Source organism: Melospiza georgiana, chromosome 1, assembly GCF_028018845.1.
Source record: "Melospiza georgiana isolate bMelGeo1 chromosome 1, bMelGeo1.pri, whole genome shotgun sequence".
Lineage (NCBI taxonomy): Eukaryota > Metazoa > Chordata > Aves > Passeriformes > Passerellidae > Melospiza > Melospiza georgiana.
Genome location: NC_080430.1, coordinates 36958182 through 37102360, shown reverse-complemented (window position 1 = coordinate 37102360; position 144179 = coordinate 36958182). Strand labels below are relative to the sequence as shown.

General features: G+C 39.4%; 1 protein-coding gene across 5 annotated transcripts; it reads left to right on the top strand.

The window, feature by feature from the left end:
• Positions 1–42976: 42976 nt before the first annotated feature.
• SATB1 (SATB homeobox 1) lies at positions 42977–135189 on the top strand. 5 transcript variants are annotated; one of them, XM_058030815.1, is made up of 12 exons: positions 42977–43480; positions 65068–65303; positions 69081–69257; positions 70054–70180; positions 70908–71031; positions 88792–88903; positions 91222–91676; positions 100085–100297; positions 108550–108705; positions 130191–130394; positions 130887–130982; positions 133472–135189. In XM_058030815.1, the coding sequence occupies exons 2-12, from the start codon at positions 65093–65095 to the stop codon at positions 133952–133954; spliced, it is 2358 nt and encodes a 785-aa protein (XP_057886798.1). In that variant the 5' UTR covers positions 42977–43480; positions 65068–65092; the 3' UTR covers positions 133955–135189. The 5 variants fall into 5 exon arrangements, with proteins under 5 accessions (XP_057886798.1, XP_057886832.1, XP_057886807.1 ...); XM_058030824.1 differs by lacking the exon at positions 42977–43480 and adding an exon at positions 62118–62206; XM_058030829.1 differs by lacking the exon at positions 42977–43480 and adding an exon at positions 62352–62368.
• Positions 135190–144179: the final 8990 nt, after the last annotated feature.

Genomic DNA, 144179 nt, shown 5'->3' with positions numbered 1-144179 from the left:
GGGAGCTTTTAAGTCTCAGACACATACACAAAATGCCTCTCTCATTGCATCTCCTCCCTCTATATGTTGCTGGAGTCATGACAAGAACTGCCAGGCTTCGTTGCAGTGTTCCTACAGTTTCCCAGGAAAAATAAAGGAACAGGAAAGGATTATTTGACAAATCCACATAAGAACCACTGTATTGGTTATGTTTGGCAAGGGTTTGGCAGCAGGACAGTTGTAGGGGTGACCTCTGTGAGAAAAGGCTGGGGCCTGCCCCATGCTGGACACAGCTCCAGTGAGCTCAGCAGCAGAACAAACCACAGACACAGCTGAGCCCATCAGGGAATTTGGGCTGTCTCTGAAAACATATTTAGGAATGGGCAGAAAACATTGGACAGCCAGAGGAGGAGGAGGAGGGGGGAAAAAAGAGTGAGAAACAATAGAGGAAACACTGTATCAGAGGTGGAGGTTCCTCAGCAACCTGAAGAGAGGACCATTCAAGAGAGGTTAGATATTCTTGCAGGAACAGCAACCCAGGAAGAGTCCACACTGGAGCAGGTTTCTTCCTGAAGGATTGCAGCCCATGGAGAGGACTCTGGAGCAGGGTAAAAGTGCCAGGAGGAAGGAGCAGAAGAGAGAACTGTTATGTATTAACTGTTACCTGCATTCTCCATCCTCCCCACAATGCTCAGTGGGGCAGTGACAGGAGTCAGGACTAAAGGGAGAAGTTAAGACTGAGAATGGTGGAAGAAAAGGAGTTGTTTTAGTATTTGTGTTCTTGTTTCCCCCTACCCAAATCTATTTGAACTGGCAATAAATTAAATTAATTTTACAAAGTTAAGCCTTTTTTGCTAATGACAGTAATTGACAATTGATCTTCCTGTCCTTACCTCAACCCACAAGCTTTCTCATTCTGGTTTTTTGCTTATTTTCTCCCCCTGTCTAGCTGAGGAGGTGAAGTACAGTTGGCTGGGCATTTGGCTGCTAGCCAGGATTAACCCATCACACCATTTTTAAGTTCTGGATTGATTTTTTTCAGACACTATGATGTATAGGTGGCTTTGTGGTGCAGCGTGTGTCTGGTTTTTGGCTAATTTGAAAAAGAATGATCCTAAGCATCTGTGCCTTACTTGTAAGATCAGTATGGACATCTGAAGACAAAAAAAGAAGCTTCTGTTTTAGTCTAGACTGCAGAGCAATGAACTTCCTAATGCTATCTTGATCTAGAGTTGATCAGTAGAGTCAAGTTACTTGGTGTGGGAAATTGTGGGAGGGTCATAATAAACAGAGATGTTCACAAAAAAAGGCTGACTGAGTCCTAAAGAATACTCAAAAGTGTAGAATCAATCAAGTAAGGAAAGAGCAGTAGGTATTTCTCTATTTTGAATGACTCTGTATTTTGACTTGTATGTTTAATCTGTTATGAGTCCTTTGAAAACATGTACCTGGCAGCTTAAAATCCTGGAAAATAAGCACTAATATTGGCTGTAGGACCCTAGATATAAGTGACAGAAAACCAGACTTTTTTCCAGGAATGAAGTTAAATCAAAGATTCAGTAACTAAAGTTTTCTGGTTGTTGATGCTACCTTTCACAGGAAAATCAGAAAAAGTGAAAAACAGTGGGCAAATAGAAATTTTTTCAACAACATTTTAAACTCCATGAAATATTTACCTAAATCTGAAGTGGACTTTTCATTTTGATTTTATTTGCTTTTTAGAAACACATTTCAATGAAACTTGAACATGTATATTATATTCAAATCAGAAAAAGATACCATTTATTTTAAAGTATTGCAATGAAAAAACAAAATATGCCTTCCAATTTATTTTAAGGAGTTCAAGTGAAGTTAATTTTTGGTAGGTTGGTTGGTTTGGACAAGTAATTTGATAAAATGAAATCAAATTCTTAGACTTGTTTGATACTGCTGAACCTGCCTTTTTAATGCATATGAACAATACGTATACTGTGTGAGATGAAAAGTATTGACAAACTTTACCTGGAGCCAGACACAGTCCACCTGGAGAGTTGAAGCTCTGGAGCTGCCACAAAGGAGAAATCTGGGCCAGGTTGACAGATGGATCAGTGCTTCCTATTGATCCTAGTTAAGTTGCTTAGGTTTTTGTATACCAGACAAAGTTATAAAACATATAATAAAACCAACCAAACAAAAGGCATATTCCCTTAGATGTCCTTTTATTTAGGTAAAACTTCTTTAATAAGTAAAACAAGACTATACCTTACTCCCTCAGAAAGTGAATTTAAAATTTCATTAATATTTCACTTCCTTTAAGCTTTGTGAGCAAAGCAAGAAGTCTGGTCAAAAGAAGCAGACAGCACACAATATCAAAGTGATGACTCCAAATCTGGATTCCCTAAGTATAAGTCAATATTAAAGAGTAATGATATTGTCACCAAAACCATCTTCCCCTCTTATTGCTAGAGATGACAAACCTCTCACATTCAACCATTTAATGACAGGACCCTACTCAGAAGCATATGCTTAGCTGCAAGAAAAGGGAACATCTTGTAAAGTCTAGGAAAATCTCTCATTCTGAGAGCTGACCATGTCTCAATACCTCACTTTGGGCTCCTAGCAAATTCCTGTCCTTTATTTCTTTAATAAGTATCATGTTCGTGTTTAGACTGACCCAACAGTTGGTCTACAGGAGGTACCCAACTCTGATTCGTCAGCCTGACTTTTCCACAGAGAGAATGGGAATATTTTTGGAGGTAGAAAGGCATGGCTGACTCAGACCATCAGGTGACTGCATTATTGCAAGGAAATTGGGGTGAACGAGAGGGAAGGAAGGAAGGATACTCACCCCAGCCCATACACAACCCCTACAGCCTGGAGAGAGGGAGGATGTTGGGCAGCAACACCTCTAACAGCTCAGAGTCAGAATGGGTGGAAGGAGGTGGCAGAGGTGGAGCTGCTTCCAAGTTTCGGCAAAGGAGAAAGGGAGAGTGACCTCACCCCAGCCTGCTTTATGTGGGACAAGACAGAAAGGAAGATGGCAAAGAAGAAACCAGGCCATCTGCTTACCCAGCACACAGAAATCTGGCAGAAATACTAACTTTCAAGGTGGGAATCCTGAGGTGGGATGCTGCTGCAGAAGCTGACAAAGCTGAACCAAGACAGGAACTTGCTGAACCAAGACAGGAGCTCCTTTGGGCCTACTTCTCGTCTTAGCCCCTGTGGTGTGAGATTTGCTTGCACTGACTGTAGTCAGTGCTGAACTTCACACCTCATCTATGCTTGTGGTAACCATGACTTCATTAAGCCAAACTACTTCTGAAATTTTTCTGCCTTTTCTTACCCGAATACAGGCTTCATTTTCTGAAAGGCCAGTATATTTTTGCTTTGTGATTTTGCTGGTGAAACTTCTTCTTTGTGACAAAGGATGATGTAGCCAAACTCGATAAGGTCATTTTCCTTACTTTCATGCACTTTTCCTGTAGAAAGTGGTATGAGGGATTCTGGCTATTAGTATGTATTCCCAAGATACATAAAGAACACAATCAGTTTTCCTTAGGAAAGGGGCATACTGGAGGAAGGCAAAATTCCTACCAAGACAGAGTTCTAAGGGCCAAGTAAAGCCACCAAGTCTCCGCTGTCATGGAGCCGCACAGGATCTCCCATGCCCATGAAGTGAAATGCATTCCCACCCATCAGACAATCCCACTGACAAAGTCTTAACTCTGATTATGAATGAAGCCAGTCCTATGCTCTTTACTTCGTTTTCCTAAGTCCAAACAGATTCCATTGCTGCAGGGTTTTCTTAAGAATGGGCTTTTAACTTTTTTTTTCCTGTAATAATGGTATCTTGGACTTTCTGTACTTGCTCAGGCACTCTGAAACAGATATAGATGTACACATCTCACCCTGTTCATCCCCAAAAATCGAACATCCACATGGTCACTGACTGAAAAAACTGACTGAATTTCCCCTGAATTTTTGATTTTTCAGGATAAAATCAATAGGGAAATAACGTATCTGATACTCTTTTCTGTATCATTGTACTGGACAGTACCCAGGTCCCACCATCATAATTTGTTTATGAGGATAAAAGCACTATTATCTAAAAGGAGGCATTGTGTTCTCAGTGGTGCGCAAACAATGGTTCAAATAGTCTAGGTCTGTAACTTAATCCAAATACATTCTTTAAACTGCATTGTCAAATCTTTTCACCTTTTCCTTTTCAAAATAAAAAATATAAAATGTTATGATAGTGTGAATTTTTGGAATCAAAATTGGGCAGAAATTGGAAGATCCATAGCTGTGATTCCTGCAACTGACCTACAAGATATATCATAAACCAGCCCCACCAAAGTTCAATAAATAATATTTTATGCTGTTTGAGTTAAAAACATTTAGATAACAATGAAGTAAAACAACTTAAGGGGTTTTTGTTCCCTTTTTACTCTGTTCACATGTACATTTGCTATGCAAAGCCAGGTGACACTTTCATGAAAACTTGAGGTAAATTCACTATATATTCACTTATGTACTCACCAAACACATGGATGTTCACATACACTCTCTTATCTATATCAGTGACCAAAGCTGAAAATAAAAAACAATTTTCATGTTGTCTGCTTCTCCATCACAGTTGCAAATCTAGGGCTCGAGAACACCTTAACCAGCTTGCAGCTGTGTTATGAGAATTCATATATATATGAATCATATATATGAGAATTCACATATAAAACACAGAATTTCTACTCTTCTACCTTCTTTTTGTTCCAATAAACACAAGAAAACTGACCACACATGACTCAAAATAATTTGACCTGACACTTTATCTTTACTCTCTTCCTATTGGAAGATCATTTATCATATTTTCCTAGTTCTTTTTCTGCTATCCTCTTAACAGAGTTACTCATATCTGCCCTCTTCCAAATGCTCCCTCTGCTTTAATTCTGATCATCCATGCAGAGACATAGAAGTGATCAACTCCTTATATGAGGAGTTTGTAGACATCACCATCACCCACACAACGTCTCCCTTTTCCATATCTCTTCTGAGATCACTACAGATGGGCCTAGACTCAGGCTTCCTTTGAACACTTCTCTCCTTGCACAACTCATCCCTGTTTTCAAAAATGCTCTCTTCCCTCTGTTAGACTTAGAGCAATCTATGCATATTTGGAGACCAAAATGCAAAAGTATAATCCAAGTATCCAAGTTTACAACAGCTAATCTCAAGTTGATTTACATGACAACAGCCTCTTTGCTGAGAAGACATCACACCATTACTTCATTTCCTCTGCTGGCATCCTGTTGAAGAACAGGTAATATTTAAGATTTTAGCCTGCACTTTCAAATCCACATATACAACTAGTCTGAATTATGTTTAGGATTTGTCCTCTGCAGTCATGACTCATTGCATCAGCTACTCCCCAGATGTGAACAAAGTGTTTCTCCCAGTGCAGAAACATGTTAGTGCAGGAGACAGGACTTGGACAGCAGCTGGTGTGCATAATTAGAAAGGAATTCACTTCTGGTATGCACAGGAGGACCACAGTCATTACCTCAAATACAGCATATATCCCACCACATATCCCACAACATATATCCCACGGGGTATCCCTAAAAACACGTTCACAACAAAACAGCCTGAAAACAAAGCAAGCCAGATGGACGGACAAAGAGATGTCTTTGAGGGTATGACAGACTAAAAACGTTAGCTGCTTTCTTCACAAAAGTCACAGCTTTAAAAAATATAGCCAACACTTATCTTTAAATTGCTTAAAACACCAGCCCAATGTGTTTATGCTGCATGTACCTTGTCAGGCAGATAGTGTCCTCACTGCTCACACATGGGCACACATCTGTAGGCCAAACCCAGGTCAAACACATCAGTGTCATGCTGAAGGAATGAATCCCCATCCCACTGTGCTCATTGGAAGGGCTTATTTATACACTGAATACTTTTGTGACTGAGAGCAGATGGGACCTGGACATAGATTTGTAGAGTTTGCACAGTTTGTTTAAAATCCCTTATGTAGGTTTTAACTTCTGTCTTAATTCCTGGTTGCATATTCATTTTCCACAAGCTTGAACATAAGAGCAAAAAAATTATGAGTCAGTCGGTAAGAGTATATTTCTTTGTAACTAGGAGCTCAGATTTCAGATACTTGACTTTTGTATGACTTGGACAAATTTACATTAAGTGACAAGTGATGTCGCACTGCTGAAGGACATAAATGTCAATATGTGATATATAGTTTATATCGTTTCAGACTCAAAAAAGAACTGTAGTAAGGAAACTGGAATGATTATTTTTCAATACCTAGGAGAACTTTCAGCTCCTGTTTATCCCAACAGGTGCTGCATATGCACTCTTCAGTTGTTCTGAAAACAATTGAAAAATTGTAAGGATACAGCACAACCTGAGTGGCCTTCTCCTTCAGATATGGAAGGATTTACTCAAAATGTTTGTGAACAATCTATCTTGAATATTTTTCTGTCTCCAAGAAATATACAAAGCAACCTATAAGAATGGTGCTCACTTCTCATCAGCTGTAGGATTAGGCAGCACCCTTCACACCCTTGGAGATTGGAAGATGTTTGTGTTATCAGCTAAGCCCACCAAAAGTAAACTGGTGTGGAGCCAAAGTTGGAGAAACCACCAGAAACCAGCAGAATGGAGGGGTTCTACCTTTATGGCATCATTTCCACTATGAGCTGGTCTCCTTCAGCTCATTCAAGTTTTTTTCAGGGCAATCCCCAGCTCCAGTCTCTCAGAGAATTACTTTTGTGGCCCACAGGAGATGAAAACATTGTGCTGGTCACGAGTCCCTCCACCTCCTTGTGAAGGCATGAGACTGAAGAGACTGTCTGCTGTCAACACAGTGCATATGGTTTGCTTTTGATACAACTCTTTAAATTAGGACTGAGGGCTCCCACTCACACAAGTGCCTCCAGGTTTAGCCTTGCACACTCACAGCTGCCCAGGAAGCTATTGCCCTTTGAGATCATCTCAGGCAAAGTGCACCAACATAAAACTGGTTTCTGCCCTGAATCACATTAAAGTTTTCACATGACAATTTTCTTATCAAAGCAAATCTAAACAAAAAAAAAAAACAAACAAAACACTTGTATTTTAAAGTACTTCCATTATCTTCCTCGATGTTGCATCCAAAGCAAAGATGTTACAGAGCAAGGTTTGAAGGCCATTTTCTGACTTCTGAGTTAAATTAGCACTTTTAATGCAACCAAAGTAGACATAAAAGTGGAAACATCGTATATGTGCAGGGAAGGTGAGACTGTTAAGAGAAAGTTAAAAAAATCCCCTAAATATTACCAGTATGCAAAACAATATGAAACTATAGTAAAACTACAGCTACTTAAGGGAATAGGACATAATATGACTGGAAGGAGAAAGAAAACAGATACATGTGCATATTGATAAGATGTTTAAGCTCTTGGAAACCAGTTTAATCAACCAGTTTAATCCAGAGTGGCTAAAACAGCATAAAACAAAATGTTACCCTTCCAAATGCACAGGTTCTGATAATGGAGCTTCCTATCCAGTCCACAGTTTCTTGCCATACTCTGTACCTCGGCGTTGCTTGAGCAAAGTGAACTGATACAGTGGGAATAGAAATGCTTCATCTCAAAGGCAGTTGTAATTTTAAATATATTTTTTAGCACTTCGTGATGTATTTGCCTGTGTCAGGAGACTTAAATATTTAAACAGGGTGACAAAGTTCATTTCAACTTCAATGACAGTCAAACCCCCTGACATCCCCCTTTTGTAATGTGAGCAGAATTTTCTTCATAGAAATAGCCCACCGCAAAGGAGTGTGGAAAGGAAAAAGAAAAAAAAAACCAAAAAACTTCTATTACAACTTTTAAAGCCCTGAAAGTCTTTGCAATATCTCTTTCACCTTTACTTACTGAATCACCCCAATAATCTCCTACCGGTAGATATTTATTTCCTAAATAAACTGCAGGCACACATATCGTGGAAAGCAGCCGCCCGCTCTCAGGGGGCAGGCGAGGGCAGAGCGGCAGCCGCCAGTGACCTCCCAGGGCCGGGCGCTCGCCGGCCTCACCCCAGCCCGAACCCTCCCCGGGCACCTCAGGCCGCCTCCTTCTTTCCCAAGCACGGAGGGGTGTGCCTGTCCTCCGGCAGACCCGGCGATGAGCAAGCGCCTGTGAAATGTGACAGAACGAGAAACGCGGACTCCGTGCTCCCAGCCGGCGCGGCCCCGGGGCCTCTGAGGGCTCCGGGTCACCCGCGCGGAGCCACCTCGTGGCCCGCGCCGGGAACGGCAGCCGGCCGCCCTGCCGGCCCGCGCTCCTCCTTCCCGGGGAGCCGTGCTGAGCCGGGAGCCGTGCTGAGCCGGGAGCCGTGCTCATCCAGGGGCCCTGCTGAGCCGGGAGCCCTGCTCATCCAGGAGCCGTGCCCGCTTCGGCTTCCCCGCCCCGTGCCCTCCGTGCACCGCTCGGGGCCCGCCACCGCCCGCACACCCTGCAGGTGAACGCAGTCACAGAACAGCCTGAGCTGGAAGGGACCCACACGCAACAGCGAGTCCAACCCTTAGCTCTGCACGGCACATCCCCAGGAATCGCACACCATGTGCCTGAGAGCTGTTCTGTGGTTCTGGTTCTGGTTCACCGTGCCTCTGGCAAGAGCAGTGCAGGTGCAAGCGCACATTTGCTGTTGTAGCTAGAACATGGAGGGGCAGGCAGAGCACGGTGGCAGAAATATCTTCTGCTAGCATGGAAAAAGGTAATGACTGTTCTCAGGTCAAGTACTTGGCTTGTATTAGGGAACAGTCACAGCCTGCTTGAGACGAGAGGCAGGAGGGAGCTTTCACAAGTCCAGTCCTTGCTGCATCATCCCTTTCTGCTGCTGTGGAGGGAGGAGGGAAGAAAAGAACAGCTTGGGAAAGACCATTCCAGAGAAAAGAAAATTGTTCTGTGAAATATGTCTTTTCAGAGGTTTGAAAAAATAGTGGTTTTTGTATGGGGAGTTGGTAGTCAGTACCCTGACAAATCACAGATACATCAGGGTTGGAAGAGACCTCTAAAGTCATCCAGTGCAACTATCAGTCCAGCACTAACACTGTAACCCCTAAACCACTAAACCAGGCCTAACCCCTAAACCAGCACCAGATCCAAATGCCTCTTAAACCCCTCCAGGAATGGTGGCTGCCCAACTTCCCTGGGGGAACCTATTACAGTGCTTGACCACCTTAAGAGTGAAAAATTTCACGTAATACCTAATCTGAGTCTCCTCTGTCTCAGCTTAAGGCTGTATCCTCTGGTTGTCTTGCTGCAGTCGCAGTAGAACTAGAAACTAGCCCCCAGCTCACTACACTTCTCCTTTCAGGGAATTGTAGAGAGGGATGAGGTTCCTCCTGAGCCTCCTCCATGGTAAACAACCCAGCACCCTCAGCTTTTCCTCAAAAGACGTTTTCTAGACTTTTCATGAGTCTTGTTGCCCTTCTCTGGGCACACTCCAGCACCTCAATGTCCTTTTGAAAGTGAAGGCCCCAAAACTGAGTGAAGTACAAACAACACCTCGAGAATGGCTCAGTCAAAATGAGTTTAATCTGCTGAAAAGACTTGACTGGGCTGGGTGGGTTTTTTTGTGAGTGTGTGGCTCATTTTATTTTTTTTTTCCTAACTAGTGGGCATGTGGAAGGGATGTGAGGAATAAGGCAGGAAGAGGAGCACCTGAAGCTCCCTCCACTCTTGCTATGAGTCTCTCCTCTCAGTGGGGCCCGCACATGAACACCTGAGCAGCCTGCGGGAAGGAAACAGAAACCAGGTCACTCCCAAGTACACCAGGGTGCTTGCAGCCCTGTTTTTTACTTAGTGAATCAAAAAACATAAGGAAATGGGAAATGGGGAAATCATGCCTCATGCTCTTCCAGAGCATTGCAGGCCAGTACCCTGTCAGACCTGTTTTTCAAGCACAGGCGTGTAGAAATGGCTTCCTACACACACACAGAGCCAACACAGGAGTCCCCCAGACCCCTTCAAACAGGAACAAGACTGAAGAAGCTGATTGCCCAAACTATTTTGACATATTTTCTTCATCCTTAGATCCATCCTTCCATAACCAGCTAAAACAGACATGGTCTTCCACACAAGGGGCAAAATTTTGTCTGAAAAGTCATGCCTGCTGTACAGCCGTGCCACGGGCCATGAGACTCGGGGAGGAGCAGAATCTTCCTACCAGGAACTTCAGCTTCCTATGCAGTCAGGGAGAAGGCAAAGAAATTAAGTTTCTCCTTCCTCCTCCATTTCCAACTTGCTCTGTGCAATAGCCAGTGTTGCTAAACAAGAACAGCAAGGATCTTGTTGTTCCAACATATGACTAGAAACAAAGTGGATCTGACATGTTCCTGCCTCTGTATTAGCCTCTGCCCCTCTGTCGCGGTTGTGCAAGTTTTTATGGAGCTCCTTAGTAAAGCAGTGGCTGAAGTAGCCAAGCCTGAAGAAGTGCTTTGAAAATGAAAATAGGGTGATTGTCCTCAAAAGATTTATGTCCATTGTATTGCTTCAGGAAGCTGTTGGAGTAAGCAGAAAGTTAGCATTCTTCAGCCAGCTTTTTTAAGGTAACTTGTCTGCTGGTTTCCACCATTGCTGAACCATCAGAGTCTCAGGAACAATGTTCCTATCATTTGTGTGTGTGATGCAAAGACATGGACTTCAGGGCCCTGCTTGGTGACTCTCAGGGGGTCCTGCAAATCCCCATGGAGCCTTAGCCTGACACCTGCAAAATCAGCTTCCCTGCCTGAGACAGCAAGTAGGCAAAAGACTGTGGCATACGCTGATATAGTTAAAATGGAACCCATAAAAGGACTGGAAGTCCCCTGCCACCCTCAGACATGGAGTTCTGGGGCAGATTTCTGTGTCTGAGGGGTGACCACCACGCATGGCAGCACAGCAAGCTGGCACAGGGCAGCTATGTCAGCATGGCACTGTGCCCAACTTGTCAGCTCTGCCAGGAGAGTTTCCTCACTGCCCTGGGTCATGTCTTTCTCACAAAGATTTTACAGGGGTGTCATAACCATACATCCTCCCATATGCACGGTTAAGAGTTAGAGCTTTCCTAATCCTGCATAATTATTAACATGAGAGCAATGAGACAGAAAGATCAAATAGCTTGTTATTAAAAGACCAATGAAGAACATAAAGAGCTACCAATTGACATAAGAAATCTTGATTCCAGAATATTAAAACCCATAACCTATGGAGTGTTTACTTTATATGATATGATTTATATGCTATGGGATATATCATTCAAATTCCACCTGTCCTGTGCAGTGTGGTAACAGTATAATTCATCATGTAGATCCCCATGTAAAGGAGAAGTGACATCTTGTGTGGCTGGATAGCCTAATCCCACATTTTTATGGTCAGACTTTAGAATATTATTTTAAGTTCAGCTAAATCATTAGAGATTCTGATTTATAGCTAATTTTTTTTTCATCACTGAACTGATAAAGTAAGATATCATGAGAATTTTCTGGATGATAGATGTCATTCTTCTGAGCGGCGCTATTAGCACTTGTCCAGTTTCAGGAATATTTATTAAAGAAAAAAAAAGACACATATGGCTTGGTATAATTATGTAGCCCTTCAGAGTAAAAGAACTGTTCAAGAGAACACATATTCTAAAGCTATGTTTATCTCCTTTTAATTTCTATTACTTTTTCCAAGTCTGTCAGCTTTACATATAATTTTACATTTTGTCAAATGAAGTTGATAACATTTATTTCACAGAAATAAAGGCCAACATTCATAAACTACAATAACAAGCCAACACATGCCAGCATCTGTGAATGGAAAGGGGGTAGGAAAAAGGCCTTGTTTTGGTAGGCAAAAAAATTTCAGTTTGCATTTCACACGGGATTATCATTAGTCTTGAGCAAACTCAGTGTCTGTGAACATCTTACATTATTCTTCTGGACCACAGAACCTTCTTCTAGTTTTGAAGAGCTAGCTTGACTTCGCAGACATTTCTTTGATGTAACATAAACCCTTTTTTTTTTCCCCATGTAGGAATTGGAACTGTACTATAACTTAGCAGGTAGGTTATGGTAAAAAAAACCTCACACGTAATCTGCCAGATATTGGACCATGAATAGAAGGTATTACTAGTATTCCTTTATTGGTATTTACTATTACTAGTATTTCCTTTCTTCTGTCTATGTTATCAAATTCATTCTTCACATGGTATTGGTATTTCTTTTCCCATGCTGTTTTCTTCTCTTTACTTTCCTTATTTTATCATTAGGTATTATTCTATGTCATCCTCTTCTGAAAAGAACAAGAAGCTAATAATATTTCATGATTAGAAGTGGTCTTTGAATGGGCTTGTAATGAGGTAAAATGAGTTCACCCATCTCTAGTTGTTTTGTATACAATATTCTCCTAATAGTGAGAAATACTTTGACAGAATCCCCTTAATTAAAACATTCAACAAAGTGAGAGCCTGTAGTAGCTAGCTTTGTAGATTTACACAGTACTCTACCTTAAGCAGTGGCTGGGCTGAATTCAGGGGTAAATTAATGTGATCTATGATTTCTTTAGGCCAAAGATATTTTATACTGTCTTAGGTTTTTTGTTTGTTTTTTTTTTTTAGTGTACTTAAACACCTTCAGAGTTACTTAATTACCCAGAATAATTTTGATTCACAATCACTGATTAATGTATGAGTTACATTCTTGTTCACTTACATGAATCCTTTACCCTTAGACTATTTTACTATAAAAAGCTTTGACAATGTTGGAGTGTGCTTCCCAGGATGTGCTGTTGTTTCACTGGTGAACTCCTTGTGAATAGTGCAAATATCAAAGAATTTTTTCTCGGTTGTAGGAATCAATTACAATTTCTTTTTCTTGCAAGCAACCGTGGAGTTTGCAGCTTTTTTCATAGCATGGGTTTTTTTAAGAGAAGAAATGCAAAAAAATGCTGACAGAAAGTTACTTTCCCACTAAAAGTTACTACAGCTTGTCTGTGGGCAGAGAAATTTTCATTTAATTTTAAAAGTCCAGAAAAAAAGTACATGTTATAAATTAACAAATTAAAGCTACTATTTCATAGTAATATCCATGGCTCTTAGCCATAGGTGATCTAAAATCAAGCCAGGAACAGAAAACTGCAAAATTGTATACCAGCCACTGTTAGTAAAAGCAAAAACAAGATTAGCACATTGAGAAAGGAATGCTACATTTTTAGTGTCAGGCTTTCTCTAGACTTTTCTATATATACCTGTCACAGAGGTGTGGTGGACAGGGAGGAACGGGAGAGAGCTCGGCATAAGTAGTGCATTTGTTTGAAGTTGTAGGGCAGCACCTCAGCTGGGTTCAAGTGAGTTCGTTGATGGCACTTCTTGGAATTACTTATTCTTGGTGGTGTACTTTGATTAACTCTTTGAAAAAAAAATGTTGTTCAGATGTTATGAGGCAGGAACTGACAGTCATTCTGCAATAGAGTGGGAGTTTATAGTTTACTCAGCAAAAGCTTGCGTGCTGGTGTATTTTAGAAATGTTGGTCACCTCAGTACTTGAGAACTCATTCTTTTTGGAGTCTCTTAGTTCTCCAGAACAGAAATTAATTGCATAGTTTCAGAGTTTTAATTTCACTTACTATTTTTTCATATTCATAGAACCACCATTTGAGCAAGTTGTGTAGTTTAGAACAGTTATGAACTCAGATGAACCATGTGTCCCTGACCCAGCACCTTACCTTGTTTACTGGGCACTGATAAATTCAAAGGATAGGGTCCTTCTCTTGATGAACTGGCACAACTGGTCTAAAGTTTTCTGATGCCAAGGCAAGACTCTCACAGACTTCAGAAGTCTAGGGATCAAGCTGTCGTTTCAGACATCCAAGAATGAAAGAGGGCAATGAAAAACAGCAATGTCATTAGTACTGCAACCTTAATATAGCATATTTTACAGAAGCATGGTGTAAAATCATTATAAACCACATTTTTACACATATATGTTCAGGATCAAATTTCACTTATAGTTGCTGAAAAACTGTATTCACTGGAAAAGACACACAGCATAATTTTAGTCTGCAAGGAATAAAAAAGATGCTTGCAACAGCATGCATCAGAGAATAGCTTGTCAGTTTTATGAGGAAGAGAAGTGATGCACTGTTGGTGACAGGTCTGTCACAGCCTGGTCTTACCACAACCAGACTGCATCTGTGTCCTCATGTCTACCTGTCTCCTATGTCACTTGGGCTGGACATGTGTTTGATGGTGTTAAACTCACATTCCCAAAAGCCCGCTCTGGGAAACTAAGGTGTCTTTTCTGCTGTCTTTTGGGCACGTAGGAAGTGAATAATATTCTCCATGATATGCCCCATGCCCACATCCCTGTGTTGTCAGTTGTTAGTTAATGCAGATCATTTGGCACAATGTACTTCATCTGCCAGGAGAATGTGGATCCAGTTGACCCACTTATTTCACACTATGCTGGAAATATCAGACGGTGTATCTATATATATCATATGTGTTTGCCATAACAATAGGAACCAGGACACATCTAGCTGGTTTTGCTGCTATCAGGATAATGCTGCTGGCTTGTGAAAGGCATTGTGGGAAAACTCTTTGAATAATTTTAGAGGTGAATCACAACCACTCGGTTTGGAAAATGATTAGGTAATGTAGACCAGCATTTCTTAGCATTGCAGTGGACAGTAATGCCATTGCAACATTTAATTACCAACATTTACATAAGGAAGGAGTCAAACAAAAAGGAGGCAATAGTAAAGAACTATTTGATTATAAATAAAAAGTGTGGTAGTTGTACAACATGAGGAAATCCTTCTTTTTTCAAAAAACTGAATGTTTGTTAGCTTCTGCATTAATTTAAAAAGGCTGAAAAACAGTAGGTTCCAAAATACTTGCAGCAAATTAAAAAAAAGAAAAAAACAACCTGAACTTTCTGTATTTGTGAGGAATTTGTTAAAAGTAATTGATAGTTTTCTTTTTAAAAGTAATGAACTATGTCCATATTTACATGGTCTTTTCACTGAGAAGCACAAAAGCAGCATAATTTTTGAGTGATTCCCTAGTTGCTGCAAGAAGTTTCAAGTGTCATCAGCACTTGATGAAATTAAGTTTCTCCAAATTTTGCAGCTTCATTTAAAGATCTCCTACAGGTTCTTTAAATGGCAACAAGTTTTTGGTTTCTTCCACAGAATATAATTTTGCTGCTGTTTCTTTCTGAGAAGTTAATTTTCTCCTGTGGTTCTCATAAATAGTTGCAGTAAGAGTACTTTACATACACAAAGTCGTGTATACAATTAAAAAAAAAAAATGGAAAAAAAAGGGAACGTAACAGCCACCTCTTTGTGTCCACTGTGTGCAAAAAGTATGAGCCACCAGCAGACATTTTCATCTGTGTCAGAGGTGGCTTCTGTGATGTTCATCAGTGTTGCTGTATATGTCATTGGTTAGGCCACTCTTAGGGGTTTTACTGTAAAATTTCTCCTCCAAATGTAGGTGAAGGGAAAATAGTGATTAAATCAGTGTCTTTCAGAGATGGAAACTTTGAGGCCATATCAAAATTAGTCTTGATGACCAATACCTGACGATTCAGATTAAACTCACTTTTCTAAGAATCACATTGCAAAAACGGCACAAAACCAAAGTCTTTTCTTCCCTCCTTGTTCTTATGGGTAAAAGTTCTATAGAAAATACTAGTTAAAGTGTGATGAGCTGGCTATCTTGTGATTTGTTCCCAGTAACCACAGGAAAACTTTATCTGACCTTGTGGATGTGTAGGGAGGCTTAAGAAGAATCACATAATGCTTTTTCTAGAGACTGCATCCTCACTGCAGAAAGGGTAATGCAAGTAGAGTCGAGGCTCCAACCTGCCGTGCCTAGTTAATTCAGCAGGTCATTTTATGAAAAGTAACCCTTGTTTTGGAGTTAAAGGGTTCAGGTGCAGAAAAAATTAGGGAGTGATGCAAGTTGTCATTAAATGATACAGAGGAGTTGGCAGAGAAGAAACTTTCTGTTTCCTCCTTCCCACTCCCCACTTCACAGTTTGCCTCCCCCTGGTCATGCTGACACAACTAGATGTTGGGCTGTGAAATAAACCAGATCCCTGAAATGATCCAAGTAAAAATAATCCTTCAGAGGTCTACAAATGAAGTATAACTCTAGCAGAGCTCTTGGAGACCAATTTTAATGGTTATTTTATTTAAAATAAATAGGACAGAAATTATTAATTGTGTTATCAGAAAAACACTATTGTTAAGCATTATAAAGCAGTGCATCATGCTTTCATCAATTCATGGATTTATATTTTTACAGCCAGAAGGGACTAAGCATTAGGAAGATGATTTCAAGTTCATGGAGAACAAATGAATTGAATTTTGAGTGAAAAGTAAAAATTGACACCCTAAAGTTAAAACTGGATTGGCAGGATATCTAAAAATGCAACACTGAGTATTTAAAATGAGAGAGATCTAACCTTAATAACAAGAAAACATGCAAGACCAAGTGTAAGCTTTTGAAAGATAAATTTATCCCACTTACATATTACTGCTGCTTGCTAAAGCTGTCTCTGCCTAGTTAAAAAAGATTGATGAAAAAATGCTAAAAAATAGAAATTGAAAAGTGTGCATTTCATACAAGTGAAGCAGCAAACAAGAGCATAAGCAGATTGCCTAATAATCAATGTCTGTCTAAATGGTTGGCAGGGATAACTTTTAAAACCAGTGCTCAAAGTCATGCAAAAGAGAAGAGATGTTAGGTAATGGCACAGGCCCTTCAATAATATGGCAGTGGCATTTTGGTTCCTAAATTATTTATATAACTTGCACTGTATTGTAATTCTGTTACTTTCACAAAATACATGTGAAAATTTTGCTCTTTATGATTTAACACTTAAAGAATTGTCTGTGAAAGACAAGGACATCAGAAAAAAATTATTAAAAGTGCCTTGATTGAAAGAGTGTTTTATTTATTCAAAAGGGTGTTTTGGCCCTTTACCTGAATACTGCAACTTTCTGTTTTCAGTCTGCTTAGTTTCCTAGACTAGAGAGCACAGTTAAAAAACACGCTTATTCAAGGAAATTTCATTTTGATTCCTGCAGCTTAGCCTGCAGCATAATTTTCTCATCTGCTTCTCCATTTCACGCACTTACTTGAACAACTTTCTTTCCTCTGCTTGAATTGAAGCAACCTTTCATCAGCATCGTTCCAATCATCTTTCTTTCAGCTTCATCACTACCAGATGTCATGGTGTAGCATTAACCTGTTTACATTTTAGATTCTCTCCTCCCACACGGTAGGTAGCTGGGACTTGTTTGGCTCCAAAAAAATAGTGGTGGGAAAACCTCTATTATTTTCTAGAGAAATTTTAAGAGAAGAGTGAAAGTTTCTCTGTATTTAACAAAATAGAAAATAATAAACCCAGATTTACTGAACCCTTCTATATTGCATGAAGTTTTATAAGCCTGCCACAGCTTTGAGTGAAGGAGTAGCAGAAAAGGGCTTATCTACAATGCAATATAGTAATGAGATACTAAGGGTTTTTCAGATTATGACAGTTCAGCCTTTTCTGGAACAGAAATATAACTTTTGAATATTAGTGCCATTTCAAAATCATTTCTTGCTTAGTTCTAATAATAATTTTTCTTTAGTGTCATTTTATTCCTTGCATATTCATTAGGGTCTTGTTCTCAGCCATAACTTCTAAGACCTAATCTAACATGAACAAAACAATATTTAAATTTAAAAAAATTTGAACTCAGATTAGAGCACTCATATCTTCTGCAAGCTCTTTGCCTTGGTGCCAGGTAATATATTTCTCCTTATGACATGAATACGCACATGGTTTTTCTAAGCTATATGTGGCAGATACCTTTGCAGTATTTCTTTCCCACATCCATATTTATCAAAAATCTTTTCAAAATGCTAATATAATCCTAAATGTTGGGAAGAAAACATCAGTTAAAGGGGAAATTTAAAGGGTCCATTTTCTTTTCAGTTTACTGGTCTTTATTTCTTCTAAATGTTGAATTTTAATGCTTGTTATTTTTATCTAGGTTCCAGGCATTTTGTGAGCATTGTTTGGAGAAAGACAAGAGAGCAGTGAAAGACTGGATGAAAAAGATTTACAACACCTTTTCCCTCGTTAGTTACATCCATGTAATTATAGCAAAGCACTGAGTGGGTACCCCTTTGCCATGCACCTGAAGCATTTTTTCCTTGACAGTGCACTGATAGTTTAGTAACACAGCCCCTGCTGTGACTGACAGTTGGTTTTGGACTAAATCATATAAAATTGAATAGGAGATGGTGGCTATTGGCTAGTTCAGCCAAAGTCTATTTGGCAGAGTAGATTAACCTCCATGCAGCTCTGCATTATTGCACAGCTCCACGTGATGCTGGTGTCTCCAGCACAGGTTTACCCTTAGCTTGGCTACTAAGAGTAGCCAAAGGCAGTGCTGTAGAAAAGCAGAGAATCACTGGAAAGGCTTTCTTTAGCAGCAACAAAGATTACATGTGTGCCAAACACATCAATATGGCAGATGACCTGACAGAACCGGTAGTTAAAACAATTTAGTCTTCTAAGGAATGTTGTTCCTGGAGTAAAAGCTCAAACCTCAGCTCGCTGAAAAGAAAATTATTCTAGAGCATCATTTCTGTAGTTAACACCTTAGGATTGAAAAATGAGTAAATGAATACTGTTGCTTCAACACTTTTATCTACTTCATTTAGTATTTTCCAAGAGCCAGTTCAATGCCATCTGAATCTGTAAATTACAGAAATGAAAAGCATTTAAGTCTGTTGATTGGGGATAAAAGAAAATAGAATATTTGTATTGAAGAAGCCAAATATGAAGGTGATCTGAGAGATTGCATTAATGTAAGCTTTTGCCAGGAATCACAGATGAGTCTAGTCATCAGTCATCAGGGAGAGATGAGAAAATGAACAGGAGATTAAGAAGAGGTTGAATGGAAATATCGTATAAGTCCTGCCATCTCACCTCTGCCAGCAGAGCCCAATGTGATGGGACCACCTATGTGACTTTTCCAAACCAAGTTTGTGCTCTTCTCAAGGTTGCCAGGGCTGCAAGATTAGGACTCCCACTTGATCTGCACAGACCCCAGTGAGGGAGGAAGTGTCATATAAAGGCATGCTTTACTTCAGACACCTAGACCAGTTGAAATTCAAGGTAATGAAAAGTATGAGCCCAGGATTAAATTGCTTTCTTCCAAATTAGGCATCAAGTTCATGGAATAAGTTAGGGTAGCCAAGATATCAGCCCAAGGTTGGCAGGTGTGACACAGACACTATATGGGAGAGCAATGCCCTTCTGCTGCAGCAGCTGCAGGCCAGGCAGGTGACAGGAGGGTGTCTCTTCAGGAAACTGATCTGAGAGCCTAATTTCTCTTTGTAACCCCCAGAAAGATGTTGGCACATGCATCTGTTAATTCAGGGTGCTGAAGTTAAAGAACATGATTACAGCCCTCAGAAAGTATTTACAAAGACAGATGGCCTTGTCCATTCACCCTTGGAAATACACATTCTCTCCTCAGTATTAGTGACCTTTCACTCCTGCCACCAAGACTAAAATGGTATTGAGTCTACTGTCGTGCAGTGCTGGAGTCCTTTTCCCTCTGCTGACTCCTGTCCTTGTCCAGGAGAGAACTTTATTGAAGTGAGGCAATGGCAAAACTCTGCCTGATGCTGAAGTCTGCAGCTCAGCATCTCAATCCAGGCTGCTGTATCTCACCTCTTGTGCTTGGCCTCTGTCTGACTGTGAATTGCACTTAATTTAAATTCACACAGGGTGGAGGTGATATTTGTGCAGAGAGGTGGGGAAAATCCCACCCTTGAAAAAATGCTAGGATGGTGAAAAGGGGGCATGTTTGGTACATAGCCTTTGGCATGTTCAAATGTTCAATTGGAATGAAGTAAAATCAGGGCTTGAAGCATGGGACACTAGCATCTGCCACATGAGTGTCCTAATATCCTGTACATTACTGGCTTTTCCAGAGTTGCCTTAGAACACTTGTTTCATCCTGATACAAAAAGGAAAATTTCTGAATTTTTGGCAGGATAGTAAAACCACCCAGCTACAGTCTCAAGGCATGCACCCTCTCTTCATGGGAGGTGAGCAATCACACACCCCGTTGTTCCCTCAGGTACTGGCCCAGCTCCACAGGCTGATAAAGAGGGATAATAGGTCTACAGCCCCACCTCCTTCCTTTGCCTTTTTGACATGCTGCTCCCCAAATCTGAGTGACAACAAAGGCTACCGTAGTTCTTGGGCTGCCTAGGACACCCACAAGGCAACCTGTCAGGTCCTGCATGGATGCCAAGGCTCAGCTGGGAGCAAATCCTCCACAACACAAACAGCTCTGGAGACTCAAAAGCACTTCCTTCCTTTTCCAGTCACTGGGTTACCAGGGTCCAAAGTTTCCTTCCTACCCTGCCATTCCGCTCCCGCCTCACGTGTCCCCTGCTGGCCAAACCTCACCTGTTAGAGGGGCAGGAGGCGGGCTGAGCTGAGGCAGTCATTGAGAAGGCTCACATAGAGCAGAGAGATAATGACTGCTGCAGCCAGCGCTGGCGGCCCCGGCACAAACTTCCCGCGCAGTCAGCGCTGCCGGTGCGCTCGCTGCTGACTGCGGCACACCTGCTCGCTGAGATGCGCTGCCCGTGCCGGGGCTGCCCTCGGTGCGGCCGCGCTCCCGAGCCGCGCTCCCGCCGCCGAACCACCCCGTCCGCTCCGCTCCTCGCTGCAAAGAGCCAAACTCAGGCCTACAGCTCTCGGTCCTGATGTAGTAACACATCCTTTGCATTCTTACCACCTGTGTACGTGCCGTCGCAGGAAGTCGCACTTTTCTGCCCGTAGAATCTTCTGCGTGATTTACAGAACATCACTGAGCACATTTTAAGAGAATTCAGTGCTGGAAAATGATTTTCAGTGAATCTTTTATTAATCTACACGTGCCAAATCATATCTGCAGGGGAAAAACAAATTTCTAAAAGAGGCCCAAACAAAAGTAATAGAACAATTATTGCTTGAAAATTCTGATTGCCTATAAATTATAAGTCTATTCAGCTCAGTGACAATTTATGTTTTCATTTATGAAACCATTCTTGTTATTAACTTTCAATCTTGTTTACTGAGCGAAGTAGGAATACACCAAGCAGGCAAATCATTTTAAACCACATCCTGAAAACCTAGGGTTATGGCACACGGGACAAGTTTATTACCACTGTTTTAGAGCACATGATAAGTTTAAAATGGGGCCCTATTTCAAACAGCAGGGGTTGGTTAGGACAAGGCAACTTACCATGACCGCAGTTTCTAATGTAAAAGTGTCAATGTGCTCAGTATATTCATAATGTGTTTATTCTCATTACAGTTTTCAATTTGTCAGTGTTTTACTGGCATGCAACCACAGAGCACAGACAGCTATTGCTGGTTAACCTTGTTATTGCAGACAAGTTACAAGTCCTGACAAGAGTCTGATAACTGTGCCTACTTATTTTAAGCCATGCATGAGGAAAGGGTAGGAGGTTCAAAGTAAGTTATGCTTTCCTGTGTGAGTCCCCATATGATCACTCAAAGTTACTGTAAATATAAAAGCAGAAGTGCCTGATTGCCATTTTGTCATTATGACATTAGACAAGAAGGTAATCAAAAGACAGAATCAAATAGGAGGCTGAAGTTGCAAAAGTGTAAAACCCTGAAGCCTCAATCCTCTAAAGCAAATGTATGGATTTAGTCACCTGTGCAGGTTTTTGCAGGATGGAGGACTCATTCACTTGCAAATAATCTGTCCTGGAATCTATATCCCAGAAGAAACAATGACCGAACAGGTAAAGAATGGAAATTACTATTTCTTATGGGAAAAGTATGCTTTTCTCCTCCTTTTCCTCTTGACACATTTGCCACTTACTCATCTGTCTCAGCCCCTTGTTGCATCCTGATGTAAACTTGTAAACTTGCTAGGTCAGAATAATCCCTTTTCCTATTAATTTAACAAAACCAGAGCAACTTGTAAAAAAGCCCATGATCTAGCTCTGATCCCTAACTGAGGTCACGTATCACTGCTGGAATGTAAATATGATCTTACTAGTTGACCAAATGCTCCACAGCAATTAAATAATAAATATACAATCGTGGAGGAAAAAATAAAAAAAGTTCAGGCAATTCCTGGGTGCAATTTCACAGATCATGGTAAATCAGATAACACTTTTACAGCTTCCCAAAAAGAGACACATAAATAAAATCATTTTAATATTCAGAGACATAGGCCATGCGCTGTTCTTTAAAAGTGAGGATCATGGATGTGAAGCCCTACAATTAAGGACTCATTTTCTATTTACATTTTGCTGTCTAAATTAGGAAGCCACCAAGGACTGCTAGGGAAAAATTAAAGAATAAAAATACAAGGAAAAAAAATAATCATCAATCTCTTCCAAGCATCTGCCAGTGGCCATGTGCACATAACTTCTGATTGTTGTCCTGCTGTGCAGAGAAGTGGTGCTGTCCTGTGTATACCTTTGGTTTCAGCAGAACTTCCTCATCGTTAAGGTCTATTAGAGTTCATTAGTGTCCTACAACATGAGCAGCCAACATATGGGAGATGGAGCAGAGAGAGCCAGGACTCTGCTCCCAAACAGCATCTGACGCTTCTTGGAAATCCGGCTTCTTCCATCTAGGAACATGCTGCCTCTGGAAAGGCAGTATCTTACACATGTAGCATTCTTTCAGTGAAGGCCAATTTTACCAGAAAATTAAAAAAAAAAAAAAGAAAAAGCTAAACTCAGACAGCTGTGAAGCTACTGTAACATTAAAATTAAGAAAGCCCTTTTCTCATTCATCTTTTAATGTTCCTTTAAATTAGATGGAGAGGAGAGATAGTTACTTGCTTCACCCTCACCCTTCTCCACCCTATCATTTAACCACAAAAAAGACGGATTTATAACAAGAGTAACTTCTGTACTATCAGACATCTACAAGTTTTTCAGTCTGCAATTTTACCTCACATGGATAGACACTGCAGACTTAACATGCTTCAAAAAGTTAGAACCATTTAATGACCTACTACTAATGTGACTACACTTCTGAGGACATGCAGTTCTCTCAAATGTGTTTCCAAGTGAAATAATGCTTCTGAGATTTATTATAACACATATATTTTTTTCTGAAAATTCAGGGCTCAACTAGTTGGAAAGCTGAGTGGTGTGTACAGACCTTGTTAGCTCTGGACTGGACCATTTTCAAGATAGATGGTTTTAAGTAGAACTGTGCTTAAATTATTCTTAAGTGTTTGAAAACTGTTTTTTGGTGGTTTTTTTTTTTCTTTGAAATCTGTCTTGATCCAAGCTTGGTTTAAAGAAAAACCAAGACAAACTAAATGCAAAACTGTCCATTTCTGCATTTGTTGTTTTGCAGTCTTACCAGTGTTTTGCATTACAATACTCCAACACAGAGCAGAAATTTCTCACATCATTTCACAAAGCTTCAAGATGGAACACCTATTCTTCTGATAAAATGTTTGTTTAGAGAAACCTCCCAGGCTCCTCAGTGACGGTTTTTCCACCTTGGTAAATATTTATAAATGAGTCACAAGCCTCTGAACAAAACTTTGGATTGGAAGTCTGACTGAAGCACTGATATTAGTACCCATTTTCATATTTCACTTGCTGACCTTGTATCTGCCACTTTTATGTGAAAATCAAATGCTTTTCATTATTACATTCAAATTCTGTCTTATATTTCAAGCCACATCTGAATTCTACTCCTTGAGATTCATGATGATATGCTTCTTTGTGAATCATACAGTTGTCAGCACCGTGGGCCTTGGGTAAAGTTAACCCACCTAATGAAGCTAAACCATAAGGGACTTTTTGTTGGGTCTGTGAGAGTGAAATGGCTCATTGAAATGAATCCTGTTTATATGCAGTGCACAAAAGAAACTTATTTTTATACCCTGACATACCTCAGTATCAGGAAGTGAAACATCAAGAGTAATAAGGAATAAAGGGGTCACAGACATTCCACCAAAACAAATATTCTTTTTTGTACATGAGATGCCATGCCAGGGTTAATCCCATTTTTAGCTCTGTGGTGGACAGTCCATAGGGACTGTGGTGTCTCCACACAGCTATTCTACGTAGGCAGCCCATGTAACTCTCATTGGACCAGTGGATTCACATGGTAACACACTGTTTTGGAAAAGCATCAGACCTAAATCAGATTAATTGTTTAGGAAGTTTTTTTTTTCTTTTTAATTAAGTGCCAAGGAGAATTTAAGAATTATATGAACCATGTGAGGTCCATCACCAAGGTATTCCTGGCCCCCATTTCTGTCCAGTTGTTCACAACTTCGAAAAGCCAAGCCAAGCTTTCTTAGCCAGTTTCATCTCAGGATCAGAACAGAATTCAGACCAATGAGGTTCTCTAAAATTAAAGGGAAAAAAAGGAATATAGTCTCAGTTGCAGTCCTCATACTGACCTTCATGAGGGCAAGATGATTTCATCTACACCAACCACAACCCCCCTGATGCAACTGGAGACCCACAGATGTCAGGCTGATCACTTTGCATGTCTCTGTAAAAGAGTGTTGGGGGCATGAATCCCAACAAAAGTCGCAACTGGAAAATGAGCCTCCTACAGAAATGCAGGGAATGTGCTGGAAGGAAAAGACCTTTCTTTCAGGCATGCAAAGTAAAACCACAGCAGGTATTCTCTTGCAGGTCTCTGTACTACGTGGACATTTTAGGTGTTGGAATGGCATACTTCCTGATCTACAGCAGAACAAAACAAAACATGCTTTAAAATGAAGAAAAGCATTTATTCTTTTTTTTTTTCCCAATGCTTTCGATTTGGAAAGATGTGATGAAGAAACCCTAAAGTTGAGAGCAAACAAGACCAGGAATTCATAGCTAAATAATTAACATTCTTACTTATTACAGTCACAATGGCTGATGGACTGAGGCCAGGCTGCTTTTGAAAAGGTGAGGGATATAGGAGGCAATGGAGAAGGTTTTGAGGGGACAGTAATGCAAGTGATACAGAGTAAAAAAGAGAATTAGATTTCCATCAGTGTGCAACCTGCTGACATGGTTTTAAACAGCTCTACTCTTACTTGAAATGTGTTAAAACATGGTAATTAGCCTGAATAGCTCATTTTTCTAGTGCTAATGATCAGGATTGCAGGAAGAAATACTATGAAGACCATAAACTAAGTGGGAATATCAGAATACCTCCATGTTTGTGGACAAACTGCCCCATTTTTTGCAAAGGCATTAACTGGGACATTTCTCATGGTGTTTGAAAGGGTAACAAGATTATCCTCAGAATACGCCAGTTAAGAAAGTGTGCAGGAACAGGCTGAATATCAGAAACAGCACAAATATTTTATTTTCCTGCCTGAAAATAGTTGAAAGCAATAGGAACAAGTATCTGGTGCCAAAAAAATACAAATATTATCACTCCAGCATGGGATTCATGAGCCAGCTCTCAAATTTGAGTCCAAACATTACTGACAATTCTTTTAAAAAAGTTCAGTAACATGTTTTTAAAAAATTCAAATGTTTCTGCAATTACTGTTTTCATCCAGATCACAAAGAGGAAATATCAGAACGTGAAGAGAAAGGTCTGGCAGTCCTGCTGAGCAAGATGAAAACACAAGAAGAGCTAGAAGACTCACAAAAACAAACAACCCCTCCCAACAGTTTTTTTGGTGGATCTTTTTTTTTTTTTTTCCCATTTCTCCAAACAAGAAGTTAGGAGAAGTGTTTGTATATTGAGGATAATATCCCTACATTATTTCAAGTATTCTTTTCAATGCTGATTATTTATTAGAATATCATTTATTCATACTTGCCAAGCATGTCCTCTCAAACTGACTGAAATCAAAGGGATATTAAGGCGAATTCCCCTGCTTCTGTCCCATTTTCTGGGACTGCTGTAAAGGGCTGTGAGAGAGAGGACAAGCCAGTCCCTGAGTGCCTACATCTGCTGGGTGGCTGCACAGACAAGCAGGAGGTTGCACAAACTTCTCCTCATCCAGGAGCCACAGAGATCCCAAATGTGTGTGTTGCTGAGCCCTGGACTAGCTGGGGTGGACAGACAGCAGCTTGTCACCATTGTCCGCAGAGAGGAGGGACAGAGGGAGATGCCTGAGCAGCTCCCGGGGTGAGATCCGAGAGGAGCAGGGACTGGGGCTCTGGAGGCAGACTCAGGCACAGGTGTCCGTGACCAGAGTGCCGGAGGGAGGGTCACCTCGCCAGGATGGCTCCAGATGGCATTGCACATGGCTCTCCTCTTGCCGGAGCTGTGTCTACTGAGGCAGCACCTAAGGTCACGGCAAGCCTTGGCAGAGACCTTGCAGACCTCCCTCTCCCCCCCCGTTGCTTGGATTTGGAAGGCCAGTGGGTTAGCAAACAACAAGCTGCTCTCCCCCAAGCTGGGGAGAGCTACCTGGTGACCTTCCAGAAGACAGTGCCTACCAGCCTTTGCCCTGGCATCAGTGACTTGCCTGCTTCAGGAAAAATAAAGGAAAAGAAAAGCAAAAAACAGTTTTGCTCCTTCACCTATCCCAAAATTACAGGCAGAGGGTCAGTTGTTCCTTACCCAGGAGACCACTGCAGCATTATTTGGCTTGTGACAGGCACCCAGAGCAGCTGAGAATTTTGGATCTGGGCTCAGAGGCAGCAGCTCTTACCGGCCAGATACTGTGGACCAAGCATGGAGTTAACACTGGTGCTTGTCAAGGTGCCTTGGATGGTAGATATGGTGCCTGATCAACTGGTTTTCATGCTCCAACAGAACTGGCATTTTCTACTCTAGGCTGGAACATTGTGTTCTTCCTCCCTTCCTTCTCCAACCCTGTGAGTGGCCACATACTGCAGCGAGCATGCATATTGGTAGGACCTTCATGTGGGATCAAGGGTTAGGATGGCTTTACCAAGGATCCCACAGTGACTATGGGAATGGGGACAAGTCCAATGGCATGCCACGCAGTGTGTGCCCCAGGGATGACATTGAAACAGTCCAGGACACTGCAAGGGTACCTCTCTCATGAGGAAATGACAGGAGTCAGAGGAGATGGTCCTCTCTGGGTCACCAATGGTTAAAGATACTCTGAGATTGACACATAGCAATAGGATAGTCCAACTTCTGTCCAGAACCACAAACTCCAGGAGTCTTGTGCCTTATACATAGTTTTTATGGACTTTACAAGTTCAAGGAGTGTGAAAATATGACATAAATATATATACACACACACACACACACACACACACACACACACACACACTACACTCAAGCTGAAGCAAGAGTACTGTGCTGAATGGTGCTGTGCACTTCAGTAAAGTATTAATATAATAGGAGGTGTACCAGCTTAGCGTATAAAATATTCCTCATTCTCATCCTTGATTTTAATTTGTTTTAATTTGTTGAGGCACATACCACAGGTTGAGCATTTCAGGTCATTTAAAGAGTTATGACCCAGCACCATACCATGGCTACCGTATTCCAAAAGACTGAACATCACTGTTAATCACAGCTTCCCAGCAGATCCAGAGAGGGAATACCATAAAATTGTTTAGTAAACAGTGCATCTGCTTTGAATAAAGATGAAAGCCCAATTTGAAATATTTGAAAGTAATTTTTAAAGAAAAAAGAAAAGGCATAAATTGTTATTACACGTTTCCACAAAATCCTTTTCTGCTGCTATTACAGTGTGCCTTCTTGGGATAAATGTGTGGTTTACAGCATCTACATTACAATGTATAACTTTTAGCAGTCACTCATGCTGTAACACATGCAGAGACACTTTTTTCTCCTCAAACTTCTTTTGGATATGATTTCTTAAGGCTTGTCTACTTGGAGAAAGTTAAGCAGCATAGCAATTCCAGGATAACTACTCTGTGATAGCTCCCCGTAGACACTTCATTGCAATAAAATAAAAGACTTTATTTGGGAGTAATTACCATGCATTGTGACTAGTGAAATAATTATTCTAAAATAAAACCCAACCTAATTCCAAAATAAAGTATATACACCCATGCAGGAGTTTTTGTCTTTTTGCTTGGGGTTTGGGTTTTTTAACCACAGAATATGAATTCTGTACATGAGCAGTTAGAACACTTTCTTTTTCCCCTAGAATAGATATGTCAGTCCATTTTCCCTGATAGATGAGGTTATGATATTGAGTTAAAAAAAGCATATGTCACCTGGATTCTTGTTACTTTGAAATGTAGTTTTACTCAGTCCAAAATATTTGTGTTGGCAGCCTGTAACAGGCTGATGTGCCTTTCCTTGACAAGGATTTTCCATTCCTTGGTAACAGGAGGACTTGTCCTCCCCAGCATATTCTTTAGATAGGAAATCTGTAGCTGGAAGCCAAAGTGTTACAAATTTTATTTGGAACAATCTGGGACCATGCTGGAAATTATCTTCTTTTTTGTATATCTCTAGCAAAAAGAACAATTGTTTCTGGCCCATAAATCCAGAAGAATCAAATTGTGACGGGCAAGCTCTTATCTAATAGTGTTTTGTCTCTCTTTTCCCTCTAGATGCAACTGGCTATTTATTTTAAGCAATTGGGTAATAGACAAAGATTTGAGAAGGCCTTGATGCTTTGCCTGTTAAGCAAAGCTGAAATAGCTCTCCACCTGGTCGAGACACCAGCCAGCCACAGGCATCTCTCCTGGTCTTGCAGCACCGATCTTTCTCCAAGTTCACTCAGGCATTTCTTACCTCCTGTATTTATGACCTCTCCTGCCTTTGTATTTTAACTGGTTCTGCTCTCAGGCTGTGGGTGGAGAGAAATGTGTAAAACCACCTGCCCATGATGATGTGTTTCCATTCAGCTTCAGGAAAAAAGGTTTATTCAGTAATTAAAAACTCTATTTTGTCTTTGGATGTGCCTAAACGCTTCTAGCAGAGTATAAGACATGCAAACATTCCATTCCTCATCCATCTTGCTGGCCTGCCTTTCCCTTTTAAAGCCATGTAATTCTGTAATTTTGGTGGAAGGTGATCTTCAGGGTTCTTAGTCCTTTCATAATATGGCCTTTCATTTCCCTTCTTACCCTCTAGTATTTTGAAGATCTGGCAGCAAGGACTGTTTCAGATACAGAATGTGTTTCTGATACTAACAGTGTTTTAATACACAAGCCAATGGAGATATTTAAAGCATCCCATCAACCATAAGGAGTTAAATTCAACTGTCTTCAATATGAATCAGCTTTATGTGCAGATGAATTGCCAGGCAAAGAGCAAACTGCAAATGTTGCTCCTAATTCTGTGTACACCAGCATTTTTGGTAATTTTTAAACATTCTATATTATCTTTTAAACAACAGATGGTGTTAATAAAATTATAAACCACACCCCATAAAATACCAAGCAGCAATAGCATTTTCCACGGAAATAATACAAGGTATAATATTTCTGCATTTATGAAAAGCTGAGCCTGAAAAACATTCAGGTTGCAAAAGATAAGACCCAAAATACTCCTTTTCATTTCTTGTTAATGCGGCTTCAGCATTTTAATTAGTATCAATTACTGGGAATGCAGTTTTTGATGTGTTTTAACTTGCTCAAAAGTTTCAAAAAAGAAAGTTTTTATTTGTTTGGTATTAGCCTCACTGCAAGTTCAGATGTGCAACGTGTAAAAAAAGAATCTACTTCAAGAAATGGAGTTTGCTTTTAATCATTTAAACTGAAAGAGATGGATGACATGTTAAGTTTTCTGTGAGCTCTGAGTATTAAATTACTTAATAAAAGAAAAGTAAAATTTGGCAATGCTGGATAAGTAATCAGAAAATAATGAAAACACTCTTAAATAGGTGACAAGTCAAAGCTCTTTCTAAAGGGCCAATTCATATTCCAGGAAATCTCACATTAACTTTGACTGAAGCAAGAGCTTTTGGTTCTTCCACAGATGGAAAAAAATACAGACTAGTTAACGTAAAGATCTTTATTCTACTGACATTTTTCAACAGTTTATAAACTAGATGGAAATACACTGGCTTTCTCCTTCAGACTAAACTTGTGGTCTGAATATCACTCCAGAAGAACACTACAGTAGTTTCTCAGCTACAGTATGGATATGAAGACATATGGACAAAACAAGTGTCTTCTATACATGCAGGAGAATGCCACCAAGCCTGTCATCACTTGGGTCATTCAGCACTTCCTCTGTCTATTTTGAGACCAGCCTGCTGCTGTATCACACTATGCTGGAGGGAGAATCTGTTTCTTCTCTCCTCCATCTATATTTCTGATATTCACAAGGCAGTTCTCTTTCCCCCAGAAGCCCAGCAGTAATGGCAGTTCAGCTACTGATCTGAAAGAAATGGAAGTGGAGAGTGTTTGTTACAGAGCTGGACAAGGAGTCTGGAAGTGAGGATGTGAGTGTAGCTAGACTCCAGCACAATGAAGTGTGAACCCAGTCAGACTCTGCACTTAATTATGGAAAGTAGTGATTATGCAGGATGAAAGTCTCGTCTCAGCCAACTGCTGCCAGGTCTACCTGTCTTAAGGTGTTCCAGCAAGGTGTGTGGCTGAATCCTCGTAGCTCCACCCTCCTTTTGCAGTCTCCTGTGGCATGTGTGCATCTTCATTTTATAGTCTTCAGGGCTAGTCCTCTGAGTGCAGTTTGTATGAGTCAAGACACTCACGCTGGCATTAGCGAGATCAGAATCTAGCCATTTGTATGTCTGAGCACATATTCTCCTTGAAACAAGTTTGTGGTAGTGTATTCAGGAATGTTTCGCACTCAGGTTCAGATCTGGTTCCAGCTGGAGTTCCCTTGTAATGTTCCAAATCTCATTAAGTTAATGAGAGTTTTTTCCAGCAATTCCAACGGGATTCCCTGTTTCTGTGCCCACATCCCCAGCTCAGCCGCGCACTCGGGACGCCAGGATGAGCGTTGGGAGCAAGAGGTCAAACTCCATCCTGGCTGCTCCCTTTGCAGCAAGGAGGTAAGGCAGACAAGTAGCCACCCCTGCCTGCCTCCCTCATGCTTTGCTTTCTCCTGCTCCCGAGTTTTTTCTGTTTATTGATACAGTCAGAGACTTGAATTTAGGAATGCAGGGGTAGGACATGCAGAAGAAAAATTACACATGAATTCTGTGGGGAGTGCACACTGACCTTATGGTGATGGGAAACACTGTGACCCCCACCTACAGGTCAAGTCCAAGCATTTAACACGGTTTTTTTTTCCTTTCCAACTACATTATCAAATTGCCCTGTCACACCTGGTTGCCTTGTTGACCATTCCAAAATAAAAGAGAACAGCAGATAGAAGAGCTTGCCCTCAGATGAACTGGGATGGCTGGAAACCTTGCACAGCAGGTGACAAAGCTGACATTTTCATGGAAAGAAGACAGTAGCAATCAGGACAGTCTAACCAGTACCTTTAATGAGAACTAGATTCACCCACACAAACAAGTTGAATGGACTCAGAGATACGTATCTTCTCATATCCAAATCATATACTTCCTATTAGCAGTACAATTATTATACAGACTCACTGAGAGAAGACAATCTTCCTAAATATTTATTTAGTGTTGATAGAATTGCTTACAAAACCTTTCTCTCATTCTGAGAACCCCTTACAAGACTCCCTTGTTCCCAAGTTCATTATTGCTACTTATATTATTACTGTAAATCTTTCTAATGCCTCAAATGCTTGGCTCAGAAGAACATTTTTATAATGAGGGTGGGGCAATGCAAAACTTTTCCTCTCCTAATTCATTGCTAAATTGTATTTGCAAGTTCAAATGCCAGAGTGATGAAATCACAATATTATTCATTGGATTTTGTTTGATTATTTGGTAGTGTTGTAGGGAACGTATCTATAAAACAACATGAAAAGCAAAGCAATAGAGCTGTAGGGGTTTTCCGGAATTTCTCTTCCGCACACATCAATTTTACTGGATGACTGTCCTGAAAGATTTATGCTTTGTGTTTTGAGGGCCAGGTTTTAAATGGCTTCACAGAATAAAAATATTAAAATTTAAATGCAACTTTAAAAATGTGTGTTGGACCTTTGGGCCTTCTGAAGAGGTCAAGTTCAAGACACTTATAAAAAGACCATTCCCAGAGAGACTGCATGGGAAAGCCTATTAACATTACTGCTTTCCCTTTATTTCCCCTTTGATCATAAAACAAGGTTATGGGTGGCAAAAGCTGTAATGGTGGGAAGATCCCAAATAGGATAGTATGATTTAATCTACTGAATATAAAAAAACCCAAATTACCAACAACAATATGGTGGGTTGCCAAGAAAGAATATAACTACAAAATACCTTACTAAGGAGAAACAAAAATAATAACAACAACAAAAATGTGGGGGAAAAATCCTGTACAACTCCACAGTAGGAACGAGGTTTGCTTTTTTTAAAAAAAAAAAAAAAGGAAAAAGAGAATTTTCATTCTACTACTTCTTTAATTAGGTCTTATTTTGTCCATATGAACAAAAAAAAAAAAAAAAAAAAAAAGAAAAACAACCTACTATTTAAAGTGTTCCTAGATATTGACTAAAAATAAACAAACTCTGCATCTGGCTTAGAAAATACCAAAGGAAAATTTTCTGTTTAAGCTAGAAACATGACTTGAAGTCTCCATATTCCACACAGAGGATATCAAAGCCCTCTTTTTCCTACTTCTGCAGGTCTAATAGTGATAGTGAGTGATTTAGGGGAAGACAGGGAATATCTACAAGTCTACATGAGAAGTTCTGAGCTTATTTTCATCCGAACAAACTGACTTTGGACTGTTACATATATTTTATATTAAAGACTGGGGGCTTTTTCTCAATTTTACTGCATGAGGTAAAATGTAGAAAATATACTCTGACCTTTATAAATTCTTCAATTGCTGCTAAGGCCATTTTTTACTATGTGGGTATCAAAAGGTCCTTAGTGCAAAACAGACTTAAGCTCATTGATTTTAAATAGTCCCATCTAAATAAAACCAAAATTTGGCTCTGAACACCTCTAGCAGAAAACTCTGCTACTGTAATGAATATCTTAAATGTAATCTTTTTATTTTAATTAACATTCAAAAGAGAAGAGGAAGTTGGAAATCCAGATAAATCTGTTATGAGTCAATTAAGAATCCGGGATTAGCATATGCAATCAAGATGGGTGCAGCAAGATTTCATGGAAGAGTTCATGAGGAAGCAACCAGGATGTATCATTTGCATGGGCGGCCTCCTTGGTTTGTGTTCTGCTCAACCTCAGTATTGTTGACTTGACTCACTGCATGAATATTGCCAAGCAGTAGCAAACCACGACTTCATTTTCCTCCTTGCACAGATGCAACTTACCTTGTCATGCAGTTTTAAAAGGGACAAATATGAACTGTGACCAACTGTAGTGGTGCTTTTCTTCTTTCTGTAGATGTTCTTTCTAATAAAATCTCTTCCTAAACCTCAGTTGTTTTAATATCATCAGCAGATATTGTGTCTACTGTCCTACCCTTTCCTTGATCTGATAAATGATATTGAATATTCGCCTGGGACTAAAGTAGAATACTTCACACATAGGCCACCTGAGCAATGGAAGCCTTTAACAGGGTGTGATTGATTAGCAGACAATATAAAAGGAATTTATGAACTCACACAAGTTACTATCAGTCAAGCATTTATAGTCTAAAGCCAATGTCCAATCTACAAGAGAATGCAGCACTTTTTTTCTTTTGTTTGAGTTTTTTTGTTATTGTTTTGTTTTGTTTTGTTTTTTTAGTAAAGCAAAAAAATACATGAAATTTATGGTGCAGAGCTTGCAACCTTTTATATTTAAACCTTTCAACTGATTATTCTAGAATTTGGTCATCATGGAGCATCTATGTATGTATGTATGTATGTGTCTACCTATCTATCTATCTATCTATCTATCTATCTATCTATCTATCTATCTATCTGTCTGTCTGTCTATCTATGATTTATATTTTCTACAAATAAACTGAAAGCATGAGTATCCTGGGACAAAAAGCAAATTTTTCCTAGCTTCACCTTTCACAGAAAAAAGATTTCAAGCCTTTTAAAATGTGACACTCAACAGTAATAAAAATAATTAAGTTTATATGTGTGATCTCAATTGTTTTGAAAAAAGCTGTCCATAACACTGCAGAACAATACAAATTTAGCGCAGCTGCTGAAAGACAGTCACTACTGAACTCATTTGCAACATATGGTGTGATTTTTGCTTAGATCTACAGATTGAGGGAGTTTGATGAAAACTAAACAATCGTTCATAAATCTCAAGCCTCGGTTACCATGGTTCACAGGAAGCCATACACCTAATGCCAGTTAAGAAAACTATTTGTTTTGCAATGACACAAGATCATAGAATGTGAAATAAGAAAAACTGAATTTCAGCCACCTGAAGCAGTGTTAGAAGATCATGCCTCCTTTCACTGATTTCACATTCAGTGGTTATGATAGGCTCTGCACAACACAATACATCGACCAAGATGTATGTTGATACTGGTATAACACAAGATTTTACCCCTTCAGATTGAACAAAAAAAATCACACTACATCACAAATGTGGTTTCCAAATTTGAAGTTTAAAAAAAAAATACAGTACTGAGGGGTATGTGGGTTTTTTAAACATGTTGCACAATGAAAGATGGCAAGGCCCTGACAGTGCAGTGAAGACTGACCACTGTAATCATGGCAAACATAAGCCTTTATTCTAGGACAGAAACTTAAAAGTATTAAAAGAAACACATCTATGGTATCTTCTTTTGTCTTACTGAATCATCACAGTCAATCTATAAAGGAAAAAAAAAGAGTAAGGAACCCTGCAATTCAGAAATGCTCTACATGGACTACATTTTTAGAGGGAGTAAATACATTAGAATATATCAATGTATATGAACAAATTAGGGTAAAAAGGTGTGTTCCAGAGGCTTCTGAATGTGTGCACACTATTAAAATCTGTCTGAGATCTGTTTGGCAAAAGCAACAATTATATTTCTTATTAAAGAATATGCAATTACAGCCCTCTTAGCACTTCCTGCTTCCTTCAACAATGAAGACCTGTCTGCACTGCAGATTATAAAGTCCTCCACTGTTTCACTGGGTCACCAGACTAAACAGGCCAATCCACTTTCATGGCAATTTATTCCATATTTTCTCTTTTGGGCCAGCCAACTTCTTTTATAATAAAACTGGACCTAGCTAAAGATTTACAGGCCTGTCACCACAGGAGAGTTAGCCCCTGTAAAGTGTCATAGAATGCTATTTAAATTTAAACACCAAAAACTTTTGTCAAGTCAGTAGTGTATCTGATCTCATATCTATTATCTTTGAATTCTTCATCAGAGATTGAAAAATACAATCCTCAGACTTCTCACGCTTCCACAAAAGTTACCACGGCCATAGAGCTGGTGCAAATGCTTTATATATTAAACTACTATTTTAGTTCATGGTATTTGTCTGTCATCAGAAAAACCAGAAAGTCTACAGTTCAAATTTCTCAGGATCATAAATGGTTTGATTAAACTGCAGATGTTAATTAAGACCCAAATCTGTATCTTCATGCATAGCCAGAATAACCAGCTTGTTAGCTAGGGAAAGCCCAAGATATTTAGAATATTCCATATTGTAGGATGTAGATCACAAGTGGAAGGGTTCCAGGACAGCTTTGTAACCTACTCTTCAGTTGTATCAAGCAGGTTTGGGGAAGAAAACACAGATGGGGCAGACTGTCTGAACTGTGCCCATACATCCTATATGTGGCAAAAGCAGTCAGATATGCCATGGCAGAGGAAATCCATGCCATGGACTGCTGTCAAGTAGTTGCCTTTTTTTTGGAGGAATATATTGTCCCTTGATTTTGGAAGTTTTCAAATAGGCAAAATAAAAGTATTTTAAAAGAAGAAATAGGCATCTTTAACTATTATCACACTTTTCCTAGAGAAGGCCAAAATTTTAGTGGATGTTTCCATTTTAATTTAGATAAATTCCATAAAAAGATAATTTTAACCTTGTATCCCACAGGACTCAAAACAAATATAAGTGTCTAGCCATGTTAGCCATTAGAGTTTCTAATGGGAAACACTTACAGAGAGAATTTTCATTATAAGTAATATGCAATCCAACAGTTTCCTGTGCTGTCCTTTGTGATGCAAAATAAAAATGGACCAGAAACTATACCAAGAGAACACTTCCCAGCAGATACCAAGTACTGCTGTTATTATGAAATAAGCTGTTATTAATAATTAGATACTGATTTATATAATTTATGACCTAATCCTATAAAGCATCCTGGTGCTCCAACACTGAATTTTTGTCCCATGGCTCCCTATCAGGTATATCCAAAACCATGTTTTGAAAGCATGACTTTGCTGCAGCGTACCAGGAGAGACACCTGGGTGGGCTGGAAAACAGCCAGCACAGCGTGTCTTGACCTCAACACAAGACAACTGGAGTTAACCAGGGGAAAAATGAGGTTTGTCCCAAGTCTACAATCCTGCCTCCTTCTCTAAAGCGAAGGCTCTACCTGAGGGTTACCTCTAAAGACAGGGCTCTACCCAGGGCTGTCTGAGAGATGCCTCCATCCACTCAGTATCTACACCCTCGTTCTTTTTATGAAAATAGGTCCCTGTGATCTTTCCTTCAAAACTTATGTTTTATTAAAACATAGCTGGAGGAGAAGCTGGCTTCCCATCTCCCTCTATATAACAACTCTGTGATTAGAGCACTAATGCAATCATGGGATTCATCTCTGCTGCCCTGAAAGGCCCCAATTTACAACTCCTCTCACCCCAGGGAGGACTCTGACCACCAGGCTGATGGTTATTTTAAAAGAGGCAGTCTCGACCCTTCTGCTGAAACAGTGCCCTTGAGCATAAACGAATTCAAGATTCCTTAGATCATAATCTTATGTTTAGTTTATTCCCAGGGCTGGGGCACACACTAAGTTTTCTCGGGATTATTTTTGTCCTCACTATGTTAAATTGTTGTGAAATACATACAACATCCCCCTAAAAAAATTTTAAAAACTAAAACAAAAATCAGAGTAAAAATAAAAATAGTCCTGGGATTAAGTCCCATTATTACCACAGTGACCCTGCTGCATTTTGTCAAGAATGCAGTCATGTCAGGGAGGTTGGGCACACTCCACGAGTAACCAGGAGGCCAGGCTGACCAAGACACTCGAGCAGAAGAATATTGCAGGTCTAGAGGACTTGGGTGGGCATGAACAGTCCTGAATGGCCACTTAGGAGTCCCAGGTGGAAAAGGAACTAACTCTAAGGCAAACCCAGTGTTTTGAGGTTTAGAAGAGGTTTTGTGAATCACAGCTGTTTGTTCATATGTTTGAATTCCAGCCGATTCCCACATTTCAACCCATCCAGATCCTTTTATTGACTGAAAGACAAGTATTGACAGAGACATCTTTGTGGTCAACAAAATATCTTTTTATTTAGGAAAAAGCAGCAGCAGTTAATGAAAATTATTAACATTAAAAGCATTGAGGGGCTACCTTTACAGCATAATGCCTGTCATAGCTCATCTGACAGACTGATTATTCAAAGTCTGGTGCACCTATGGTTGGGAATCATATTGCAAGGCTTAGAGCTTGACACTAAAACTGCCCTGTCTGTCCACAGGAAGAATTCTGCTAAATCCTGTTTTCCTGAAGTGAAAATATAATTTTGCAGAAGTAAAATGTTTATTTTGACATTGTGACTGATGTCTTCTACTCTGTGACAAGAAACATTAATAAAAGGCCTCACTAACTCCAGACCAAAAGCATGTTTCTCTGAAATTTCCTTATTCTGGGCACATTCTGTTTAGGCCCTTACAAAATCTCTACATTTCTAGAAACTAAGTGTACTTTTGTCTCTAAACAGCATAGTAGTGAGCCATTTATATTATCAGCTATAGCAGGAAAAGCTTTTTCACTAGATTTAACAAGAATACAAGAAAAAAAGCTAAAGATCTCCTGTTTCTTCTGGGGTTGTAAACCTATTTACTAAGATCTAGTGGCACACCTTGTAACTCCTAGTTAGGTATTCAAAATTGCAACACGACTACAAGTTAAATATAATTTGTGAAATATATGCCATATTTGATAAAAAATGCATGTAGTCAGAATCATATGATGATTTAATTTGCATAGATGTAAAACCGGAATTTATTATACACAACCTATATTCATAAAAGTAGACAGTCACCTGGTTTCTCTTCACTGGTATAATCTGGCAGTCTCTCAATAGAGGCAACAGAATTTTTAAAAGCAGCCAAGACAAACCAGACACCAAGTGGAAGGAGAAAAGAACAGACAATGTGCAGGATAAGTGGTTACACACATGTTAATATTATCTCCTTCAATCCTTTAAAAAATGGTACTTTTAGACTGGTGGAAGAGGGAGACAGCAGCTGGGCAAAACAGAAGTGAGTCTGGCATCACTGATGCACCTGCAAAAAGTTGATCTTCTTTTCCAAAAAGCAAAGTTTTACGAGGAAATCTACAGGATGCACTTTACCTTTTTAGGCAATCCAAAGATCTCCTGTAACAGAGATGTGGAGGAAAAAGCAGTTGGAGCAGTAGTATGTTGGAGAGAGGCCGAATGGACTGAGGTACAGTGTAGCATAAGGGCCTGGAAACATGGGCCTTCACTGTATGACTGGAGAGAACCTAAGCCAGTCTGGAGATAGACTGATGAATATGCTATTATTGACATGATGCCCACTTCAGTAAAGAAATTTTCAGAACAAACACTCAAGTAGCAAGGCAATATAGGCCTGAGATGAAGAGATTGGTGTCTAACCAACACAGAGTAGAATAACCAACAGACTGCAGAAATGCACTAAAGACGTATTCAGAAAAAGACATCTGACTATCTTCCACTGAGCCACTTGCAAGATGAAACATGAGAAAAGGTTGTGGTACAGCTGGTAATGGCCACTTGCATTTAAGATATGCACAGAAGGCTACTTCAGCATGGTTCTATCTGTTGATTACCATTTTCATCTACAACAGATAACATTTATAACTGGTTGGAACACAGTTCAAACCAAGTCTTAACATTTCATCAAGCTGCTGAGACATCCATGTGTACTCCATGCCAATATGCAGGTTTCTTTGCAAGATTTCACAAATAATAGCATATAAATAGTTTTCAAAACGTAGGCTGGAATTTTTGTATGTTAAGAAGGAAAAAATACCCGAATGTTATTTTCAGTTTCTGATGTGCTCAGCTTAAGCAAACCATGATGAAAGCGAGCAATTATAAAGAATGATAGGTGGCATGTGGTGGTTTTCACTGATATAGCATTATCCACACACTACATGCTGGAAATAAACCATACTCGATAATGTACATATAACTTGGGAACGACACAAGTATCTGAGCACTACTGAGAGTTCTGTTGCTCATCTGCAATTTCAGGCAGAAGATGGCCTTCTCTGTCAACCATGGGTCAACATAACTCTCAAGTAGGCACATGTTCCTTAAGCATTTCTTCTTGATAATGAACATTTTCATTTCAAGCCCCAGGTAATATCAGATACAGAAAAAAGTCCACATATGTATGTATTTGGTTCCTGGATCCATGTGGATGCTTTTAACCCCACTCTACTCCTTGCTGAACTTCACTTTCCACCCCTCTGTACTCATGTCTAAACATAAAGGTATTTACATGTCTGAAAGGAACTGGAAAGCAACTGTGATATTTCCCAGTGGATTCTAAAGCTCTTCTCACAGAAAAGCAACACATCATTATGTCACAGTAGCACTTCAATAAGGGGCAGCTCAGGAAAGGCCTCTGACATGGTTATGATTAGCAGATTCATCACTTTCTCTACCTCACTTGTAAAAGAAAGACTGGAACAGAAATATTTTCAGTTATTATTATCTTTCCCTGGAATCAGTTATGTCTGTAGGCCTTATAGAATGTGCCATCAATAAGATGGTCTTTGGATAAATGTACTTCTATGCACTGCTGGAAGTACCTAAAACTGATGGGTCTTTGAAATCGTGTGTGTATCTGTTGTTCCTTGGCAGGTTCTAAATCCACAAATTCATGAGTGGCTTATTGTGATTCATATGCCACTTTCATTTTTGGCAGGTAATGCTAATGGTATTGGAGAATGACTATTTGAATGAGATCTGCACCCACTTCCCTCAAATCAGGACTCTAAAAATGCTCAGAAAGGAGCTGTCAGCATAAATAAAAAAAATAATTAAAAAAGAATGTGAACGCTTATTCTGTATAGGGTTTCAACTCCACAATTCCAGGCATCAGGGATGAGCAGGATGAACAGGACTTTCTACAGTTCCTGTAGAAGGCTGGGCAAGCAAACATCTAGAGGGGGAAATTGAGGAAGAGGAAATATCTACGTGTCAGTAATAGGAAAGTTACATTGTATACCTGGTTTTTAGGCATGCCATCTGTGCTCAGTCATACCAAATAGCTTTGATGACATGCCACAGCTAAAGGACAGGCAATATATGTCCTGCTCCAGTGACATGAATGACACAACTTGGTAAAACTCACTGCTTAATGATATAAATCATAACTCTCAAACACAGTATATGCTCGTCTCATATGTTTTTCAGTGATTAGACTCATACTAGGTATTTGGATACTGAAAGCACTGAAGGAGCATTATGGTGAAAACCAGTGCACACTAGGTAAGCACGAGAGCCTTATCTATACTAATCCTGGACTTCCCATCATAGTTTGTTGGTTTTTAACAATACCATAACATTCAGCTAATATTGTTTACAGTAGCCTAACAACAAGCAATTCTATTCCCATTACTACTTACAGTCTGGTATTAAATATTTGTTTCCAAAGTAAACTGCCTGATATAGTTGAGAAGTATTACCACAGTTGGTTGTTTTGTTTTTTTTTTAACCTGAATAAACCTTATCTTTTAAAAACAAAATGTGAGCTTAAAAAGGGAGTATATTTTGACTAATATACCAAGTTGATAGAAAATAAGGTTTATGTTACATTTCAATTTTAAGGAAGGATTTTCCATAGTGCATTTGAGGATCTTTAAGAGGGAGCTTGATCTAAACTCAGTTCCAGTTCTGGATCTGGTCTCAAATCCATGTGTAGCCTCAGGCAAATGTGTTAATTTTCCTGTTTCAGTTTCCCTGCCTTTAAAGTGGGGATAACGTGACTAACACAAATAGCTTAGCTGCAATTTGTAGCAATGAGTAACTTGATTATTAGATTTCTGAGACATGAAACATGATTATTATTAGGGCTTACTGACCAGCCAGTCAGAAATGTGATACGAATAAAGGAGATGGGTCTTTGACAATAGAAGGATGTAGGTTAGTCAGTCAGTCAGTCAGTCAGAGTAGCTCTGCAAGGAGGCAACTCTAGGGAGTGGAGAGTTGGACCTATAAAAGAGAGAATGTTCCCTTTGTACTGATCTCCTATTTATTACCCCATGGTATCAAAAGGCCATAAAAAGCTAAGTCCTCTCTGAGAAATGAATAGGTCCAAAGCACTACAACAAATCAGCTGCAGGCAAATAAATTTTTATCTGTGTAAGTGAGCTCAATGTTATTTTCTAGTGGAAATGTCAGAATTGATTAAAGACCTAGCATTTCTATTTAAAATGAGAGAGTAGGGGATGATACGTTTTAAACTGAGAAAAAGTCAGAGGACTGATAACATGGAGATAAAGGAGTGAATTAATTTCTGGTGTTGTTGAAGTAATTTGGTATTCAACATATTGAGTCCAAATTTGCACCACTGTACCTAGTATAAATAGTAGTGCCTTTTAATAACTGTGACAAAAATACTCTCCCCACTGGCAAGGTCAATATTATTAATTGCTATTCCTATTATTAACCTTTGGGCTTGTGTATCCTCCATGGATTAATGATTATTCAATAACTGAGCTACAAGGTTAACTTACTAATAGCAATTAATAGAAGGACATACTGCTGGCTAACTAGGAAAAGCAATGACAAATCAACTTCTTGGCCTTGGTCTTGTTTCATGCAAAGGTGCCAACAGGAATTGTACCTGTCAGCTCCCAAAGCTGAAAGAGAAAATCTGCCTCAAAGTCGAGACAAATAAAAAACGGAGATCGGGCTGACATCCGGGGTCCCTTCTTATTCCCCTCTAGGGAATAAGAAACAGCCTCAGCTTTCAGGGAAACCTGCGTTCACTGCCAGGGTCATTCTCCAGGAACTCCACTTCCAAATCCTGCATCAGCGAAGAGGGGAAAGAAGGTCTTAAAAACAGAAAAAAGAGAGAAAAGTACTTCCCCTAGGAGAAGTTTCATGAATAAAGGCAATTCTCAAACAGCGTTACGGAGGAGCACGTGGTGCCAGGTGAAACACCGGGCAGGAGGACCACAGCGATCCGGGCCCGACGGGGCAGCGGAGCTGCCGGCAGCCAGAGGCCTCCGGGGGATGCTGTCCGCGCCCGGGCATCCCCAGCCCGCGGAGACCCAGCGCGGTAGCGGAGCTGCTCTCCCTCGGCCACCCCAAATCGCGGGTGGCCGCGGACCGCTGCCTGCCCGAAAGGGGCTGCCGCCGGCGCCCTGGGAGCAGCGGCGCGGGGCGGCCAGAGGGCGCGGGGACAGCTGTGGAAATAAAGGAGCGGGAGAAGGATGGAGAGAAGGGGGAAGAGGGGGGCGGGGGCGCGGTGCCGGGGAAGGCAATGCGGGGACGGTGGAGGGTTTCGACCCCAGTTCTGGGGGGAAGGGGGGTACGGCAGGCATGGACACACACACACCACCATGCCCCGGCACTTCCACCAAGTCAGCCCCACCGCCCCGCGGGGCCGGGAGCCGCCGGAGGGAAGGAGCCGCCGCGCACACACACACAGGCACACAGACACACGCCACCGCTGCGCTCCAGCCGCCGCTCGCTTCTCCCCCCCTCCCACCGCCGCCGCGCAGGCAGGAGGCAGCGGGCGCGGAGCAGAGCGGGCGGCGCAGGGCTTGGAGACCCCGGCCCCGGTCGGACCGGCCTCAGCGGCCGCGCTGCCCCGACGGCACCGCCGCCCCCTCCCCGGGGGCAGCGCGCACCTCCCCGCCTGGAGGGGCCGTGCGAGGAGGCAGCGGGCGGGGGGAGCGCGGGCACACACACACACACACACACACTCACACACTCACAAATACACACACACACGCAGGCACACCCGCACAGACACACGCAGGCAGAGGCAGGGCTGCCCCACGCCGGTACCTTGCTGCCCTGGTGTTTTCCGTCCGGGCTCCTCCTTGCTGAGGCAGCTCGGGAGCGGAGCCGAGCGGGCGGGTGCGTGTGCGTGTGTGTGTGTGCGTGCGTGCATGCGTGTGCCTCTGTGTGTGTCTGTGTGTGTGTGTGTGTGTGTGTGCGAGAGCGAGAGAGAGAGAGAGAGACTCTCCCCCCTCCCCCTCCTCCTCCTCGCTCTCCTTCCTTTAAACGCCCACTCCTGATGGGTGAAAAGACAACTTGAACTTCAGTGCAATTAACTTCGCCGGCGCCTCGGAAGCCGGAGGTGTCGCCGGCCTCGCCCGCCGCGCTCCCATGAGTGAGTCGGTCCCGCTCCTTCGGCGTCTCTCCTCGGGGACGTGGGGGACGGGGGGGGACAGAGCCGTGCCGGGGGCACCCGCCGCGGCGATTTACCCGGCCGTGCCGGCCCGGGAGGGCGGGCGGGAGGGAGGCGCGGGGCGGGTGGCTGCGCTCGGCGCTGCCGCTGCCGGAGCCTCCCGGCCGGCACGGGCTCACACCTGCCGCCGCGCCGCTGCCGGTCGCCGGCCCCGCTCCGCTCCGCTCCGCTCCGCTCCCTCGCCCGCCGCCGGCACGGGGGGAGCGGGGGGAGGTGGGGGTGGGGGCAGAGGGAAAAAACCCCAAAGTTTGGCAAAGTTCTTACCCGGCGCCGCGCGCCTCCCGGCAGCGGCGGGCGCGGGGCGGCGGCGCCCCCGACGGCGCGGGGCGAAGCGGCGGGGCCGGGGGTCGCGGGCAGGGGGATGGGGGCGCGGGGCTTGCGCGGGGCTTGCGCGGGCGGCCGAGCGGCGGCGGCTGCCCCAGCCGGGGGCGCGCCCGTGGCGGTGGGTGGCACGGCCCCCCCGCCCGCCCGCGGCGCGACCCGGCGCTGCCGCTGTCACGGGGAGCAGTGCCGGGGCTCGTCTCTGTGCTCCAGGATTTACTTTTGCTTTTTCCGCTCCGTCTCCGAACCCGCCACCCGAGGTTTTGCTAAACCCTCGCCCCTTTGTCGCCGTGTCCGCCGGCTGCCTGGGGGAGCGCTCCTGACAGGCACCTGCCCGACCCGGAGTTTCCCTCTGCCAGTCTCCAGCTTTTTCTGACTGCGGAAGAAACTTCGCTACACTTTAAGTTTTCTGAAACACTTTGCACCAGCTCCTAAGCTGAAATAAGTTTAAACTGAGGAAAGCTCTTCGCTGGTTTTAGTCCGTGCAAATGAGCGCAGCGCTTCTGCGAAAATAATTCACAAATTCAGATGCAGAGACTCCAGGGCGTGTGATCTGGAGGTGCCCTTTCATTCTGGTCCGTGCTACTTGGGTGGGAGTTAGCAGCGGCCCCTTATTTCTACTTTATATTATTTTGGTACAGTGCATTCATATATTTGTCTGCTGTAGTCTGCTGGCAAACATTAGCATTCAAGCTTACATTTTTGACAAATGTGCAGACAGGAATAGCATGAATAGGCATCTTAAATATTAACAACCTAAGCATCTGTTGTGAAACAAATTTAATATATTTACTCTGTTTTTCTCACATTGTTAGGAAAGGTTACAATAAGTGTAAAATTTCAGCTGTAGTTAGCACAAGGAATGCTTGGATATTTCACTATCTGTTCAAGCATTTAACACAATCACCAGATAGAAATGTGTCAAATCAGGCGCACTATTCAAAAACAACTTGAAACTGTAAGCGTAGAGCGTATAGACATGAATATAGCATGTTCTCTGCAATTTCTATCTTCTAATTACTCTTCAGCACGATTTGTAGAATTTGAGAATGCTCTTTCCAGTCCTGTACTCCTATATGCTCTTAAATATGGTTATACCTACACACACTCATTTTCTAATTCACTTTCTATTTGAGATTGTTATTGGTATTACCTTGCTTTTCAAGTTGAAGCAATAGTTTTGTGAGGAAATGTGAAATAACATAGAGTAGGTAAAAAAATGAGCAGGCAGAAAATGCAATGTGTTCACATATAAGCATGCGTCGGAACAGATAGTGCACAAACAAGGCAATAGAAGAGAAATTAAAATCCTTGGCTAGTATGCTATGTATACCCACTCTTCAGAACAGCTAGTGGAAAAGAAACAACTGACTCCAAGGAATTCCTCTGTCCCTGCAATAAAACTGTTCAGAGTAGAAAAGAGCACAGAAGAGCAAAGCCTCCAAAAAGGCTGTAGAGTTATTTCAGGAATCAGTGCATTCCTTCCCTTTTTCCCACAAGTTCAAATATGTAATAAATAAGTCCTTTGTATGCAAAATAGTTTACTGGAACAAAAAACATTTAAATGAAATGCTTTTTGTGCATGAATTTTGAAAAACTGGCCATTTCCTTTTTATATTCTTTGTTCTAGATACTTTAAATAGCAAAGTAACTCTCGCAGTTTCCCCTCTCATGCTATTTTAGCGACTCGTGTGAATCCTAACCTGCTGCCGAGCTCCCGAGAAAGCAGTGTGAAGCAGAGTCGATCTGTAAGTCACTGATGGGACACGGTGCTTTGGCAGTGTCAGAGCAGAGAGAGGCTGCCACGCCAGCCCCAGCTCGCACAGGAGCAGGCACCCTTTGGTTTGCAGCGCAGGCCCAGCGGGTCAGCGCACCTGCCCTCTGAGGCCGTGCTTCCCAAGGCAGCGCCAGCCCTGCTGCAGCCCTGCCAGCATCCCACAGGCACCAACCACCACGCTCAGCCCGGCTGGGGACGTGGGCACATCCACGCCAGCAGCACTGAAACCTCTTCAGAGAGGTTTCTCTACAGAAAATGCTTCTCCCACGTTACAGGTTTGGGATAGAGAGGGCTTTACATGGGTGCAACTGCCATTTAGATGATAATTAGTTGAAGTCTGGTGTTCTACTTAAAAAAGACCAACAAAAAACCCCACCAAACCTTTTAAATGTATCAACTACTTGATTTTTCAAAGTACTGTTACCTTTTTAATGTCACCTAATTTTTTTTAGTCTAAGTATTGTCAGAGGAATTTGAAGTAATTCCTTAGGTTTCCAGCTGTATTTGAAAAAAATTAAGAAGATTACTTTATTAATAAAATAGCTCATAATATATAGAAAAATACATTAAAGTAGATTTCTGAATTAAAACTGGAGGAAATATGACTTCTGAAAGGTTTTAGTCATATTTCTAGGAACTATGGTATTTTAACATAGACTCTAGTGAAGCATTTTATTGCCTTCTTGTATATAACTGCCATTGCTCTCTCTAGATATATTTCATATATATCCAGTGAAGCCACAAACTTTCCTTCTACAACAGTTTAAACACATCTGGAACATTTTACTTTCTTATAATTTATGTTAATAGATGTAGAGTGTATATACAATCTTCTCAGACATCATTGCTTTTTCCAAAGGGGAATTTTTTTACTTTCAGTCAGGGAATATATTTATAAGAACAAAATAACTCAAAGTATAGGCAATTCTATATATCATTTTATTTTCTGTTATATTAGGTTGATTATATAAAGCTTTCATTTAGAGCGATGGGATGATGAAATTACAGAGGAGTGATTGGCTTTTGTTTTTTCAAATGGTTCAAGTTGAGGGCTGCAAAAATGAATGTTTTTTGTAAAGTTCTTTGAGTGCATAATATTTTTCATAGAATTCTGACAAATTAATTTAATAGAAAAGCCACAAGTCTCTTAGCCAGGTAAAATGGAAGTTCTGTTTTTGCCGTTATAGGCATCAGGCTTCAGTAACCTGCTGCTCTTGTGGAATGAACACTTTCTACTTAAAGCTATCATGCACCTACTGTTTATTTACGCTGCATTAAACTGACAGCACGGCAATCAGAGGAAAAAATATGACTTACTTTCCTGAAGTAAACACCAGTTTATAGGTTAGTGCCTGTATTTATATTCCTGTCGCCACTAAATAATGGCTGTCTCCATTTTAATATCTACCTGTGGTGTTACCCAGGGCAGCTGGCTCTTCCTTGTTTAAAACAAGCAAAAAAAGGAAGGTGGGGGTGAGGAAGAGAAGAAAGTTTTGTTATCATTCCACTCTAAGAGGAACTTAATAGAAAAGTGATTCAGTATTCCTTTCTGTGGCAAGCCGAAGCCAGTTTTAAAGACATAGTATTCAGTTTTACTTGGTGTAATTGAATTGCATCTCAAACAGGGAAAACAGAATTCCTTAACAGTATTTGTCTATCCAAGACACTGTAATTGTATATTCAGGCAATGGCAGATTAAGGGCAGAAGCATTTTATTAATAACTGAAAGCACATATGTGTGTGTGATGAAAAATGTTCTGCAAATCTGTCACTATGCAATCAAGTGCATTTTTTAAACTTTAGTTGTCACAAAGTTGCTACTGATTCTAAAAAAAAAAGAAAAAAGAAAAAAAAAAGAAAAAAAGAAAGAAGTAAAACAGTTTGACGGTTAAAGAGTAACTTACAGTTCTTACTGCCTGCTATACGGAGATTTGTAACTTTGTAAAGTCAGTCTCAGAAAGCCCTGTTGATGTTACTTTTAATCTTGGAGTGATGAGTCCAAGTAGCCGGCATTTGAACTGAAGATAACTGCAGTCAGAATAACTCACAGTTTGTAAAAAGCTTCTCTAAATTCTCGGTTGAAGGACTCCATTAATAACTTTTACCTGAGAGGTTAATTCCTCCCTCAGATTCTCAAAGTATTATACTTAACACTAAGTTGGCTTGTTGGTCAGTTCCCTTGGCTGTGGTATCATGAACTCTCAACAGCCCTGACCACAACTTGTAACTGTTACTTCCAAGAGGATACACTATGATGTTCCCTTCAAAAATGCTGGTGGTTTTGAATATTTGCCATCCTGTGGCATCTAAGTTTACCACAGTTATCACCAACACTTCATTACATAATGGTATCCAGTCTATTGCTTTGCAAATGTCAGCTTTCTCATGGTTTCTGCACAGCATTGGTCTCAGTACCTTTGTCTTAGTAGAGATTAATTTTAAGGAGACTTGCCAGCACTGATCTTGTACATGTGTTCTGATCTGGTTCTTGTGCCCCGTACTAGTTGTAGCCTACTCCTAATCTGTTTTATCTGGTGCTGTGTACTAGGAATGGCATAGTAATAGTAGAGTACAGTAGTAGAGTGTAGTAACATACCTCAGGCACTGTCTGAATTCTAAATATTTCCTTTTAAACTTGCTGAGCCTGACTTTGCTCCCATGCACACTGGTGTGTCACTGCAGAGCTCGGTTTCCACCGTTCCTGTAGAGGATCAGTGTTAGGTGTTCAGATGGGCTGAGGGACACACTAACACTCGGTATTTGTGGCAAGGTCCACCTTTCAGCTATTTATTTAGAGCACCAACGCACAGCAATCTCTCTGGAGTTTGATTCCCCTGTGAAACGCTGTGCATTTGCTGGGACTGGGAGTGTAAGACTTGTTTCCACCGGAGTGCAGGCTAGCTGCTGTCTCTGAGCTGCTGTACAGCACTGCTGGTGACACCTCTGCACAGCTGTATGCTGACAGAAGTCAGCTCTCGCTACCTCGGGCTTTGCTGCTGTGAGCTGCGGGTGAGAGAGGCAGAGGAGCCTGCTGGCTTGCACATGGGCCTCGGTCACCCCAGCTGCACCTGGGTGCAGAACATCAGGATGGGCCACGTCTGTCAGCTGCGCTGGCCTTACATAACTTCCAGGGACTATCTGCTCTATCTCTTTCCCGTGGCGCATTATGACATGATATGACCTGAGGAGATGAGGGAGGTGCTTTAAACCTCAAGTGCATCTTGTCTTCCCTGGATCCTGCTCTGACAGGATTTATTTGGCCAGCAGCAATCATTTGTGGGTCGTTGCACTTGCTGCTTGCTAGACGAAGTGGTGATACACTCAGACCACCTGTGCTTGGAGGACTGTCTCATCATCTTTTCTGGTGTCTTGACTCCTGGTTCTGGTTTTAGCTCTGAAAAAAAAAAGTGTAATTTTGGGTTAATAACTGTCCATGCCATTTTTGTCATCTTCGATGTTGTAATACTGATTTTGAAAATGCTCAGCACATAACTTCATGTGAAGGAAAAGGAAGCTGCAGCACACTATCCTTTTATAAATGCAGCCTTAATATGCTGCTGATTTATTTACCCAGCTATAAAATTAGTAGTAAATGTGTTTCATAGAACAGTGAAGGATTAAGTAATTCTTTATATTTGTAAATTAGTCCTAGAGTGGAAAACATTTTTAGCAGAAGTGCCAAGAATTGCTGCTCTGAACTCAAACCCACATGCAAAGGTATGAGAAAGGTATTTCCTTTTCAGTAACTGCACTTAGAATATGTGTCTGGTCATAATAGCCAGGTAATTAAAAACATTTTCAATGAAAAGGAGGAAAGTTCTAACATCATACACACCCTATATTCCTACTTCTTTTACATTAAATAAAAGACAGAAAAGAGAGGAGGGAAAAGACAGTGAGCATGCACGCAGGGTCTCAGAAGGACCAAAGGCAAAAAATGAAGTTGGGAGGAATTCCAGATTGAGTTTTAAAATGCTTATAATCAAAGATTAAATTAATATTTTTGTGGAGAGCAGTATTAGAAAGATTTTAAATCATTAGTGCTTTTCATCATAGGTGGGCTTTCTTGATAAAGGTAAGAAGTCTCAAGAATAATTAAAGGCATCTTAAAACTTAAAAATGACAGTTTTAGCTTCTAAGGATTCATTGTAATGTAATAATACTGTATGCTTTTTAGTGTTACTTCTGCACTAGACATTTAATTACAGTCTTTGTGAGACATGTTATCTGTATAGTAACCAGTGCATAAAAAGAATGATATTTACTTTTACATACAAGCTCTTGCTTGCCAGCTTTCTTTTTAAGATTATAGATTAAGATCTCCAATTCAGAATGTTCATGACTTCAATGAAAACAGCTTAATTTGATACAATTTTGGGGAGGAATGGAGCATTTATTGTAATAGTACTGCTTCTCTAGTCACACTTTTGCAATAATACTTGAACTGCTGTTTAGCAGAGGGTTTTTTCGGCGCAAGGGCCCAAACTCAGTGTTCTTTGCTTGTTCAAAGGGTAGATTTTAGAATATCAAATGAAAAAGCATGTCTAATTTTTATATTGAGAAGTAGGATTAAAAAAACTTCTAAGCGTAGTATGGTAGGTTTTTCACGGGTACAGTTTATTGCTGAGAGGAAATTTGGAGCTTGCTTTTGCTACATTGTATATTGACTATTGTCTGAAACATACACTGGATAATATGAATTTATGGGGATCATAGCTTGGTCCACCCATTGCTGTGAAAAAGTGAGTACATTTGCAAAAAGGTGCATAAAATTAGGGGTTTTTTTGATAAGTTTCCAGATTTCCCTAAGTGTGGAAAGTGCTCCTTGACATAGTGAACTTCCCACAGTTCCCAGGTTCCGCACTGCTGTCATTGCAGGATGAGGCATGAGGGAAAAGAAACTGCATCCAGCTGTTCTAAAGCAGAGCTTTTCAGTCGATAATGTCTATCATACATCTTCTTTTAGGTCTTGTTTCTCATTTCTTACCTAGCAGTCCTGTGCAGGAACGGTATGATATAGGTTTTGAGCCCCTAGTTTCGGTATGCTTTGTAAGAAAATCTCACAGTAAAGTCAATCGGTCAAAATCAATCTCTGTCCCATTGACTGTATTTTATTGACTTTCTTTTTCTTTTTTTTTTTTTTTCACTTGACTCACTGAATACCATAATAATTTTTGCCATTCCTGATGACTTTCGTTATAATCTTTTCAAGACAATTTTATGGCATATTTGCATTTGAAACTTGTGATTCCACTACTTTACTTGGGCTGCAAGCCCTACAAGTAACCGACTTCTGCATTGCCGCTTAAAATGACAATTAGGATACTCATAGGTGTAGTTATTGTTTTCTAAGCATTCCAGAAGAATTTTATGGATACCATGCAGGAGAATTGAACCAGTAGAATTTCTTTATGTGTTTGGCAGGATGACAGATATGCCGTAAGAAGCATTATACTGTCTGATAAATTGCATTACCAAGCACTATTTCTTATAGGTTCTGTCTCTTTAAAAATGCAGTCTCCTCTATTTGCCCTATTAATTGTTGATATGTTGCCATCCACGAGACAAAAATTAGAGCTGTAATTAAATAATCATGTGATGCTCCTTAGTGCCAGTGAGAGCAAACTCATTTTTCCAGGCCCTGATGGTCACTGATTATTGTATTACTACTGGCTTGCTTTATTTTTTTTTAATGGCTCTATATTGCTGGGTTACCTAACCACTGCCCTTCTTTTCAAAATTAAAGGAATTGAAGAACATTAAGTCACTTAATTGGCCAGTAGTCTGTGGGGATACAAAGTAGTCATACCTTCTCTGCTTTTTGGTCACTCAATTGGTTCTACTGGGAGAACTACATCAGTGGTGTGGTTGTGTGCCATTTAATTTACACTGGTGTTTTGGCTGGGATGGATGCATATAGGGAATGCCAGGAGAATTACAAAAGGAGCAGGGTATTAAAATTCAGAAATGATTAAAATTGAAATAAAAGGATGCTGCTGCTTTGCCAGTACTCTGGCAGTCATAATGACACATAGAGATTAGTTTCCACCTTCATCTTTTCCTTCTTTCTCATTTCCTCTTGTTTATTGTTGACACATTTTCCTTATGTCTCTGCTTCTCAGTGCTTTTTTTTCACTGTTACATATTCCTACTTTTTCTCTTTCCTTAAGCATGGAGAAGCTTACTTAACCTTATTATAACAATAACAGAATAGGTTATTAATATTTAATATGCACATGATTAAAATTTCTCTCTTAAACATAGGTCAGCTCTATTATTAACTGACATGTTATTTTTCATTAAAAATTTTTATTCTGCCCTTACGGTTTCTCAAACACCCTTTACTTTGGTGGTGATTTAACACATAATGTTTAGAAAACTGTGTTAGGCTAGTGAAAAAAAAGAACTTACCAGTCATGGATAATCAATTATGCATGAATTCAGATATAACAGATGGAAACTGGTGAGTTAAAGTTTCTCTTTAGCTTCGTGATTTTTTTGTTTTGTTTTTGTGACACCTGTCTCTTATGTATAGATAAACATCTAACATAGCATACTGCTTTTCATGCATCTTTGTGTTTTTTGCTTTTTGGGTTTGTTTTTTTTTTTTTTTTTTTCTTTTTGGTTTTGTTGGTGTGGCATAAACTTATTTTTCCCTGTTTATAACTTACTATTTTTAATTTGTTTGTCTGTGAGCATTTCTATACTGCCTGCCTTTTCTAGGGCTGTAGTGTCCTGTGATGAAGCAAGCATTTAATCTTCTAATAAACTACACAATGTAATTTGACCTTAAAATTGTGTCAGCACGATATTTTAAATTATAGGAGTTCATTTTTGCCTTCAGCTGCTCATGGACTATAGTGTTATGACATTAAAGCAACAGGGTAGACTGCGGCTGGGCATATGTATTCATATATGCATATATGCACATTCTTGTGATTGTGATACTTATATAGGCGTTCCCTCCAAAGGCATTAATTAAATTTATTTCAATCATTTGACAATGAAGTAGATTGCTTTACTGCTTTTTATTAAAAAGTTCAGTATGGACTGAGCACAGTACTTCTTTTGGTCATGGAAAAAATTTTACGGAACTAAATCAAGCAAAAATGACAATAACTCTTTTGATATGCCCATAGCAATGACCACTTGGTATTAAGTAAATGAAGATCTGAATATGTTTTCTTTTTCCTTTTATACAAAAGTATTTAAAAGAGTTTTAAGCATGAACTTAGATGTGAGATGTGTTTCTGTGTAGTTCATTCGTGGCAGCATATTGAGCGATTCTTGTATTTGAAGGTGTTTGAAAAATATGGGGGTAAGTTGATTTGGATGTTCTTTTTCTACAACTGTAATAATTTGGAGCATTTCTTCACCTGGCCCCATCCACTTTGGAAGTGGCACATTTGAAGATGTGGTGCAGAGAGGTTTTCCATCTGTATATCCATAAAGGAAAAATGAATTGAGAGAATGTACTGCATCTTTCATGAGCAGAATATTCCAAAACTTCTCATTTTATCAAGATTTGTGAAGGAAAAATCTAATACAGGAAGGAGTTTGTAGTATAACCTGCCAGAAGCAAATTACAGAGAAGACATCTTTCCTCAGATTTTTTTGTATTTAACACAAGAACTAACTTTTTACACACCTGTTAACGGCATTTCCTTCATGTGTTTTCATGAGTATAAATTACTATCATAAATATTAACCAAATTTTGCCCTAAAAATACTGTATTCTAGTGAGTTTCCAGCTGCTGCTCTCCATCTCAGTTTGTTTCCATTAGCAGGAAATCTTGAAACATAGTTGCTTTAAGAAAATATATACATCAAATACTTAAATATATGTTTGTTAATTTCTCTCTTTGTGTGCGTGTGTTTGGTTTGGGTTTTTTTTGTGTTTTTGTTGTTTTTTTTCTAAATCAGAACAAGTATGTTTAACATTTTGAAGTTATTTGGTTTTGCTTTATGTTGTTTGCATTAAACTAAGCATACTCTGACACATGTATAAGTGACCTTTATCTTAGTGACACTACATATGCTAAACCTTTTTTAGTTAGCACCTGGCAATATTAACAGGTATCTTGTTCCTTAAAAGATCAGTGAATATTAACAGCTAATTGCTCCTGAAAAGAACTAAAAAACTCATTCATTTCATCTTTGTTACTGTGGAATCATCGGAGTTTGAGATTGGAAGGAGCCCTAGAAGAAAATGCTAATTTGGCCAAAACCACCAACTTTCATTTTGTTTTACACGAAAACCACACATTTTGCATGTATTTCATGTACAGTGAATATTGACTCCTGACAAGTTTGGCCGTAATTAGATGCAGAGTTTTACTTACAAGGTTTTGAACCGTAGAAAAAGTGCAGCAGAACATGTGCAGAGTTCTGAGTTAATGAAACTGGAAACAGGACATTTCATGTGGTTTTGTGTTTCATAATGAAAGTTTGACATAGTTCAATTCATCAATCAGTTCTAACCATTTCCTTCGACTTAAACTCGTCCATGTTTTCAGTTTGTGTCACTAGATTTTTAGTTGTATCACCAGGTCAGTGACAGAGATGATTCTTCTGTTGGTGAAGAATTCCTATGTAAGAACTCACCGTGGTTTGAACTCTACAGCACGAACATCTAGGTCTACATGATAATATTTGAATCATCCTCTGTAGGGCTAAGTGCAACAGTTCAGATGTTTTCTACCATAATGCACAGCTTTGCTTGGGCTGTGTGAAATTCATCCCTGCCTAGAATTGTTGGATCAAATGTCTGTATTTGTAAAAGCATACTAACTGGGATAGAAGCACAGTGGTTGGAAGTGAGGGAAAATGAGTCACAAAATGGAAAAAAAAAAAAAGCAGAACCAGTCAAAAAATTGCAAACAACATTGAAAAACACTTAGGAGATAACTTGCTGTAACTTTCCTTTTAACAAGTAAAAATAACAGGAACTGTGGCTTTCTGTGTCCAGGGATCATGATTTATATACTCTTAAATTAATAGAGCTTCTCTTCAGACACATCCCTAAAATAACCACTTATCAACTGACTCTTTTAGGTAACAATTATATGCCCATCTCATGCCTAGGAGTTATCTAGTGCTGTGATGATGAGGGAGCAGGAACCACTCTTTTTTCATCTCTCAGTGTCCTACATTAAGCATCTTCACATGAAAGACCTAAAAATTATACCTCTGGGTACAAAGCTGTGAAATTAGTGACCTGCTGAAGATACATTTATGACATGGGAAACTTGACTGATCCTAAGATGCCAACTTTCCTCCTTTCTTCAAGCTGCCTAATTGCATAAAATATTATTATATAAAGCTTTATTGCATTTTTTAATTTGTTCTTTTTTGTGGAAGTAGTTGGCTGTAGTTGCCACATGGAAATTACAAGCATGACTCATCAAGGTCTTAGTCTCGTGTTAAGGATGGAAGAGAATATGGTCTTCAAAATGCTTTTTTTAAAGTTGAAGCTTTTTATTTGAAGTGGTTCTAAAGTCCACAGTCATGAAACATACTGGCTTATATTAAATGACATATAGGTAGTGTTTGTGGGAGTTTATGTCCTACTATTGATAGCAAAAAGTGAACTCAGTTTGTCCACATAGCAGGCAAGAGATTGTGAACTTACAGAGTAAGATTTATGTGATTAACCACTAATATTGATTGCTCTGATCTTTTATGGGAAAGTGGGCACCTCTCTTATTACAATTTTAAGCAGCTAAGATTTCTTGTGGCAACCAGGGGTGAAAGACTCACTATTCTCATTAGCGCTCTTGTTCACCCTTCTCTACATCATGCCAAACAGATTAGTTGGATTTTACTCCATAATTTTCTTCCAGCATTTTGCCTCTCTGTGACTCACCAAGGGGTGAACTGAAATAACTGTTGGGGCCACATCTGCAGAAGTATGTATTTACTTCAGTAGCACAAGCATCTTAGTCAAAATAGACGTACAGCTACGAAATGACTTGCACAAAATGGTGCAGTAGTTTGACTAAAAGTAACTTGTTTTATCCATAATCACATTTTGCATATTCTTATTCAACTCCATTTTAAAAAAAGATTCCGTGATTGAAGTACATTGCTGATAATATTTGCAGGAGTAAACGAGCCTCGTCACAGAGGCAATCAATAGGGAGATGTCTGTTTGTATATGATTTTACATATCTGCAAGCTAGCTGAGACATCCAGCTAAAAAATGCTGCACCATGGGACACTGTGTAGATATCTGATACTTCCCAGGAGCCTTGGGGTCTGTAAACTAATGAATGCACTACATGTAGCCATATATGTAGGTTTTTCACCTCTGACAAATATGGTAAGGATAATTTACTTCACTTAATAACCAATTAAGTGCAGTTCAATACAGCTGACTATCGTAAGTTAAATATTCATTTTACGTAACTGTTTCAGGACATGGTGTGTGAGAGAACACAAACGAGCAGAAATTGCTCATGCAAAATGTGAGAGGGGACGACAGCTTGTGTGCGATGCCTTTCAGTGCTATGAATTTCATTTCATAGCACTTTTGCTTTTTGACAGGCATCCTATCCAGGCTGGGGCAGGTTGCAGTCAAAAAAATCTAGGTTGGTATGTAACTTTTGAGTTCAGCGTGGGGGATGTCGCAGAATGCTGTGATTCACATTGGTGTGCATTGGATTCTTGGGTCGTATGTAAATTGAGATTGCCGCAGCCAAGTTGGTTGAAGCTTTTGAGCGGTGTCAGGCACCTATTGTTGTTCAGGGCAAAGCGAAGGGGAAGTGGGTCTGAGGAGACCGAAAAGCAACTTTAGTCCGAGGTGCAAATCTTGTAGGGCTATGGCACCGCGTTGGCACAGCAGCGGTGATGTGCTGAGGTTTGCACAGGTAGACGTGGGAAAGGCCTTTGGGGTGCATCCTTTCCCCTCAGCCACAGCTCTGTTTAACCCACGGGGCAAGTAGGCACAAGCCTCTGGGGTGTCACCCACCTTCCGGCCACAGATGTTTACATTCGGAAAGCCACGGAATGGTACTGACATTGCCCTGCTGTCCAGCAGCACCACTACCCATAGATGTGTGCCCGTCACACCTTGCAGTGGGGGAAATGCATTCAAATTCCCACTGAAGAGAATTGTCCTGCTCTCCCGCCGCTGCTGCACGGCTCTGCAGCACCTCCAGCATGGGATGGTGCTTACAGGTTGCCCAAAGGGCTGCAGCATTGTCAGAAGTACATATGTGTAAAAGCCAATCAGCCTGATCTCCCCAAAGAAATCTGATAAAAGAGAATACACAGCCATGCTGGTTTTGCTCTGCTGCCAGGTCATTTCTGTTTGCATTGCACAACAGCCAAGCCTCAAGATTTGGGCCCATATTTCCTAATTTATTTTGAACAAGAAAATATTGGAACAGAGACCTTAGGAGGCACTGAGGCAGCATGCCACACTGGAGAATTTGTTTTGCTTTGCAGCTACTGAGACTGCTGCTCGAGAGTTAATTCACCATGGGGTTGAAAATACGCAGCCCAACTTTTTAAATATTTGTCTTATTTCAAAATATGCTTGGGCAAAATTCATTTATATATAATAAAAACAGTGCAACAACTTTATTAAGGATTAATAACCTTTATTAAGCATATATTTGCCTGCTGTATGTTGACTAGAAGCTATGAAAAATGTGATGTTACTATTGCCGCGTGTTTAAATGATTGCCTGCATATGTATCCATGACAATATCTATTCATCTTCTGTTCTTTATATATGTTTTTATTATAAATATCTTTATTCTAGCTGAACATGTTAATATCAAAGTTGACACAGTGAAGTGCAAATTGGAATAGGTCAAATGAAAATCAGATATCTGTATCTTGAATTATTTCCAAGTAGTTCGGTATTGATAAGAGATATCTGATTGTTGTCTGTCAAGACGTAGCAGCCTTCAGTAATTCGTGCTTTCTAGTCAAAGCAAGGGTTTCACGCTCAGCTTTCCAAGTCTGTAGTAAATACTTTACCAGGCATAAGTGGTGTATGGGAATTAGATTAATCCATGTGGTAGAGAGTTTACAAGGTTTAGTGCATATATGCAATTTCAAGAAGAGAGGTCTTTTCCATAATCATTTATCTCAAGCATAGGAAGCATATGCACAATTATATAATTAACAGAATATTTGTTTGTCAGTGTTTGGTTATGTGCGTAATAATATCATTATTAGGCCTTCTGTGCTCCTGTATTATCAGATTGTTATCTCCCTGCTCCTTTAATTCACCATCTCTGCTTTTTAGATTAATCACTTTGTTTTAATCCAAACATTGTGTTGTTTTGGTTTGTCTTTTTTTTTTTTTTTTTTTTTTTAACCAGGAACAGAATGATTTGTGAACACCAAAGCAAAAGTTATTTTAGAAGATTGTAATCTTTTGTTGTTGTTATTTGGTTTTGTTATTGTCATATCTGGTAATCATTTTTATAAGGTGGTATTTTAGTCCCAAATCTTGTTCCAGATCATATTTGCTCTATTCTAATCAGCTGTGCATCTCTTAAATTACCTTCAGTGTCCTTTTCCTCCATCATGCTGCAGGCAGCATACTGCCAGCTGAAACTCTCACAATCTTCATGATTTTCTTCTTTAGTGGCCAGTCCTGCTTACTGCTGAAGTTTAAGTTTACCTTATCAGGCTTTTCTGAAAAGGTTGAAAAAATAGTACATTGATATTTTCCATTGTGCCCACAAAGTTTGAATTAAACTAGTTAATATAGTTTTCCTCCAAATATTCAAATGTATTGGGAAATACATATATATATATATGTATTTTTTTAAGAGGGACTGATTGATACTCTATCTTGTTGAAAAAAAGATTGGTTTCTAAACAAACAACCCACTAGACAGTTACTCCTTGATCATATGTTATGGAAGATGTCATCTACGTTTTCCCTTGTTTTTCTTTGTGAAACATGTTTCTTTGGTTTTGGGTTTTGGTTTTTTATTTTTCCTTTTCAGCAGTCTCGGTAATGATCTTAGTAAGCCTTTTCAAGACATACAGCATAGGTACAACTTTTCATGTTTCATACATATGCCACCTCCACTTATTCTGCTTTGAATAATAGTATTATGTAACAGTGTACTCATTTTCCAGCCTTGCATTTCTTTGCTTCTGAGATTATAATCTATTTTATGCACTGCAGAATATGATAAATATTTCATGCATTTCGTCCTATTACCATTTTCTTTTTTCTGCATGTCCTATATGCTGTTTGTGCTTATTTTAGTAAACATCAATGTGATTCTTTACCTTGTCTTGACGCATTCCTCTTTTTTAATAATAAGTAGTATATGCATAGTGCAAAATTTTCTCTTTATAGAATTAATGATTTTCCTTTTCTGTGTTCAGAGGCCATACTATTTTGTGTATTACCGGACTGGTATTAGCCTTCTCACTCACCTACTTTTGCTGCTGCCTCATGTTTGTGTTTTGTTGTTGCTTTGTTGTCGGTTGTTTTAAAGTTACTGCCCTAAACATTTTGGTTATATACCTGTCTATGCAGTAATTCATGTTTTCTTTGGTCGATGATGCAACTTTCCCTTTAGACATAGTCTATTCAAACACTATGCATTTTATCAATAAAGAAGTTTAATTTTTCCCTTATCTCGCAGCTTGTACAAACTTGTTGCTTTCAAGTTTGTCTAGTTGGGTTACTTTCTTCCAAGTGCATGATGGGAACAAGCCCTGTCTGTCTCGCAGTTACTTATTTTGTCAATACTTTACCACCTTTTAGCTTTCACCTTTCAGGGGGTGGCTTTCGGTCCCGCGCTGCGGACTCGACACAGGGGCAGTTCTGTGGCGTGGGGATGTGGCATGTGGCCGTCCCGAGCCCGGAGCGGTGTGTCGCTCTCACGCACGGTGTGCTGCAGCTCGTTCTGGCTGGCCGCGACGCCCAGCGGAGCCACCAGAGCCGCGGTGGATGATGCGCTCCGCGGAACGAGCCCGGTTTCACTCAGCCTCGGCCGCCTTTCAGAACCGCGGCTGGTGCTGTTCTTTCACCCCCGTCGGTATCGAAGGCGAGGGGAGGGAAGGAGAAACTTCTTTCCCCAACATGGGCCGCTGGCCCCCCAGAGGCGGCCCCCGCGGCGCGTCCCCACCTGCCGGCCCTGGGGGGCCGCCGCCGCCGCTGTGCACCTGCCCGGTGCGGCCCGCGCAGGCTCCGCGCCGAGGGGCGGAGGCTGCGACAGCGCGGCGCACCCGGCAGCGCCGGCAGGATATTGTTCAGCCTTCACCCCCGCCCCTCTTCCTCCTCCTCCTCCTGCTGCTGCGGGTGCTACTGCTGTGCCCCCATGCCCGTCCCCCCGGCTCGCCCCCTCCGCCGCAGGCCCCATCTGCCGGGGGGGCGCGCTGTGGCGCGGAGCGGGGCGGCGCGGAGCGGGCATTGTGCGCGGCGCAGGCAGGGCCGCCTCACCCGCACCCAGCGAGCTGCAAATTCGTGCGCGCCCGGAAGCCGCACGCCCTCTTCCCCCGGCCCCCCCGCTCACCTACCGCCGCCGGCGGCCGCCCCCCCCGGCCCGGCCCGGCCCGGCCCGGCCTGGCCCGGCGCCCCCTCCCCGCTCCTCGCTGCGGTCCCCCTCTGCCACCGCACTTCTGCCGACCCCCTCCCCCTTCCCCGGCCTCCCCTCCCCCACGCCTCTCTCCTTCACCACCACCTCCTCCTCATCCTCCTCCTCCTCTGCCACTTTCTCTCTCTCTCCCAGGACGCGTCGGATGATCCGGGGCCGCTGGGGAAGGGCTCCGGGCAGCAGCAGGGAGGCTGCGTCCTCCTCCCGTCTCCGGCTGTGGAGAAAAAAAAAAAAAAAAAAAAAAAAAAAGAAAAAAAAAAAAAAAGCCGGTGGCCTCGGTGTTATTTTGTATTAAAATGAGGAGGAGGAAGAAGAAGCAGCGGCAGCAGCGGCAGCGAGCGGTAGCGGAGAGGAGGAGAGGAGGCTGTGAGCAGGGGACGGCGGCGGCAGCAGCAGGAGGAGGAGGAGTAGTGATGAGTCAACTAATAATTTAATGGGGACAGAAACAGAGAGGGAGAGAGAGAGGAGGGGGGGGAGCAGAGCAGAGCGAGGCAGCTCCGTCCGGGGACACACACACATACACACACACATATCCATGTAACATCCAGCAACAACCACCAAACCGGCCTAAATAACAACCATACCCAGCCAGCCAGGGGAAACGAGAATTAAAAAAAAAAAAAAAAGAAAAAAGACAAAATACAAAGCCTACCATTATTATTCTTTTTCAATTGTTACTGGGTTTTTTTTGCTGGCTTGGTTTTTGTTGTTGTTGGCTTTTTGTAACCTTTCTATTTTATATTTTTTACCCCTTCTTGCGAGTAACTCTTCACGGAGTTCCCAGATTTTCTTTTTTTTTCTTTGCAGAAGCAGAACCAGTTTTTTGTTGTTGGTTTTCTTTTTTCCTTTTTTTTTTTTTAATTTTTTTTTCCTAATAGGATCGGGGTTTTTTTTAATTATAATTTCTCCCGGTGTTGGACTCGGAGGGAGTGAAACCTCGTCACTTTTTTGTAGTGGTGGTGGTGTGCCTTGTTGTGTGTTTCCTTCCTCCCCTCTGTTCTTTTTCTCTCTCCCCTCCTCTCTCGCTCCCTCTCTCCCCCCGTCACTCGCACAACAGCCCCCGGTAAATGAGAGGAGACAGGTCCTCTCTGCCTTTTTTTTCTTCCTTTTTTTTTTTTTTTTTTTTTTTTTTCCCTCCCCGGACCGCAGAGGCGAGATTAAAAGTGGCATTTTAGTGCCTTTTCCTGCAATTTTCTCTCCACTTTTTTTTTCTCTTTTTATCTCCAGTAGCGATCTCTGGGGCTGAGGTTTCCGCAGAAAGTTTGGGGGCTGTTACGGTGTATATTTTTGCGGAGGGGGAGGGGAGCGGGCTCCTTCTGTGTGTGCTGCTCCTCTGGGTGCCTATTGGAGAATAATAGTGTAAGTGACAACCTAGAAGTAGACTTTCTGCTCTTCACACTGGATAGAAAAGCTGCCTTTTTTTTTCTTTGCTTTTTTTTTTTTTTAATAACCCCCTTTCTCACTTGATCCTTTATGCATTGGTTTTATTTTTGAAAGGATAGCTAGACTTAAATCACCCTCCACCTTAATTTAAACCTGCTACTTATTTTTAAATTATTATTATTATTATTAATTCCTCATTTTGAGCGTTACACTTGTCTGATCAATTTGATCTGCAGCTCTGTCTTCCGTTGCTAAACCTCGAAAACTGGCTCTCTCAAAAGATATTTAATCTCTATTTTTTTTTTTTTTTTTTTGTCCATTGCCATTTTTGCTCATGGCTACTCTGTTTCTCGCTATCTGTTTTTGCCCCTCCCCGCCTAGAGGAAAATAGCAACAAGAAAAAAAAGAAAAAAAAAAGAGAATATTAGGGGAAGTAGTCCTCAGGTCTGCTGCCCCCCCCCCCCCCCCCCCTTCAGAAAGGGGGGGACCTAAAAACATCAGTCTTGAACTTCTTCCTCTTCAAGAGCTCGGGCTGCAAAGGAAACCTCCTTTGTTTTTGTTATTTATATGCTGTCAAGTTTTGAAGTGGTGAGTTTCGGGTCGGTTTTGCTAATTTCACTCAGAAAACTGCAGTGTTTCTGTTTCTAGATAAGTACTTTGCTTCTTTGTCTCTTTAAAAGGTCACAGGGAAAGCTTGGCCTGGATTGTGAGAGCCATATGGAACGGATAAGTGCGGAGCCTCTCTCAAATGTGATTATGGGTTTTTATGGGGGAGGGAGGGAAGAGGAGGGGAAAGGCATGGGGAGGGGGCTGATTCAGGAGGAGAGAAAGAAATAATATAATACCGGCAGCGTTACATCGCGACAAAAGGAGATACGGCACCGACTCTCATTCAGAAATTGCGCGGTGTGCCTGTACGTGTACGCTGGCTCCGGGAAACTGTGCCTTGAAATTGTGCTCTTCTCTCACTGATCTGTGATGAAAACTTGTAGTTGTGAAAGATGCCTAAATACGAAACCCGGGGAAACTCCTGGCCTGGAACCGGCGGAGATGATAGGTCTTTCCTGCCACCCTCTCCCTGGGCAGGCCATGCTGGTTGTTGCTCATCACTATTCCAAACTGAGGTTTCAGTGAACTTTAGCCTTGGGCATGGAGTTTAAATGAGTAAATTAGGTGTTTTATGTGCATGTAATTTTGCTTTGTAACATAAAGCTTTTTACAAGATGACTAAGCGGTGAAAGGATGCCGATGGGTGGGTATTCTCAGGCCAAGCGAAAATGACCCATTTGGTGTTTTGGTTGCAGTCAGTGTATTAACTAAGTGGCGATCTATCACTTTTATTCACTGTACATGATGTAGTGCGATTCTGACTCATGATGACTAGATACTTTTTGTAGCAAAGAGCCTTCCTGCCTTAGAGTACTTCTGAAGTTGCCAAAAGTGATGAGGAATTTCTAGTTCGAAGCTTTTTTTGTGTGTGTTTTCTTTTACTCTTCCCCCCCCAACACCCCTTTTTTTTCTTTTTTTCTTTTTTTTTTTTTTTGTTAATCCTCTTTTTCTTGAGATAGACCAGTCTCAGAATAGCAGCCCTATGGTCTGTTAGTGTTGTTAGAAACATCGGAAGATGTTAACAGTTTGAGTCTGTAATTCTTTGCTTAGGTTACACTTAGCACAGTTTAAAAAATTCTTTTTGAAAAGTGGCTAAAATAGGCATGTTTACTGTTAATGAGACGCATGACCTAAAACAGATGGGATAAAGATGAATAGTGAACCTTAGCTTGTCACCTAACAGCATAAGGAAAAATAATGATTGTCTGAACTTCATCTATTTGGTTGCATTCTTGACGTTGCTTGTAAAGGTTCGAGTTAATACATTGCTTTCTTCTTCACCGTATCGGGAAAAACAGCGTGATGTTCAAACAAGAAAAAAATAGTCTGCAAAATTATCACTGGCATGTATACTAGTGACATAGAACTGCATATATATAGAGATTCCAATATATTTAGGCTCTAATAACTTGGCTATGAAATGTGCAGAAAATGTATTGAATTATTAGGCAACTGAAAGAAAAGTAGCAATTATCCGATTCACACCAGTCTTTCTAAATATGACTTCCCCAGGATTACTATTTGTACTTGCTAATGTAAATACTGGTTCAAAGATTAATGTCTGTTGACCTGTCCTTAGTGATTATATTATTTGTATATATATATATATATATATATATAAAACATAATTGTCTGTATAGTTATACCTTTCCCTGTCGGGGAAAGGTAGATAAAATACCTAACAATCACAACAGTATTGATTAGTGAAATCATAACCAGAAAGATGCCTTTGCTCTCAGCAAGCTTTTTTAATATAGTTGAAAAACAGGTACTGATGAGTGGCAAAAATCCTTAAAACTTACTCTGTTATGTTGTAGGCTTGGGAGATTTTTAGTGATTTGACTGTAATTGTTATTCATGGACAGAGGTTTCAAAAGTTTAAAAAAAGGGAAGTACAAGCATGCTAATATATACCTTTTCTTAATTTGCTATTGAAATTCTGGTTTTTTGGTTTCAAATAGCTGTATCAGCATCACTCAGGTTTTGGGTTTTTTTTTATATTTAAGGGCATCAAAAGTACTGTAGAAATTGTGGACGATTTTTCCACAGCTTTATGTTTGATAAGAAGTTACTCAGTTATTTATCTTAATTGAACAAACTACTTTGTTTAACACTTGAAGCCTAATATCTGAGAAATTGCATGTTTTGAACCTTGCAAAAGTTGATAAACTCTGTATAATATTGGTTAGGAAACTCAAAAGCAATCCTCTCCCGCCACTGCTTTCTGAAGTTAAATGTCAAATTCTTTTCTAACTTCTATTTTTAAGGGGGAGAGGAATTGTAAATGGACAATAGTCTACATCTCTAATAAATCTGTTGCTTCTTCAACTTAAGTTTTAACAATCTCTCTATTTTGGCTTGTCCATTTTATAATCAAATAGATCAAGAATTTTTTCATTAGAATCATTCTCTCTCCCTCCACAACAAAAACATCCGCGAATAATAACAAACCTTTCTGTGAGATTTGTAACAATACCTGTCTTGGAGCACACACCTTGACAATCATCATCACTTATATGGGTTTTAGACTCTCTCAGTTTTAGTAGAATATCTCCAAAGATTTTTTAAATTTTTTTTTAAGAAGTACTCTGGTTGGCTTTTAAAAAACCATTCCACTAGATTATGACACAATCTCTCTGTAAACTGGGGTATGAGGTAATTTTTGAAGAATAAGTTTGTTTCTTTTAAAAAAGGCATTTATTTCTAGTTAAAACAGTTATGTATTCTTCTTTATGAGCTTGTGATACATATATATCTGTCTCTGTACATGTGCAGGCTGTGTACGTATACATATGCGCACACGTGTACAACATATATATTTTTTTTTTTAATCATGGCAGGTGATCTTTAGAGGCGGGACTGAGTATGGATCATTTGAACGAGGCAACTCAGGGGAAAGAACATTCAGAAATGTCTAACAATGTAAGCGATCCGAAGGGTCCACCAGCCAAAATTGCGCGCTTGGAACAGAATGGGAGCCCATTAGGAAGAGGAAGACTTGGAAGTACAGGAACTAAAATGCAAGGAGTGCCTTTAAAACACTCTGGACACCTGATGAAAACTAATATTAGAAAAGGTAACGCTTTTGATAATTCTGCATTAGAGAAATATGATTTATAATATTTGGGGGGGAAACATACTTTTGCAGACTTGACTTCATTTATATTTCAGGATTAAAATCTCCATTTTAAAACACTATATATTCCCAATTCTGATATAAATCACTTTTGGGAAATGTAAGGTTCATTCTTGGGTGGAGCATCTTGCTTTTCAGGGTGGAGTCTGATTTTTGTTAAGGTAAAGGCTAGCTACTGTAATTAAAGGAAATTCTTACATTGAAATATAAGTAATTTGGTGCGTTAATTCTTTGAGTAAGCGCTGGGCTAAGAAACGCAAAAATATGTAAGAGTAAATACTGAACCCCTCAAAAAAATTCTTCGCCTTTCCTCCTAATGATGGTCCTATGATTGGAAGGGCAGCAGTATTTCCATAGCAGTTGCAAGTTGGTTTAAAGGAGAGAGTGTAAATCTTTAGGTATCACATTGGAAAAGTCATTTATGATGTCAATCTTCGCAGTTTATTTTCTTAAGTACAATTCATTATTGAACAATGAACAACTTGGGTGTCATATTTTTCAGTGGCTGGTTTGCTGTAATTAGACATTTACACAAGGAAAAGGCACATTTAGAATCATTGATGTTTGTATATGGATGGCTTTTGTTTGCATTGAAAATACTTTTAATGGACAATAATATGCAAATTTTACTTATCAAAATTTGTAAGTCTTTTTGACCATGTCCTGCAGGCTTGCTAATTTAAATCGAAATACGCTGCATGTAATTTGGCATGTATCTTAAAACAGCCTCTACTTTTCCTAGTATAATCAGTTATGTTTATAATCCAGATTTTTCTTGTATTTGCTAAGCAAAGTGCAAAATGCAACCAAGACTATTAAACGCACAAAGTTTAGAAGGCAGAGGAATTTCATTGTGTCTGATGCATAACATTTATCGTACAATCATTTATTTTTTCCTCGGTTTGGCGAAAACAAAGAATATATTGATCCTGAAATGAACAGACACAGCAGTCCGTATTGTTAGATCTTTATCTATTAAAAATGGAAAAACAGCACTTCAGCAAATTCTTTGGCCTCTGCTCATGATTACCCTATTTATTGATTGTTTGCCAAGAATGTATGCATCTTAAGAAAGCCAGGGTAAGAGCATTAAAAATATAATTTATTACGGCTTTTCAAGCAGAGTGCATTAACATTGTACAGTGAAGCAGTGGAGCTGTATAAAAAGGACTTTCTGACGCCTGCAAACATATAAGTTCCATAAATTCCTAAATAGGAGATTTCAGCTGTCTCTGGTATTATGTGATATTTGCACAGCAAACTTTAATGCCAGGACAGTTTTAGACAAGGATTCTACAGACTTCAGTGCTCCTTATGGCAGACGTGCTGTTTACACAGACTCGTAAACCTTCAGCAAAAGCTCTAACACTGCCTTCAGGTTTAAATCATGCTGTATTTTTAGCAGGGAGCACTGACCAATGCTCTCCCCTTTAATACTAGAAGGTTATGAAGTTGCTGCACTTGGAGGTCTTGCCAAGTACTAGCAGGAGTGATCAGCCAGCTGAGATTGTGCTCTCCTGTATAACATTTTTCACATTAACAGAAGGACACTAGTGACAGTTTTGCTAAAAGATTTAGTGGCTTGATTTGTAGTCAGATGATACCTGTGTCGCACTACCGGGATCCACCTCTTTTAATCTATGCTGTGCCTCAAAATTTGGCCAGGAGGCTCTCCTGTGTTGTTTAAAGTACCTCATTTCCCAAAATGCTGCAACTGAAGAAACCATGTACCCGGCAAAAAAAGGTGCTGATAAGCAGCAAAGTACCTGTGTGTTGTGTCTGATCATAGCTTAATTTGTAGGAGCTGATAAGGGGAAAAATAAATATGCTTTAACTGGTTTAGGATGTGTCTGCACTGTTTGTTAGAATGAAGCTTTGCTTACACTTTATCTTCAGGAATTACTGATGAAACTACTTAAGAATTTTGAGCCCTTACTCTGAGTCAGATGGTAGTAGGTAAAACATCAATTGTGAGAGCCTAAAAGGGAGAAAAAGCCCAAAAAACAAACCACCACCTTTTTGCAGATGAATCGTGTGTGTCCACAGCTTATTTAAAACCAGTGAAATAAACATCACTTTGCATGTACTGATTTTGCTTTGGTCTTCTCTCCCTTCCTGGCCAGTCTCACTCAGATTACAAAAAAAAAAAATTAAAAAGAAAAAAAAATCTCCTTCCTGCACTACATAAATATTGGCAAGCTTTTGCTCTTGTGTTTCAGTCTTTCATGCTGAGCCTATTGGGCAAACTGAAGTGAGTTTGTGAGCTTTTCCTTGCAAGCCTGAAGGGGTTTGTTTGCCAGAGATTGGCTCTCTGGTGAACAGATGTAGTTTAAATATACGTGCTTAAGAGGTATCTTTTTTATCGTGATTTCTTACTATATGTTAGAGCACAAATCAGCAGATGTGGTCTTACTCTATTGTCAAGAGTAAAGCTTCCTTTTAGACTACACCATGTCTGGTGCACCTTAGCGGGTTAGGAGGTTTCTGTAAGTCTAGAGGGCAGTGGTTATAGAGGCATTAACATTGTAGGACTAATTGGAGTTCCTGGGTGCCCTGTTAAAATAACCCTTGTCATCATTTATGCTAAAGATGATACCCCTCTGGCAGGCTGCCATAAGACAGTTCTGTACATCTCCTTTTAACCCTTCTCCTTTCTGTCATTAAGAGATCCTAACCTGTGCTGCTGGAGACAGTGGAACAGGATTGGAGCTTAAAACCACAGGTCATTGTGTCATCAATGTCCATCTGGGAAGCTGGGAGGGATTTTCATAAAGTCCAGGAATCAGATTGCTGGGAGAGACTTTGTCCCTAAACCAGCTTGGGTTGTTTGTTACTTCTCTCTCTGTCATCAAAAGGGAGGAAAATAAAATAAAATAAATAAAAAGAAAAAAGGAAAAGGCAAAAGGAAAGAAAAAAGGTTACTTGCTTAATATTCTGTGCAGTATATGGAAGGGTTTGCCATATGATGCTACAAAACTGGAAACTAGTAATTAACTTTCAGGCATGCCAAAATAGCGTTGTGGGATGTAAAGTGCGGGAGACAACAACAAGAAAAACAAAAATAAGCCTGAACTGCAGGTACACTTCTTAAAGTGGCATTGAAGTCATGATTTGTTCCTTAAAGATGCAAGAGAAAGTAGTGCTCAATTGCACTCAGTGAATGAGGCACGAATTAGTGTTAACTTTTGCCTTGTTTCCTTGTGTACTCTTTTCAGAGTGAATGTATAACACACAAGGTGATTTGTTGTTGATGTTGAAACCAATTAAATATTTTTGGCAGGACTAAGAAAGTTTTAATGTTAACAAACAAAATTATGTGGCTGGTACTAAAATGGCTTACAGTGAAGACATCTGCAGTATGTATTTAGGTTCTCATGCTGCCTGCTACTCACAACAAATCAGGCAGGACAGAGAGAATCAACTTCTCTTCAGTCAACCTTGTTGTTTCTACAGAAGGTAATTCTTTAAATCTGCATCTGATCAAGGGAGATAATTTTGCATTTCTGCCTTTCAGGGAGATATATGTTTTGTAGAACTTTCTGTTTTTTGGGGAGGGTGAGGGGAAAGGACTCGGGGAATATGTTGATCAAATATTTGTGATGATTCTTGATGCCTCCTCTGCCTGTTCGTACAGGTTTTATTTACATAACTCTGTATAGACCCACCTACTCTACTATAACTCAAGTTTAATATGTTAAATTTAATTTTTTTTAATAGGAAGTATGCTTCCAGTTTTCTGTGTAGTGGAACATTATGAAAATGCCATTGAGTATGATTCTAAGGAGGAGCATGCAGAATTTGTATTGGTGAGGAAGGATATGCTTTTCAACCAGCTGATTGAAATGGCATTGCTATCTCTTGGATATTCTCACAGCTCTGCTGCCCAAGCAAAAGGTAAATAAGATTATGAAATTGTACAATGAATTGTGTTTGTTTGTGGGGTCTTGGGGGAGGGGCAGGATTTCTTTCAGGAATGCAATGCAGGTTTTACTTCTTAAACTTCTTACAGATTCTGTGTCTGTATTTTTTTTCCTTGATGTGTTTTTATTTAGTTAGTGCACATTTTGTTCATGGGGAATGTGGAGGTAAATTCCTTTTTTTTCTTTTTTTTTTTTTAAGAAGAAAAAAGACTTCAACTGAATCATTAGTATGCTTATTGACCTTAATAATCTGCTCCACTGAGGATCCACAAGGAAGTGTAAAGCATATTTGAGCAGATGGACTGTTGAGAGTCAACTTGCATTTATGACTGAATATCCAGCTCTGTTTCTTTTATTTTGTTCCTGATGGTTTTATAGACTGCAAAGTAATTTTTTTGTGCTCAATTCTTGCATTGCAAAATTCTTACTAATTTGTTGAGAGGAATGCTAACTATTATATCATGTCCTACTGAATTCATGGGAGCTTAGGAAAATATACTTCTATACATATTTTAAAAATCTCTACTGCAATGCATTTGTATTATTTCATAATGCAGATAAGGCCTATCCTTGGTGGTGTGTGGGTGGGGGGTTTTTAGAGGGGGTTGTTCTTTTGTTTTGCCAGATTTAAGAGGTTAGAAACAAAGGTAGTGATCTTGTTAAAATCAGATATTTCTTTTGCCCCTAGGAATTAGGTAAATCACTTTCTTTCAATTTTTCCTGCCCTTCTTGCCCACTCTCCCTCCCCTCCGAAAATTACAATCCTGCAGGGCTTATCCAGGTTGGGAAGTGGAATCCAGTTCCACTCTCCTATGTGACAGATGCCCCTGATGCTACAGTAGCAGACATGCTGCAAGACGTGTATCATGTGGTCACACTGAAAATCCAGTTACACAGGTAAGTCATATACCAGTTCTGGGATGTGAACTGTTACTTGTCTGCTCTTAACTGTTAATATTGCTTGTATTTAATTCCCACTGTGCTTTGTGCTCAAAGTACAAAGGCTTGCCTAAATTCCTTTTTAGTTACTCTAATTCTTCTTTGCCTTACAGTATACTATTGCAGAAAACTTTTATAGCTCTGATACATAGATTTTCTTTGGATATCTCATTAAAACTATATTGCATTTTAGTCAATTAAATGATGCATTACAAGAAGGCATTTTACATAAAGTTTACTTAAGAGAAAAATATTTTTGCATATCATGAACAGTACCATCTGTGTGCATTTTGTAAAAGAATGACTTGCTCTCACTTATTGTTGCTGTCTAGGCTCTTAAATTTCACGGCAACAAAAAAGCAAAAATGGTTAATATATTAATGCTTTTCATGATCAGTCGTGAGAAAGCATTACACCTTAAATTGTTTTACCAAGCGCATCAGAGCAGGAAGGTAGAAGTAACATGAAAAAATAGTCGCCACATGCAGCTGATGTATAATTCATGCATCAATACAGCAGATGTGTTGTATAAAGTAATTAACTAATCGGAACAATCAGGAGACCGAGAGCAATCTCCAGATGCATCTGCTTGATGCGCAAAATGAAATCTGTCTGTCTTAAAGGAATGTTCTGCAGCAGGATGCAATCTTGTAATAATCCCTTTTCTAATCTGTGTTTCAAATAGTTGCCCTAAACTAGAAGACTTGCCTCCTGAACAATGGTCTCACACAACAGTAAGAAATGCTCTGAAGGACTTACTGAAGGATATGAACCAGAGTTCATTGGCCAAGGAATGTCCCCTTTCGCAGGTACTTAGCATAACATGTAATAAATAATAAAGCACTATAGGCAAGGCTGATGTGAGATTTGAGATTTCTACAGACTGTAGCAAGTAGTACCCGTGGAGTGGATCTGCCAAAAATGCAAATGCATTTGACCACTTCATGATCTTTATAAATATGCCTGATTCATTTTGAACATAGTCTTACAACATTTCCCATGGGAAGTTGTGAAAGGTTGTTTACACCACACTAAAATCATCTCACAGCAAACTGGATTTTAACTGGTTTTTGTCTGCAGTCTTTGAACTGCTTTGATGCAACTACTTTTTTCAAGAACATGTGTTCAAGTTGTTAAAAGGCTCTTTACTTACTGCTGTCAAAAGTACTATTGAATCTGAATGCTTGTTAGATAACCTACAGTAGTTTTAAATGCTAATTCATAAACTGAGACAGTCTTTGGCATGCTATATGAGAATGGAATAAAGAATAAAGCTTTTTGGGTGATATGTTGTTGTTGCAAAAAACCAAAGGAATATCAGTCATTTATTAGTTATAATCAAAATATACCTAAACAAAAATGAGACCTCAATTTATGCGTTGCTAAATATTGAACCAATGCATTCTTCAAACGTTAGTCGTATTGTTCTATTTTTGCCATTCTTTTTGTTCTTCTCTTGTCAAATTACTGCAAAGGCACAACTCATTTTTCTATGCAGTATGGTGTCCAATGATGCTGTGGTGGGAACATGGTATTTTTTTTACCTTTTAAATTTTAAAATGTATTTCATTGTGGCACCGTGGAGACAAATTCAGTATACAAATAAATTATGCTAGTTGTGGCAGGGAGGGAGAAAGAGAAATTAAGTGAAGGTATTTTTATGGCGATTTTATTTCTCTTGCTTAGAATACTGGAGTCTTTGTCTCTGAAAGACTTCAGTTAATCTACAGGAGACTACTCTCCTCCTCTGTCTGGTTTTCATGAAGAGATTAGCAGACTTGTTTCCCATCACTTTTTTTTCCCCCTACGGTAAGATTGTTTTCAGTGATGTGACTCCAATATAGGAAGTTTTGAAGTGGAAATAATCAAAATTATCTTCACTGGTTGCAAGCCATTCCAGTAATATGTCTATGAAGTTATCTTGTATGTACCTACTGTAAAAGCATGCGAGCTTTTGCACTGCTGGCTTATGGAGGCTGCAGATAACTTGGGATTTTTCTCCATTTTAATCTAATAGTGCTACTTTTTACTTGATTCTGATAGAAAGCAAATAATTTCTATTGAGGTGGAATATCTCATTTCTATTTGAACATTGTGTTTCACAAAGGAGTTTCTGTATATATGTATATATAAAGCAGGAAAAAGCTTTTAAAAGGAATACTTTACTATAGAAATTATCCTGGTACAGGAGACAAATCAATAATTACATTCTTCTAAAAAAATTTCTTCCAAACTATACTGAATTTTTATGTAATAACTTAAATGGACAAAAAAACCCATCTTTCTTAATAGCAGCTCTTCAAGTTAATGCTTAAGATGACTAAAACTCCACACTACAGAACTCTGATTTGGGACAGTTTGTTTACTGGTTTGTATTTCTTTATTTGTAAAAGAATATACTTAAAGCCATGAGCTTCTTCCAGTTGCTAAAAGTGTTATTACTTATTACTGTTGCCTTCTCTATCTTCACCAGTGCTGCCATAGTTGGGTTGCAAGAATTTAAATAGCTTCTTCTTTTCTTTTTTCTTTAAAAATCAAATCATATTAAGCATAAAGCACATTTATTTATTCTTAACTTTAGGAAAAACAAGCTTTTACAGTAGTTGATCAAGAGCCCATCAGTCAGTCTAAGTCTTCCTGTTTTCCTCTGGGAGCTTGAGGGAAGATGAATTGATCTGACAGTGTCCTTTTCACATGAGCAAATTGATCAGAATACTTCCCGTTTTTGCCTTACCTCTAACTCCTTGTATATCATTCCTATGGAAAGGGCACTGATTTAAGAGTGCCAGTGTTTTATTCAAGGTATTAAAGTTTTTGAATTGCCCTGCCATGGTGTGCTCCTGCAGCAGAGGTGAGAAGTAAGAGCAAGGCAGAGGTCAGGAGACAGCGTTTATTTAGGGGATCCATCAAAGTGCCAGCATAGGAAATCCTTCTGAGGGCAGAGAAGGGCTCTCTCCTGTTCTGTTCTTCCATGGGTATAGGTAATGCCATATGAAGTGCTTCATCATAAATGCAAACTAATGCAGTGACACCGTACCATAACTTATTAACACTGTTATGGATATAATTTATTAACCACAGAAAAATGACTCAAAGTGGAAACGAGAGTAGTTATCGTTTTCTGTCACTGTCATTAGCAATACTCTGTTTTGTGTAGGTATGGAAGGACTTGCTTTAAAGTAATTAAGCCGCTGTGCTCAATGCATAGCATCTCTGAAGCCCCGTTTTCACTTAGAGTTTACTGTATTTTCTGAAGCAATCTTGAATTTTGTCTATTTAAAAAATTGCTCATATTTGTTCAGAATACTGGCATTCTATATACTGAAAAGAACTAAAACCAAGCCAACTATTTTGTAGTGCAGACAGACTTAATAACTTGAAAATACATGAACATAACTTTGAGAACCAGTCCGTTTCAATTATAGAGTCTTGAAAACTTAACAATATTATTTGCTAGAGAGTTTGGTTTATTTTATTTTTAGCCATTTATTTTCTTGTCCCACTAAAACCTTGAGGTGTAAAGGTATGAACTCTTCATGCCTTTCTTGATAAAATACCACTGTGACTTTTGCTCTCATTGGGAGAGTTGAATACATGGTCCTTTTTGAAGCTGCTGTAATTCTCTCTCTGTGGCTGTGTGGCCACCCCTGAAGGTCAGTTTTATTGCTCAGTGTATGAGCCCACATCACAGGGAATCCCTGTCAACATGACTCGGAGCGCTTAGAACGGCCAGGAGCAAGCGCGTGCCTCTGAATTGCTGTGGAATTGCAAACAGCCGTTCAGACATTTAGCCTCAAATTTTTGGTATCGAGCAGTCAAGGTAAAAGGACATTTCAAATTTTGCACGGAAAACCCAAGCCTGTTCTGAATTATGCACTAAAGTGCATGTTTTCATGCTTTACATCAGGTTTGCAGATTTTATTGGTATAGACTGGCAGCATGTGCAGATGCCGACTGAAAGACTTTTTGCATTTGATACACACAGCTTGCTTCATTTCTGTTTCCTCTCCAGACCTCTTTTGATGGGGAAGGTAACTTGGAATTTAATCTAGGGCTCAATTTTGGGCCGTCTTGTGCATTCCATTAAATTGGTCTATCTCGCGAGTGGCCTAGATCTCATTTCCCTCCTGTTTTGGCTCTTCAGTCTCCAAAGGGTTGTAAAGAAATTGTTCTACCATCAATTCTTATTTCCAAACCCTTGCACAGAAGCTCTACTCTACTTTGGCCTTCTGGGAGCTGCTCTAAAGTGATCAGGCAGGCAGGCAGTTCTGTTGCATTTACTTACTTAATGTTTGTCCTTCAATGTCTTGCCTTAGTCTTAGCATTTTCATACATCACTTTCACTGTTTTGCTCTGTTTTATTTTTTAGTGCAGAACTTTCTTCTTACTACCACAGTTAATAACTGTGAGATATTATTGAATTATATATTTATTCTGTATTTATTCAGATTTAATAAGGGTTTTTTCCTCTTTTGCTCATATTGAATTACTACATCTTTCTCTGATTCTCTGTGTATTTATATATAAGTATGATGTAGATAGTTCGATCAACTTTTATGAGGAAGAGGAGAGCAACGTGAGGTATTGGTCTAAGAAAAGGACAGGAAATCCTTTTGATAATTCTAGAACAAACTCACCGTGTGTTTTGAACATTTAGATGTATCCCTTATCTTCAGTTTCTGTAACGTTTTCCATGAAAAGATGATAATGAGTCACCTACCAAATGATGAGATTGTAGAGATTCATTAGTATCTGGGCACTGCTTTAAAAATATGGTAGTGATCAAATTACATTGACTTTTCTACTGGTATTATCTTGCCTGATTTTTTTTCTACAAAAAGATATTCTAAATGATTGTTGTTAGTATTCACAAACAGGCACTAACAAAGCCCTGCAGAAGCGCTTCTGAAGCAAGGTATTATTTTTCTTACCCCATAGTATCCTGAAATGTGAAGGTATTTGGTTGGGGATTTTTTCCCCCTCCCTTTTGCTCATCTTTCGAGACTGTTTGTATCTAGTCTGACTCTCAGGACAACCAGGAGTCAGTACATTATAGATGAGAAATTCCAGGCCTGATATAGAGTACAATCTCAAATCTCAATGGCTTTTTGTTTGATATTTTGTAGGGGACATGCGGTATTTAAAAAAAAATATATCCAGAGGCTGTGATACTTGGGGACATAGTAATTTACGGACTATTTAAAAATTTTTTGAAGATATTTGTGTGTTCCCCCCTTCCCCCGCCTGTAATATCATTTACATAATTTTGCTCTTGCTGATGAGGGAATAGCGTTATTTCAGTCAGAGGGATGTATGCTTGCATTGCATGAAACGTATGCATACAGAGTACAAGTGCTGGTACGATACCCAAGTCTGCATAGCTTTGCACTTGTGACAAATATAACTTTCCTGACTGCATTTTTAACAAGCTTCCATCCTGTAGTGAATGATTCTCTTCACCTGACATGGGCATGGTATAGATCATATGCTTTCCTTTCTGTTCAGATACCCTGCCCTGAATTTGCATGCTGTTTTGTTCAGACTTTATATGATCTGGCAGAGACAACAGACAGAAAGCTTTCTTGGAACATCAGTGTTTCTCAATTCACCTGATGTGAAGGCACTTGGCCATCATAGCAAATAGGCAGCTCAATAGAAATCCTCTCACATTTCCACCGCTGTTCTGATCTACCCTTCCAAAATCCTAACAAGAAAAGTTGTGTTTGCTAAAATTAAAATTTCTGTACCTATAGATAATCAAGGAATGAGCTATTAAGAGTTGCCAAAATACATACTTTTTATGAGCATTTTTTGGTTCCTGCTTTACTAAACCAAAGGTGGTTTTTTTGCCCCCTCCCCTTTCAATTTTACCTGCCTAGACCTGAGATCAAGTCCTTGGATTTCTTTGTTGCTTGTAAGTCTCTTCTGTCTTCCTCCCTTCCCCCAGTAATTAATAACCTGAATAAGGAATGCAGCTCTTTTTTTCTGCTTTAGAAGTTACTGTACTTTAGATTTTAAAGATGCCATTAATTATTTTGGGGAAGTAAATCCTTGAGGGCCTGGGCTCAGCTTTTGGCAGGCAGGGCTTTTCAACACACCCCTCCAGTTGCTCAAGAGCATTCACTGTGATGTCTCTTCAAGCTGACATGGTATTTGGATTTTTAAAACATTTTCAATTAACTATTAAAATTTGTGCCTAGAATTTTTAGTCATCCAGATAGAAAGGGCACTGCAGAGCCCATTGCTGATGGGATGAGCAAGATGTATGTAATAGGTATTTGGGTAAAGCTGTGAGGACATTCAGAGGATATTCAACCTTTCAATCGCGATTGATCCTTTGATCATTGATTTATGTTCTTTAGGTGCACCTAAACACTCTCAGTGTTAAAGCTACACCAGTCTATCTGCAACTGTTTTATCTGTGTAGCACCCTATTAAAGGCGAAAATATATAGTTTTTTTCTGTCTCTTTATTAGAACTAAGTATAACAAGGATGTAAAGTCACTTTAGAAAACAGTTAAGAGGCCTGAAACTATTGTGAGAGGAGGGCGAAAATATGTTTTGTTCTTCAAACAAATGTAGTGTCTGACTTCAGTGGTGTCTATAAGATGTCAGCATGTCCCTTGGTATCTGTGCTGTAATGTGATCTTCTGGTTCTGGAAAGTGGAGGAGTCCAAGAGAGGAATGGTGCTAGTGTTGAGGGGTTTTTTTGTTGTTGTTTGATTTTTTAAATTTTGTTTTTACACTCCTAAAGTCAGGAGTTATAAGCACCTGTCCTCCACCAGGCTCTCTTGTTAAAAGTACAAAATTAATGCTTTTTTGGGACTCTGTGTCCCACTTTGGGTACCAACCATTTTTGATTGTATCTTGGCAATTTTGAGAACTGTGTCATGTGAATGATTATCTGCATCACATGGACTTCAAGTTTTAGAGAAGTTACAGGGTGAAAAAGGAACGCAGATCATTTTCTTCTGATACATTTTCCTCCTAAAGCATGCATGCGTTGTAGAACTGAGCCCTACTTGACTTCTGTTTTCACTCAGTGTTCCTGAGAATGGTATATAGAATAACTTGCATTTTAAATATTTGTAGTGATGTTCTTCTTTTTGTAAATATACACATACACATAACCGTGGGGTTTTTTGTTTTTTTTTTTTTTCTTCTGGGTACATTTAGTGGGTTAAGAGGCAGTCAAGTAATGCACTTCTTTAGAATTTTGTATTCATTGGCATTCATTCATGTTTCTTGCATACCTCTTAACACAGTCACAGCCAAGTGCTAACCCTGATTCATTTCTTTTTTCCATAATTTTATTAAAGAGTTAACAAAGCACTTCTCCAGTGTTCCTTAAAACAAGATTGCAAATAAATATTTTTTTTTCTTATTATTGGCAAATTTTTGGCTATGGAGTACTGCACAAGTATAAACAACATGAGAGATCCTTTAACATAACATGAGAGAGCCTTTAGTCGCTTTGCTCCCTAGCTTTGGAACTCATTGCCAATTGAAGTAAGGAAAGCTTGGCTGTTGGGACTTTTAAATCTAGACTTAAAAGTTATTTGTTCTGTTTAGCATTTTTAAAATGATTCTATTAGGAATTGTATGTGCTTCAGTTTTAATTTTAACTCATAATGATTGTAAAGCACCCTGGGATGCTTGCATGAAGGGCGCTACAGAAACCCAAGATTGTATTGTACTGTGTTGTAATGTATTGTATTATTACATGGTACTGGAGTTGGACCACGGACAATTCATATAGAAAGCATTTGAATACTTAGCTAAAGATAAGGGGTGGGGGGGATACTGTCTTTTCTTGCTTCTTTTCCCCCTTTTCTGTCAGTTATTTTATTAAACTAAATTAACATGGCAGTTATTCCCTAAGAAATGCCAGCATAATTTACTGCTGCAAAGGGGCTCAAAATGTAAACCAGATGATAAACTAAAAATAAAAAAGTCCACATTAAGATTTAATTGCACTTCCCTTTCTATATTACGTTCTTATGTAAAATACATTACAAAACAGTACATTCTTTATCACTTCCTTCACTTTTAACTGAATTTCATTAACAATAAAGAAATATATTGTCTCTATTTTCAGTAATGTCACTTGACAGTTAATCCCTTAACTTGATGTACATGTCTTTAAGATTTTTTTTTAATAAAGAACACGATAGCACTGACTGGAGCCAAGTATTGCACAATCATGTGATTTGCAAGTTTCCCAGCTCGCAGCTTTGCCAGTGCAGGTCAATTCACACCTGCCACACTTATGCCATTCTGGTCCTCATGTTGCTTTTCCTCGGTGATTGTCAGAGGTAGAGAGAGTTGTGCATGCGGCTCCTTCCTTCCCCCCTCCCTCCCCACTCCAAATGTGTGGTAAACCTTGTGCATTGGAAGTGTCTGCTCAGGAATTAAATGGAGTTTAATTTCTGTCCATTAGAAAGCTGCGATCCACATCGCCAATTAAGCCTTCTATTTAAAGGGCGAGGAGATACGTATGTCTACATCTTAATCACTGCTGTGACTGGTTTGCAGAGACCTTCTCTGACTGGTTCAGTTATTACTAGCAGTGGTGGGAGGCACAGGGATCAGCGTGGTTATAAAACCTACCCAAAAGCTGAGTAAATTCTGTAGGTGCTGTAGCGTCACTGTCAGCAGATTTGAAGCTGAGGTACATCTGTGTTAGGGGACGCAGGGGTGTAGGCATAAGGATGAGCCAGGGAAAAATTACTTGCATTGGTAATAATTTTTACCTGGCTGGAGCAAAAGCAAACAGGACCCACTTGTTGGGAGGCAGTGCTCAGAGACATGCAACTCTCACCTTGTCAGACCAGACTCATTGCATGCCTTCACTGTAATCATAACTTAGAAGAAAAGAGATGAGTTTCTCAGACTGAGCAAAACTCTGAAAGCTTGCTTCCCCACCATCACCACTTTTTTTCTTTTTTAATTAGTGATTAAGTTCTTCCTTTTTATATCCAAGAACCATGGTAGGAGAACCCTAAGGCAAGGGTGAGCTTTGTCTCTCTTTGCTTGGACACTTCCTTAAGAGCAGCACAAATGGTATCAGATTCCACTGGTGCCTTGCAGCAGTGATCAGAGGACAGGTTTTTCAGGACATTAGCAGCCTCAGATGTGGCTCACTTGAAGCCGTGCACTAAACTGCTCAAAAGGGGAAGTTCTGTTCCCCAGAGGTAGAAAAAGATGAAATGTTCTCCTCATGTACACTTGTCTCACTTATTTTTATTTTGTTTTTTTAAGTACTAAGATTTCCTACACTGAGAATTGCTGTTCCTCTATAAGCTTGCACCAGAAGAGGGAAAAGTATGCCTGGCTGTGCCTCTGTTCCAAGGGATTTGATAATATACAGTAAATGTCAGGGAGAAGGATGGCTTTTGTGATGTTGAAAAACTGAGACACATGCAGAGGACATTGGTATCAATGGCCTTTCTAGAGCCAGAGAGAAGATTTCAGTCAGAAGTTAAGTTTACCTAGAGTGTTTGTATTTGAATCAGTATTTTGGGACTTCCTTAGAATTTTAAGGGTTGTGTGTGTATTTATCTATATATCACAATAAAATTCCACCAAGATATATGTGCCAGCTCGCACATCCCTGAGCTCCTAAATGTGTATTCCTTAATCTGCATTACTTGTAAGGAGGGTCTTTGTGTGCTAAGTCTAATTCCGCTAATTGTTTTTTTTTATTTTTAATTTATATATTTTAATGTTAATGCAATGACTACTCAAGAAAAATTTAGTAAATAGAACCCTAAAGTGCACATACATATTCCTCATGGAAAGCTAGCTGGAACATTTCTCTTTTGAGAAACCTTCATTGAATCTTGGATCTTTTTATGAATTCTTCAGAGCGTTTACACTTTTCACAAACTCTTGCTAGTGAAAGAGAGCAACACAGAGGCAAAACTAATACCTCGGCTAACACAGCTGCTTACAATGTCACCTTTACAATTTTATGTAGCAATAGTTAAGAATCCATAGCAAATTTCATTCTATAAATTACTTTTCTCCTGACAAATTAATTTTTTTGTTTTTCTCAGTACAGAAAGAAGTGTGTTTGCGTGCTTTTAGCAGCACATTCCTCATAGAATTTGGATCTATATGATTAAGAACAATCAGATGTACATGTAGTTCATAAAGAGGCATGTGACATGAAACACTAAAATTGAGACAACCATTTAAACAAAGGATAGATAAGGGTTACGTTTGGCACTAGAGGGGTATTTAAGCAAGCAATCAGAGGCATGGGAAATGCTCTCAGTAGGAGCAGAAATCAATGAAGTTCAAAAAGCTAGTCATACATTTAAAAAAAAAAGAAAGAAAAAAGATACATGAAAGGTACATTTAGAGGTTACAGAAAGAGATTACAATGGATATGATGAAAGATCCAGCACAAGAAGTCTTCAGATAAATACTTGACGATTTCTCTAGCTTAGCCACTGGTAACTTGGCTGAATTTGGAAATTGCTGGATGAAGTTTTAGAGTCTCATTTTATGTAGATCCCAAAATGGATGCTCAAAATGGCCTCTTAATTTTAAAAATCTGCAGAAACTTATGTAGAAAATGGAAAAGAGATTAAAGGAAAGGCTTATCCTTAACACCAAAAGAAATTCAACAAGACAACTGTTAGTGCTACTGAGTCTGATGACTTCTTGTCTGGACATTGTGCCTTAGGGCTCAACTTCATGCCAGACATCTGATGCTTTGCTTAGCAGAACAGTGGAATCTGAGAAGAGACTTGCTGAAAATCATGTCCTATTTCCCAGAAAGGAAATCTTCCTTAACATGGTGGGTAATATTAGGCAAAAACTAAAATGAAAACTTCCATTGTGGCTGGGTGAAGATAATGCAATTATCAACATCTCTATCAGGAGTATGTATATACTGCAGGTTTGTAGAAAATTTTAGTGTACACAAAGCTGACTTTAATGCATTAATAGGTCTAAAATGTCTTGTATCACACAAAGCATTTGCATTAGGTTAGTATTTGAAAGCATGTTCATTAGGACAGCATCCCAGATAGGAAACAAGGCAGAAGCGCTCTGACGTGGCTGGAACAGAGTGGTTGGAAAGAAAAGCAATCCACCAGAGAGGAATGCTGAAGGTGTCTCGTATTTTCACCAAACCAGTCTGAGATCTCTAAGACCCAGCTACCTCTTTATTCTCATACAAGAAATTCTGGTTTGTGTCTTAGATTATTCAGATTGTCCTCTTGGTTTCTAGTTTCCCCTAGTATCCATTCACTGCATCCCAAGAAGAGGTGACTGCAGGTGCCCAGGCTTCATGTGGTACATAGCCTAGTGTAGGAACAGCAGCCTTCTGGAGAGAGGCTGAGGCTGTCACCACACAGAACTGGTAAGGAGGGATGTATCTTACCATGGTTTCCTGGACTTAAAGTCCAGCCTGGGTTGGTGCATGGCTTCTGAGTTTGTCTTCATCCAGCAGAAATTCTGTCTGTACCCCAAGATAGTTGTGGTGGGTACCAGTGGGGAGAGCTCCTGAAAACATGCATCCCCAGCTCAAGCTGAAAGAGAAGTATAAAGCAATCTCTTCATTTCATAACAGCTCTTTTAAATGATTCCTGGCTGAAATGGATGGCACGTTTCTTACTCATGGAACTCTCAAATTTCAGAGCTTTGCTGGCAAAGGCACTTGCATAATCAAAATCTTAGGGTGTAATAACTCACCCCTCAATTTCATTTTCATTCTGTGAAGTAAATCAAGAATTAACTTATTAAATACTGGTTATTTTGCATTCTGTATTTTATCCAAGTTGTTTTTAGGAAGGGTTTAGCCAGGACTTTTACTACTAAGTATCTGCCATTTATAAATCGTGTGCAGTAAAATCGGGATTCTTAAAAAGATTTGTGTTGGACATCTGACAATGAAGACAAAAATGCGTTATGTCTCCTTATATTTTATAGGTTGAGGTTGTGACTTCATTTTCTTTCTTTTTTTTTTTTTTTTTTTTAGTCTAAGGCACTGTGCCATGAAGCTTGTAACGCAGTTATGAAGTTCTTCAAATCTGAATTAACATTTCCCACCTACCTATCTTTCTCTCTTTTAAGCTTTTAACCTTTGTAGATATAAGAGTAGTATCTTGGGAAGCAGCTTTTTATTTGAGCTTTATTTATATCCATCAGTGGGAGATGCTCAGAAAACATTGGGAGAATGCTGCTCTGTCATGCAGCAACTGGGAATTTACATTACAGAATGGTAAAAATAGTGCAAGGATCAGTTCCTTCAGATGCTGAATCCTCATTTCTGATTTTCAAAATCTTCCCATGTGTGGGTATATTTCTATCCATATATAAATATATGTGTATATATGTATATATAATTTGGGTTCTTTTAGTTTTATATCTTCCCTCATTACAGCAATGTAGCTCTATGTTTACATTAATACATACATTTAAAATACTTAAAGACAACATAAGACAGAAAAGGAGGAGGAGATAATTTCAGTTTTTCAAGGATAGGAGAAAGGAGGAAAGGCATACTAATGTATTGGAAGAAAAGCTGATGCCATCACTATAAATCTGCCTTTGATTCAATTTTAACTTATATGGCTAACATTTGCCATGCAGATCCTTATTCTCCTGACCCTGGCAACAGTATGGAGGTCAGATAGCCATCCAAGTGCAATGCCAAAGGCACAAACAAAAGATTTTTTCTTCTCTGTCCATCTGTGGGTTTTTCTCTGATCCTACATGTTTATAGGGCACATGACAACAAGTTCCATTGCATTATTTGCTATAGTTCAATATAATGGACCGAGGAATTTAACATAATTCTTTGTACGCAGTTAAACTGTCCATGTCAGGACTTCTTGCCCAAAAAACAACTAGTGGCTGGATATATTTGGTCTGCTTTTATTCAGAATGGCAGATGATATTTCTCTGCCATACCAGAACACTAGGAACGACATTTTGCCCTGGTTGGGTCTTTGCAGTACGTGGGCTGGCATAGGCTTAGGCAGGCTAAAATCTTTTGATTTGGGGATAATCTCGTGCTATCTGGTTGGGGCTTGAATGTTCCCTTCTCATTTGAAAAAAGGTTAACGTGGAGCCTCCTGAGAAATAAGCACTCGTAAGAGTTCAGCTTCTGTTAGAACTGATGCTTGCTATTTCCACGCAAACAAAAGCCACTGATAGTGGCTAGAATAGAGGAAACAAAGTTCCTCTGTCCTTTATGAAAAGATCCCCCCCTCCATCTGCCCCCAAATCTTTAAGTTCTGTTCTGCAACTTTATCACTATTCAAGCTAAGTCTAGGGACAAAAGCTCATAGCTTTTCTCTTTTACTTTTTTTAAAAAAAAGCATGTTAAGTTTACAGCATTGGAACATGCCTCCCTGCTGATGTCTAGGGATGTAAAGCAGGGGATTTATGGGAGACAAAATAGAATAAAGTCTTAAAAGTTTGGCTTTAAAAAATGGAGCCAGTGGTTTGACAGATTGTTCAGTAAATGTTCATTTTATTGAGAATTATAAAAAAGGTGCTTAACGCCTCTGTACCATTAATATAATACATTAAAAGGGTACTGTCAAGATTAGTGTTTCAGCTCTGAAAATTGACTGCAGGGTTTATGGGCAGCACTGTTCATACTCTGCTTGTAAGATGAGGTATCTTCTACTTACCACTTTACAAAACCATTATGTTGTTACAAGGCTTTATATTGAAAAACTTGATAAATAGTAAAACGTAAATATAATCTCATTTGAGAAGTGAGAGGATAGTTGCTGCCTGTCTTATAGCCAGATTTAGCAGATGCGGGTTTGAAAAACAGTTGTGAAAATAGCCAGTGTCAAACTAGTGCAAAATTAAACTTGTGGGGTGTTCTGTTTTCAGTGTCTGTCATTGTTGAAATACTCCATTTCAAAAGCATGCATTCCTTTCTACAGAAAAAAAAAAAAAATCAGATTCCTTAGTTGAAATTAATTAGCATTCAGAAACCAGATAGCATGTTTTTGGGTATTCATGAGATCTCTGTTTGAAAAAATGTTTTTAACTTGTAGAAATGTGTTGCAACACACAGATGGGAAGAAAAAGAAAAAAAAAATCTCTTTAGCAAGCACTGTGTGTAAAAGGAATATTACATTTTGCACGCTCCTGATTACCCTGTGTAAACAGTTTTTGACATCTGTCTTTATAGTTTTCGAGGAGAGGAAGACTTTGTTAAAAGAACCATTTTTATACAGCAGTCACCATTTCAGTCTTGCTTTACCTGTATTATGAAAGCAGATGGTCTGCATGTCTTTTGAATATTTATAACTATCAAAAACAATCTCTTGCTATTCACCCTTAGGCTTATGAGATGTCAGGACTGTTCTGGTTGAAAAAAAATCATCTTGGGTGTTTACAGAAAGGGGATTACATTAAGCTGAAATGACTATACATTTTCCAGTTTAATATTTGTCCATCAGCTGTTTAATCGTATTTAGATAATTGTGTAAATAAGTTGTTGCAGCCCTTGCCCCTTCCACTGAGCAGGCTTGAAGCTTTAAACACCAATGAATGAGTTGCTAAAAAGCTCAGATTTTTTTTTCCTAGTTAAACAACCTGCAAGGCCTAAATAAGTTTTGGTTACAGTGCTTCTTTTGAGAAAAATGTTTAAATTGCAAAGGGATCCCTGATATCTAATTCAGCCGAGTTGTTCTAGGAAGCTGCTGTGTCTGTTACTCTCTCCTAAGTCTGTTAGCATGTATTTGCTCTGTGTAAATACTGCAGCCCAAGTACCCCTTCATGAGGCATGAAAACAACCTTATTCTGCCCATATAAAAATAATTTTAAGGTTATTTAGTGGAAGTTTTGGGACTGTGGGGGTTAAAAGCTTTTTTGACTGGAAGCTGAGCAATCACTGATAACAGATTTTGCTGTGGTTGGTTGATTTGGCAGAAAAGCATGAACAGTTTTGGTTTAGATGATTGAATTAACCTGATTAACATTGTTTTTGTTGTTTTGCAAAAAGGACAACAGTATACTTTTAGTGACGATCGAGCAACACTTCACCTGGTTGAAGAGCAGTGTTAGAGGCAATGACTCAGAAATGCCTCCCTTGAAGCACCTGCAGCAGTGGCTGCAGCAATGAGCCGGCATGAAAGGCTCGGGTCCTTCCCGTATCTTGCAGGATGCACCTTGCGTTAGATTCTGGCACAAAACAAAAGGTGTCTGATGCTACCATTTTATTGGGTTTCGTTTGATGGGCATATGAAACGATTCCTGCTTGAGATTTATGATATTTCCCCAGGGAGTTCCCCAACTTCTTTGAGAAAAAGATGGTGTCTGGTATTTAATCTCTGGTATTTAATCTTCCAGAGAAAATGGGATTTGGTTCAATCTACGCTGGGTGAACCTCAGCTGAACCTCAGAACAAATTCTACCCCTACCTTCACACAGTTGTTGGATGCCTAATTATAATTAACTTATTTGGCTAAAAAAAGAGCACTTGGGCTGCAGCAGATGGTATCATTCCAGAATAGTGGGATTTCTGTGAAGGTGGCACCATTTCAGATGAGATCTCCCGATTCTCAGAACATGACTGCAAGTGATGTGGTTGGGGGGAGGGAGATATGGGAGAGGGAAAAGAGGGAAATTTGAGATCTTGAAGGCTCACAACTTACTTTTGTGGATAAACTACAAGGAGATAAGATTGCGTGTGCGTGACCAGTTTTTGCATTCTCTCAATTTTCTTTGTAACATATGAAAAAGAAATCTGATTATGAATGATGCATGTGATGCATTTGAATATTCGTATGATATATTTATACTCGTCATCCTTGTATGGGGAGGGCATCTGCCTCTGTGCCTCACAGATAAGGAGGATATGTGCAGTAGTACCAGGATATGATGTGCTTCAAATACAATAATTTTGATTTTGATTATTGATAATTCGAGACATGGGGAACTCCTCGCTGGTAATGAGCCACGTAATATGAAAAGCATCAATATGCCTTCAGTCTAGATAGTGAATCTCTGAAGACCACTAGCTCATGGGGTTAATCTTAAGTTTTAGGCCATAAGCATACCAGAGAGTTATATATGTAGATTGGTATTAAAATGTACAAGAATTCTATAGCAACAGGAAATTTCTATAGCCAAGTGCATCTCTCTGCACTGATGTGACTGCACGTTTAATGACAATAAATAAAGAATAGAAACAATGAAATTCAGTGTTGTCAAGATATTTTCTGAGTTAACAAGGTAATAATATTTTATCTGGCTTGTAAAATTTTGCCTTCAGTGAATTAGTAAATAAATCATTGATTCCTCCTGATGAGGATTCTTACCGTAGGTAATATCACTTGAATGTTTGCATGAAGTGTTCTCAAAGAAAATGCAGGATAATTTTCATTTTTAAATGTGTTTATAATGTCTGTCTTTTTTTTTTTTTTTAATCCACTTTGAAGAGCAGGAGTGCCATCACAGTGTTAGCCATCAAAACTTGAAATTCACATTGTGTCAGAGAAACTAAAACTCCCAGCAGTGTTCCTTAAACAGACCAGTCCCCTATTTGGTTGTAAAGTAACTGCATTAAATTTATTCCTGAAGAAGCAGGGGATGTGTTGCAAACTGCCATATCATTTGTGTATTGTTTTTGTAAAATTACATGGGAGGGAGCACTAGAAAATCTTAGACAAACATCTTCAATAATAGGTAATTTACTAAAATTAATATACGTGTTTTCATACTTTAAGTTAGTTGGGCAGGAGAACAAATCTGAAAGGGGCAAAGTAAAATAAGAGAAACCCACCTTGAAGTGTAAATGACATCTGCAAAATACACATGAGCTGGTGTGGGATGATAGCCTCTGACAGGTGCAGGTCCCCATTTTGCACATAGAGATCTGCAGTTTCTGCAGTAGTCTGCGCAGTCACATAATTTGCCAGCTCAGATCCACAGGACTTTTAGAATCACACCTTATATATCATGTGCCCATGTTTAAGATGGTTCAATCTATAAAGGAGCTTAAAAGATAATTTTTAACATATTAAACCTTAAGTATACTGCTCTTATACTGGAAACTGCAATTGGGATCAGCTGAGCTTGGTTCTGGTCCTTCAGGCTAGATTATTAAAATTTCACTCTTCTTTTATACCATTGACAAGAGACTTCTAGCTAGTTTCAGAAACAACAGATTAATATCAAGAAATGGCAAGAATTTTGGTGATTCGGAGAAACATTAAAATATGTGCCTGGTGAGTAGGGGATATCCACATTTGGCATAAATAATGCTGCCTCACTCTCGGAGTTCTGAGCCTCCACGAACAGCTTGCTACTGAGCAGTGCCTTAGAAAATGGTTATAATGAACTTCACTGAGATCAGTAAGGAAGGTACTTTTAGTCAGAAATTGAATTAGGCTTTTAAAAGAAGAACTTAACATTTTTTGCATTTCTACTCCAGGCTCTTCCTTCCAGTGGCTATTGTAGTTGGTGTAACAAAGGGTTGATGCTCTAAATGATTCTTCAGACAGCACAAATATGTCTAAATGTTACATGCTAAGTAGTGAAAAAATGTAATAATCAAAGCTTTGTCTTCTTGACTGTCACTGCTGTTTTGATACGCTGGACAATTCTTGTAGTTAAGCCAAAAGTAACTACTTTCCACACAGAAATTGAAAGGGTGGCAAAGTTCAGTCTGTTGAAAGTATATTTGCTAATTTTGTTGTTCATACATCATATACTGAGTATAATTTTCAAGATGGAACATTATCTCATTTTGCAAGGCTTAGTCTTAACTGATTTGTAAAAGAATGTACTGGAACTGAAAGTTTTATGCATTGTAAATTCCACTATTTTAAAATTGGTCAAAACTGAGCAGAAGGTAAATTTCTCACTGTAGCTATCTGATATCTCGAGAACCTTTGAGAAAAAATCATCTTGATCTTCCTTTGGTCTATTTTACAGCTAATACTCAGTTACAGAATTAGACATGACAATAAGCTTTTCATAAGCCTGTTTTTGCAAATCCCTTAAAATACCCTGTTTTAGGAAAAACAAGGGTTCATCTTGGGTTGTTAGATACATATTTTATTCTACTATAAATCCCATATTTTATCGTATTCATAGGTCATTCAGATAAAGTTTTATCCTGTGATTTTTTGGTGTCGACTCTGTGATAAGTGGCACAGAGGAACTGTACATGGGTAACTTGGGTCACTGCTTGCCTTTGTAAAGGCAATGTAGGAATTGTATGTCTGTGTGGGTGTGTGAAGGGTCAATCAAATTTAAAAGCAGAAATAGGATGAACACAATTCACTTTCAAGATTAGCATCTTGTGTCTAGAGCCCATCCAATTGCATGATGTTTCTTGGTCGATAACTTTGTTCTTCCCTTAGTACATCTGCTATTTTTGCTCCCATTTACAATATACCTTGGTTAGTTTTCATGCTCAATTAATGAGTTTTTTAAAAGGCTTCGGATGATAGGATTTTAAATGCAACATGGTTCTCAAACTTTAAAAATATATTGGCTCAACAATTGAAATAATTTGTGCTTTGACTTGTACTGCTCTGTATTACAGATTTTTTTTTTCTTCTCCCCTTTTCACACAGAGTATGATTTCTTCCATTGTGAACAGCACTTACTATGCAAATGTCTCAGCAGCAAAATGTCAGGAATTTGGAAGGTGGTATAAACATTTCAAGAAGGCAAAAGATATGATGGGTAAGCAAAAAAAAAAATTGCCTTGATGGTGGTTACATACCATTATGTGTCACATTGAGGTCTGTCACAGTCAAATAAGAAGCCAGTTCCCTTCACGATAAGTTTAGGATGCTTTTGATGAGTAGATGTAGAAAGTACATATATAGTGAAAGAATTCATTTAAATAAATATTTGCTATTGAAACAGCCAAGCTGACTTGGGTTGCCAGAGATGTAAAGCTGTCATTCTGTAAATCTAGAGATCTTCTACCACCCAGAATAATTGTTTAGAAAACCTGTTCCTGGATCTGTGACGAACTGATTTTTTAATGTATGTATTTTCTTTTTCGTGCTGGCTAATGTATATTTAAAGAAACAGGCTTCTACAGTTATCACTACCTTCCAGCAAGAATGCTGTAATTTTATAAATTCATATCTTTCTCTAACCTTGGGACCCTAATTTCAATTACTTTTAACAAATAGTGGTTGTGACAATTGTTTGCTTGTTGCAAGCACAAGTGAATTATTGAGAAAAAGAAAATCTGTCAATTCTGTGATACCTTTTATTTTTCTTAAACCTGTTCACATAATTCTGAACAATATGTCAGAAAATTTCTACATAGATTTCAACAAAATGGAGAAATAGGACCTCAATTTGGATTGAATTTTGAGCTTGACTTAGCTTTCAGTATTTGAGGCAAAATCATTCATCTACCCAAACGGGTTCCTTGCCTTTTATAGCTTAAGGCTGTAATGAAGACAATGCATCACTTTTGTGATAATTGCTTGAATTACTGTTCCGAGTGAATGGCCCACTTGGGTTGATCTCTACTTTCCCTGAGTGAAAAAAGGCAGTTTCTTTCCTTAATCTGCTTTGTACCTCCTGTGCAACATGGAACCCTTCTTCTGAGACCACCAAATTTAGTGGGAAGACTTCACTTGGTTTCAGGTGGTCCATGTGTGTGGCAGCAGAGGGGCCATATGGGCAGAATGACCTTTCCACAGCCGCCTCTCCCACGTCCTTTGCAGCAGTGCTCATATATGGGGCAACCCCTGCAAAATTTTATTTATACGCTCTGCCAAGACAGATTCATCTTCCATTCACTTGGAGTCAGTGAAACCAGCGAATAGAAAATGTGTGTTTGTGTATTCTTGTGTAAAATGATACTGGCAGAAGAGGCAGCAGCATTGCCCCCAAAGCCAACTGTGTGAGGGGTAGCAGATCCGCTGCTTGGGTATTGATCCCGGCTATGGACACCAGAAATCTCTGCAGAACAACTGGCTTGTTTTTTATTTATCAAATTTCTGCCTGCAACAAGACAGGGGAGGAAGAGGGGGCTGCAGGTGGGAATCCAAGTGCCGATTTCTTCATCCAGATCTGATACTTGTGGAGGAAGGGGTGGCCTTGCACTGATGACTGTTAGTGAAGATCATAACTACTGTGACAAGCTCAGACACTGCCTTGAAAAAAAAAGTCTTACTAGGATAAGAAAAAAAATTGCTACAACACTTTTGTGAAAATACTGGACTTCTGGTTTTTAGAAAAAGCTTATTTGCTTAAGGCTATTTCCAGACCAGAGCTGCTAAAGCCCTAGAATAAAAAAAGTTACAAATGCTGATAAAAAGGAGACTCCTTCATATCAACCTTGAGTTACTTTATATTGTTTAATCGTGCACAAGAGGGGAACTGGAAGAACTCTTGTAGTTTAAAAAACTGTGCTGTTATTTAAAAAGGAGGGTGTGTCAAAGACAGATGAGTTAATATAAGAAAAAATTCAACCATGTTGCAAGTCACTGAAAAAAACCATGCATACATGGTTGCAAGATAAAGCAGCCCATCTGTGTAATTTACATAAATTATACTAGTTCCTAGCAGTCCCATACAATTGATGCAGCATCTAGAAATTAGCAGAGCATAGGGAGGTCTGCACCTCACCCTACTTATTACAGATTTCCAGTGGCTGGGAACTGCAGATGTCATGGCAGGGACCTCATGGGAGGAGCAAAACCAGTCACCAGGAGCTTCTGTCTCTCTGGCTGGGACATGTTTTCCTGCAAAAGCCCTCCTTACCCTTTGCACAGATGCACTTGCTGTTTCACCTGCATCATCTCCAGCACAGAGTGGATTTTTGTCTCGTCTTTGCCCCATCTCTAGTTGTTTACTGCTTTGTCTGAAGTCCCCTGTGTCTGTCACAGTGGAATGCAGCAGCCCTGCTCATGGTTGGGTTGCATTGCACCATTTTACATTTGTTTATTTTTATTAGCATGTCTTGTGAGGACAGTCAAGGTTGTGATTTTCAGTCTGATGTTGGCCTTTTCAATGTTTCTTTTCTGCTGTAGTTGAGATGGATAGTCTTTCTGAACTATCCCAGCAAGGTGCCAACCATGTCAACTTCGGTCAGCAGCCAGTCCCAGGGAACACAGCCGAACAGCCTCCATCTCCTGTTCAGCTTTCTCATGGTAGTCAACCATCAGTTCGGACCCCGCTTCCAAACCTGCACCCTGGACTTGTATCTACTCCCATTAGCCCTCAGCTGGTAAATCAGCAGCTGGTCATGGCCCAGTTGCTGAACCAGCAGTATGCAGTGAACAGACTTCTAGCCCAGCAGTCCTTAAACCAGCAGTACTTGAACCACCCTCCTCCTGTCAGTAGATCCATGAACAAGCCGTTGGAGCAGCAGGTCTCAACGAACACAGAGGTGTCTTCCGAAATCTACCAGTGGGTCCGTGATGAATTGAAACGAGCAGGAATCTCACAGGCAGTATTTGCACGCGTGGCTTTTAACCGAACTCAGGTCAGTCCGTCGTTTTTGTCATTTTTTTTAAAGTCTAAGAGTCTCTTCTTTCTCTCTCTAATTAGTAATTGCCGTCTTCTAAGTCTGCCTGGTCATTTCTACCTTGTCTCTTAGCTCCTCTGAAGGAACCATGCTTTCTTGCAGGATTACTGTCCATGTTGACCAAGTACTGAAATCCTCAGGGACTGGTTTGTGGAAATATGCACTGTTCTTACAGGAAGCATGGTTCCTCTCCAGTTGTGATGGTTTATGAATAGCTGAATTTCCCAGTAAAGGAAATGAACAGCTCTGTGCAGAGCCATTCACAAAGTCACCAACAGATTGCCTTTTGTGTTGTAGAGTTGTACCCGCTCTGACCACCTGCATGCACTGAACACCCTGGCTTCTTTCACAGGTGTACTGGAGATGGTCTTTTATCTATACTTGCATTTATTTCTATTATTTCCCCGTGAAAGTCCTAATAACATCTTTTCAGGCTTCTGAAGAGATTAAAAATTAAAAGCTTTATCTCTAGATCATCTACTCTCTTCACGTATTTTTGTAGTTTGTTGCAAAAGCAGTAGTTGCTGAGCTTGCCGGTGTCCACGTCAGAACATATACTTCAGCTCTTCAATGCAGAAAAAGCCAGCCCTAGCAAAGCTGATAAGTAACACTAAAATGTGTTATTTTTTACACCTGTTTTAGAAGCTAACCCTGTTATAATTTATTCTGCTCTATGAATTTAACTTAATGCCATGTTGCATGGAATTTAATCAAGCAGAAATTATAGAAGAAATGTCAGTATATTGGATGCAAATAATAAGATGTCAAAATTTTAAAAATATGTTATAACACAAAATAAAATATTTTTAATAGGACATTGTAAAATGGGAAATATTTAAAAAAGACATAGGTAAATTTGCTTTGGGTTCCCAATTTTTAAATGAAAACACATACTTAGGGAACAATTTGCCCATGTAGATTATAGTATAACAAAAATATTATAATTTGAGCTTCTCTTGAAGCGTTTTTGTTTCTCCCTACATAGCTTAGAGAATAAAAATTCTGTTTCATATGCTCTTGTGCAGGTTTGAATCAGCATGTCATTTATAATTGTTCCGAATTACTATTGCCTTACAATATTTTACATCCTCCTTTAACTAAAAGAAAGTAGAGTAATTGTGTGAATTTTCTGTAGGGCTCTGTGTGTGTGTGTGTGTGTCTTTCCTCTTTACAGCAGAGGAGGTTTTCAAGATCTGGGCCTTCCATACCAAATTTCATTGCTTACATGAACTCATGCAAGGATTATTTACATTAAGTTAGGTCCAGGCAGTGTTAGTTGTTATATTTACAAATAAGTGACTCTTGTTTCATGCAGTGTTTAAAAATTTAATTATTAATACTCTAAGGTATTAAAGCAATAGTAGTAGCTTCATGTTACAGTGGTTTGCAGCTGCCATCTTACCTGGACAAAAAAGCCAAGCAAGTAATTCAGAAAATAAAGTTTATTTTATATTTACTTCTTTCTTATGTTTGCCTAAAACCACATTTATTTAAGCTTTCCCCCCTCTGAAGTGGTCAGTTTTTGTCAGCTAGTTTTGCATACAGCTTTTGGCAATTCCTTTGTGCATAAGCAGTACTTGTTACCTGAAATACAAGGATGATTGGTTCTGACTGGACATTGAATTTTTATGACAGAGTAGGAGAAAATGCTCTTTCAATGTGATGAATGCAACTGTAGAAAAAGATTTCTAGTGCAAATACTGATTCTTTACTTTAATATTAGTATTATTACACCAAATATATATTAAAATATGTATTGCTATGTATTTTTCTTACTACAAATGTTATTAGATATTTGTTTAAGTTCAGTTCTTCTCCAGACTTTGTGGTGTACCAGCTTGGTAAAATGTGTTGAGAGTGACCCAGAACTGGGAGGAAACCCCAAAATGAACATGGAAAACAATTCTCCTAAAGTGATATGAATAACACCTATATATTTTGGCAATTTTCAATCAAATCTATGCGAAAGAACACAGAGTAGTATTCCTACATCCTACAAATTGTTTTTGCTAATCAAGTTAGTATTCACAGTTACCTAGGAAAGATTTTGCAATATTTGTTATATTTTGTGGCAAACATACAGAGCAAAAAGGAAGAATACTAGGAGCCTAAAGAGTGTCAATCTCAGTTCTGCCAAGAAATATCTCAGCATACTTTTCATATGAAGCAAAGCCCCACTGAAGTACAGAAGAGTTTGTTGCAGGTGCATTTGACCTTTACAAACCTGGAAATTGTTAATTTTACCCATAGTGACAGGTAATATCCTATGATAAACACTGGTACCAGCAATTTTTACATGAAAAATTTAAAAATTTGCTCTGTTTGCTGTATTTCTGAATTCCTCACAGCTTATTGAAGGATACATCACATTGAGCTAAAATTAGGATAGTACTTTAATAACTGATGCAGTTGAGGAGTTATTTTCTTACAGTGATGTAATATCCTAAGTTTTGGGGGTTTTTTGCTAGAAAAGTGAAAATGCTTGTTGAAATTCATGCTCTGTTTTCTGAGATAGAAAGCTAACTCAGGCTTACCAGTGACATTTTTGAAACTGTCATAAGCATATTTGAGCCGTGTCCAGGGACCATATCATGCCATCAGTTTCTAAAGGCGTAAGGACTCGCTGAAATTGGTTCGGAGTTCTGTGCAAGAAAACCCTGGTGTCAAGATACAGTCTCAGATGAGGGGAGAGATTTGCTTTCAGTGTAAAAGTTAAGGAAGGAAGCAATCTATAAATTAAGAGTTATTTAGCTCAATGTTTAGGCAATAAAATGGAGTTCGAAATTGGCCGAAGATGCTTTTATTTTTCAGACTTATGCTCTACAATATGAATACAGAATTTTGTGGTGGCTTTTGGGTTGGAAGTTTCTCCCAGTGTAGTGTGGTAATTCAACACTTGATCATAATTTTCAAGATTTTTTAATTTGGCTGCAAAAATGTCAACTAGAAATATTTCCTATCTTTCCACAATCCAAGAGTTTGGTAAAGATATTTCTGAGAACTAGAGAGTATTTTTTTTTACTATTACTAATTATCTATAAAGCTGAGAAAAAAACCCCTTAGGTACACCTTAGAAGCGAGACTTAAGAAAGAATGCGACTTTAATGTGTTCTTGAATAATTTCCCCCACCCTTAAGTTCCAAATTTCAAAACTGAATTCTCAGGAATGTGCTTTGTAAACTTTAATCAAGGTCCAGATGCCTATAACTTGAATGAAACTTTCACATCTATACAGGCACAATAGGACAACTGTTGCAGGGAGCAGACGTAGTTTCGGCGGATGGAATTTCTCTATAGTCAGTCTAGGAAGTCTTCAGAGTACACGAAGTAGGATCTGAGGTTTTGCTTATCCTTCAGCAGTTATGATTCCAACTCACTGGATGCAAAGAAACAGGTTGAATCCTGTTAGCACCTCCTTTCAGCGCACCGTGGAAAACTTTGTTGAGTTAGTACTTGTGCTGGCAGATCTGAGTTTCACCTCAAGCAAGGTGTCCAAAGGTCTCCAGTCTGCCAGGATAATTTTGGTAAATTGGGATGCTTATGTTTCAGTTGCCAGTTCATCAAAATAATAAATATAATATTTTGTTTTAGCTGATGTCAGTGCACTGTGCAGATACCTCTACTGTCCTGAAAGAGCAAGTTCCCTATTTTCTTGTGCTTTGCAGGCTAGAAAATGATCAGTTGTTGATCAGTTTGCTGCCTTGGGTAGCCCCGAGCAGCCAGGGTGACAGTGAAAGAGGCATTGGGGTAGCCCCCCCACAGGCCCCTGTCAGCAGAGAAGCTCTGCCTGCTGTTTCAAATATTAAGTTAAAGTGGGAGTTTAAACTCTTCTGTGTTTTGTTCTTAAAGCTGGAGTGCAACGTCAACATTTGTTGGGCTGAACTGCCCTCAGAGCCCTAAACAAATAAATAAACTCCTCTCCCATTTGTGTTGTGTGTTTCTAGATGTTAGCATGAGTCAGGAAGCGAAAGGCTTGAGTTCCCACAGTCTGACATTTGACTGGAAGGCGCAGCTTAGCCTGGTGCATGGCAGGGTGACGAGCCCGGACTGTGCGACCAAGGAGTTATGTTAGTCATGTTGTGGCTGGAACTGGAACCGGGGGCTGCCTCTCTCTGTGTACACTTTCAGCTGTAAGGTTTGCTGCAGGGACTTGAGTGCTGTTACACAGAGGTGACCTCATGGCTCTGTCTTTATGCAAGAAGGAAGAGTGCTTTTTGCTGCTTTTCTCTGTCTGAACTTTTGCCACAAGCGATGGTGCTTGATTGGAAGGTTTTTGAATATTTCTCAGTGTTTCCCAGTTTTCTCTCTCCTTTCTTTCTACTTGAGCCTCATGCTTGTTTAAAATATTAGCTGCCAGCATGTACTGCCTTTCATTCATGTATAATGCCTTTTCTCATACGTGAAAACTTCTGTGTATTTAGGACTGTGCTCATGCTAATTCTGGGCAAATGCTATTTTGAAGGAGAATGCTTGGATGCACTAAGTGGCTCTGTGTAATTGTAAAACAAAATCTAAGTTTACACAAGCCACCTTCTCAGGCACTACTTTTTTTTTTCCTTCCACTTTGTCTTTGGCACACTTTATTTTCCAGTAAAATGAAAAATGAAGATGGATTATTCAAAATTGATAACAGTAATGGACCATCATGTAATGTTTTATTGAATTTGAGTTCTGTAAATTATGTGGTAGAGAGAAATTTGCCTGCTTAAGTATAACAGAAATTGCCACTGTATTCATATAATTCTTCATAGTGTAATTTAAGAAAAAGTACACTATCCATATCACTATTGAATAAAAGGTAAAAAGGTGCTATTACACTATCATGACAGCTCTCCTCTTGCTACTAAGCGACATAGATGAATGTGTCTGCTTATAACTTACTTGGCTAGGGTCCAGGCTTGGGAGTGGAGTTTGGGAATAATCTTCCACCTGGACATAGGATAGGATGGCTCTGCCACCAAGAGGGATAGTGTTCAGGGATGTTCTGTGTGTTTTGGGAAGGTTTGGGCAAATTGCATGTTTCTTCTGGAAGCTTTGAAGTTCTATCACACTGATAAAAATCTATTTGAATCAGTGATTATGTTCAAGGAGGAGACATACTGGGGGCCAGACAGGCAGTGTTTTTGTTCATATTGGCAGACACTTTAATTTATCTCCATTTTTAAAGAATTTGTAATGAGCTTTTGAAAGCCTTGATAATATTTATTGAACATTTTTGTGCCATTAGTAATGAATTATACTTGTGATGACATGTAAACTTGCTTTTTTTTTTTTTTTTTTCCAATGGAACCTGGGAATATTTAAAAAAATACATTTCCATTGCAAAGGGAAAGAAGGGAGGAACATTGATGAGGGCTCTGAGCCTAACAGTATTTATAATCTCTTTGCAAAACAAGCTTAGTTTTTATGCAATTCGAGGTACAGTATCAGGAGATCACACCAAGACTAGTATCTTGGAATACCAGTTTAAGCCTGGTAAAATGGACAGTTAATCTGTCCACATCAGCACAGGCCGGAATGTGAGAGCCAATGTTTTCTTTCTAGGATTTTTCCCATTGTACACCCTGTCTAGCAACTTTTAGCTAAAGTTTTGTGCTCAAAAATTGAAATAGTAGCAATGAAATAATATGTGAAGCAGGCAAAATGTGTTCTAAGTCTGCCTGCACCTGGTGCTACATCTTCATTTTCATGGATTTTCCTCACATATTCTGACCTTTAGGTTTAGAGCCTAGAAGCAAACTCCTCCTGCCTTCTTTCTCTGTGCTCTGTCATCTCCCCTCCTCTCCCTGCATTGCTATTCTCTGCTCTGCTCCCAGGTCAAAGAGTCATGACAGTGATTGGGAAAGAGAGGAGAATGAATACTTAGTGGCATTTCTGATCACCAAGAGGTGTCCCACAGCAGTGGAAATGCTAAAATGTTTAAAAAAAAAAGAAAATATCAACACCATTTTCTTTGTTTACTTATTTCATTGAAGAGGGAAAAGTTATACAAGAACACCAGCCTTTTCTAACTTTTTTAGCTGCCCACTATGTGGCTAAGGCTTATTCAAGCAAACATTTTCTATTGTGGGCTAAATTATTTTTTAAGGACATTTCCTGTAGCTGACAGTGGGGTGGCTTTTTGTAAGGAATCTTCTCTCCTGACAATGATCAGTCCACTTGAGTTTCGTTTTCCACTTGAGTTTTCGTTTTTCGTTTTCTTGCTCATTTATTCATGGAGAGGTGTCTCCAGCACAGAAACAGTCAGAAATCACTGTTTACAGCTACCTATATGGAGATGAATGATGTGGGCTTTGGTCTCTTCTGCCAAGTAACAACAGGGTGAGAGACAATGTTCTCAGGTTATGTCAGGGGATGTTTAGATTGGATATCAGGAAGAATTTCTTCTCCAAAAATGTTGTCCAGCACTGGAACAGGCAGATAGGGAAGTGGTGGAATAACCATCCCTGGAGGTATCTGAAAGACATATAAATGTGGTACTTGGGGATATGGTTTAGTGGTGGGCTTAGCAGTGCACGGTTAATAGATGGACACAATGATCATAAAGGTCCCTTCCAACATAAGATTTTCTATTATGTTCTCTATGTCCTGTGCTCTGCAGACAGCTTTTCCGTGTCTCCAGTAGAACAAAATCATTTTGTACCTCCTCTGGAGGTGGATTGTGTAACCCTACCACTAACAAACACTGTTAACTGTGGATTTGAATACTTAAAAGTAGAAAAAACAATAGACACTAATTTATTTGCTGTTTTTGCTAATAAGTAAATTTATTATTAGACTAACCATTAAGAAAAAAAATGAAAACATGACCCAAATGCCACTTTTTCAGTAACTTGTTTATTTACCTTCCGGGAAATTTCTGCCTGGATACCAGAAAACAGGAGGGATCATGAAAAGTGGTAAGAAAGAATCCCCTGAGAGCATTTTTTTCTATCCTCCTCCTCTGAAATATTTTTCATGCTTAATGCTGGAAAGATTGTTGGGTTTTTTTCCATCCCATTTCCCCGTTACACATGCAGGCACAGACAGGGCCATGAGGACCACCCTGGCTGAGGTGTGGTGGTTGGTACCTCCGTCCTCATCGCCCAGCAGGGAAGTGCAGAGCTCACACCCACACTGGGTGGGCCCTGGTCCTGCCTAGGCACAGCTGCTTGAGAGCAGTGGCTTTGCAGCAGCACCTCCCTAAGGGTCCTTTGCCTGATACGATAAGACCTTTGAGAGACGTGACAACTTCCACAGGTGCTGCAGGCATTAGACTTCCCAAAAAGATTCCCTTGGCCATATCATTCTCTTGTACCCCCTTAGGAATATATATATTCAGTCAGTATTACCTATCTTAGTTTTGGCTTTTTATTGTTTGCTTCCCTCTCTCTATTTACCCCTCAATTATCCTGAATAACTTACAAAAGTTTGTTAGGAAAATAAACGTTGGGTTATCTTATTCCTTGAAATTCACGTGTGTGTTCCCTTGTTGCACTATAAGTAAGAGCCTCCCATGCCAACCCTCTCTCTTTCCCAGCATGGCAACAATATTTATTTTGAATAGTAGTTCACATCTGCTTTTCCAAAAGTTACCTTTCTTATCACCATCCTGTTACTCCAAGACAGCAGAGCATTTTGAATGCCTGACATATTTAAAAGGAGAATCTGGCAGGGAGAGGAGGTGTCAAATACCTGTTGACACTAAATATAAATATCCCAGGCAATGGACTGTTTGAGGATTAGGGTTGTCCTGATGAAGAGAGAGGAAGGTGCAAGAAGAAGGTGGAATATGAGGGCATCCAATGAGTTTCCTCACTTGTTAAACTCCAATATGCAACTCTTAGAAAGAAATACTGACTTATAAAAAACATGGCCCTGAGTCAGTGAAGCAGTATTTTAGAAATGTTGCAAGTTTATAGTCTCAGATTAGTTGTGAAATATCACATCCTTTCAAAGATCTATTTAAGTTGCTCGAAATGTGAAATCCTTTTTTTAAGGTTGGGTATGCATTTTGCCTGTGAAGCCTGAGAACCCTTCAGTGTATCTCACTTATCCTTAACGTCTCATGATTATCTGTGGACTGTAAAAAATATCATGACAAGTTAAGCCAGTAAAAGGAGGAAGACCTATTAGGAAGATTCAGTTTATGTTGTATTTAAAACAGGTGCTTAATAAAATTAAGGGTACAATTGAGACTGTCTTCTCTGCTACCTGAAATGCCATTAATATAATCCTATGTGGAGCGAACTGTGCATTTACTGTTCTCATTGCCAGCCCAGTGGTAAGAAGAACAAGGACTGATAAGCAATGGCTTTGCAGAGCACGGTTTTACGGACACTCGCCTAGGCTAACTCTCGAGCCTGTGTTTTCTTCCTTCCCTACAGGGCTTGCTCTCAGAAATCCTCCGAAAAGAAGAGGATCCCAAGACTGCCTCTCAGTCCTTGCTGGTAAACCTTCGGGCTATGCAGAACTTCTTGCAGCTGCCGGAAGCAGAACGAGATCGAATTTACCAGGACGAAAGGGAAAGGAGCTTGAACGCAGCGTCCGCCATGGGCCCGGCGCCTCTCATCAGCACACCGCCCAGCCGGCCTCCACAAGTAAACTGCTCTCTCTGCCTCTGGGGTTTGCTTCTTGTGCTCTCTCACTGTCCTCCTGGGTGAGACCTTTCTGAGAAAGAAGAAACCTTTTGCTGTCGCACTTTTTAAACATTGGTAGAATCATTACTTGCAGGGCATATTGCAAATTAAATTTAAGAAATATAATGGATGATAGTAGCACTTTATTACTATCTATTTTCTAATTTTAAGATAAATTCTATCCATTATGGTTCCTACAGAATTTTTTGCTCATTTTATTGAGGTACAAGCTTTACTGGGCATGGATGATGATAGCTTATAGCTGTCATCTTACAATTCTTAGGTTCTTAATGTTATAGCTTCAGATAGGGATTTTGAGGGATTTGGACCATTAAACTGAGAGGGAATAAAAGCAGAAGTGTGAGTACCTTCTAGTGCCTTAAAAACTATTTTTCCAGAAAGCAAACAGGTAAAACTAAAGTGATAGGGGAAAGAAGATCCTGTCCCATAATGCTGGGCGTGCTTTTACCATCTTGAGCTACTGACAACTGCTTAAAATAACAGCTTGCTATATCCATTGCTCTGAATTATTTGGATATGCTCATTAAAGCTTCATGTACTATCTGCTAAAATGAAACTTCTATTGATTTTTCTAAAATTTATTTGATTTAATTCTTCAAAAATTACAAAGTTTGATAGAGTGGGATCAAGAGATTCAATGATGCAGTCCTTGTGTTGATCAAGGAAATTCTGATGCTTGTTTTAAGGTACATGAGAAATGCATGTGAGCAGTAGGAATGCACAGATTTTCCACAAAGAAACATGGTTCACTCCAAAACCTGTATATTTTCAGAAATACTCTGCATTGCTCTGGCTCAAGGTTGTACTTATGCAAGGAAAATCCAAACTGATCTGCAGATATGTGGTAATCATGCCGTATACACAGTCCACTTTTGCTAAACAAAGCAAAGCTTTGGGATTGTGGGAATTTTGTGATGGGTGATTTTTTTGAGAAAAAACAGCAGGTTTTTGTTATCTAGTCATAGGCTTGTGACTGTGACTATGTCCTATACCCATTCAGAATGCTATAAATTCCTCTTGAGATAATTTTTCTAAGTTACCTTCAGCTAATGGATACTAAGAACCACACTAAAGTAACAAATAACAAAATTGTAGGAGGGAGGACAGAAGATCACCTTGACCTGCTGCAGCACTTTTCACAAGAGAAGAATTTTTTACCAGAAAAAACAGGCTGTACTAATGGTATAGTTTTCTTATCATAACTGAGTTTAGTCTGTAAAATCCACTATAGATATTCTTCAAGATAAAGGACAAGAATCTATTTACATAGGGATGCTTTTGTGGGAAATAGTTAAATAGAGATAACTGTGTTTAAAATAACATTTGAGTTTGTTTTAATATCTGTACCTGCTCCCACAGCCCAGGTAATTCAGAGCCAAGGCTAACCCTTCTTCTTAACTTAGCTCTTTCTGCCAAGGTAATGTCTCACTCTGTCTCAAGTGGTCTTGGGCAATTTCACAGCTAAAGAACAGAGTTAATTACAGGACCTTCCTGAAGGATGTCAAGTCAGAGGTAGTCCTTGTAGTGGTTTTAATTCACACTTTAAACTGTATAAATCCCTTGCAGCCAGAAAGAAAGTGAGACTTAGGGGTTTTCTTAACTGACAAAACATACTGTAAGTCCAAATTTGATGGGAAAGGGGGGCTAAATCTATCTGTCTCTACTGTGCTCTTGTTCATAATTACATTTCATTTTTTTAGTGTGAGTAAGGAGTATAGTTAACCTAATTGCGACAGTTCAAAGTGGAAACAGCACACGTTTTTGTTTTAATCCTTTTCAAAAGGAAAGCAAGTTTAAAAGGAAACATTATAGACTAATACTTGAGGTCTACAGAACAAAGCACTTATTTTTCCAGTTGTTGTGCTGTTCTCTGTCATTCAGCAAAATACACACATTTTCCCTAGTGAATAGATTGAGAATGTAGAAACCTCTGAGTTGTGATTCTTTGTGACCTTGTTTCCAGAATTCCCTACTATAAACATCTGAAGCGCTGTTCACCTGCTGCTAAGTGTTCAGTCTTAAGTTTGAAAATTGAAATATCTGTGTTGGTAAGATAACTACAATACTTGGTGCTTGAAATAATAGTGAAATTGTCCTAGTTGTAACACTGGCAAGTATAACTTTACAAATCACAGCAAAAATAAATTACAGTCAGGATACTGCAAAATTTTCAATGCAAACTGCTACTGTGATACCTCCCGCAAAATGTCCACAGTTTATTAAATATTTGCTACTAAGGAAATAAAACTACTATCATCCTTACTACTAAATTTATTATAAGCAATTATTTAAAGATCACTTTTCAGGAATACAGCATAATATTTTTCCAGCTTGACTGTGAGCTTCTCGGATAACCATTGAAAGAGAAAACAGACCGTTTATCCTGACAACAGAATTTACACAAGAGCCAACATATTTAATATTAAATCTTTAGACCAGTGTAACGTTTGAAACAATTAAACTATGAAACCATGAAAAATGGGAGCTAATATGCCACACATGAAGGTTTATTTTGCAATTGCAAGTTATCAGTTTCGGAAGGATGTGAAAATAAACATCCTGAAAAGGATCTATTTTGCATTTTTGTGTTGCCAACTGGTGGCCAGACAGTAGAGCAGACTTAACCATTTAGCAGCTGAGCTTGTTCTGTGTAAATTTTCCAGTCTGTTGTATGCAAAAACAGAAAGTGTGACCTTGGAGGTCTGATTGGATAGTAGGAACTCACCAAGCATAAACCCTGGTGCCTGAGTTAGAAGGAACAGTGTTGAATTTATCTCATTTTTGCAGCATTCTTACTAGTTGCTACTTGAGCTAATGTATCTGGATTGGTTCCAATTATTTTTTGAAATCCTTTAAGAAGCTCTTTGTCCCCGTTACTTCTCCCTTTCTCTCTGACTTAAACAAAATGCAAAATCTTACTTTTTTTTTTTTTAATTGAAATCATTAGCCTCTAATGCATGAGCTTTTGGGATGCGTGTATAGCCCTCTAAGCTGGTCAAGTTGTAAAAGTCTGCTACTATCTTCCACACTGGTGGACTGAGCACAAGGAGACGGCGTGCACAAGGATTTTTCCCTTGGACATTGTTCGAGTTGCCACCCCTGGGGCAGAAGCCTGTCTGTCAGGCTGTTTCCTGGGGCACTGGAATTTATAAGTATTAGCATCTCCATCAGGTAGGTACTGCATGGAGACATTTAACCTCTGCAATCTAGAAGGAAAGGAAAAGGTCCTTTCACGTTCTATTTCTTTTAATAATTTCCCTGCACTCTTCAACACCTTCATCTTGCAGATCACCCCACAAAGGCCCTTCTGGGATATTCCTAGGTCAAGTTGAGAGAATGGGTCTACTGCATGTTATATGGAAATGAGAGAATCTGGGGACACTTTAGAGGATGATGAGGTGCTAGGGATGGTCTTTATGTCTCATCAGGACAGTTTGGGATGTGAAGGGAAGATGACTCCCCCTCCTCTGTACAGTTTGTGGTAAGGATAGAGGCAGGTGGCCAAGTTACAGATTTTCTTTTCCAAAATATTCTGCTTAAAGGTTTTTAGCCATCCTGCAGTTACAAATACTTCTTTCTCAAGATAAGTAATCTCCATTTCAGCTGAGCCAAGGAAGAAACCTTTATGCCACCCATATTTCCCAAAGAAAAATTGTTTTAACCCTTGGGTCCCATCATCATCCTGTGTAAAAATAGAGTACGTGTAATGTCAAGAGCAGAATATTATTTTAACAAGGCAATGTTTTAAGAGGTAGCCAAAATCTTGCATGATTCATGGTTCTAGGTACTCATTGACCAAAACCTTCAGCTCTTAAATACAATCCTGGCCTTTCTGACTGCAGATAAATTACAGTACCTGCAAGTTAAAGCAGTATCATGGGTTGGGTCTCAGAGATAGGATGTTACTCTTGAAAGAATGATATCTAGGAGAGCGCTGCTTTGATGATGTTTGAGGAACAGTGAATCTCCATTGCAAGGAGTTCGGGACAACACCAGCTTCCTTGAAACTTTATGGTGAAGTCCTAGTCCCATATGCATGTGCCATGTATCGCCACCAGCAAAATTTTTATTTCAAGTTGGCAAAATTTTAGATTTAGGTTGAAAATCTTTGTGCCAAGTTGCATTTTAATGAAAGTAAAATGAACAAAATAATAAATGCAATCCTCTCCTCCCACCCCCACAAAAACCACCATGGAAGAGAGTTAATGGAAACCCTGACACTTAACTATAACTGCACTTCCAGGCGCCACTGTAATAATGGAGTAGTAAACCTTGTCCTGATAAAAGCTGTTCTGAAAGCAACAGCATTTATTGTACCTCCTCTGCTATTTGCAGAGCAGAACTGAAAAGTAGTTTGTTTTGCCTGGAATGAACTACTTTATGAATTTTAATGTACAATGTAATATTAAAAACTAAACCAGGATTAAAGAAGATTTTTGTTCCCAAGCTAAAACAGTAGTTATGAGAATGTGTTATATAAGATTTTTTTGTTTCAGTTTCAATGGGGAAGGAATGAGCTTCCATGTTTGTGAAAACCTCTTCATGCTGGTTATTCCTTCTATGACAACCTACCCTTTTTTTGGAAAACTGAATTAATCCAGAATTTCTTGCTGCTGTAATCAGTCTTATTTGATGAGAAGATATATCTGGGTAGGCCAGGAGGAGATGGATATGTTATTTTTTTTCAAGTATTCTTAGAAGACTAGATTGATTGGTGGTAGGAAGATGGCCAAATGAATTCCTGTTTCTCAGTGTGTTACATTTGTAAAATAATGCTCCCCTCTTCAGTTAGTATTTCCAATATTTGGTTACTGTCAAAAAAAAAAAAATTAGCTTATCTATGGTTTCTTTCCTAAACAGAAAACGTGGCTGTAGGTGTGGGTGGGGTGGGAGGTTGTGCTTAAGTGTGGATGAGATGAGAGATTATATTTTGTTTTGTTTTTCTCTCCAAAATGAATACTTTTTCCACCTCCTCTCTCAAGTCCTGGAGCTGCACCATTGAGAGTTTTTTTGTTTTCTGTTGGGTTTTTTTGAGGAGGAGGGTGTTTTTTCAACCCAGCTTCAAACAGCCTCTGTCTTGAACTCAATTCTAAATTCAACACAACAGCCTAGATGCTGCTTATGTATAAATTATGAAACAGTTATATGTATGGATATTCTCCAAGAGGTTAATTGACATTATTGCATGGAATTCATCAGACTAGAGCAGACCAATAGTCAATCTAGACCAGCCAGAGTCTTCACCTGATCTTTGAAGAGAAATTATTAAGACACAGGAAAAGAATTTTTATACTTGGCCAATGAAGTGAATTGGAAAGGGAGAGGGTATGACTGAGAACCACAACTCTTGGTAATCCCCAAACCATCATTTTATAACTTTAAGACTTTATTCCCCTGAAGATCTTTGGGCTAATACTGCTTTTTGATGCAGATATTAGTGTTTTCTGAATTCAATTAGTGTTCCCTGATTAAATATCAACAGAAGGCAATAGGAGTTTGTTTTAACTTTAATGACATATTAGATGCTGTTGAATTTATTGTACCTCTATAAAGATAGATGTGATCTGCGAACCAGAATGAGGATTTTCAGTAATTCCCTGGGTTAAATGCATATCCGTATTAAACTGGACACTGAGAAGTGTGGACCAAGTAGCATAGTTTAAATTATGTCTACAGCATGGGTGTGTGATGGCTTTTGATGGTCTGTGTGTTCACAGCTCAGTTAAGTGATCTGTGAAGTACTGCTACAACATGAAGCTGTCCTTTGAAGCTCAGGAGCAATCAAAAAGGCAGTGTGCTTACCAAAGAGACACATTTTGATCAAGATCACAAGAGCAAAGTGTTTCCTTCCCAAAAACTAGTGTATGCTAGCTGAATACCTTCATCTTCTCATCTTCCCCTTGGGTCTTTCAAAGATTAGTTACAAGTTTAAATTATTTTGGGGGGAAGGACTGAAATTTGTTTCCTAAAATTTAAGCCCAAGATTCAAGAAGATGTCTTGACAAAGCCATCACTTTTTCATTCCCTAATTTAGCTTAGGCTGTTTTTTACATGCACAGAGATAAGTCTGTCTACGGTTGTATGTTTAACATCCCCACCTCTTGTCAGTTATCTTCTGGCACATCCTTCTTATTTAAAAGTTATAAAATTGCCACTTATTTTGTATTTTTAAATTATTTCACTGTATGATCTTCAGGAGATGCACCTGCTCTTGCAACCCTGTACTGATTTGTCCGGTGTGAGGCTTACCTTTTCCTGCTCTGCAGTGGGAAGGAGAGAGTTTCATGGTGCTGATCCTCCCTCCCTGCTGCCAGGTGCCTCAAATGTTTCTGAGCAACCTTTGGTCCAGGCTTGGCCATCCTCTTGTGCAATGTGGCTGGTAAAATGTCACATTACAGAAAAGGGCATGGCTGCAAAGTACTAATTGTTTTCAGATGAAAAAAAACTCATATTAATAACTCTATGCCACCTTCTGGGATTTTTCTCCATTTCCATTTTTACTTAGAACCCTTGTGCTAATGCCTGCCAGAATGAGGGCAAGGAAATGTTTGTGGACAACTTGTTCTTCTGAAGTTTTGCCCCTTGTAGTTAATGGGCATGTGTAAGCACAGTTCCTGAAAAGCCTGATGGACGAATCATGTTCAGCAAAAGTGGCATGCACTCCCAGTTTCGGGACTAGATTATTTTATATTAAAAGCACTATGGATGATAGCTAACACAAACTGAGGATGGCATTTCTAGGAAAAAATGGACTGCTGATTTGCCTAAGCACATCTCTCATCCAAACCCTTCGACTCCCATATTGTGAGACCTGTGACATATGAATGCTCATAGAGTGTGAGATTAGAAGATGAATTATCATGTTGTCATGATTTCCTTTTGAACCTCAAGGGACTTCAGAGCACAGGAAGAAGCTGACTTGCACTGGATCAAACTGATAGTGAAAGTGTGGGTTCAGACATGAACTTAAGAGTAGGCTGAATTACCTTCTGGAAGTGCCAGGCTCTGTCCATTAGACCTAGAATTAGGCTGAATGACTGTCTTCAACTAGCTGTGTAACTTCAGAATAACCAAATTAATTCAGCTCTCAGTAACCTCTGTATAAGTCACTATGTTTGAATTGAAATCTTAAGGTTTGATTTTGTTTGCATCATCACCTTGTGGGTTCTCGGCAGAAATCCAGTTTTCCTTTCCTCTGATCCACTTTGGGATTAGTGGCTCATTAGGTCCACTAATCTTGAGCAAGCCTTGCAAGAGTTACTGCTAAAGACAGACGTTATCCTAAACTACTGAGAATATTGTAGGATAAGCTGAGTACCTGCTGATTTTTTGTACCTTTCAACTGATATTGCAGAAACTGCAGTCTAACCTTGGTGGGATGATGCTTGGTGTTGAAACATCACTTCCATCATTTCCAGAGGATGAAGGAAAGGATAGTCTCCTGCACATCATGTCGCTACTGATGTATTTTTTTGTTGTTTTTCTTAATGCTGCAGATGCAGCATAAAGGTGGTACTGTAATCACTCTGTCTTGTTTACATGTTTGGTGTTTACTTAATCTGGATTGCAAGAAGAGTAAATATTTGGTGTATGTAAGCAAAATACAACTAGAATCAGTAGCTTTAAGAAAGTCCTATCTTGGTTTCATGAAGGAGTGGTTAAAGTATGCATTATTCTAATTGTTTCTTAAAAACAGCTTAAGAATCAAACTGATAAGATAAATTTTTAAAAATTCAATCTAAAGCCACAACTTTTCAACATTATCATGCATTTGAGTGTACTGGGCATAAGACAGGAATCAAGATATATCTGTCAGATTTCTATTTCATTAGAGATTCTTTTATGTTGCATTTACAATTTTTACTTAATTTGTGTGGGGCAAAGAAATCATGTAAGGGTTCACAAGTCTCTATAAGACTGTTTGACAAGTTTCCACCTAATTTATGACATTGAAATTTGCAATGGTCTGTTAATGGTAACTTGAATTTCAGATGCACCTGTTACAATGCACTGAATTTTCCTGTTTCCCAGTTGCTGGAACTATAGGTAACTTATAATGTTTATTCTGCAAAATGCTGAAGGAATATCAGAGAAAGATTGGATAGAAGGAATAAAATGCAAAGGGGAACTACTTAGGGAGGGAAAGAGAGGAAATAACTTTTTCATAATGAAAAATGTCTCATATTTTCTAGGTCAAAACTGCTACTATTGCTACAGAGAGGAATGGAAAACCAGAAAACAATTCCATGAACATTAATGCTTCCATTTATGATGAGATTCAGCAGGAAATGAAGAGAGCTAAGGTGTCCCAAGCACTGTTTGCGAAGGTTGCGGCAACCAAAAGCCAGGTAAAATTCCCAGGGCTCAAAGAGCTCCATTTCCTGTGCAATTATTCCCCCAGATCAGTTTCTATGTGAGTTTAAATGGGTAGCTGGGTCAGTGTATCAGCTCAGTACAACTCAGAGCTCCTTGCTGAGTCTGAGCTAACCTCTGGTTCCCCAGAGGGGGAGGAGAAGCAGCTTCCTGAGATGTCTCACTCCCTTTTGCCCACCAGCCAGACACCTTCCCTGTGTGCCCGTGGATCTTGGTGTGGCTCAGAAGGGATCAGGTTCATCAGTTCTCAGCTGGTGTGGATGTGGCAAAAGCTGTGGTCAAGATCGGGGTATTGCTGCCAAATTCATCTTGAGGCTTTGGTGTTTTGCAATTGCATGTGCTGCAATGAGGAACGCTGGGGTGCTGGTTTTTGCAAAAAATAATTTAGTCAGACCCACTGGTGAGACTGTCATGAGAGGTGGACTGTCAAAAAAAAAGAAAACCAACAAAAAAAGGACCCCAAAAATTTCAATTATACAAGTTATAGCTGAGAAAAAAAGTATAATTTTGTCGAACACAATGTCTGCTTGGTTACCTGCTTGTGTGCATACATATATATTGCATATTCAGTTTTAAGCCTTTGTTTTGTGGTTTCCTATTCTGTTTTCTTTAACTGAAGATTTTCTGTCAAGTTTAGTGGCAAGAGGGAAATCAGCAGGCACTTGTTGGCTGTGATTATCATAAATGACATGTCTTCTGAGAAAGATCACTGGAGTACGCAAATGCATTGATTTAAGTGAGAATGTATTCAAGAAGTAAAGGAAAAACATATAGAAAAATGAGAAAGGTATAGTTATACAAATGCTTGAAAGAAATCAAGTGTTGAATTTTCATATTAGATTAAGTGTTAAATACACTATCACTACTTCTTTATTTTTCTGAAATTACTTCATAGAAAAATTCAGCATCTTCCAGGGAAAGCTAGTGAAGCTCCATTAGACTGATGTTTCTTGGGCAATCAGCATTTTAGTGCTGGTTTTCTTTTTAACAAGGCTTTAACTTTTGACTTCTGTGCTGTTCACATTTTGGAGTTCATAGTACAGAAAGGATGTTGTCTCTTAAGTTATATGGTGTAAGGAGCATTTAAAGGGATATTTTGGAAATGTTGTATCAAAATGATTAAACTCAAGCTGTGGACTGTAAAAATTATAGCTTTATAGGCCACATGCCTGCCTACCCTTCAATCACTGTCAAAGTGATAATTTCAACAATAATATGTTTCTTTTATTGTGGGATTCTAAACACCAAGTGCTGTTTAAACATTAAACTGAATTGTTTATGTTAGTGCTGTACTCAGTGTGTCATACATCAGGCCACTATAATCTCCCATGGAATGTAAAAATTCTGTCATGAATCATGGCTTGTATATCGGAAATTACTGTAATTTTGATTGGAAATTACAGAGCTCTTGAAATGTTTCTAATTATGATAGAATGTTACAGCAGCTTCCAACCTGTGTGCTCCTCAGATGTCTTTATTTACATGTCAAAACTTGGGGTTAGAGAACTGTCCGTTTTCTGCACCTTCCCCTTTCCACTGCATTCTTCTGTAAAGCTAAGGTATGAAGCCAGTCTATCAGCCCACATAATTTTGTTCTAAACTGATTTGTGCAATAGTGCATTTATTTAAGTGCAAAGCCTTAAAATTTCTAGGTGGATCAGCTCTTTCAGTGCTGACTTTCAGAGGGACAGGCAATCAAAATTAAGCCTGAAAGCCTCCACAGGATTGCAAGGTTAGTTGAGCATTGATATAAAATCTAGATTCTTGTACAAACCTTGCTACTAAGCACAGAAAACAATATCAAACACATAGTTCTTTTCCATTTTACTCTGGTGATTATACCTGTGTTCTCAGGGGTTATTTTTCCCACCAATTTCAGCAATGTTAATTTATGTGTCTAGCATGATTTCAGGTCTGTAGTTAAATAAAGTGTCATTTGTACTAGAAAGCTGCTTTGCAGAAGTAGCCTCCAAGGTAGATTAGGATGTGCTGGGTCTTCTCGAACTAGCTGACTGTTAGTAACCCAATTAATAATCTTTCAATATGTAGCACTGCCACCTATACTAAAGGAGGTGCATGTACTGTAAAAGATTCTTCATTGGAGCTCTTCAATGGTACAAGTAAAATTTCTTGGGGCAAAAAAGTCTCCCTTGCACAAAAAAGAGGCTTGTTCAAACATATTCTCTAAGAGAACCTCTCTTGAGAAAGATCTCTTTCTGATATTTTTTTCAGTTTGGAGATATTGGTTCCATACTCAGAACTGGAAATCCTGAGATAACCCAAGTTGTAGTGAAAAGTCTGAAGGACTCATATTAGAAAATGATGTGTTGATTAACATTTTTGTTTTTAAAAACTGCTAAAAATTGAACATTATTGATTTTATCTTATTTTGGATATAAGGACTTAATTAATTTTGGAGTCCAGTCTGGAGTTGTGATGTAAAACCATATGTGACCTAAACCAGCTCTGTGAGGGGACAAAGGCCTAGAAGGCCTTGCCTTTTTTTTCCCTAATAAACTGATTTGGGGCAGCATTAGATTGGATGTCTAAGGAGCCAGCATCTGCAAGGTGGCTGGGCTTGCCTGAGCCAGGAGACTGCAGATAATGTTCTGCTGACTAGAGCACTTTGTACAGAATTGCTACTAAATGATGCGCTACAGGAGTTTCTATTTGGGTAGCACCAAGGTAAAAAAGAGCATCTTCCCTTGCACTGTGTTAGTGCCTTTGGCAAGAGTGGAACTGGAAATCCTGGGATAATCACTTCATTACAATGAAAAGTCTGGAGGAAGCACCTTAGAAAATAATGTGTTGATTAACAGTTTTGTTTTTAAATCCTCCTGAGTTGTGGAAGACCAACCGCATGTGGACCTGATGCTCAACAAAGCAGCTGGGTGCTGGGGCCTGCTGTGGCAGAGCTGCTGGGATCAGGCAGAGGTTGCTGTGCTGTTTAGAGAGTTCATTTTCTGACTCAGGTGGGAGATGATTTGCCTGCTTGAAGTTTCATGGTGCACTTTGCTGGCAGCTTGTTAGTGTTCCCAAAGGAAAGGGCCTATCTGGTATATGGATTTGGGGGACACAGCTAGGACATTCCTTCCATTGTTGAATGCTTTTCCCATACAGGAATGCATACATTCAGTATATTTTTGAAGTTTCTATGTTTTTAAGGATTGATATATTATCTACAGAATAATTTAAAAATCTGTTAAATTCAAAATACATACTTCAAAAATTAATATGATTATACTGAGGAACTAAGGAAGATATTATATTCAAATTCCTGGAATACATCGTATCTTTGGAGGGTTTTAGACCTTTAATTGGCAAAGCACGTAATGTCCGTGTTTAAAATCTTGTGGTTTTATTGTAGGTTGTCTTTCTAATAGGCCTGCATGGGTTTTTTGTTAGATTATGTTGAAAAGAAAGCTTTGCAAAAATGCCCACAAAAGGAAGACAGAAAGGTTTACCAAGTGTTTTGTCTCTTCTTGCAGGTTGTTGATTCTTAATGGCAGAGTGGCAATGCCAACATATTATTTGCTAAAATTTAATCAGCACACCTGAATAACTCTAAATTAAAAGAATCCACACGAAAAATTTTGTCGCGTACATTAGTTTTACAATTTCATCATATTGGGTTTTTATTAAATTTGTAGCCTGAAAGTCTGATTCAACTACTTAAGGAAGCACATTCTTAATTTTGTTATTAAAAAAAAAAAAAAAAGAAAAAAACCAGTTGATTTGTATAATGATCATTAAGGTATCATGGTTCAGTAACTCTGCAGGGGTTACGATGTTCTCATGTGGGAGCCAGGGATGAGTTTGTCTTGATGGTGACAGATGCTGAAATCTAATTTTATTCCATAAAAACAGATAAACAAGCAAACAAAACCCCCATACTTAAGAGCCCTGAGAGATAAGGCAGGTAGAGACTTGTAGCGTTTCTGTATGTTTGCTATGTTTTGAGAAGTTAGATTTATGTCATGGCTTATCCTGCAAAGCTGTGGCTTGCATATGCTAGTATGAAGCAGGGAACAAAGCAATACTTTGCTGAAAATCAGGTTAAATTGCTAAAGTTTTCTTAAATTTAGGAAATTACAGTTTGCAAAAACTGCAGTAATATCAAGCTCCATACCTCTGAGAGTCCCATGCACTACAGTTTCAGGCCACTAGCCTGCTTTTTTTACCTAAAGAAGTTTAATTTCTAGTGAAATAAATGGGTGAAATCAATACTCTTTTGCAGTCAATCCTGTAATCCTGGCTCATTATGGCCCCAGAGGTGCTGAATGCCCTTCCTTCTCACCAAATGAAAATACCTGTATGTGGAGGGTGAGACTCTTGGTTCTCACAGAATCATTCTTAGATTTTAAAATAATTCTAATGGAGTACCACCATACCTTTAAAAACCTCATTTAATGATGTAGTTCTGACCTGTTACTTCTGAGCTGTTGTGTTGTGTTGCCCAGTTTCCTGTTCTTCCGTCCCTGTCTTTCGCTTTGGTTAGTAGCATTTTCACATACAAAGTGTGGAGGTAAAATCATGGTTTTCAGAACATGCTAGAGACTCCATCCTGAGCAATCCGGCAAGTATTTTATACAGTGGCTAATTAATTAGAAGGGGTTGACTTTTTGCCTTTGTATGCACCGGGAGTGTTCTCTTCCAGGAGGCTGCATAGGAGATCCTATGGGTAGGCACTAGGCAGAGCATCTAGCACTCATGAGTAGATGGGAAGGAGTTAAATGGGAAGGGAATGCTAAACATTGGCACTAAAAATGCTTTTGGCATGCAAATACCATGCTTTTCCTGACATAAATATTTTCAGAATAGGCCATTAGAGTTCAGGTATATAAAACCCTGCTTTTACTGGAAATTTTAATGTTGTAGTAAACCTAGAGATTTATAGTGAAAAATTGATGTCTGTTATCTCACTTTTATCTTTTTAACCAGCAGTTTTATAAATGCTATATCTTTGATCTGGCTTTTTCCATCTAGAGACTAAGCTATATACTCTAATAGGAAAGTCATTTTTAAACAGCTTCCCACACTGAACAAGCACGGTATTGTGGATCTGGCACAGAGATGTAACATGCCATTACCGCAGATATAGAACAATCTATTCAACTATTTTCCAGCTGGAGGAAAAGAAACCTTTTTATCACCAAGAGTAACCCTCTGGTAACAATGTGGCTTTAGGAGGGGATCTTGAAATTTATTTCCAAAGCTGTTTCCTCAGGGCGCTGCACCTCAGGCTGCCCAGAGGGGTGCAACCTGCAGGGCAGGAGGGGGCTCAGTCCTTTGCCCATCACCCTGCTCTCAGTCAAGTTCTCTCCTGCCTTTGTCTCCCTCAGAGCAGCTGAGTCACTTCCTGGGTTTAAATCTTGGCTTAAAAACCTCCTTCCCCCCCACCCTCCCTCCCCCCCAACCTCAGTGTACAATGGATTCTCTGTGGAGCAGGGGGGGATGCTGCGCAGGGAGACGCGAGGTGGAAACACAATGTACTCTGAGGTCTGTTGTTTCACAGGTCCACCTGGAAATAAACCCCTCACCCCGGTGCAAAGGCGAGATACAGTTAGAAAACATTAGCTGCAAAAACACACAACAACATCTATTTTTTATAATTTTTTAATGTTGTTTTCCTCCCCCCTCGTTGCCTGGGGGTGATTGCTCTGGCAGTTGAAGAGGTGCCATGAGCAGCAGGAGTCGGGTGGGATCGGGTGTCGGCAGGGATGCAAGAGGAAGAGTGTGAACTGAGAAAGCAAGATGGGCTTTTGCATGCGATCAAGAATTGCCCCATAAAGCGGCATGTCATTCAGTGAAACTGTGAAACTTGGCAGATAGAGCTGATTTGTTTCTTTCACAAAATATCGAGTTACAGAGTCATAGTGTGTTCTGTCTTGCCCAGGTCAGAGGAAAAAGGATTTTCAGGTTTCTGGTAGGGGAAAAAAATGAATGTTCCATGTCCTTCCTCTGCCCCATGTCCTAGTCCTCTTACAATATCTCCTCTCAGAAATAAAGGTTAAAATCTCAGGAAATTTCCATAGCTCTTTTTAAAAAAATACTTCTCAGAAAGGGAGTAGAAAAATTGAGTTTAGCTGACTCTCATATCTCTTGACCGTGGGAGACCCAAGAAAAGGCTGGCATTGATCCTGACTATAGCCCACTTTTTTGGTATGGCTTTGGTGGAGTGGCTAGACTTCAGTGAGCCTTGGGTTCCCCCTAATAAAGAACAGACGGCAGCTTCATGAATCAACAAAGATACTCTGAAGAGAAACCACCTTAAAATCTTCAAGGTGGTTCACATCAGCATGTAATTTCCCACGTCACCTTGGAGCCAGGTATCCCTTTCAACACGTTAGGCAAAGGCTAGATTTGTTGACACACTGATGACAAAGAGTACTTCCTGAGCCTGCTTTACACGAGGGGTCAAATCAGCTGAGGCTGGAGGTTCCCAGCCTGACGGGTGGCAGCAGGAGCTGTTCAAATGCTGCCGTTTAAAGGACTGGTAGGGGCTTCAGGAGATGGAGTATATTTGAGCCCTGAGGAGAGCTTCCCTGGAGGGATACAGTGCACACCTGCCCTGCTCTGCTCTGCTTGGGAGTTAATGCTTAACGCTCTCACGGCCGCAGCCTGTGGCGCGTCCCCGGGAGGCGCTGGGACCGCTGAGTGCCTGGCAGGATGTGGCCCGCAGGTGTCCAGGAACAGCAGAGTGGGGGGTTTTGGTTGGATGGATTTTGTCTGGTGGAAAGAGCATAAATGAGTGAGAGAAGCTAGGAGAAGTACAAGTTAAAGTCATTAAATGTACAAATGGAAAAAGAGAGCCAAGAAGAGAAAGCTCTTTACAAAATATAAAATTATGTTAAAGCATCAAGACGGCACAACATAAGGAATGTTTGGTACATGTTATTGAAACTGAAAAATCAGAGTATGGAATGAATTATAATTTAGCATAATCCATAATTTTAAAGTTTTCATTTTGAATTATTTATCTTATATGATTTGATTAAAGATAAAACTGGCTGACAAGATCTCTAACATCTCTGCATGTCTTAATGTCAAATGAAAAAACTCTGTATTATAACTTCACCATTTTAAATTTTTTATTTGTATTGTTTCTATATAGCTCCCTTTTATTTTTAAAGCATATTTCAGCTACTCATTGTGTACACGCGATTCCATAACCCATCAGGCTTCAGTGTTGCCTCAGTACCTCTGATTCAGTAAATCAGATCATAGGCAGCATGCTGTCATATAATAAGGTGTCTGATCCTTATTACCAGTTTGTTGATGCACAGACTCCTTCAAATTGACCATTGCAACACATGGTTTCCCCTGAAACTAGCTGTGATAATTAGCGTGGCTCTAATGAGACAGAATGTCACTGATCTTGTGCTGAACTGTCGAGTATCGACGCTACGGATGGGAACTGTCAAAGCTTGCCATCTGTGACAGAGCTTGGCATATTCCATTTGCAAGGTAGAGCATGCTCAATAGACTGTTTTTAAACAAATGGTCCGTTTCTTGATTAGGGCTCTGTGTTCTGTTACTGTGCAAGACTTTATATCATAGTTAAACTTCTTGCTTTTTTTTCCCCCTTTTTCTTCTGCTGGGGTAAGCTTGTTAGGAAATGAAAACATTAATGATCCTCAAACCAGTCCTTCAGTCTTCTGTTAGACTTCTGGGGAGAGGTGGGGAGGATCTGATCACATATTTATTCTTCTTCCTTCCCCCAGTTATCTTCATGTATTTCTTCTAGGGCTTGTGATCCCTCAAGCCTTTTATCTGATTTTTTTAAGCACTAAGGGATAGGGATGGCATAGTTTTGAAGTATAGCAGAGCAAAAATTTAAAAGTCTCAGGTGACATGCAGCAGGAGCATATGCACCTGGGATGAAAGATTGAACTGGTCAGGAGAGTCAGGCACCCAGGCTCCCAGGACTGGCCCTGCAAAATGCTGTGAAAAAAGTCCAGCGCTGCTTATCATTCCAAAATATGCTTTGTTGCTTTTTATTTCCTCCTTCTCTGGCAGACCACACAGGGCTTGTTCTGAAGAACATTTTCACTAATCTGATCAGGCAGCCAAATACGCCGGGAAAACTGCTTTAATGATCCCACTAATTACCTCAAGTCAATATGAACTGTATTATTAGACTGAGGGAAAATATTCCATTAGGTCTCCCCCTTGGGAGTTTCTCCGCTTTGTGATGTCACCGAAGCCTTCGCCCTCTCGCTTGTAATTAATTTTATTTACACACGCAGGCACGCACAAGGTCACACCTGCACAACCGGAGCTGGCCAGGGAGCTAGTGGCACTCAGGCTTAATCAGATCTGTCATAATTACCATTCTGCATGTTTCTGACACACGCTGTGAAATATTTCAATTTAACTGCCGCTACCAGCACAACCAGATGTAGTGTGAGTGTGGCTGCATTGGAAATATTATTCCTCAGGATAAACTCTCTCCTCCTCCTTTTTCCTCCCACCCCCTCTCCCTTTTACAGCTAATGTGGCACAGAAGCTGATGTATCCTGTAAATCTTGAATGCAGTGCTAGATTGATAACAGCAGATTAGACAGTTTAACCACAAACAGCTTGTTCATTTTTCACAAATGAAAACCACATGTGGTGTAACTAAAATTTCAGGCTTTTTTTTTTTTTTCCCCTTCTCTTTGGTTGTTGTTTCCTTTTGTGTGTGCGTGTGTGTGTTAAGGTCTGCCTTTAGCTGTAAAGGGGTGAAATAAAAGAGTAAACATACAGGGGAAAGAGACACTGCTGTATTTGGAGATTATTTCTCTTTGACCTTTATTAAAAACCTTCCCTGTTTTGGCAAAGAAATCAGATACCGCACAGGGGTTTGTCACTCACTCTGAGACTTTCTAATCTCTGGGGTTTATGCCCATTTATTAAAGAAGTCATCCTACTGTGCTGGTTTTCAAAATAACATGTCAGCAAACACCTCACTTTAAGAAGAGCTTCTAACCAAAAAATGTAGTCTTCACTGCTACCTAAATTTAGAAGAAATAAAATTTTCTGCCAAAGTTTTTCAACATGGATTGTGTCTCCTTGCTAACCCTTCCCTGTACCTCTTCCTTTGGGGAAAAGATTATTTTTAAAAAAGAATCCCTAAAGTCTTTAGAAATTTTTGGAAATGAAAAATTGATCAGTATTTTTATTAAAATATTCCCATATTTCTTTTGAAAACAGATAATGAAAAATTAAATATTATCTTATGAAAACACTTTTTAGCAGACTAGAAATTTCTGTAAATAGTTTTGCTTTTTTTCACAAATTCATTTTTTCAGGTAAATTGTTCAGCCTTCCCTAATTAAACAGCCATCAGTACTTGGTAAGGTAGTGTTTTTTAAACTATCTATTTAGTAGATCACAGTTGGCTAGTTTTCCTACACAGAGAAAAAAATCTATGCTATTTTGATAGAAAGTTTTAATTATAAGAGTCTAAAATTTTGCAGCAAGGAAAAAAAAATGTAAGTGTGTAGAATGGAACTAAGCAGATTCTCCGAAAGCTGTTCCAGGTATTGTCAGGCGGGAGGAGTGGAGCAGTACATGGGATAGAAATTCATCAAATCTAATCTGTAATAAGGCTCCCAGGGGAGGTTAAAAAAAAAAAAAAAAAAAAAAAAAAAAAAAAAAAAAAAAAGTAGCTTTACTAAGAGGTTGTTTTATCCATTGGCAGTGATTTCTGATGCAGTGGCAATATTGAAAGTACAAAAGCCAGGGAGCTACGACTCAGTGTTTGAAGTCAGTCACAAGAAAGCGAACAGGACAGGTTTTGAAAGCCACTGAAGATGCAGTTTGTAGCAGAAAATTTGGCTATGTAGATGGCCCCCCTGGCTGCTGCAGGGCTCATGCTCGTACCAGTTGGGCAGCAGCTGCTGGCTGCATTTCTGACTGCATTACTGGTTTCCCAGAGCTGAGTTGGTCTGTGCAGGTGTGCCATCAGTGTCCCACACTGCATGGCAGTGCCATCTCCATTAGTGACTCCCCCAGGATCCATGCAGGCCCCAAAAAGAGTGAAAATCTTATTCTGGAGGAGCAGCCAAATCCCTGGAAGTGCTGTCGGTGCAGATGTCAGAAAAATAAGTCTGAAGTAAGATGAAGAGGAGGACAGGAAGGGCTCATATTGGACGAGGCAATGTTGAAATGAACTGTCAAGATTCTTGCAAAGATCTGGAAATACAGCACTCATTTCTCTAGAAAGCTGTTCAAAAAATATCATGCAGTTGGAAAGCACTGGATTGCCAAAAGAAGAAAGTATGGCACCCTCTGCCACCTCCTCTGAGTCTTTTATTTTTAGTTTTTCTCTCTTAGGTAGAGGTGTTCTGGTTCCTACACTCCAGATGTGTGAATCAGCTCTTCCCCAGGCAGCACCTGCTGTCTGCCTGACAAGAGGTGCTGTTTCTGGCAGGATGGATTTTCTTAATCTCTCTTCCTGCATTCTATACCCTCACCTTCTGTTTTGATTTTATCTCATCATCTTCTCTTATTCCTCTCAGTATGGCTCTTCTCTTAGTTCTCCTTGGACTTTTCCCACCCCTTCCTGTCCCTTAAACACCCTCACCACCCACTCTTGCTCCATCTGCCTCTTTATCCTGTCCTACCCCTGTCCCCTGCCTGCTGGAATCCCACCCTAGGCACATCCTCCCACATACCATGATTTTGTACACATATTCCTTTGTGTATGGGGCACAGTGTGGGCACTCCATGCCTTTGGCCTTTGCTGGACTGGTCACCAGCACTGCTGGCTTTTAGGGTGAAGCATTGTTCCCATTCTCTGCATGGTGACACAGATTTAGCCAGGAAAAGAACCATACTCTTGATTTCTCTTGTGCCTTCTGTGAGCAGATCACTGATTCAGGAGGTTTTTGAAGATTGAGTATATCAGTGTTTTAACTATTAATAAAAAGGGGGAAAGTTTGAGTGAGCTGTATGAGAGTTAACAAGGGGCATAAAAGCAAACAAAGCTGTGGTGGCAGAGGCGAGGAGGAGGCTGAGGAGTCAGCGAGCAGCCTGTGGTTCCGGCTGTGGGGGAAGCAGGGTACCAAGTAAACAGCGCGGAAAACAAAAGCGAGCTCAACCCGTAACTAAACAGGAAATGACAGGCTAGAATTCCTGCTGAAAAACCGAGCTGCTAAATATGTAACTGCAACGAATAAAGGCATCTTGTGCAAGCACAAATATACAGTAACAGTCTGAGAAGTAATTTCTTACAGGAGTGACCAATTACAAATCAGGTGAAGGGCTGCTGGGCAAAGGCAGGAGTAAGAAATAACAGATGTCTGTTTTCTCCCCTAAGCTGTGTAATTCAAAACACATTACACCTGAAAGAATGTTGCAGGATTTCTAGGTGCAAGGTGAGAAAGGAGATGATATTTTGTTCCAGATAAATTTTTATTTTGCTGTTCCTAATAATTTCTTATAGCATCAATTTTTTTTATTTTCTTCAAATTTAACCTCTAAGTCAAACTTCAGATTTTTGGTTATGTGTTAGCCCAAACTGTTGGCATCTATTGAATAGGCTAGAGCAGGCATGCAGCTAACTAAGTGGGGAAGTTTCCAATTTGCAAATATTTATCTAATTTCAAATCTGCCAGATTCTGTCTGAAAGCACATTGTTATTCGGGGGGCATCTCATTTTTATTCCTGTGCAGTGTTATGTTCCCTTACTTCAGGATGGAATTTTAGAAGCATGTAAATATAGTTTTCAGAATCTGTGTAAAGCAAAGATGTTTGGACTGAGAAGTCCTTAGCAGAATTCCCTGAAGTTTTGGACCCCAACTTATCAAGAATAGCACACATATCAGTTAACATCTTTGGGCTTATTCACGTGACTGGTTATTTTGCTGAGTCTGTCATCTTTAGTACCTATAGCATGCAAGAGAAAGCTCTACTGATACAGGAAGTTTCCACCCTTTATAAGACCAGTTATTAAAAAAAAACCCAAAGAACTATGAAAGGCTTGAATTAGTTTCTTTATATTTTTTGCTTTGAGGGAGCCAGTTTGCTTCACTTCCAGTAAATCATTTGCTACTCTTATTTTATATAAAGAGAGAGCCTAAAAGGATTGATCTTTTTCACCTGAGGAACAGGATGGGAGGGCTCAGGGCAGGAAGACACGTGCAGTCTCTGACTTAAGGGCACAAGGTACTGCTGAAACTGCTGTCTGGAAACACAACTGGGACTGGGACTCAGCTGGGCTGGCACTCTTCTTGGCCAGTTAGGAAAATTGTAACACTAAGAGCTGCTCTTTCTAGGAACTTTTCCCTCGTGGCTGTTCTTGACCTCATCCTGACAGCAAACTACCTGGAAGCACTCTTGTGTTGGTTCCCACCCAGGAGAGAGAAACCTGATCTCTCCAGCTTCCCTTTTGATCCAGCTTTCCTATTATTTTAAGTTTCTGCCGCAAGCAATTGTGCTCCGAGTTAAGGGTATTTTAGCTTTCTGAGGATTTCACTGCCTTTCTTTTTCCATGGGCGAGATACGTGCTTCTGGCTGCTCCTGTCTCATTTGCTGGGAGGCATCGAACTCTCACAGGTGTGGATTTTAAAGATTTTTTTTTTAACTGCTTTGAGATAATGAACATTATTAATTTTCTGACTGTTTCTGTGGTTAACAAAATCTGGAGGAAAGTCAGAGAAAAGTTTCTTTTCAATTTTCTTAAGACTCCCCTCACCCTTGGCTTTATCGAGGCATTAAGTGTTCTTCACTGTGAAACTGAGAGCCACAGAATCCAGCTTAACTGCAAGAGATGAGACATTTTCTCAGGATATTTAAATGTCTAATTCAAGTCTATGTGAAAGCTTTTAGTTAGGCTGTGAAAATTTGAAGGGATGTCTGAGAATGGATTTGAGCTGTGTATGTTTTGGAATGATGTCACTTGTTGGAATATCTTGTCAGCTGAACTGCACTTACAATGAAGTCCAAATATCTGTGAGCCTGTGATTCCTCAATGTGTGGTAGATCTTCCCCTGATCCAAAATGAATTCTGGAAAGAAAAAAACATGTGACAAGAAGCCATGAAATTAAATTGCTCCATCTGGGAAATTATAATATTTTTAAAAAAAATATATATAAAAACATGATGGGTTAACATATAAGTAATTACAAAAGTGACACTTGTCCCAATGGCTCTTTTACTGGAGGTCTTTTCCCCCAAAGCAAATGTTAAATCTCTTTAAGCAATGTAATAATAAACATTTGCTGTTCACTGTAAATTGATAGTAGTAAAAAAGATTTTTTAAATTGCCAGGCGCTTTCTATTAAAGACTCTTTTCTAACTAAACTGTAGATGTAGCTGCCATACAAAATTGATTGCATGTTTAAGAAAAAATAAATGTGGGCTGTTAAGGGTCGTGGTTGAATTTAGGGTTGTATTTACTTTCAGGGGACACATTGATATTGCAGTGAGATCAGTATTTCTTTCTGCTTAAATAAAAGATAAAGGGCTGATAAATATTATAAGTCACCCTCTGTGAAACCCATTGACCCATTTTATATGACTGTACCATAAAAAGCAATGTACCAGACTAAGACTGGCTTATTTAATAATTAGCAGGTGTTTTTTCTTTCTGTGTTATTTTTATTATTGTTAAGTCCATTTTTGTCAGATGTTCTCTCACAGTTACAATGCCAATTGACTCAGGTGTGTGTGAAAGAGGAAGGATCTGGAGGACAGAAAGGCAGAGTAAAGCTGCACCCATTATATTTGCATCTATTACTTTTTTCTCTTTTTGCATATGAATGTAGTTGCATTTTATATAAGATTTTCAAAGTTATATGCATTGTGGTTTTGATGAGGGCTTGTACATATCTATCATTGCTAGGTAGTTGAAGGCAATGCTGTAAAAAAGATACTTTTGAACAGGGGAAAGAAAAGGTGAAGGAAGCTGAGAGCAAAGAAGCCAAGCTTGGGAGAAGCTCTTCATTTAGATTATTGAATTTCCTCAGTACTCAACTAAAAATTAACGATACTTATGCGTTCAGTCAGGTTTAGAGTTACAGGTCAGGTTTTTTCTGTCCATGAACTGGTGGTGTCTGCAGTGCTCATGCACAGGCGATGCATGGGCCAGTTTTGATACAGCCTCAGACCTTAATCTAGGTAGTTTTTTGCAAGCACTGGCCTTTGGCCACTCACCATGGCTCTGTGTAGAAACAGAGGTGTGGTAAGACAGACAGGGCTGTGGGAGCAGCGCAACAGCTCTCCGCGTCATTTTGCTTCTGTACTTGTTGGATGCTTGTCATTGATTTTTAAAGGTTGCTTTAGCAAGTTTTCCTTTCCTATTTATTTGTTTGGATGTTTACAAGAATAGAAATGTGTATTTAACTTTGAAATGCTGCAGCTAGGGAGAGGAAAAGGCAGAGGGATGAAGAGACACTAGGAAACCTTTTCCCCTAAAACTTCACTGAAAATTTTTGTACCACTGCTAGGTATTTGGTCATTTGTTTTTAACCACACAGACAAAAGGTGGAGGTACCATGCAGACAGATGGTGTAGCTGAATAATAGGCTGGATAAGAAAGTTAAGGAATGGCATAATCTGTCTCAGTATTTTTCAAAGGAAGTTTTTTCTGCCAGTGAAGTTTACCTTTCTTCTGAAAAGCTGTATGAGGTTGTGGGGTTTTCAGTTTCAAATCTCATCTATGATGATGGCAGATAGAGATTTACTTAAAATCCACATCTGGCTTCCCTTTTCAACATTCTAGTAATGAAAGCCAGTAAAATAGATGAACCAGGAATACCTGGAGATAAAGGACAGATTCAGGTTTCAAACTTTCTCTGATTTAGGACAATGCTCAAAGGCAAAGCCTGGAATTTAAGGCTGATTAGCATAAATAAAATTCTGATGCAACCATTGTTCTGGGTACGTTTATTATCACTTTAGGCCACATACCAAGAAGAGAATTCATATTCTGGTATCTCTACTCATCTTCTGTAACCAGCTGAAAATGAACTTTTGCTTCCTAAGTTCAAGATGCACAATTTTGTTAGAAAAATAGGAAAATCCCAAAGTATTGAATATTCACTGTCGTTTTTAAAATTAGTCAAAACTATATGCCTCACAGAAGGAAATCAGTGCTTAAAATTTCCTGAAAAGTTAGTTAAAATGAACTCTAACAAATGTTTTGGTCAGTATCAAAAATTGCTGACTCTGGTAGGTTATTAGTTTTCCCAGTTCTTTTTAAAAATACCCAGTGGCTTTTCTTTTAATAGACTTCAGTTCTTCTGTGAAGCACTTAAGTCTATTCAGCTTTGCATAGGAGCTAGCTGGGGCACTTTATGTATTTTAGGAAAGATAAACCTGCAGTTAGAACAAATTTTCCTGCAGCAGGAAATTCCGGAATAACATCTAAGGGTAAAAAGGACTGCTCTTGTCATGTAGGCTTGTTCCCACGTCTGAGCCCACAGGTATTTCATACAGAAAGAAGTCAGATTTAAGGGATCTTAGCATGAAAATGAATTTTGAATTAAATGCTCTGTTCTTACCCTGCAGTGGGTGTTCCCTGTTTTCCCTGTTCTGTTTTTTCAGATAATGTAAATATAGCACAAACAGCATTTCACAGAGAAAATAAGCAGTGTCCATTGTTATTTATTGGTCATATTTGTTTGTGCTGAATTGACATTTGCTTATTTTTGCTTCTCAATACCATATGCATGAGTTTACTGATTCAGAACTCCCTGAATTTTTGATTCTGTTCAACACTGTGAGAAATCTCAGTTGAAGGGTTTAATGCATTTTCCAATCAATGTGTAGGGGAAATTTGGCCTTATCAATTTAAATGCTGGAGATCCTTTCATTGCATTATGAAAGAATCTTCTCTAAGCAGAGATTATTCTTAAGAACTTCGTAACATTTAAAGGTTAATATATTAGGTAAAGAACAATATCTTAAGACAAACATTTTTATTACAGGACATGAAGGGATAGTTCTGATTAAATTACACTATTATTTGAATGGGAAAGAAGACAAAGTGCATCATTTCTTGCCCTCAACTTTAATGCCTTTAATCAAATAATGACCTTCTGGAAATAGTTAATTTTAAGCATTTGGAAAGATCAATACCACTTTGCCACCAAAAAATGGCCCAGATGATGAAATTTGATGTATTTAAAGTACCATTTCACCCTTTTAACCTAGTAAATAATTTAAAATGCTTTCAGTACTCCTTTGCTACCATTATGTATCTCACTCAAAGTATTATGACTTTTCCAAAAGCAACCTTTCTGTGCAATGTGCAGCTTACAAGTTTAATACTAAAGACTGATACTATATGCATATATGGTAGTGGTTGTGTTGACCCTTTTTCTTCCCTTGTACATGTGGAGTCTGTTGAGTAAAGAAATAGAAGTATCTAAGATGAGTGCAGCCATTTGGAACAATAATGAGATTGTAAAGCAAGTTGGATGGCTTTTGAAGGGGAAAAAGTCAATATTTAAAGTTTAGTCCCTGAGTTCTTTTCCTTTGTTTTGTCTATAAGCTTTCCTGTTAAAGGTGAAGGATTTGGATTGCTCAGACAATTAAGAGCCCATTTTACCAAGTGTAATTTCATATCTGCGTTCTATAAACTGGAGTGCCTTCAGCATTGTAAATAATAAAAATTGCCCTCTATTAGCATGTTTGTGGGCAGATTAAAAACAGTCTTCATTAGCATAAGTAACACTTACAGATTCTTTTAAAAGTAGAAAATTATTTGTTGAATGATAAATTGCTAGCTTTCTAGTTAGTTGCTGAAAATGTGCTCATTCAAAATGCCTACTTTAGTTTAGTCTACAATACTCAATTTTTTTTTAGTTAGAAGTACTGTTTAATGGATTATGTATTTAGTCTTTGTTCACGGTAGATGCTGAAATGCAATTCACACTTTCTGCTAAAATGTTGGTATCAAATACTTCCCTATTTAGATTGATTTCTTTTAGCACCATATATTTTTATTATACTATATGCCCCAGAGAATGATACAAAATAATCTTAAATATACTATAACCAAAAAAACCTGAGCATGTCTTAGCATTGATCCTCTAAAATGTTTTCCCTTTCTCGATTTAAGCTAAAGCCTTTCTAAGAAATGCTTAAGTTGTTGTTATATAAGAAATATTCATCATTTGGCAAATTATTATCAATGTAACAAATTAACCAAACAAGTTCAATTGCTTCACCTTGTAGTCTTCCCTTTTCAGACTAAACGTGTTTGTTGCTGATCTGGAAGGCTTTGGCCAAAGAACATTCTTCATTATTGCAATGCTATCCTTAGTTGATGTAATTAGGCTAGATATTTACACCTTAGGTATAGATTTCTTTTTCCTTTCAATAATAAAGAATGGAAGAATATTTTATTAGAAACTCTGTATGAAAGACCAGATTTTATTTAAGCACAGCAGAGGTCTAACTGAAAAGAATAGAATTTGTATATATGGATAAAATGCGTAGATGGTTTCTTTAAAATAAGCATGCTCATGGGTATTGCAGAGCCTAAGTTTTGGCAGTTATCCTCTTTGCGCTTTTCCTGCAATAGTTTGGCAGTTCGGCTTTCACAGGTTTTTTTTCCTCTAATGTCTTGTGTTTCTTTACTAAATCCCTATCAGAAAACCAGACAGAAGACTCTTATTTATTTTAAATATCTTAGGTTTAGCATCTTTTTTTTTCACCATTTTCTTGCTTACTGTAGCAAGACCTTTGCAGATGGTACTTGGTTACTTGAAAGTGCATAACAGTATTTTCTTTGTAGCAGATGGATTTAAGACTTTTAGTTCCCAATAAATGTAGGTTTACAATACATAACTTTACAGGATTTGTGTTGTATATAACAGGTTTGAACATATTATCTCAGAATTCATCTGCATGGCATTTTCAGCTTATCCAGGGCCCATGCCAGTATTTTAAGTAATAGGGAGAGCATAGTGATTGATAGCAGCTAAAGGCGTGATTTTGAATAGAAACAAAGGTTTTAGAACAGAAGGTGTCAAATTAAACTTTGTCAGTTTGAAAAGTAGTAACATCCTGAAAGTTCTCCAAACATATTTACATGTGGCTAATGTTTATATTTTGCTTTGTACTCTCTTTATATTCAGTGTAATGTTGCCTGGCAAATTTACTCTGTTTTAAAATCAAGGTTGTTCCCAATGTCATTGCAGAGTTTTTGGGGGGTTTGCCTTTCTGCATAAATGCATCAACTTCATTATTTTAATGCTGTTTTCTTAACAATGTACTCTATATGCTGTATAAACTGGTTGTGATCTAATCTGATTTATAAATATTTCCTTATTATTTTGTGGTCATTTCCACTTCCTGTAAAACTATAAAGACAAGAAAAAAAGGAAAGTAGGCAGAAATAGCTCTAGACTTAAAAAAGTATTAAAGGAGAAAAACCAGCCCTGTTACATTCACTTTTAAGTTCAGCTGCATTATCTGCAGCACTTCATACCTTTTTTAGATCAAATGGAAACAAAACTTACAAATTTTACAGAACTTAAATTAACCATTAGAAAAGTCTGGATTAATTTTTTTCCAAAATTTTGTAAAAAATATTTCGTACTTTCTCATGTAGGTGACTTTTATGAATGAGCTTTATTTCATGTACAGAATTGTGAACCGGAAACTAAATTAAATACTTCTATCTTTAATTATTTGTCTTGAACCAAAAGGAAGCATATTGGGATAAAGTTCATACTCTCTTAACAAACTCAGCCCCTATAGCCTCTCTTGCTGTCCATCCACTATCTCATCTGAGAACATTGGTGAGATCAGCTTTCATAAATATGTGCAGAAATAAACCATAAAGACCAAAAATTTTTTTTCTATCCTTGCAATTGTAAAAGAATTCAGTTGTTTGTTTCCATGTTTTCCATTAAATGTTTCATCGGAGTGCGTCTACTTCTTTAAAAATGTGCCAAGTGGAATAGAGACATTTTGGTAGAACAGTAATCTTTTCTGTGTACCCTGTCAGAAGTATCTGTCTTCATTATCTCAAAATCCCTGAAAGGCTAGCAGAGACATGTTTCAGGTTACAATTCATCAAGTAATTTTAGATAAGGCATTAGAAGTATTATTTCAGTGCAAAAATTGAGAGAAAACTGTTGGAAATACAATGTTAGCTATCAGTAGTTAATAAAAATAAAGTCTGACCTAGTAAATACAGAAACAGAAAAGACAGTAAGGACAGAAGGTTTTCATTAGTTATCAAAAACTGTTGTGAAATCTGTTTCATCAACAGAAAATGTTATTGCCTAGGAATTATTTTTTCTACTGGATATTTTTTAATTATAAAGGGTTTCTACTGCATTTTTAAGAAAAACAAACCCTGTGATTCCCGTGGTCAGCAGACAAAACATCTGCAGCTTCTAAATGCATGGTGCACTTCTTTTCCAGCCTGTGTGTATGCCTTGGAGAGGTGTCATAGGTGGAGATGGTTGTCTTTTTTTTTTTAATTCCACCAAACTGTCATGATAGACAGCTCTGCTCTTTGTTTCACCACTTTAGAGAGAAAGCCAACAGTTTCAGTGTAAAGCAGCGCAGATTCCAGACAACCAAAGGACAGTGTTTACTCTTTGGCATGGGATGTTTTGTGGCTTTGGGGTTCCTTAATTTAGAATTTTGTAACTGCTCTTCTGTTAAAAGATCAAGATTGGTTTATCTTCATCATGATCTCTCCTCCGTCCCCAAGAAGCTGCCTCTGCTTTCTGAGTGCACCACTTTTAACTTACTGCAATAAAGGAATACTGCTGCTGAGCATAACCCAGCACTCAGTATCCCCGTGGATGCAAGGTGAGCAGAGAGCAACATGCTGTTTTTGTTAGGGGCAGGGAGAGCTCGCCCTGCTAATACATTCCAGTGAGATTCCAGAGACCCTTGCTACTGTTTTGAAAACATGCCATACAATTCCAGCCAGGACAGGCTGTGTCTGTGCTCTGTGTGAAGGCATTTGGCCACATTTCCCAGTCATCTTGCTAAACCCTGGGGCAATACCCAGCATCCCCACTTAGTCAAGGAATGGGGTGTGCTGCATCCCTAGGGTGTAAGGGAGCCCTTTGCTGCCTCTGCTCTCCCCTGTCTCTGCTCCTTCCCTCGCACACCTCATGAGCACCTGGCAGATTTTGGCCCCATTTAAATTTTTGCTTTTTCAGCTCTGCTACCACCATCTCTATAACATTTGTCATTTTGATGGTTTCTTGGGGGCATTTTCTTCTGTGTCATTTGTTCAGTTTTTCACTTATATCCAAGCAAATATACTTCCAATTTTTATACACACCTCACTAAATATTTTCATATACAATATGAATGCATTAACATTATTTGTTTACTTTGAGTCTTCCTGTTGTGGGAATATTTTTACACTGCATTTATTAACTATTAGCTGAAGATATGAGTATCTTCAAGAAAATACATATCTATATCATATCTATGAGTCTATTGTATGTGTTAGTAAACCATTCTGGATAAACCATTAATCCACTACTGGTATGTATAAAAAGGACCTAAAAGCTTCTGTACATTTATATTATTTGTTGTTTCAATAAAATGTCACATTATCTTTCCTACACCATTAAGAAATAAAGCTGCATGGACCTATTTTTGAAAACAGATCCTTGAAGCTAAAATAAAGGAAATATGCATGTTTTATACATGTAATATTTTGTTCCTAAATTTTAATATACTAGAAAATTTCTGCTGATGTACACTGTCCTAGCTAGAGGGTTTGCATTCCTCTTTTAGAACTACCAGTGCACAGTTGAGAAAAAAATCCTCAATTAGATTTTAAGATGTAAAGAAACATTAAATTTTTGTGATAAACTCCTGTGTCTCTTTCAGAAGCAAACTAGCAACTGCTTCAGTTCTTGCAGGGGATTATGTAGCTGACTTCATATTATGTACCCCAAAGACTCATAGGCACCTTTCTGTCCTTGATGGGGAAATGTATAAAGGGAATATCAGAAGCTAGAGCTCATCTTCCTTCCGCCTAACCCCTAATAATCCTGTACGTAAAACTGAGAGACTGATTTTTTTCTGGGTCTATGAGGACAATCTGGAAACAGTTCTGTATCACTTGAAATAAGTTCACCTGCAGAGAAACCTCTTCTTGTAGCAAAAATTAAGAAATTATAGCTTGACTGCATCTAGTCATAGATGTCTTTTGAAGAGATGATAGGGAGTTCCTCTACTGCTGTGGTTTACGTTAGGCAGCCCTCCAGTCAAGCAAACAAATAGCAGCACTGTGGTGTGAGACCAAGGGGAAGATGCTTTCCAAAATGCCTATGGTTGGTAAGGGTCTGTGAAATGGCTGGGCAGCCTCTCAGTGCATTGGCGTTTGCTTTAAGCCCAGCCTGTGCAGTGAAAGCCCTTTTGATCAGGTGAGAGGATGAGAGAATGCAGCACCTCTAAAGTACACATTTCACCCTCATTTTGCCCCTTGCAGTGTGATGAAAAAATACCTAATGTTTTGCTGGTTTTGTCTTCAAGGGGTGGCTCTGTGAGCTGTTACGTTGGAAAGAAGATCCATCACCAGAAAACAGGACCCTCTGGGAGAATCTCTCCATGATCCGAAGGTTCCTCAGTCTTCCTCAGCCTGAACGCGATGCCATTTATGAACAAGAAAGCAATGCAGTTCATCACCATGGTGACAGGCCTTCCCACATTATCCATGTGCCAGCAGAACAGATTCAGGTTAGTTTACCTTGGCCAATCCCGCAGAGCGCTAAGTAAATAAAGCTTTAAACGGAGCAAAGGAAATTAGTGTTTCTTCCCTCCTGGTCAGGCTGAACGCAGGTCTCCTGGTGCAAGATAAGAGTGCGCTGCCATCCACCAGCCCGGTTCAAAGGAGACCGTGTGACCACCCAGAGCTGTTGTTGCGGTTTGCTGGTGTTTGCTAACGTGTGTGGTGGCAGTGCACAGGCAGCTGCGTGCGGGCAGGGCGAGATCGGCCCCGTGCTGGCTGTGCCTGCCTGGACAGGCACCAGGGCCGAAAGGCAGCACCGGTCAAGGGCCTTCCTTCCAGCAGACCAGGAGGACCTTGTTGTGCTGCTGATCGAAAACCAAGCAAGAACCCTCAACAGTGGCAGCTCCTCCTGGTTAGGAGTGAAGGGAAGGGGATTTCTCATCCCACTTTAACCCCAGTTGAGACTGGGGTGAGTCAATATTTGTTTGTTTTTCCTTCAGAGCCCCTCTCCCACCACCCTTGGGAAAGGAGAGCATAGAGGCGCTTTCCTACCAGGCCTGTTGACCGCTGGACCTTGGCTGGGTGCTGCTCCGCAGGTGAGCTGGCACAAGGGCACCATGTCAGGGAGAGAGAGGAGGGGATGCAAGACCCACACCATGAGGCTTGGAAGGGCTGCTGCCCTCTGCTTCAGGGCAGCCCCAGCTGGAGCTGCACACACCCTTTTTTGCTGGCACAGGTGCTGCCAGCCGGGAGCGGAGCTGGCTGTTGTGCTCGGCTGTGTAGCCCAGGTTGTCAGTGGGGACTGCTGTCTCTCTGAGCTGGGGACTCTTTAATCGCTTCTCACAAAAGGCCTGAGGTCAACCTTGTAACTGCTCCTTCTTAAAGGGCAGATATTACCCCACACTTTTCCAGCCTCAGCTGAGACCCTGTGTATCACTTGTATTACCTACACAGAAAAATATTTACAAAGCTAGGAAGGATAGAGTTATCTCGCAGCCAGAAACAACACGAGTGTATATTAAAGATAAAGCAAACTGAATAAGACAATCCCTTAGGATATCAAGTACTAAAATAATTGTGAAAGCCTGGAAACTTGCTGTTTGATTTAGCAAAAAGAAAGAGAAAGATCTATATTAAGTAATAAAACAGCACTTGTTTGAAAATGTACATTGTTTTTAATAAAATCGCTTCTTAAGGGGATAAAAGGAGAAGCTTATGCACAGTATAAACATTCAACCACTATGCCACTTAGTTAGATTTTCTTGCCTTGTTGATAAAAGTTGTGTGTTTGATCTCATAAATATTATTCACATAAGCAGTTGCATTGTAATCTCTTAATATGACTTGTAAGAGTAAGGATTGGGAGATTGGGCCTGAGCTTTGTCTCTGCTGTTCTACATGGTAATTGTTGTAGATGCATAAATATGTGGCTCAGACACAAGTTTTCAAACTGTATATACAAAGCCTCCAGTCTTATAAGAATTTAATATACTGGGAATAGTCTTGAATCTCTTCAGGACAGGAGTCTTGAATGGGACTGCTCACAGACCATAAAACATGCAAAGACCTGAGCAGGGATGAGGAAGGAGCCCCAATTCCAGGGCATTCATGTCAGATCTTAAAATATGAAGTTCACTTAAAGCAGTGGCTTCTAAACAGTTGTGGATGTCTGTGCAAAGTCTCCACAACCACAAGAGCCCCTATGAAGTGGACAGAATTATAGTCCCTCCAGTATTTATACCATTTGTACAGCATTTTGTGCTTCTTAGGGTCTCAAAGAACTGCTACTAGAACCTGGAAGCCACTACCAAAAGACAAAACTTGTTGAAGGGAGACTCTCAAAGGGAAATAAAATGCAGTGATAGCTACTGCTTGTTTTGCTGTGGTTGTTTTTTAATAATAACTGGTGGTTTGTACCATATGACAAGAAATTCGCTGATCCAAAATATCTTACTAACCAGTGCTTCCTGTGCTGTGCAGCAAAAGAATTGTCAACACAAACAGTAGCTGATAAATTTGCTTTTGATTTTAAACATGATCTTATAGTGTACTGTACTCTGGTGGTAGATGAGAAAAACATTTCTATCCCTAGGGCTCAGTGCCTCACCTTTTAAGAATGTTTCTGAATCCATGCTTGCAAAACTTCATTTTAAGCTCTTGTTAATTATTTACATCATGATTTGCTTTATCTTATTCTTCTGATGTGCATATTGGCTCATTTTCATTGCCTGAGTTTTTGGAATGCAGCATGTTCCCGTCTAATAATAATAGTGCAACTTATTTAGAGCTTTGCATCTTAGTGCTTTATAAATATTAACTAAATAATCCCCAGCACAAACACAGAGGCAGGTAAATAGGTCTATTCCCTGTTTATTTGTTGGGATACAGGCAGTGCAGGCCAGCTCAGAGACTGCAGGCAGGAGAGGTCAGATCTAGAAGGGGAAACACAGATTTCCTACCTCCAGATCCCTTTGTCCTTGCCGAGGCTGGTTTTGTCAGCGCCACGTTAGGCACTTCCAGCCAGCATATTCTGTTGTAATGTTTGCAAGTTTGACGAGGCTTCAGTGCATGCTGAGGTCAGATCAGCAGTGAGATATTTCTGTACTCAAAGAGATAAAATGCTCTCCTTCCCCCTGACTCCCCAGCCCGTTTGTCTAGCTATTGCTAGAGAGTTGCAGCCCTTGTTTTTGGGCAGCAGCTGCCGTTGCTGGCAGAGCTCCGGCACGTTTGCCCTCATCTGGCACTTTTCTCACTTTGCCCTTGCTACAGTTCTGGCTAAGCTGGTCAAGTTAATCCTGTACTATGTCATTTAGCATTTTGTCTTGTCTGCACTTGACTTATGGAGCATGTTCATTAAAATTTGTCAGCTAAACCGCACCGATGTTGTATCATCAGTGCTTTCGGTCTGGCAAAGCTACGGTGTTCTTTTTGTTCTTTCTTTTTTTCCCTTCCTTTTTTTTAAACTTACTAAGCCTTTGTTTGTAGCTCTGCAATTTCTTCCCCCCGCTCCCTCCTCAGGATTTTCTCTGGAACAAAATAGGAGCAAGAATACATGTACAAAAAAATGCTGTTCTTTGTCTTGCAGCAGCAGCAGCAGCAACAGCAACAACAGCAGCAGCAACAGCAACAACAGCCAGGTCCCAGACTACCCCCAAGGCAACCGACAGTAGCATCACCAGCTGAATCTGAGGATGAAAATCGTCAGAAACCCCGACCGCGAACAAAGATTTCTGTGGAGGCCCTAGGGATCCTACAGAGTTTCATACAAGATGTAGGCCTGTATCCAGATGAAGAAGCAATCCAGACTCTCTCCGCTCAGCTTGACCTGCCCAAGTACACCATTATCAAGTTCTTTCAGAACCAGCGATATTATCTCAAGCACCATGGGAAGCTGAAGGACAATTCTGGTTTGGAGGTGGATGTTGCAGAATACAAGGAAGAAGAGCTGCTCAAGGATTTAGAAGACAGCATCCAAGACAAAAATGCAAACACGCTTTTTTCAGTTAAACTAGAAGAAGAGTTATCAGTAGAAGGGAACACAGAGATTAATGCTGAATTGAAAGACTGATCTAAAAGTATTATTTTCTTTCGACAGTGCCGCTGGTATTTACTAATGAAATGAAAATTCCATCTTGCGTTGTGTCAAAAACCCTTATTATTCATTGTTTGGCCAATGAATCTTCCAAAACTTGCACAAAAGTTGAAAAAAAGGATAATGCAGACTGCACTAGATGTTTTACTCTATTTTACAAACTGCTTCGCAGCAACAGATGAAGCGTTGAGGATTGTTTGATATTAATTTGTGTTCACTGGATACACTGTGAGTGTACCCAATAAGCATGATACCAGTGATTTTGATTCTGGAGCCTTCAGACAAGCATTACAACTTTTGTGATTTACTGTTTTTTCGTTTCTGTTTTGTTCTTGTTTTTTAATTATTACTGTAGCACTCCACACTTGATCTTTGAAAAATCACATTTATTTAAAAAAATAAAATAAAAAGAGTTTGTTACTCTTGTTCTATTGTATGTTACAAAAGAACTATAGACTGTGGAATGCAGTTTAAAGATAACATATGCCAACAAATGCCTTGTATTATATGGCACTGCCGTAATTCAGATTTGTTTTCTTTTGGAAATAAAGGTCACTGTATTTTTTTTTCCATTCTCATTGTTACATGGTTTTAGAGAAAATGAAAAAGAAAATGTGAAACACGATTTAGTCCTCATTATTTATTTGTAGATCCTGCAGCATCATGTTGTAATTAATTTTTTTGGAAGTTTCCGTTAAATGTAATATTGCTTCTCTTGTTACCATACTGATTTTTTTTTCTATTTATAAATGTATTTTGATGGGCAGTAAAACAAAGTGTCTTAAAAGTTTTAAATAGAGAAAATGTGCTTTACACAGTTGCCTATAAAAAGTGCTCTATGTTATCCAAGCAATTCATACTATAAGCTTCACTCTTATTGTTGTATGCAATTTTTACTATCATGCAAATAAGCTTAGGTAAATAAAACTAATAGATCACCTTAGAAACTTATGCAATTAATGTGAAAATAATTGATGTTTGCAATGTGTCTTCCTTTGGTTTACAATCAATTTTAAAGCTACAGCTGTATAAATTTTCTGTATAAAGGTGTATTTCTTTTTTATGAGTTTATTGCTATGAAAACACCAGTTATTTTGTTACAGCTGGCTGTTTTTATAAGTGTATCACAATTTTCTTTATGCAGAAATGTTCTGACTAGGAGTGGTTATTGACTGTAACTACACAATTAAAATTGTTTGTATGGTATGATATGGCAGGGTTTGTCTGTGTATGTGTATATCTGGGAGGAATAACTTGTTCTTAGTGCACATCATACCTTCTTGCCATCACTTTGTTCTCCTTTAAAATCACAGGCAGATTTTTTTAATGACCTTCTTAAAATTTGAATTTAGATAACATACTTCAAAAAGAAACACAGTTTGGTTATGAAAATCATAACCTGTCTTTTCTTGGTTTAAAAACTTGCCTGCCCAACAGAGATAGCAGGATATTATTGAGTCAGAAGGCTATCAGGCATAAACATATTTACAGTTCCTGGCAGTAATGCACTTATAATGGATACAGCTGGTTTTATTTTACACTAGAATTATGCTAACACTGTTCCTTGCACTAATGTATAAACATTAAAAAAAACATTAATAGTCATAAAATAAATAGGAAAGATGGGCTTTGCCCATAGCAGTCTCCTTCTAAGCAAGATTATTTTTAATGATCACTAATAAGGTTCTTGATAAAGCCATAACAATTGGTGACCTCTGAATTTATGCAAGGCTCATGTCTAGGCTAGAGACCAGTCTGCAGCTAGAAGTTAGGGAGCACACACTGTTCTCCTAGGAGAGAAATAACTTACATGCAGTGGGACTCGGGATGGGGATTCAGCTCAGTCTTCCTGAAATGACTAAAAGTTTACAAAACTCAACATGAATTTCAAAGGGACTATTGGCTCTTAGCAAAAGTCTTTTTTTAATTCTATTAAGTTCATAGGGAAATTTAAAACTGCTGCAGGCTGTCCTTGGTCTCAATGTCCCTGTGGCACCTCTTGGCTTCTTCCAGGACTGTCTGAGGCTACACCATGCTTTGGGTTTGGGATCCAGTCCAGTTGAAAGAAAAAGCCTTAGTACCACTCTGGAAGGGAAATAAGCCTTAGGAGGGACACATCTATGTAATTTGGCATTGCATTCCAATAAAAAGGCAGTAAAACTATGCTCTCGCTTAAGGGACTTGTAGTAGCTATAAAACTATCGATAGCCCAAAGCTATGCTGGTCACTAAAAGGCAAAAATAAGCCTAGTCTGGGGAAGTGACTGTGATCGTGATTGGATTTCTTCCCTTATTTCAACGGCATTGTTTCTGTGCACAGTCATGCAGATGGAGCTAGGACTGACCCCTGTACACAGCTGAGGGGCAGGGTACATGGCTCAGGCACTGCAAGCTGATTTGGTGGGCAGGACAATGCTGCTGGCACCCTTGGGTACACTCTGTCCCTAACAATGTGTGCAGATACAAGGCAGAAGGGGGAGTGAAGGAAAGACTTAAACACCAGTACACACAGCACTCCAAATACCTGAAAGAGGGCAACCCTACAAAAGTGTAAGAAGAGATGTTTAGTCTTTGCTGTTTTGCAAGCAATTTCCTTTTCTTTTATCATTTTAAGTTTTATGGGTGGTGAAGTAGAGGCCATGTGTGCTTGCAGATGGTTATTATAGCTGTTTCTTTTCCATTATCTTCGTTGTTCTTTCTCCTACTGTAGCTGAGGTTATCTTCCAAATGGTTCAGCCTCTGTAGTCACACATTACCTGCACAGGAGTTCAAATCATTGCCTTTTTGTGTCCCAGTGGGTGGGCTGCAAGTACAGTCTTTTAACTTGGCCTATGTGACCAAAAGCATTTTTGTTAAATCTTTGGCAGTGTTTTCAAAGGTGATATGGGCATTAAGGATTCCAGCTTTCTGTGAATGCAAGAGATTTGAACTGTTAGGAATTCAGCTACAGCAAGCATATGCCACCTTGACTCATGGACCAGTTAGTCGGCCTAGAACATTACCTTATGTCCTTTTCTGTTCCTTAAGTTCTTTTTTCTTACCATCTGGTGTAAACATACCAAAAAAACCCCCAAAAACCAAACAAAAAAAGACCCCAAATGAACAAACACACTTTTCCACTTCAGCAAAGATTAAGATATCAGACTGGAATTCTGTAATGAAGCACAAAAATTGAGACAAAAAACCACTATTAGTTGGGAAGTTGTCAGTAAAACTCACTGAGTAGGACTTCTCTAAATGTATGAAATTACTATTATATACTCATATATACATATATATATAATATGTAGTATTATATACTACATGTATACTTAGGGAAGAACGGGGAAGGAATATTACTAGGAATAGATTTTAAGCTGCAAAGAAAGCCAAATGCCTAAAAAAGAGTGAACTGAGTACTGAGAGGGGATGGCAGGACTTAGTTTTTGCTATAAAACTGAAGTTAAGTATTTACCATGTTTTATGTTATGGTGTTTACCATAAGAAGTGGACTATTTTTACTCTCTGATGATTCCCATTATTCTGTATTTAACTGACAAGATTTACGTGTATATTCTAGAATCCCCAGTGTGTGTTTTTCCACCCTGAAAGAAACCCAAATAGGCCCCAGATTCCAAGAGTCCATGGCCTGGGGATAGTCTCAAGCCCCACTCACATCCACAAGTTGCTTATAATTATAAATACTCACTACCTACAATGCAAGGGTTTAGATCTGTGTTTTGTATAACTACCTAAATTGGTAAGATGACCCAGGAAAAACTGTCCGTGTATAAATTATTACACTCACTTGTTTCTTTTAGTTGGGAAGGTTCAGCAAATGGAGAAAGCAAAAAGTTCCTCCAAACTGGTGATCTGTTGCAATGATTTACAAAGTCAGTGCTTTGACTGTGTGCTGGGAAAGCACCAAATATTACTAAGTTCATTTGCCAAAGCAAATGCTCCATATGTTAAGAGCAGTATAAATGAGATATTATAGAGGCTCTACTAGAACATCAAGTATTACCAATTCTGCTTAACTTATTGAACTTGTGCTTTGAAGTCAGGTACATTGCGGAGACCAAAGGTATTTTGATTTTTACATAATGATTTATATTGTGCTTTGAATAACAGTCCCACAGCAAAGCAGGGATATAAATATACTCCCAGGCCTTTTTTTGCACACAGAGGTAATTTAGGTTGGTCTCCTCACGGTGCCTTGTGTCCACACACTCTTTTACTACAACAAATGAGCTAATAATTCAAACTGCAATAAGTGATCCTCCTTGGAGCAGGAGTAGTGCTACTTGGCAGTGAGTTTGTTTGCTTTCAGGTTCATACGGGAGCCTTCCTGCCGCTCTGCTCCTGGCAGCCCTCCCACTATCTCAAGCTGCATTGTTTCATTTTGGCCTGACCCAGGCACTCTTCCTGCTCCAGGTCATCTTGGCCAAATGTCATCTCTCCTGGTTATAGGCCATTACTCAGGTATATGTGCCACAGTTTAATATGAGGCAGCAAGGACTGCATGTGTCTGATGTCACCTACCCTTTGTCATCACCATTCATGCCGTGAGCCCTGTAGAGCTGCTTGAAAAAGCCACTGGCATTGGGAAGACAGTGACACCCGGAGCAAACTGCCAGGAGACAGGTTACTTCTGGAGCAGAGGGGACAAGGAGGTGTGCATTCCACAGGGGAGAAAGAAGGAAGATGCCAGAGAAAGATGAAAGAATCAGGTCACAATAGCTACCCCTGCATGGGCGATCGAGCTTTTTTGCAAGGCATGCTGTGGCAAAACTCAAAATACTACAGAGTGCTATCAAGACTCCATGGAAAATGCACAATTTTCTCCAATTGAGGGACTTACTCTGTCAGGCAATATCTAGTTTAATAAAAAATCTTCTCAGCTGTCCATGGCTAAGAGGTCCCCTAGTTTGTCCTCTGGTACCATCCCTGTGCGCAAGATATGCAGGATTCTTTTTTGCCAGCTGCTGACATGTTAGCATGGCAGTTGCAGCTGGGACTCTCTTTCTAGGTTACTTGCTTACCTAGAAATGTGCTAAAGTAACATCTAGGCTGTAAACCCTCTCATTTTCTTCCAGGATCACATCCAAACACAAGCAGTGTGCTTGCAGCCTCAAACCTACTTTTTGGAGCTGTCTCCTACAGTGCTCCTTCTCCTCAGACAAGATGTGCCACAGCAAATGTGTTGTATAGCTCAGATGTTCATCATAGTGCAAGAAAATAGAAAAAAACATTACTTTTGTGGGTACAGAGATGTATAAAGCACACACAGGTCAGAAATTTAGAGCCAGTAAAATGCCCCAAGAGGTTTCAGAGAGAGATTTCTTACTGCTGTAGTTGTCTCAAAACATCAGTTCATGTAAAATCCTACTATATTTGCAGAAGATCTTCTGCTAGAACAGAATTTGAAACAAAGGGCACCCTGTTTTGTTATTTGCATTACAAAATAAACATTCTTTGCAGTACAAACCTTGTTACCATTCCACATCTACACTAAAGCAGGACCCTGTCCTGAAAATGAGCAGCACTGCCTCAGTTATTTGTCCCTCATATGTGCCCCATCTCCGGGGGTTCCCCTGAATGTGGCATGCCCAAAAACAGCTTCACTCATCTTCACTCTCCCATCATCAACCATGGCGTTTTACCTGCAGTCAACATTTCCACCTGGGAAAAGCAATTTTAAAAAAACTTACAGCAAACCAGGGCAGGGAAAGGTAAACTGGGCTGTCTTTTCACAAGGGAAAGAGAAGTGATTCTTTATCATTATCAGCATAGCAGCTTGCATGGTTAAATAAGTTGAGGTGTTGTTGTTGGCTTGCCTTAGTAGAAAAAATGCTATATCCCCAGACTAATAAGGATTTAATATCAGCTGGAAGAAGAGTAAAGGAGAGAGAAAATTATGAAAAGGGAGTGAGAAGAAATATCTAGATAAAATCTTATTGGGGGCAATCATGCCTAGAGATGGCTGGAGAACTATAAGACTAGTTTAAATTAAAGGAAATCCAAGTTAGCCAAAAGAAAAAATAAGTGAGGACCACTTTGTGGTTCACATACTGGATGTCCTGTGAAAATGGGAAAAGATTGAGCACTGAGTTGTTTCAGAGGAAAGATTGAATAGAAGAGGCTTGTAAAAAGGCAGCCCAGCTTGCTGCACAACCATAAGTGATGCGTGGAAGGTGATTGCAGAAAGAAAATTCAAAATTTCTTGTAACATAGCTAGAGGGGATGTTTGAAATCATCAACTAGCAGGATTAAAAATCAGTAAAAGGGAGCATTTTTCTGCACGTCCAACTGCCGAACTCACTGCTATACATGCCCCTTCATACCAAAAAAGTACAAATGGCTTTTAAAAAATGCAAAGAAATTGTGAAAACAAAGGGTTGATCTGACCTTCTTTTGGAGAGGCCAGGGACTGTTTTCCACTCTTTTACTGGACAGCTGGCAACCCAGTGATGGCATCCATACGGACAGTGTTGAGCATGCAGCCAGTTGCTTTGAGTCCTCCATAACCACAAGTGTGACAAATTGGATTGGGCTGAAATTTCCTATCTTCTTGGTCAGGTATGCTAGCTGCAGTTTGTGTACTTTATTCCCTATATTCTTCACAACCAGATTTTTTAAAAACTGATTTGAATAATTTCATTGAGGAGTAGGTTGCCTCATATTTACAAAACATTCCCTCCCACGCATGCCAGCAATGAAAATTTATACCCAAATAATTTTGGTCATTGCCATGGTACCAATAGAATTGCTGTTCACAACTGTGTTCCAGCTGCAGCAGGAGTAAAGTAGGAGTCCTTTGACCCCATTTGCCTACAAAACTGGGCCATTTTTATCACTTTTTACCACCATTCTTTCAGTCTTCGCTCTGCACAACCCACTTCTATTCAGGTTTAGCTGACCTGTTCCTTTCTCTTCCTCAAAAGCCCTGCGGAAAGGTTCATACAGGATTAAAAAAGAAAAACAAAAATTTATGTATTTACATAGGCCTGATAGGCCATCACTCCCAAGCTTTTTAAGGATGTGGAATTTTCAGGGTCCCCTGTCGTGCGGAGGAAATGATGAATCTGACTCCATGTTCTTAGAAGGCTAAAGATTATATTATATTATATTATATTATATTATATTATATTATATTATATTATATTATATTATATTATATTATATTATATTATATTATATTATATTATATTATATTATATTATATTATATTATATTATATTATATTATATTATTATGCCATACTAAAACTATACTAAAGAATAGAGAAAGGATACTCACAGAAGGCTCATCAAGATACTAGTGAAAATCTCATGACTCTCTAGAGTCTCAACACAGCTGGACCATGACTGGTCATTATGTCAAAACAATTCACATGAAACCAATCAAATGACCAGCTGGTAAACAATGTCCAAACCACATTCGAAAGCAGCAAAACACAGGAGAAGTGGCTCAGATAATTATTGTTTTCATTTTTCTCTGAGGCTTCTCAGCTTCCCAGGAGAAGAAATCCTGGCGAAGGGATTTTTCAGAAAATATGATGGTGATATAAGGATGCACTACAGGATGGCCAGGAGAAGAATCACAGGAATGTACTGGTTTGATTCCAGGTCTCCTCCTCCAGTTCTCACTGGGTTTTCTGGAACACAGTCTGGGTGATGGGATGGCCACTGCTGGGGGCGCTTCCCCAGGGCACCACGCAGCCCATGAGCCTGACACCGCTCGCAAAGGCTGTTGGACAGAAAGAGCGCAGTGTGAAGGCAGATCAAAGCAATGTGATTGCATTTCACGTTTGATGCAGCTCATTCCTGAAGCCAGAGTGAAATGCCTAATCCAATGTATCATTTCTGTGCAGGCAGACCCTTGGGCTGGCATCGTGTCCCACGGAGCACTGCTCCAGCGTGCAGCATCTGCCACCGCCTGCCCTAGGGCTTGGCTTCGCATTGCCCTCCTCCTTTCCACCTCCTTTTGGGAGATGCTTTGCACAAACCTTGAAGGCCAAAACTCAGGCTGTTTCAGGCCCTTAAGGGCATTTATTACCCTCCTACTTCCTTGATTACTTGATCTTTGAGCCACACTCCTGACCTTTAAAGATTCAAAGGGGCATATTTCCAGTGATTTAGCTTCAATTTCACTTGCTATTATTTTTGGAAATAAAAGTTTCTCTGCTTACCCGTTGTCTCTCCTCTTTAATCAATATGTCAGCTGTTGATCACAACCTCTGCCAGCCAGCCAGTAGATGGGACAATTATTTTCACAAGGACTTTCAAGTCCAGACTTTTAACCCACAGGGTCTAACACGGAGCAGCTGCAAGAGCTCTGAGTAGCAGCTGCCCCTTTTCTACTGCAGCTGCTGAGCTGCTCTCCTGATGGTCTCTGGCTATTTTGCTGGGGCAAGGGGAAAACTACCTTGTTTTCTAGGCATCATAGTATAAAAGCTTCATTCACTGTTGCTGTAACAAAGGAGGTGAAATGCCATGATCATGATGCAGATCAGGGTACCTGGGGTATTTCTTTCTACCTTGTACCCAGCCAGAAAATTAGTGAGAGGCACAAGACAAAACAGGAAAGCTTTTCCTGTCCTTATAGTCACAGAGCACTGAGATTGGGGATAAAAATGGTTAATTTAAGGCCATACTACCCCACATCTCCTTGGTTTTGCTGTAAGCACTGGTCATCAGTATCAAACCATCTGTACTGCCAGAGCTGAGGGATATAAAGCTATAGCTGCAAAGTGTTACTGCTGATAGTAAGAAGTTATGTGCCACATGCAAGTCAAGCAGCTATAACTGCAGCTTTCTGCCTGGACATGTGGTCTTTTATCCACTCCTTCAGCACTGGCGTCTGGCAGGGTAGGCAGGAGGGCATTCCTGACATCAAGGAAATTCCCTCCTTCTGCTGATTTCTTCTTCCTGGGTTCTTCCAGAGCCTGGTTCATGTGATTTATTAAGGGAAAGCAAGAGACAAAATGAATTCATATCCACATACCCAGTCCTTTCACAGTACCTCAAAGTGAGTTACAGGGCTGGCTGTAGGGTCAGGAAATTGTTTCTGAGGATTTGTGCTGACGTTTTTGTAATGTTCTATCCAGCTGTGTAATCAGCTGTTACATCAAGGCACCTTGATGCCCCACAAGAGATGTCCCTTCCAGCAGGCAGATGAGAGGCAGCTTCAGCACAGAGCAATGAGTTTGCTGCGTCTGTGTAGCAGGGTGTCCATGGCCCACCACTGAAAGTGCCCCAAGAGAACAGCATGTGAGGAACAGCACAGGGCAGAAAACATGTGAGAGGAAAGGATTTCCTTGATAGTGAGAAAGTAGGAGAAACAATAAAAAAAGGACAGAAAAAAATAAATAAATAAAAGACAGAAAACAGAAATACACACTAATATCAGTAAAATGTCTTACCCCTCATCTATACTAATATTATTCCAGTATTCCAGTATTTCCTCTCATGTCTTGCACAGACTTGCTAGTTTTATACTCAGACAGAAAAAAAGAAACAAATAGAAGCTTCCCCAGTGAAGGAAGTGTTTTAAAGTTCAATGGACTTGGATACTTCTAAGTTCTTTTTTATTATTGTTCTTTCTTTTGGGTCCATACACATGATGTTTATCTCATCCACGTATGGGAAGAGGGGGAGGAATGGGTAGGCTTGACTTGTGCTAACTGTTGACAACAGTTGTTTAATTTTTTGCAACATGCACCCAAGTATCATGAGACAGAGTAAAATATAAATAAATATGGTCTTTGGAAACCCTATACATCTTTATGGCCTACAATACCTTCAAACCATGGGAAAACACATGTTTATTTGTTTGTTTGTTTTAAAAAAAGATTTTGGTGGCAATGCTACCTCCCATCGCTGTAAACAAGGTCAGGAGGCCAAAATTAGTCTGTCCTATTTTGCACAAAATAGTCAACAACTTAAGATGTTTTTGCAATAATCAGAAAATTATTGACCGGTGTCAACACCCCCTTTCTGATAAACTGTTGAAATGTTAATATTCTTGGCAAAATTGTTTTTGCTCTAATTACTGTATCCATCTGGTCTATAAGATTGATTATACTGTGAGAATGTTTGTTCTCTTGTCTCCTGCAATGATGGGCCTCTCCCTGGCGCAGAAATAGTCCTGCCTCATCTTTACACAGAGACAAACATGCAGCAGAAATCAAACCAGCACTCAGCTCCTATGGAGTTTAATAA

Coding starts and splice junctions, on each gene's coding strand:
- SATB1 (XM_058030815.1), top strand. CDS start 65,093: ATGGATCATTTGAACGAGGCAACTCAGGGGAAAGAACATTCAGAAATG. Junction 70,181..70,907: donor CTGAAAATCCAGTTACACAG/GTAAGTCATATA, acceptor TGTTTCAAATAG/TTGCCCTAAACTAGAAGACT. Junction 130,395..130,886: donor TGCCAGCAGAACAGATTCAG/GTTAGTTTACCT, acceptor TTTTTCCTTCAG/AGCCCCTCTCCCACCACCCT.